We start from the raw sequence: 144,179 nt of genomic DNA, 5'->3' as shown, positions 1-144,179 counted from the left end.
AAATTATTTTTCAGAATATACACATTAAATAGAACATTTTCAAGCAGACGTCTATTTAGATAATTATTTGCAAACACTAGAAATAACATGTTCTATGAGCAGTCACCAGATGGATGAAACATTTGCACAACTTTCAGATGAAAGTCCTGATGGAACCGTAAGTCACTATAATGTTCATGTGAGTGTGTGAGTGTGAGTGCGTGTTTGAGCCAAATTTAAAACCCAAGTGCTTCATTTCCCCAAGAAGAAGGGTTGTTAGTTTATAGAAAGCTTTCTGGACATCAATTATACACATCAAGTATAAACATGCTTTGATGAGAAAAGTCTGTCTTTCATTTCCAGAATTGGTGGTAATGAGGGGACAGAGTTAATTAACTTATGCTATTTAAGTTTCTTCTGAGAGGCATTTTCCCCGGTGGTTTTACATAGAGTCTACATCTCATCTTCCTGACTAGACTCTTAGTTCCTGAGGACTAGGCCTGGGCTTTCTACCTCCTTTATGTTCCTCTTAGATGGCCGTAGGAGAGGCTGACATTTAATGAGCATCTACTATGTGCTGTGAGCCTACAGTTCCTCACCTAATGTTTTTCAGTAACTCCAAGCACAAACGCTCCTATAATTTTAAGTAAAGTGAGGCACAGAAATTTAAGACACTTACCCAAGATCACAAGGCTAGATAGTAGCAAAGTTGATGCTTGAGATATTATGTGAATCTGAGGTCTACCCACTATACTGTACTGTAATGTACTATACTATAAAATACTATACCATACCATACTATGGCTCACTCCAGCACAGTGTGAAAAGTAGCTGATGTTTACTAAAACTTAACAGTAAAGATTACTGCTGAGTGAGAATTTAAGTCAGAGGTGTAAGGCACCCCATTTCTTCCTTCTGCTTCCAAGAACATCAACTCCTTATTTAATAATTTGAAAAGCCATGTAGCAAATTAACAAGAGAATGGAACCTTAATTTCCAGCATTTATTCATCTCACGGAAGTATGATCGGAGTAGTCCAAAAAAAAATAAAACAACAGCTCATTACCAAAGGAAAAGGACAACCTAACCATTACCTGGTGAGTGTTAGAGCCATATACTTTACACATATGCTCGGAAGATACTTATTGAATGAATGAAGCACTCAAAACTAAGGAACAAATCCTCCTCTGGTAAGCATTGTGAAATCACTTCAGTTACTCCTAAACTAGAAACATTAACTTGAAGCATAGGATTTTGAAAAAACTGATGTATAAGATTCATAAATCATAAATCCCGGCATGGCAAGTGTGATGTCCCTTTGGTTGAGGAGGTAAGCACAGGAGACTTAAGCAGAAGTTGCAGCCAAGTTAGAAGAGTTCATCAGTTGTTCTTAGGCCCCAGGGGACTAAGGCTACAGTGTTTCATTACAATTTGGCTGAATTTCTCAACTTTAAAGACTGAACTAATAAAAAGTATTTGGAAATCCAAATGGTGAAAGAAAGTGAAAAATCCAATAAATCCAGCCTGCTGGGAGGCCCTGTGCTGAGAAGACGGGCATACCCTCCAACCCCATCCTGCATGTGTGTTCTCTCTAAATATCACAGTTGCTGCAAAACTTTAATATGGTAAGGGCCGGAAGGGGCTTCCCAAACTCGGCAAATGAAAGGCCGTATGACTTTTTGGAGACCTAGCTTTGGGCTTAATCATTAACACAGTTCCTTGGAGTGTGCTTCACACACTTCGCCAGATCTACACAGGGAGGATTAATATAAAAGCAGGCAGAAAATGAAGGAAGAGGGCAAAGGGGACTTGTAAAATCCAACCATCATCTGCCACTTCAAATCCAGCAGCACTAAGGTAGTTTAATTTGCAGAAATTTTCCTTCTGGTTTCTAGAAAAACACTGCTTAGGCAAAGGTGGAGTAGGTCACCTGGCAGTTATACACAGGAGGACTTTGTTATTTTTTTTAATATAAATTATTTATTTATTTTTGGCTGCGTTGGGTCTTCGTTGCTGCGCGGGGGCTTTTTCTAGTTGCGGCGAGCAGGGGCTACTCTTCATTGCAGTGGCTTCTCTTTGTTGCAGAGCACAGGCTCTAGGCCTGAGGGCTTCAGTAGTTGTGGCACCAAGTTCAGTACTTATGTCTCGCGGGCTCTAGAGCGCAGGCTCAGTAGTTGTGGTGCACAGGCTTAGTTGCTCTGTGGCAGGTGGGATCTTCCCAGACCAAGGCTCAAACCTGTCTCCCCTGCATTGGCAGGCAGATTCTTAACCACTGCGCCACCAGGGAAGTCCCATGGAGGGCTTTATTGAGTGCAGGTAAATGAACAAACACACAGAAAACAACAAAATAGGAAGATCACAAATGTATGCCTGGATAATAAGAAATTGCAACAACTAGATTAATGTTTGGCAGTGGAGCTGCTCAAGTCAGGACAAACCATAGAATTTATTCCACCTTTACAAATACAAAAAAAATAATAATAAAAGAATTATCTTTGACAGAAACATAAAGGAATAGTAACTCTTTTTTGTTGATGTCTTTTATAACTTCAGGTTTTACAGAATTGAATGGACCATATTCCTCAATTCACAGTATGCTATCATCAGTGGCACCCACAAGGCTATTATATTCTATTTCAGTTTGTTTGAAAACTGAACAGCTCCCTCCAGCCAGCCCTTGGTGTTTTAAACTGTTTTAAATCTCTTTATTTCCCATTCCCAGTCCCAATCTCTTCCCAGGTAGTATAGACAACCACTCTGGTACATTTAAAGTTTGATCTTTCGAGCTATCTTTCATACATATTTATTTAGATATATGTATATCTATATTATGATATGTAAATCTTGTTTATATCAAGCCTTTGCCTGTTGCATAGTATCCATTAAATTCATGTATCACATTTCATCTAGACATTTAGACGTAGATAGACACCTATGTGATTTCTGACCTTTGTTAGAACACCTAATACTGCCATGAACATTCTCATATGTTTTTCTGAGGACATCTTTTTTATAAAACCATGCAAGTGGTTCTCTGGATGCTGAAGTTTCTCTGGGCATGGAATTTCTAAGCATAGTATATACATATCCTTAATTTCACTCTGCACTGCCAAGACAGTTCACTGGAACAGCTGTTTATATTTCCACCAGCAACATAGGAGGATTCTCATGTCCCCACATCTCTGGTCAGTATTTGATGATACCTGATTTCATAATTCTTGCCAACTGGATTGTTGGAAAATGGAGTCATTTTATTTTAAATTGCATTTTTCTGATTATATTCACTTAAGATATTTAATGATTATACGTTTCCTTCTCTATTAATTACTTATTAACAGTCTTTGTTTTCTGACTTTTCTTGCTATGAGTTAAAATTATGTTCAATTATATTCGATTATGTTGAATATTCTAGATATTAATTCTTTGTTGGTATTATACATTGAAAATAGCTCTTCCAAACTCTTTTCCTATAGGTTGCTTGTCTATGATGGCCATTGTTGAATAGGAATCCTTAATTTTGATAAAAAATAATTTTTAATGTATACTGTAGACTATCTGGAGTCTTATTTATGGAATCTGTTCTCAAACAACATGACAAAAATATTCTCTTGCATTTTCTTTCATACACTTTAAAGTTTTACTTTTCATATTAAGGTCTTTAATCCACCTAGATTCCATGTGGAGAACTGGAGATTCATGCTAGCTCCCAGGGGGATGACAGCAGTGCAGCTCTAGCCAGCTTTACCAAATCCAGGAATATCAACAAAAATGGAAAATATTTTCACTTTCAAGAGAAGCCATAAATCTGTATTCTTTCTATGTTAATATTGCCTGATATTTAAAACATACTGTTGCCTCCCCCAAACATATATAGGAGCCCAGACTCATCCTTGCGAGCTGCCAGTTTGTGACCTTTGAGTCACAGAGTTTCTCTTTAATATTTTGACCTGACCTTTGTAGCTTTGTACTCTAGTTATTGTCAGAACAAGCAATTTTTGTTTTCACTGCTTTGCATTTTCTCTACCCATTTATTTAACAGAGCTTACCTATTCCTAACCTGTTCCTAATTCTCCCAGTTTAGTAGTTTTTATTCCCATCTCTGTATAGAAGAAATAACCAACCATCACTCAGCTTATTTCCTTATCAGGACACAAATGCAACATGATGGCAACAGGGGTAGCCACATGCTTCTCAAGAACCAAACTCTGAAGTGGCATAAAAGAGGAGTCATTTTTCTACCATCTGTCTCACAACGCAGATTCCGGGAACATATGTGCCTACACCAAGGGCTGGCTGGAGGGAGCTGTTTTGTAAATACCTTGAAAACAAGTGCTGTGTCTTCACTCCCAATCAATGCCCAGGAGCTCCTCACAGAAGCGTTTAACTGAAGATTCCTTTGTCCCCTCATCCTCTAGTAAGTGAATGGAAAAAAAAAAACAAAACTCAACTTCAAAGTAGTTATGGAGATGGCCAATTGAAATTTTGCACAGTAGCAAAAAGCACAGTCCTGGAACCACTTGGATAAGAGAATTCTAGTTGGCCAACTCACAATAAACTAGAGAAGAACTTGGTAGAAACTAGGGTAAATTGCATTAATATTCAAAATATCTGACACCCTTTCTGTAGGAAGATTACACCTTCCACTGCGCGGATGTCATACGTGGCCATGTGACTTGTAGTACCCTTTCCGGGAGCCCACCTTTTTGAATGCAGGAGTAGCCACATGACTTGCTTTGACAAAGATGTGTGAAGAGAGGTGCTGTGTGCCTCTTTTGAACAAAATCCTCTCTTTTCCTTTGACTGGCATGTCACAGGGAGAGCCTGCTCCTTCAACCTCAGTCACACAGTAAAAATGACGTGGAGCAAAGCCTCAGCAATGGAAATGCAGCATGAGTGACATACAGGTCTTTGTTGTCATAAGCCACTGAGATCTTGGGGCTGCTTGCTGCCACAGCATAACTGAGCCTAAGCTAACAGATAAAATTTACTACAACAAATTCATGATACTTGCATTTTAGACATTTTTCTTCCAAACAATTCAGAATGCTTTATATTCTCTCAGTAATTGTCTTAAAAGCAGTCAGTGATTTTTTGTTTTGTTGTTTTGAAATTATCTTTTAATAAATACAATTACTATTATGTTACCTCTGTCTCCTAACACCAAGTACTCTTTTCCCCAGCCTACTAAGCATACCACTTAATGTCCCTGAAAAGCGCTTTGAGAATTTAGGAGTAAGTTATAATTAAAAGTTTTTAATTTTAAAGAGTTCTCTCATGTACCAGCTTCTACTTTCCAGTGTGGCATGTAAGGTGCTTAGAAGTCACCACTTTGTGCTAACAAATAAAAAGCTGAACGGGGGCTTCCCTGGTGGCGCAGTGGTTGAGAATCTGCCTGCCAATGCAGGGCACACGGGTTCGAGCCCTGGTCTGGGAAGATCCCACATGCCACGGAGCAGCTGGGCCCGTGAGCCACAATTACTGAGCCTGCGCGTCTGCAGCCTGTGCTCCGCAACGGGAGGGGCCGCGATGGTGAGAGGCCCGCGCACTGCGATGAAGAGTGGTCCCCACTTGCCGCAGCTAGAGAAAGCCCTCGCACAGAAATGAAGACTCAACACAGTCCTAAATAAATAAATAAATAAATAAATAAAAGAACGTGAATTTCTAAAAAAAAAAAAAAAAAAAAAAATAGAATCCTTACTCTTTAAAAAAAAAAAAAGCTGAACGGAACTTCCCTGGTGGTCCAGTGGTAAAGAATCCACCTTTCAATTCAGGGGACGCGGGTTCGATCCCCGGTCGGGGAACTAAGATCCCACATGCCGTGGGGCAACTAAGCCCGCGCACCTGAACTAGAGAGCCTGCTGTGCCACAAACTACAGAGCCCACGTGCTCTGGTGCCCCTGCACCACAACTAGAGAGAGAGAAGCCTGCACGCTGCAACGAGAGATCCCGCGTGCCACAACTAAGACCCAATGCGGCCAAAAATAAATAAAAAATAAATTAATTAATTAAATTTTTTTAAAAGACTGATCTTAATAAAATCAGTTAAACTTTTTTTAAAAATGCTAAACAAATGGAAAAATCAACAATTCTTCTTAGAGCCATCAGAAAAGAGAGGTCACAGGGTAAATTGCTACCCCCCAAATTGTAGAGATAGACAGGCAGATACAGAGAATCACAACTTACCAGAGCGAAAGCAGGCGAGCAGACACCTCCGCAGGAAGCAGTGCCAAGGTAGGAAGAACCGGAACTGTAACTGATGCACAGCTGGAGGCTCAGTGCGGACAACTCTGAGAGTTAAAACCCCAGGGGGGGAGGGGGTTCCCCACGCTTTTGTGAGTTTCACCTCCTGGCGCTGAACCAGGTTCTCACAGCGCGCGTATCAGAGGAAAATCCTCTTATGATTCCAGCAGGGGGAAGAGAAATGCAACCCTTTGGAAATACAGCCGAACATTCTATTCTTTGCAACAAGGCCAGCCCTCCAGAGAAACAGTTTTACCACAGTCTTATCTACTGGGGTTTTATCAGAGGCTAACTGGCCTGGGGGAAGGGAAATAGCCAACTTCAGCTCACAGGTAGCCATCCCATCCCGCCTAAGGGGGTGGGGAGTTGGCGGTGGGCTGAGCGGCACTTGTGAATTTCACAGGCCTGGGCCACGGGCTCACTAACAGACGGAGACCTAATCAATCACAGGACTAGGAGCACTTCCCTAAATTCTTCACCAACCACACCTCCAAAGCCTCATTTGTTGGAGTTCCTTTCACTCAGTACATCCTGTCTGGCTTTCAACAAAATTACAAGATGCACCAAAAGGCAAAAAACTCAGTTTGAAGAGACAGAGCAAGCATCAGAACCAGACTAAGATATGGCAGGGATGTTAGAATTACCAGACCATGAACTTGAAACGTCTGTGATGAATATGCTAAGGACTCTAATGGGAAAAATAGACGACATGCAAGAACAGATGGGTAAAGTAAGCAGAGAGATGGAAATTCTAAGAGAATCCAAAAGAAATGCTAGAGATCAAAACCACTGTAACAGAATAAAGAATGCCTCTGATGGGCTTATTAGTAGACTGAGCACAGCTGAGGAAAGAATCTCTGTGCTGGAAGATATGGCAAGAGTTCTATTATTGGGGGCTTTAAATATAAATAATGTAAATTTTAAAAACAGAAAACTCTCCATTTGGAATCCTTGAGTTTCAAAATGTCATTTTTATAGGCAGCTTCCCTTTGAGCAGCATTCAAAATTATGAGATGGAAGAATCTGAAAAAACAACTGCCAATTACAGCTCTGAACACTCCAACATCTGTTCCTGCCAGCAGAGAAGTGAGCTTTCCCCTTGCTGTTGCATTTGTCACCTTCTGAGCTGAAATAGAGGACCAGCGGCATAGTGAAAATAAAGCACTAGAACACTAGTAACTTATCTTACAATACTGTCCCCAGCAACTGTTTTGTCCTAAAGCTCTGAAGACAGTCTTGCCAACAAACAAAGGTTTGGTTTCTCTTAGACAGCTAGAGAAATACAGAGCACACACAAGGGAAATCCATGTGAATATCTATGGGTTTCTTTCTTTTATTTGTATCTCTGAAAATTCTTCTTTACATCCCATCTGGCTTCCTGGAAAGAAAGAGTACCCTGTGGGCATCCAGTTGCTACAGTAAGTATTTTAACATTCCATAGCCATTTTATAAGGATACTGAATCATGTCTACAGTTTGACACTGACATTTCTAACGTTTATAATATTCTAAACTTGTGATTAAAGTGGAAACACTGAGAAAATTTAGGACTTTAGGATGATAGCCAGTAACATCATTCAACAGTAAGTAGCACCTGCTTTTTTTTTTTAAGGCTCATAAGCATATTATTTTTTCTAGCTTTTAACTTAATAGGCCTTATCATTTGGGGATTTCTGAAAAGGAATTTGAGTTTGGGTATTATAGGCCCACTGGCCTCATCACCAAGTTATTCTCACAGTACCTGGCAATGACAGCCACGTAACTCATCCACACATAGTCTGGCACCTTAGGAATCCCTGTCCTTTACCACTGTACTACAGTGCCTCTTCCAGAGAACAGAAAAAGAGGATGCACTTCTCCAATCCATTCTATGAAGTAAGTATAAACTCAAGATCAAATCAGACAAGTAGCACATGGGAAAGTATTATTACCCACTCATGAACATAAATGCAAAAATCTTAAACAAAGCATTAACACAACAAACCCATAAAAATGATAATACAGTTGATCTTTGAACAACTTGGGGGTTGGGACGTTGCCCCCCTCCTCAGAAATAAAAATTCTGTGTATAACTTTATAGTCAGCCCTATGCATCTACCATTATACATCTGTGAATTCAACCAACCTTGGATTGTGTAGTACTCTAATGTATTTACTGAAAAAAATCTGTTTATAAGTGGACCCGTGCAGTTCAAACCCATGTTGTTCAAGGGTCAACTGTACATCTTGATCAAGTTGGGTTAATACCAGAAATGCAAGGATAGTTAAACTGTATAAAATCTGTAAATGCATTTATCATGTTAATAGATTGAAAAAGAAAAACCATACATATAATCATTTCAATAGATGCATAAAAAACATTTGATAAGATTCAGTATGCAATCATGATTTAACAACAACAAAACCCTCTTACCAAACTAGGAATCAAAGGAACCTTGCTGATTTCCCTGGTGGCCCAGTGGTTAGGATTCCAGGCTTTCACTGTGGTGGCCCGAGTTCAATCCCTGGTCAGGGAACATCCCACAAGCCACACAGTGTGGCCAAAAAAAAAAAAAAACCTCTCAAAAAAAAAAGGAACCTTGCTTACCTTGATAAAATACATATAAAGACTAAAGAACAAGAGCAAACATAATTCTCAATGATAAAAGTATTCCCTTTAAAGTCAAGAAAAAGATTAAGACACCCTCTGTTATGAATTGTGTTCCCCCCAGAATTCATATGTTGAAGCCCTAACCCCCAATGTGACTGCATTTGGGGATAAGGCCTGTAAGGATGTAATAAAAGTTAAGTGATGCTATAAGGTTAGGGCCCTAATCTCACAGAACTGATGTTGTTCTTATAAACATCATCATGCACAGAGAAGAGACCATGTGAGGACACAGCAAGAAGATGGCCATCTGAAAGCCAGGAAAGGAGGCCTCATCAGAAAACAAACCTGCTGGCATCTCTACCTGAGAATTCCAGCCTTCAGAACTGTAAGAAAATAAATTTCTGTTGTTTAAGTCACCCAGTCTGTAGTATTTTCTTATGGCAGCCCCAGCAGACTAAGACACTCTCAATAGTTGTTTCAGTTCAACTCTGAATTGCAGGCCTCAGCCACATGGATTAACAGGAGAACACTCTATGACTTCAGGATAGGGATGTAAGCAATACAAAAAAGCGCTACCCGTAAAACAAAACATTGATAACTTTGAAACTGAAAAGACAAGCCACAACCGAGAAGATATTAGCAACACATATATCTAACAAAGAATCAATACCAAGAATATAAGAACTCCTACAAATCAATAAAAAAGGATACAATAGAAAAATGTGCAAAAGACATCAGGTATTTCAAGGACGAGGAAGCAAGAATGGTGAATATAAATATAGAAAGATGTTCAATCTTCTCAAGGAAATAGAAAATAAATAAGACACCATTGTATACTCACTACATTGTCTGACAATAGCAAGTATTGGAAAGGAGTAGATCAATGGAGATATATATATATATGTTTTCACACATACCCACACTCCTAAACCCTATATGGAACTATAAATTGGTACAGAAACTTTAGAAGATAATTTGACATGATCATGTAAAGGTAAGTATGTGTGAATCTTACAACTCAGCAATCCCACCCCTTGTTATACACCCATGAGAAACTCTTACACATATGTACCAGGAAACACGTACAACTATTTTTACACAAGTATTGTTCAAGATAGAAAAGCACTTGGAACACCCAAAGGACCACTGGCAAGAGAATGGATGAGTAAATTATGGTGTATTCATACAATGGAAAACTATACAGAGATAAAAATTAATGGATCACAGTTACATGCAACATGAATGAATCTTAGAAATATAAAGCTGACTGAAAAAAAGCCATGTTTTAAAAGACTACATGCAGTTTAAAAACAATTTTATAAAGCACAAAAATAAAATATGATTTAGTGATATATGGGATAAAACTATTTACTTAAAAAAATGAAATGTAGGATAACATCTACCTCTGGTAGGCAAGGGATAGAAAAGAGGAGGAGAACCGACGGGTTAAATGGCATTGGCAAAGCTCTAACTCTTAAATTAGGTTGTAAATTCATCAGTGTTATACGCCTTATAACTTACATCTGTGTTGTATACATTTGTATATAAATAAAATATTAAATAATTAAAAAAAATTTAAATACGAAACTGATTTCTGGTTGGCAGTAGCCTGGACCCAGGAAAATTCAGGCTGAAGTTGAGTTCTGAAATATCCTCATGAAACAGGGCAGCTCCTTAGTCTTTTACTACATGACTCTTTAAGATTCTTAACATGTCTTGAGAGCCTTAACTCTAAAACATGTCCTATATAAGACATGTCATGTGCCATCTGTAATTTTGACTGCTGAATGTGTTGCAATCTACTGATAAGGCAAGAAGTTCTGATTTTTTCTTTAAAAATTCTACTTCAGTTGAAGATATTTTCATGGCTATAAGGTGACTTTTGTAGACATTTTCCATTTTGTGTGTTCAGAGGATTTCAATATATCTACTTTATATAGCACTGTAGCCCATCATTTGTGTGTTACTGATTTGAAAACATATTGTTTGATAGAGGCTCACTCTGGTTTTTGCTTTCTCCACTAGAAGAATAGTTCTTAAAATGTGGTTTGCAGATCCCTGGGAGGACCAAGATCCTTTCAAGAATTTCATGAGGTCAAAACTACTTTCACAGTAACACTAACATTTTTTGCGTTTTTAAAGGGTGTTGACATTTGCACTGATGGTGCAAAAGCAATAGTGGGTAAAACGTTGGCTTTTTAGCATGAATCAGGACAGTGGCACCAACTATGCTAGTAGCTATTGCATCCTTCACCTCCACGCACTTGCAGGGGCTGGGGCCTGGGGGAAGGAGCCAGGTCACTTGTGAATGTCCTTGATGAAGCAGTAAAAACAATTACATTTTATCTCACTTGAGCAGATGTCTCTTACATATTTTGTGGCATGAAATGTATTGTACACATAGAGTCCTTCTGCCTCACACCCACGTCTGATGGTTGTCTCAGAGAAAGCACTTGTGCAGCTGTTTCATGTGCAAGCTGAACTGCTTTTTGCATGGAACACCATTTTTACTTGAAAGAATAGCTGACAGATAAACTAGGTTATTCAGATTTGGGTTTGGTAGACATTTTCTCAAAAATGAAAGAAGCGAGCCTGTCACTTCAAAGAAAACACCTTACAGTGTTTGTTGCTAATAATAAAATTCAAGTTTTAAAGATGACATTAAAATCTTTGGAAACTTATGACGGCCACCACGAACTTGACAGCTTCCCAACCCTCAAAGGCTTTTCTGATGAGATCAGTGGTGATATTAACAAATATGATTTTTTTATTGTATATGGCAACGTGCCGCAACTGTATAACAGCAAGCTAATATTCTCCAAATGACCAATGCATGATGTTATAAAATTATACATGGGTCAAGGGTCAATTCAAATTGCAAAATAGATGAATTTTAAAATAACAGAGTAGGAAACCTAATAATCTTGTGAATGCTATCAAATTAACTCTTAACAAATCAAACTATTTTAACAAGTTTAAAAAAAGTTATTTCTCTCCCTCTGTAACTGCAGGAGAGAGGGACCTTCTCTGCTTTCCCTGTTCAGCCTTCTTTGGTTAATAATGAAGACTTGGTTTTTCTAGGATCTTAGCGCTTATAAACCAAAACCGGGCCTATACAAAACTATAATGACACAGAACAGATCAATGGATGCCTAGTCCTGGGGGTGGGGGACAGGGACGGGGATGGATTGTAAAGGGCCAGGATGAACCTTCTTAGGGTGAAGGATCTATTCTAATCTAGATTGTGGTGGTGTCACATGACTGTGCAATTACCAAAATTCAACAGAATAATATCTTAAACAATAAGAGGGGGAACTGGCCTATAGGGCTCAATTTTCCTGTCAGAAATGGAGTAAAAGGTGAATAGATTTTACTTAATAAAAATGAAATAAAGAGCATAGAGCTTTTTCTAAGAAAAATCTTTTATTCTAGGCCAGGTGGTCTATCCCAGAGGTAGAATGCATAGTGGTTACAAATTCAGACACTAGAGTTAGTCCTGAGCTTCAAACCTGGTGTTACTACGTACTATCCATGTGACTGTGGGTAGGTCACTTATTCCAAGCCTCACTTTCTTCATCTGTAAAATGGGGATCAACATAATATGTATCTCACTCTTTTAAGAAGTAAGATACTCAAAAAAAAAAAAAAAAAAGAAGAAGTAAGATAACACGTATAAAGTGCCCAGCCCATAGGAAATGCTCAATAACATATTTAATTACTTTACTGAACCATTTAGACACCTGATTGCTGTTCCCTTAGATGCTGTTATGGGTTGAACTCTGTCCACCTCACCCCTGCCCCCGCCAAAGATGTTAAAGTCCTAACTCTCAGAATGTGACCCAATTTTGGAAAGAGGGTATTTACAAAGGCAATCAAATTAAAATGAGGTCATTTTAGGGGTAAGCCCTAATCCAATATGGTTGGTATCTTTATAAAAAGAGGAAATCTGGACACAGATACAGACACAAACACAGGGAGAGTGCCATGTGAACATGAAGGCAGAGATCAGGATGATGTATCCACAAGCTAAGGAATGCCAAAGATTGCCAACATAACACCAGAAGCTGGGGAAAAGGCATGAAACAGATTCTCTGTAACAGTCCTCAGAAGGAACCCCCCCTACCAACACCTTGATCTTGGACTTCCAGCCTCCAGAACTGAGAGACAATAACTTGCTGTCATTTAAGCCACTCAAATTATGGTACTTTGTTACTGCAGCCCTAGCAAACTAATAAAGATGCTAACTGTATAAAGGCCAACCTTTATTAACTCCAGGTCACCAAATAACTCAAAGAGACTATACAGTATGAACATAAATGAGTCACTTCAGGCAGAGAGAGGACAGGGACAGAGAGGAGAGAGAAGGGAAAGGGGAAGGAACACAGAAACAATGACTGGGACTTCCAAGGTGAAAGAGGAAAAGCTGAGAAGGGAGCAGTTTGCATTAACAAGAGAAAATAAAAACCACACAGAATCCTGCCCCCTTCCTCTTTCAGGCTTCCCAGGGCACCTCACCATGGATCACAATCAATGTCTGTATAAAAACTCACCCCCTATTGGCATCCATTTACTGGGTGAATCAGATATTTAAAGATTAAGTTGTTACTTCTCTTTCCTCTCAGAATTTCTTTATGCGAGGAAGGTCTCAGCTCAGTTCCTTTATCAAACCACCTTCTAACCACTGTCACAAGGCTTTGCCCAAAACAATTGAGCCCAATGCTTCCAACAAGCGTGTACTTTCCCTACAGGCTCAGAGGCCCAGCCAGCCCTTATCCCTGCACAATAATTTCAAATCTTCACAACTCACTGGCTGCATAGATAATGGACTGCCACCTAAGGTTTTCTTACAAGAAATATTTCCTATTTATTTTTGTTATAAATTGCCCTGTACCTTGAATTCAAATGAGTAGGTCTGGTTGAGGAAACTAAAATATTCACTTTCACAATTTTCTTAAAAACATGTCCTAGGAGAAAGAGCCCTTTAAGACAATCTGGGTTAATTCAACTACCAAATATTTAAATTCTAGTCAAGAACTAGAAATGATATAACCAGGACTTAAGTATTAAACTCTTGACTTTTAGAACAGTGCTTTTTCCTATGTATAATTCATTCCCTGTAACTTTATAATAATAAAATAATAGGGTTCCACAATTAGATAAGGGCTAATCTGGACGCTGAACTTGCCCTTTCAGAGTTTAGACTCCCTCCTTTTACAAGAACAGTTAGCTCTAAGTATACCTTTGCCTGTTGTACGGAAAGTAGGAAGCAAATGTTTGACAAATGTTCATGCGGACGTTGGCAGCTATCTGCCCCTTTCTGTTGTAAGAGCTCTGAAGGCCAAGTCACTGCCTCAGGGTGCCAAGGCAATTACAGATTGCACAGACCAGTGACAGGGCTCGAAAATGCCCGACATGCACTGCCCTGTGTCCTCAGGGTTCTGCAGAGAAATAGGTCATGGAAGGACCAGACGAAGAAAGATACATACTCCAGCAGAACACTTACTCTCTAGCTATTCTGGGGACTAGGCTTCCAGTGGCCGAGATTCTGAGTGTTCACTCGAAGGTGAAAATATGACATGACAATTAGCAGCAGATCAATGCCCACAGTACCTAAAACGGTATTTATGCTTTTCAGGTGCTACACCCTGTTCCAAACACTTTACACATCTTAACTTATTTTCTCATCAAAACTCCCCCCGAGGCAGATATCATTACTATACCTATTAAACTGATGGAGAAATTGAGGCACAGAAGGATTAAGTAACTCACCTGACATACCAAAGCTAACAGTAGCGAAACCAGGATTCAAACAGAGGCAGCCTGGTTCTGGGGTCTATATTCTGCATTGCATTTCTACTACCCTTACATCTCTACTAACCCCAGTGGTGTGCTGGTAAATGTTTAACAACCAGTTTTTGGGGGTGGGGATAGGGGGCTGATTTATAGTATTTGCCCAGTCCCATGGTGTAAATACTCCCACTATGGCCAGCTTCAAGCTGCCAACATGATATCACTGAATATAAAGTGGGTGAGCGCCAGCTGAGACACACCGGTAAGTTCAGCCAAGGAGTGAGTGAATGAATGAAGACAGGGAGTCGGGTGCTACCTCTCCTAGCAGCAATGCCTGAGGAATCTGCAGCTGTCACAGGGAGGACCCCACTGTGGAGTGGTTCTGATGCCTGATTCACGCAGTAGGCTCTCTCACCACCACCCTGAGAAATGGCAGTCTTGGGATGTAACTAAAATATGATGACAAAATCCACAGCTTTGGGCTGACCCCTGCTAGGCCTGAATGCTGGATCCCACCCCAGCCTCTTCCTTTCCCTAATGGGGGAATCTCACCATTCCTTACTTCAGCCCTCTCTAACCGTGACCATCTCTGACTCTGAGCAGTGGAGTCAGGGATGATGCTTCTGGCTGTCAACTCTGCCACCTGGCTGACAGGATGGCCTCCCCAGGGCCAGGCGGGCACCATTTTCCCCAGCTGCAGCCTTCGCCCTGCTGCTTCTCTCAATCAATATTGCCGCTGTTGTACCACCATGCTGGGTGTCAGTGGCACTGGTAGGTACCTGGCACTGCTTCTGGCCACAGCACCTCCCGGTCCTACCCAGCGTTTCAAACGGCCCTTCTCCTTCCCAGACAGAGCAAAGTTGGTCCTCCAAACACCAGGAGGTACATGCCTATCTCAAATCCAAACCTGGGCAGAGCAGTTCCACTTCTGCCTCAAGCTTGATTACCCTAAACTGAACCAGTGTAGCCCCCCATTGTATAATGGACGTTTACTGAGTGCCTAGGCACCATGCTGCCCTTTAGGGATGTAACAGTGAACACGGCAGTCCCTGCTTCTGCGGGCTTAGTCTGGTTAGGAATCAGAGGGACAGATTTCAGGTAGGTTTTGCTTTGCTATTAGAATGCATCAAAGAAACTGATCCTGAAAGACTGACCTCTAGTCAGCTTGCTGGAAAGCACTCAGGAATGAGCATTTTACTTGCCCACGGCCTACAAGGTCCTACATTAACCAGGCCTCGGCTCCTTCTCTGACCTGGCTCCTGGAGCTCTCCCCATCCTCCTCACCTGGAACCGTTCCTCCCAAGATATGTGTGGTTCCCTGCCCTCACTTCACGCAGGTCCTGGCTCACCCATCACCCAATCAGACAGGCGTTGTCTGCCCACCCTATAAAAAACGAACATACTCTCAGCAACCTTCTAGCCCCTCGCCCTGCTTTGTTTTTCTTCATAGAAAGACTATCTGTCACTATTAAGTTTCTCATTTGTTTATTGCCAGTCTCTCACTACTGAAATGTAGGACCTTTGTTTTCTTCACTGCTGATTAAGGTAGGCAGAATAATGCTCCCCCCAGCAAGTGTGCACATGCTAAACCCTGGACACTGAAAACACGTTACCTTACATGGCAAAAGAGACTTTGCACATGTGATTAAGTTAAACATCATGCAATGGGGAGATTATTCTGGATTAATGTAATCCATTGTAATCACTAATTTCCTTGTAAGTGAAAGAGGGAGGCAGGAGAATCGGAGAGGAGTTGTAATGACAGAAGCAGAGGTCAGAGTCCTGTGATGTAAGAAAGATTCAACTGGCTATTGCTGGTGTAGAAAGTAGAGGAAGAGGCTACAGGCCAAGGAATGCAGGCCTCTAGAAGCTAGAATAGGCAAGAGAATGGGTTCTCCCCCAGGGCCTCAGCAAGAACACAGCCCTGCAATAACTTCATTTTTGCTCAGTGAAACCCAGTTTGGGCTTCTGACCTCCAGAACTATAAAAAAAAAAATCTATGCTGTTTAAAGTCACTAAATTTGTAGTAAATTGTTATAGCAACAATGGAAAATGAATACACCAATATCCTCAGCACCTGGAGCCAAACCATGAATAAGAGTTTGAAGGCAGCTGGGGGAAGGTTTTTTGAGGCAGAGGGAGAAGCATATGTAAAGCCATGGAAGTGAGAGAATGTCATGTTTTCAAAGGAAGTAAAGGGTATATATAACATTGTATAGTTTATAATGTACTTTCACATGCAATTTCTTATTTTTTCTTCCAGAGATTACCTTCTCCATTGAATAAATAAAAGCAAGTTATGGTAAGTTTGAATTCCTTGCCCCAAAACCCAGAGGAAGTTAAATGCAGGAACACATCTATAATCCAAAAAAAGCTAGGTTTGATGGAATATCTGCAAGCACGGAAAGCCGTGGGCCCTCTCGGTTAAGTTTCTTAGGAAGATCTTATTATATGATTTGGACTTGGGTTAGGTGTTTGGGGGAAGATTCGATAAGCATGGTTTTGTTCTGGATTGAGCGTTCCCAGGTAGCAGGGGCAATTGTATACTGGGACATCCTGATAATTTGTATCTAGCAGGCAGAAGGAACGGTGGGGAGAATGCTGTAATTGGTAGATTAGCAACGGTCACTGGTGTGAGCCACGTGAGAGGATGTTAGGTATTCTTGCATTTTGCACCATGTTGTTTTTTTGTCTGTGCTCAGACATGATTACAGAGTGGTCTGGTTTTGTCTCCCTCCATCTCAGACACAGAATGACCTTGGTAGATACTGGTTTTGTGAAACAGTTAACATTCAACAGAACACCACAGCCTATCCGTGAGTGCCAGGCCAGCTCCAGCTCACGGCTGTCAGGGGCTGCTTTTTTCTTTCTCACGCAGCAGGGCCCAGATCCCTATCTTGTGGTGGCCGGCCCTGCGCTCCTCCTGCTTCATGCTCACTTACCAGGCCTCTTGGGTCTGTAGAGATGCAGCAGTTACCAGACCTTACTCAGCAGTTCTCCTTATCTCCCTTCTCTTCTGTTCCAGTTCCTTCTCCCGCGTATTTTCATCTTCTGATTATATTGTATACGTTTTGCATAAATTAACGAAAAATTATAATCACAAAGGAAAACAAATTTGTACAATACAAATCACTTACGAACCCACATCCCTAACACACCACATGGTTCAGTTTTGTACTCCCTTCCAGATCTGGTCTACAAGCATCCACATTTTTATCCAGGCATGAGGACAGTGTAAATATAATTTTGTATTTTGCTTTTATCATTCAATGCTATATGAGAACCTTGTTTTCCCAATTACAAAATTTTACAGAATAATTAAGAACAGCTTTGAATAACAAAGTATGTGCTTTCAGTGCTTCCACTCATTTTGTCTGGCTGTCAGTGGAATTCCACACCCAGGATGAAAAAAATGAGGTGGAAAGTACATAAGTCGGTCTAGGGGGTGGGGCTAAGCAGAGCTGCTGAATGACTGAATGATCTCTGAACGCCCACTCTTTGGAGATCCCAGGATTCCATAATTGTGTTCTTGAGCTCTACCCTATGAACCCTGGAGCTCCTCTTTGGAGATATGAGGGTTCCCTAGAGGCAAGGATAATCTGGGGATCTTTTCTCCTGGCTCAGAGAACAGCAAAAGGAAAGCTTAAAGGTAAATTTAAAAGATGATTGCTCCCTTAACACCAATCCAGAAGAGGCTGGATACACTCCATGGAAGAGCTTGGACTAGGTCCACTGCTAGGGAACTCATTAGGAGTTGCCCCGGCCATGTGAAGGTAGAAGTGGAATACAGAGTTGTCGGGTCTACTGGAAGCCAGTAGGCAGAGAAACGATGCACCCTGGAAATGGAAGACAGACCTGTTTTAGAAACCAACTTCTAGAGGAGAAAGTCCTCCCACAAGGGACAATGAGGTGTTTGGGGGCTGATACCATGTCTCATAACCATCTTCCACAACTGTGCTTAGTAGAGTCCCCTTAAATGATTGCTGAATAAACGAAACTGGCTGAGGAAAGCCGCTACTGAGGGCAGCACCAAAAAAGCTTTGCTGATGAATGAGCTGTTGCTCCCCAGCACCACCTGCTGAAATCCTTGGGAACTCTGACAGGACTCCCTGCCTGGAAACTCTGACAGAAGTCTTAGAACCCCCGCCTGGAAGCCAGGGAAACCCTGCCAGGAAGTCTTGGAGCCCCTGACAGGCAGCTCTTAGACTGCTCAGAAGCTAGGGAATCATGGACAAGAGGCACACTACCAGCTCTGGGACTGAAGCAGAGCAGCTCTTGATCGCTGAACTTCCTAGTCACATTTCCCATTGGGAAAACAAAGGCGTAGAGATTATTGATTTCTTTTTAATCAACAGATAATGGTGGGGAGGAGGAAGGCAGCAGAGCCAACTAAGAAACATTATGGGGTTTGGGCTGATAAAGGTAGTGGGGACTAGAGGCAGCGTGGCTGACCCAGATCCTCAGAGTGCAATAAAGCCTGTTTCAGGAGGAAGGAGATTCATGGAAAATATTTAATTCACTGCAAAATATTCTAACTTCACTTCATAAACCAGGTGTATATGTATGTAATGGTCAGTTCCTTAACTGGCAGCTTTAGCTCCGGCTGCTGTAAAAGATGTTTACCTTGGACATCTGAGATTTCTGGGTGCCACTTCTCCATGCAGGGAAGAAAATTTCGGAGGGCTGAGCTGATCATTGAGACATAAAGAAAAATAACTGCACGTGGTCTGGTTAAGGAGCTCCTCTCTCCTAGGAGGGAAAGTATTGCCAGCCTTAGGACAGGGCACAGATTGATGCTCCAGAATCTTAAGGTTTCTCCTTAAGAAGGCAGAGCCTCTCAAGTGTCTGAGGGAGCTTTGTGGAATGGAAGGGCCATAGGATAATTGCAGATTCAGTGGTAGCGGGCTAGGTCGGGAGGGGAGATGGAATGTCTGTTTTTTCTTTGCTCATGATAAGGAGAAGGTAAAGGTAGAGGGGGAAGAGGGAATGGAAAAAGGCACATGGACATTAAAACCATAAGAAACAGTTAAAGCATGAAGTGATCCAAGACTAACTTTTGGAGAGCTAGCCGCTTCTTTCTAAGGCTGGGATCAAAACAAAGGAATTGCCTGTTGTGTTTTGTTGAGAGCGGCATTTGCTTCACTCTAATGGGAGAAATTCTCTGATGTCACTTCTAAACCCACATAGACAAAGGGAGGGAAAGACATAAGGGTGTCAGAAAGCAATGAGATAAGAGGGTGCAAGGAAAGGGAGAAACTACCAGACAATGGACATATCACAAGGGTCCTAGTTTTACCCCTTGAGTATCACTTCTGCAGCTATTGGGAGGATGTCCAGAAGTTTGGAATCCTAGGTAGATCTGGGAGCACTGGACTGACAAGTGCCAACACTACTGCATTGGTTTCTGAGCATGGAATGGGTAGGGATATAAGGACGGAGGCTGTGGTTGTTGGATAGGGAGTCTTCTCCTTCATGTAGAGAACTAGCATCTTAACTGGGCAAAGAATTGGCTCCTGGAGTTGCCTCTTTATAACAGTATGCTTGAATCTAGAGAACCAGGTGGGGCCCACATCAGTGAGGACTGGACCCTACAAAATGTTGGCTCTCCTGCTAATGCTAATTGCAGGAATGTAAGATAGACTACAGAGGGAGGTGGAGTGAAACTGTGATAGGACAAAACTTGGGTGACCAACCTTAGTTAATAGGGACAAGCCAGGTAGTGGTCACGCTGGTGAGGAACTGGTGCTGGAAAATGTTAGCTCCTTTGTTGATGGTAATTGGAAGTGCTTGACAGTGACTACAGAGGAGCCTATAGTGAAATATTTGGTAAGACAAAACTTAGCCCATTTTTATTCATAGGGACAATTATGATTGTGTTCATACTGAATGAGGAGCAGAGTACTAGAAAATGGTAGTTCCTTTTTTGATGGTAATTGCAAGAGCTTTAGGGCAACTAAAGACATTAGAGTCAAGTAGTAGGGCAAAACTTGGATGGCCATTTATACATAGGGACCAGCTAGTAAGTGCCCACACTAGGTGAGGATCTGGGCTCCCCAAAATGTTAGTTCCTTTGTTGGTGGTAATTGGAAGAATTTTAAGGTGATTGTACAGGAGCTTAGAGAGAAATTGAATTAGGTTAAAACTAGATGGCTAAGTTGGATTCAAAAGGACAAAGGTGGAAAAGAACTAGTTTCTCAAATCTGTTGGGGCAGTGAGCCCTGCTCCTGCGGGTGGTCAAATGAGGCAGTCTCTTATAGTTAAAAAAAAAATGTTTTAAGATAATAGAGTAAGACACACAGTAAGAAGAGCTTCAAACATATAGTTGAAGTTGACATTGAGAATAAGAAAGAAAGAAATGTAGATACAGGGAGAGAAGAAAAAAAATGCATACTAGGAGAAAATTAGTGGTATTGAAAAATTGCTGCTGTCCAAATGCCTTTAGACATAGACAAGGTTCAAGAGAATCACTCAACACTGCAAGGTGTAGGGGCAAAGAAAATGCCATATACACACTTGAGTTGAGGGTTTGGACTGGGCCAACTAGAGTATTGCCAAACCCCAATCTGGAGCAACCTAGAGCAGACATTTGTGCTACATGGAATTTTTAAATAGACTGATAAAAGTTATAGCTTTAGCATTACCAACTTATTGATTGGTTCTCTGCTTCCAAAAGGCTTTTGAGGTAGCTTTTGTTGGTACTGGCTTCCCATTTTCATGTAATAAGGAGGAAAGCTCCAGGAGAAAGAGATGGGTATATATAAATTTTAATGGGAGCAAATGGAGCAATAAACTTGAAGTATTAACATCACAGGGAGGTTCTTTCAGAAGCTACTGGCCACTGGAGAAGAGTGGCATATGTACCAGATCACTGCTCAGAAGGAGGAATAGGAAACAAGATTTCAAGAGGAAGAAAAACTTCTCTTCAGAGTTTTGCAATATTCTATCCACGTACACAAATGATAAGGAACATTGTATCCCTAGTGTGGACTTGAAGAAATTGTAATACAGAAATGGAAATAATACATTAATTTATTCTCTTGAAAGGTTCTAGCATACAGAATAGAGTAAAATGTTGAAGTCCCAATTTCCCCCCTCCACTGACCTATCCCAAAGGCAACTAACTAGACAGTTCATAGTTCTTTTTCATGCATTTATAGAATTACATTTTTTTCAAATATAAGTATGATTAAGCTATATATGAGTTTTTCATATCAGCACATAGAGCTTTTTATTCTTTTTAGCAGCTACATGAATACTAGATTAGGCATGAACCCTATTTTGTTTTACTGTTCTCTGGATGGACAAGGAGTTTTTCCCTATCTTATATTATTAAATACATTTCTACCATGATAATCCTTATATAAGTCAAAAATCTGTGTGTCATGAATCATTACATGAACTCAAGGTGAACGTATAATTAAAGCCAACTTAATAATTTTCCTTTATAAAGAGATTTGTGAAGTGTTGCAATAGAATTAAGACCAAGAAACATACTTTGCATTAAATATATATAAGTAATTTTAAAAATAGACATCATTTCTCTAGTATGCATAGGGAAGAACAGTCCAGTAAAGGGAAAAAAGGGAAGAGTAGTGAGGGAGAAAGGAAGAGACAGATGAAATCTTTGCCCTTTCTGAAGCTCAGTGGGCCTGGTATTAATAATACACTTGGTCCACACATTTTCTAAAACAAAGCTTCTCAGCTTTTTAAAGTCCAAAAATATGGATAAATCTGCCAAGTTTAAGAAGTCTTACCTAAAATATAGAAGCAGAAACTTTCCTCAGATCCTCCATTTTCTGGATTTTCAATGAAAAAATATAGCTCTGTAGACTAGAGAAAATGGCTTTACAGATCTTAAGAATCAGAAGTTGAATTTCACAGAATACCACCCTTGTCCTGCAATCCCCTGAATTCTAGGACATTGTTACAAAATACTTTAGAAAGCACTTTTTTGTCTACATACCTGGGCCAGCTCATATTAAACTAAGGTAGAGATCAGATAAGGGATAATTTCTCCTCTCCTCTCCTGCAGGCCTAGTCACCAAACTTGGAATTAAGATTGTATTTACCAAGAATGCACAATATTGAGTGATCCAGAAGCAACTGAGGATCTGAATTATTAGTCTGGAAAATAACTTGAATTAATCAACTTTGATTCCTCAGAGGCTGAAAGATTCAAAAACAGACAAGGTCACAGACACAATATGGTCTTTCAGTCCCCATTTTAATGTTATTTATTTAATCAACTCTAGTATAGAACTTTATATAGCCCAGGCTCTGATCTAAGGGCTTTGTACTCTGCCTATTCCTTGTCTGTAAACTAGGGATAATAATAACAATACCTACTTCGTAGAATTGTCATGAAGTTATATGAGGCTGAGTAACTTGTCCGAGGCCATATATGCAATGCTGTGTTTCATCTCCTCTACAATTTGTTCAATTTCTGCTTTCCTTCACTACTGGTTCATTAATTCTCCCAATTTACTGCAAAGAATGATAGAGGTGAGATGTGACCTAAAAGTTCTACTCAATACCCTTTTTACTCATCTGCAAGTTTTTTAGCACTTGTTCTTAATGAGTGCTCAGTTGCAATTGATGATATAGAAAAATATTTTTAAATATTCATTTAAATCTTGATCTAAATATCTCATGACAATACAAAACCTAAATGAAAAAGAAACTAAGGAATTTTTAAATAATTTTGAGTAATTATGAAAGCTTCTTCCCTTTCCTTTAACTCTTATCTGACAAGATTTGATATTTGGAATAGAAAAGGAGTTTGTCCAGGCTTAGGCTGATTTGGACCAACTGTAAACCAGTTTGTGTTTTTCTAAATAAACTTTCCTGGTTAGGGCAACAATTAACCACAGTTAATTAGTGACAGTGATTCAATATTAAAATTCAAAATAACCAAAAATAAAGCAATGCATGTCAAAGAATGTCATTACGTATAAGCTCCCACCCTGACACACACACACACACACACTCATTTCTCACATGTGCACCTTTCAAGAGCCACTATTTACCTTCAATGGAAGGGCCTGAGTGGAGTCCCCTCTCTAATCTAGGCCCCCAGTTGTGTGGCTTCTAGCTATGGATTTACATTTAAACACATTAAATAATATGGAGCTCATTCCTTACAAGGTGCCCAGGTTCCCTAGACACACTTAATTTCAAAATTTCCAACAAGGGCATCAGGCCAAAACATAAGGCTGGAGGTTTTCTGTTAGGCAACTGCTTTTTGTTTGTTTTTTCACTTTTTCTTGGGCTTTCAGGGAACTCATGCTCCCCTGCCAAGTGTCAAAAAATTTACTTTTATCAAGACTTGTCCTTTCCCATATTCCCCCAGGCTCTTAAAAAGCTCTTTTAATCCATTAATTTCATCTAAAAGTCCTATTCCTGGTTTCTTCAGCTAATGGTTATGGTTCCTCCAGCTAAAATTATGGTCTAATTAAAGTACGGTTAGGCCTTCTTCTCAGAGGAGTATCTACTTTTGTTTCGTGAGAATTTTTTTCTTACTGTGAAAGCATGCGTTTAATTGTGGGTAATTTAGAAAATTCAAACAAAAAGAGGGGAAATTTTAGAATCCCCTCTAATCTCACTATCCTGAGTTAACACAGCAATAACATTTTAGTGAATATCCTTACAATTTTTTCATATGCATATTCTTGCAGTAATGGGTTCATTTAGTTCATAATGTTTTACATACAAAAACTACTTTCTTATGATGATTTTCTGTAATATCAATTTTAATGATCACATGAATGTGCTTTAATTCATTTAACCAATATGCTAAAGTCCTCAGGTTACCAGACCCTGAGGACTTGCATAGAAGAGAGTGGACACCAACCAGAAACCCTGAGAAGAGCAGCCCCACAGCATGATGGGAGTTGTCTTCTGATGGGGAGGGTGAGGATGCATTTGTGGTTAGATGCAGATGGGTTATGGTGTCAGGTAGAGGATTTTTTGGCACTGTTTCTACTTATGGAACAAATGGTTCTCCCCTGCACAAAGAAGCCACAGTATTTAAACACTAACCCTTTCTGTCTGTCTCACAGTGGAATTCTTTAAAAGTGATCTTACTTCAAAATCATGTTTAGTGTTAGGTACAGACACCAAAATAATTATAGATACGTGTATATGCATGGGCTAATATACATACATAGATTTCCTAGCTTTGTTCAGTGAGAGAACCTAGAAACAGTGAAACACACCTCGGTAGCAAAAAGCACACCCAGCACCCAGATCTTGGCTTCTAATACTTAATACCATTATCCAATAAAAGAACTCAGAATCCTTGGAGAAACTGCTGATTCTAGAGCTGGGGCAGGGAATACACAAGATGAGCCAGAAACATCTTACAGTGATGGGAAAAAAAGGCTTTAACAAAAAGGCGGCAGGGGGGTGGGGGTGGGGGTGGGCAGGGGGATGTCAAAGAGACACAACACAGGAGCCAACCTAAAAGATTGCCCAACGGCTAAAACTAGAACACTTTGAGTAACAAAATAAATGACATGGGCCCAAAGTATAAAACAAACATCCATGAAATATCTAAAGTATAAAGCAAATATATTAACATAAATAACTGAATGGGAGAAAAGAACCAAATCTCCTACACAGAACTCCAAATAATTTATGTAAATATTCCCACCTTCCACTCCCCACCCACCACCCCAGTTGCTAGCTAAGAGTAGGGTACAGAAAGGAGGGGAAAAGCAACGTTACAGAGGAGAAACCTGGCAAACACTACCTTGGCCAGGTGATCAAGATTAATATCACCAGTGATAAGTCATACAGACAGCATGTACTCCTTGATATGATGTCCTGAGGGCACTTCATCTATGTGATCTTCCTCAGAAAAAAAAAAACTCCATTCTTAGAAGAAAAATATCAGAAAAATCCAAATTAAGGAAATACTGGGACTTCCCTGGTGGCACAGTGGTTAAGAATCCACCTGCCAATGCAGGGGACATGGGTTCAATTCCTGGCCCAGGAAGATTCCACATGCCGCGGAGCAACTAAGCCCATGCGCCACAACTACTGAGCCTGCACTCTAGAGCCTGCGAGCCACAACTACTGAGCCCACGCGCCACAACTACTGAAGCCCGCGCGCCTAGAGCCCATGCTCCGCAACAAGAGAAGCCACCGTGATGAGAAGCCCGCGCACTGCAACGAAGAGTAGCCCCCCGCTCACCGCAACTAGAGAAAGCCATGCGCACAGCAACAAAGACCCAACACAGCCAAAAATAAGTAAATAAAATTTAAAAAAAAATTCAGCCATAAAAAGGAATGAAGGACTGATACAAGCTACAACACTGATGAATCTTGAAAACATTATGCTGAGTCAAAGAAGTCAGCCATAAAAGGCTACTTATTGTATGATTCCATTTATATGAAATGTCCAGAAGAGGCAAATCCATAGAGACAGAAAGTAGATTAGTGTTTGCCTAGGGCAGGGGTGTTGGGGTGAGGGAGGGAGAACTGGGAATGACTGCTATTAGGTATGGAGTGTCTTTCTGAAGTAATGAAAATGTTCTAAAACTGACTGTGGAAATGGTTGCACAGCTTTGTAAATATACTTAAAACCACTGAATTGTACACTTTAAATGGGTGGATTTTATGGTATATGACTTCTATCACAATAAAGCCATTATTACAAAGAAAAAACAAACTGAGGCACACTCAACAAAATACCTGACCAGTAAACCTCAGAACCATCAGGGTAATCAAAAACAAAGTCTTAGACACTGTTACAGACAAGAAGAGGCTGAAGAGACATAACAACTATAAGGTAGTATTCTAGATAGGATCCTAGAACAGAAAAAGGGCATTAGGGATAAACTAGTAAAATGTGAATAAAACATGTTTAATTAATAGTAATGCACCAATGTTAGTTCCTTAGCTGTGATCCATGTAGTACATAGAAATGCACTCAAGCCTGACTCCAGTCAGTATTTTTAACCACTGAAAGCCCTGCCTCTCTTGTAGCCCTACTTACAGAAGCTGAGCCTTGGTTCCTGCTTTGGTGCTGCTTCAGTCTGAGATCGTCTCCCCATACTGAGGTTGGGATTCATGGACATGTGGGGATTGGGGACAGGCCTAAACCATGTTAGGTGTCCTCACCCCAGCCCTCATGTTGGAAGATTGTCTGTCTCATCCAGGCCTACCACTGCCATTCCAGGAGTCCTCATGAAAAAAGCCATATGAGTTTCAAAAAAGAAACAACACTTCCTTAGCTCTGTCTCAAGATAGATTAAAATATAAAGCAGAAGCAAAGTATCTGAAAACCATATCATGATTCTCTTCTAAGTGTCATGAGATGATTCAAGCATGGAGTGGGCATTCAGATGTTGGTTAAATTATTAAATAAATTAGCTTTTGAAGACATTAAACATCCTTTTTTCAAACACTTAAAAAGTTAGGGACTTCCCTTGTAGTCCAATGGTTAAGAATCCGCCTTCCATTGCAGGGGACGTGGGTTCGATCCCTGGTCGGGGAACTAAGATCCCACATACCACAACTACTGAGCATGCGGGCCACAACTAGAGAGCCCACGCACCACAACTAGAGAGGAGCCTGCACGCCGCAGTGGAGGATTCATATGCTGCAACAAAGATCCCAACGAAGATCCTGCGTGCCGCAACTGAGACCTGACGCAGCCAAAAATAAAATAAATAAATATTTTTTTAAAAAAGTTAAATTCTGCTTTCCAGAAAGACCACTAAGGATTGAAAAATCAGTCTCTATGATCTGATACAAATTAGCTTGAAAGAGGAAAAGATCTTGCAGGTGGTGGTTCTCTCTCTGCTAAAAGGACTCTGGTCTTGCTTCCAAGAAGGAAGCAGGATGGGTTTCTCTCTTTTCTAAAAATAATTAATTAATTAATTTACTTTTGGCTGCGTTGGGTCTTCGTTGCTGCACACGGGCCTTCTCTAGTTGCAGCGAGCGGGGGCTACTCTTCGTTGCAGTATGCGGGCTTCTCATTGCGGTGGCTTCTCTTGTTGCGGAGCACGGGCTCTAGGCGCATGGGCTTCTGGAGTTGCAGCACACGGGCTCAGTAGTTGTGGCTCACGCGCTCTAGAGCACAGGCTCAGTAGCTGTGGCGCACAGGCTTAGTTGCTCCGCAGCATGTGGGATCTTCCCCGACCAGGGCTCGAACCTGTGTCCCCTGCGTTGGTAGGTAGATTCTTAGCCACTGCGCCACCAGGAAAGTCCCAGGCTTCTTAGTTTTAAACTAAGCTTGACAGGAGGCCCCAAATGATACGTCAGTGACCCAAGACATAGACCAGACCGATGGGAAGAGACATTTGCTCTCAAGTGGGGTTGTGGCTGGTGGGAGATGGGGGGGGGGGTCTCTTCCTATGAAGCTCTACAGGGCCGAGAGTCTGATGTAGAGAGACATGCCCCCCAGGCTGGAATCCTCTACACAGCTCCACTTTTAACCAGTTGTGCAATCTTCCCATCACTGGAGCTTTAGTTGCCCTTTGGGATAAAATACAACTCTTTTCCCAGATCCTTACCGATTCTCATCTTCTAGAAATCTGAATGAACTAGAGATAAGCCTCGAATAGCCTTGAGGCTAACAGTATTTCCCACCCCACTAAATTTCTTTATAGGCTGAAGTTATCAAGAAATAAAATTAATTAGTATTTCTATGCCGTTCCCTCTTCTTTCCTTCCCAATGACCAAGATGATATAACAAGCAGTTCTATAGCTAAAGTCAGGCAGGAAGAAGACAGGGAACAGAGGGCATAAATAATTAGGCTCGCATAACTGAGGGATGGATAGGTAGGTATCAAAAAGCTTTTTAAACAAATTATAATTGGACCAAGCCACACTATATGAGCTTCAACAGCCTGCACCCACCTATTTATACACCTTATTTTTGTTTTTCCTAGAAGGCAAAAGGCTGTAGCAGAGTGATAAAATGATCCAATTGTTTAAAACAAAGAAAAACTGACTTCACATCTTTTTTTTTTTTTTTTTCAGACATCTGGTTGCAAAAGTGTTTTAAATTGAGACAGGCTGACTTCTGGTGCTAAAGGATGAGAAGGAAAAGAAACCAATTAAAATAGGAACTCTTTTTGACGCTGAATCAGAAACTAAGCTGGTAAAGAGCTCTGTGCCTCAATCTGGATGTGGGAGGAAGGAGAGGGGGAGCTGGAGATTTGGGGAGTGCTTAAACGTTGTTATGCAAAGAGGACTCTTAGGTAAACCTTAACATTATTTCTGAACTATTAGACAAGGATGCGTGGATTTTATTAGCCCAGTTTCATTGCCTAAACTGCCAAAATGAACTAAGGGTTTTTTCCCTTTGTTACTCAAATTTTCAACATTTGCGGCATCATTTTGATCATTTAATCTCAGCTGTAAATTGCATACCCTGTGGACTCCCACCCCCAACTCTGCTCTTTGGTTTGGTTCTTTTGGGTCTTAATGCCAAGCTCCTATCCATCATATGAGTCATGACTGGCATCTACCAGCCCAGCACCCTATACCTTGGTGCCCAAAGTGACCACATTTGAGCCTTCCAGGGAAACAAAGACTGCTCCTGTCATGACTCTCCAATGCTAAAAGGACCCAGAGATCATATTGCAGATAATTATTCAGTAACTCTCTGTCTAGAGAAGCACACGAGGCATCAGCTCTGCATGAACGCGCCTAACTAGCTGGACTGTTACAGCCCTAGAGTCTGCTCACTCTCTCACTCTCCCTCCTTCTCTCCCTCTCCACTCTCAGCCCACTCCCCCGCCCCCCCCCAATATCCCTGGCTCCTTTCTGGACATCTCTTCTGTTCTTACTTAACCACCATCCCCTGCTTACTTATAACCTCACCTTGCACAGGGCCAACACAGTCTCTCAGGATCCAACTCTAATTTATCTTAAGTTCCCACATCCCTAGTAACTCAGTCTTTCAGAATCCCCTAGTTTAAATTCCCAAGGCAGGAAATAATAATAACCTCTAACCGAGAGAAGGCCTTCATGTCAGGCCACATCTCAGGTCACTGGCCAGTCTATGAACAGACTGCCTTTGTCTGTTTCTGTCAGTTGTAGTTAGGGTAGTTAGGGTGTGAAGGGTCATACAGAACAGAACCAGTCCACGAAAGCAGCAGAGGCTGTGGGCAGAGCAGGCAAGGTGTGCATATCGCTACCATTTGCTGGAAAACTGTTACGTGCCAGCATTGCACTAGGTGCTACATCTAATCTTATTTAGTCCTTACGACAATCCTAGTAAGTAGGTAATATCTGCAACTGATTACAAGTGAGGGAAAAAGTTCAGAAAGATTAAGTAACTTGTCCAAGATTACACAGCTGATATAACCGATGAAGCTGGAGAAACAACCTCAAGGACTCCCTATCCCATGTTACTTCTACTCTGCTGACCTGCCTGTCACGCACAAACCACCTCTGACCTTCATTACCCAATCCCTGTTAAGTCTGGGTGATGAGAGTTGCTTCCCTTTTAAGCATCGATGCTGGTAATTTATGAAAACTAAGATAGTTTGCTGGTCAAAAGGCAAGCGATTACAAACACACACAAAACACAGAACGTAACATCAATCAAACATTTGCTGAGCACCCGCTACAGACCAAACACGGTTACAGGTGTTGATGGGACACAAAAGGCAAGACCCATTCTCTGCCCTCACAAAGTTGACAACTGTGTATGGGAAATAGGCAAGCCAACAACTGCAAAGCAAAGCAGAATGGAATAAAAGCCGTAAGACAGATGCACATAATATGCTATAAAACTGTAGAGGAGAGAGCAAATGCTCTGACCTAAAGGAACTGAGGGAAGCTTCTAGGAGAGGTGACTTGGGCTGGGCCTTAAAGCACAAGCTGGCTTCATATCACACCAGCCTAGGCAGAGCACAGCCTGGACACACAACAGGGGCAGAAAGATGCCCAAAGTTTGAGGAGATCCAATGGCTGGAGGGCAGTCTTAGAAGATGAAGATGGAAAAATAATTACGTGCCAGGTAAAGCAGTCTGGGCATTATTCCATAGACACAGTTATTGCTGTGTTTTGAGCAGATGAATAGGGTGACCAGAACATCTTATGAGCCCATGATCTGTGTTTTGAAACAGAGATACTAGCTTGGATAGGGAAGAAACCAGGGGCAGAGAAAACCCCTAGGTTGCTACTGCAATGAAACAGATCAGAGACAACCAAGGGCCTGGACTATGGTTGAAGCTGGGAATGGAAAGGAGCAGACTGACGAGACATCCTGGAAGGAGGCGAGGTCATCTGAAAACAAAGTGGATATATGTGTGGAGGGTTGGGTACGGTGAAGGAGCCAGAGGAATCAGCCATAAAACGATCTCCTCCAGGCTTGGAGCCTCGTTCTCTGGAGTCTAGCACAGTGCCAGGCAGGCACAGAACAAGTGCTCAGCCAGTAGTTACTGCCATGAATGAATGCATGTTTGCTTCTTGGAGGATAATAAATGTCAAGTTACATACACTTTCCCCTTACTGAATAAATGCAAAATGTTTAATTATTACAATAGATAATAAATCTCCCTTGCTCTTCTACCATTAAGCCACAATATAAAACAGCCTATGGCTGCCTCACATTTGTCAGGCCACTCAGCAGCATATTGGTACTCAAAAATAAACCTCATGCGCAGTGGTTAAGAATCCACCTGCCAATGCAGGGGACACGGGTTCAAGCCCTGGTCCGGGAAGATCCCACATGCGGGGGAGCAACTAAGCCCATGCGCCACAACTACTGAGCCTGCGCTCTAGAGCCCATGAGCCACAACTACTGAGCCCACGTGCCTAGAGCCCGTGCTCCGCAACAAGAGAAGCCACCGCAATGAGAAGCCCACGCACCGCAACAAAAAGTAGCCCCTGCTCGCCACAACTAGAGAAAGCCTGCGCGCAGCAACAAAGACCCAAAGCAGCCAAAAATCAATTAATTAATAAAAAAAACCTCGTAAGATAAATACCATTATTCTTTACTTTTGTGAGTAATGAATAGTGTCTCCCTTCTGCAACAAAAGCTGAAAAACAACATTGAAACCCTCACTCAGGATTAATTGCCTAACCTTTTCCAAAACTCTGCTTTAATCTTGTGAAAAAGAGTACTTACAAGATGTCCAGAGCAGAACTAAAGAACAGTTTCTAAAGGAAACCTGAACTGCCAACTGGCCTAACTATAAGCACCATGGAAATTGTTCAGACCACCTTAAGTCAGGACCACCATTCCACTTCTTTGAATTCTGTGGTTTATTGCTTCCCACACTGGGAAGCCCCCAACCACCCAATCTTATTGAACAAATCCCCAATAACTGAATGCTATTCTCCAAGCATTCATATTTTAATTTATAATTCAAACAGAATTTGCAAAAAAACAAAAAAACAGACTGTCTGCCTAGAGTTAAAAAAATAGTAATTTTTAAAAAAACACAGCACTGTACTTATTAGGGCTGTAACACAAAAGGCTGAAGCTACAGATAACTAAAAATATAAGTGGTTTCCTATTTGGTGATATCAGTGTGGAAGCAAGGGTGCAGGCTAGGTTATCTGACTGAGCTTAGCTTTTTCACCTAGGTGTCTGTTATTTGGAATTCTACTATTAGACATTTATTCCTTTGAAAAAAGCTTTGTCCTCTCCTTGCAGGTTTCTAAAAAGCATTCCAATTTTACATTTTATGACCCAGGCTCTAAGAGTTCAAAGATAATTGTTGACCTTGCCTTCAAAAGTTTGCAGTCTGGCTGAAGAAAATGAATACAAACAAGTAAAAGAGAAATAAGAAATAAAATATAAACAAATAGTCATGGAATTCCTCAACAGGCAGTGGGAGCTTGGAAAAGGTATGAAGTTTTCATAGAGGAGACCTTCTATTGAAAGTTGTGACTAAGTGTTTGCAGACATTAAGGGCCCTGGGGCTGGCACTCCAGACAGATGGAGCAGTAGGGGCAAAGGGGAGAAGTGAAACACCAAGGGCATGTCTAAAATAGGGCCCACAAGGACCCACAAGTGGGTCCACCTGGCTGCAGAAGGCAAGTTTAAGTCTGACGGGTAGGCAAGAGTTAGGCTGTGGAGGGCCTTAGAAGCTAGACTAAACACTTTTCTCAAACATATAGCATGTCACTTGAACCACATTAAGTAGAATGGAGAAACTATTCGTGACTGACTAGCCTGACCACAGCTTATCACAGACTTTATTCACAGCAAGGGAAAAGGGTTGATGCCACTTTCTTACAGAGGAGGTGGGCTACCAGCTTTTCCAGTCCTTTTGACTTAGCCAGTACACACTCCCAACAGGGCACAATTCAAACCCTTGGCTGAATCACAGCCCTCCACAATTTTGCACTAACTCTCCAGTTTTATCCTCCCAAACAACTCAGGCTGGTCAAAGTTTACTCACTTCTGGCTCCTTCTGGCCTCCACCCAGCAGGAATATTCCATAATTTCCACCTCTCCGTGGACTACTTCGAGGACTCAGCTCCAATCCAAAGGGTGACATAAAGCATCTGAACATCACATGAGCTTGAGGTGTTCTCCCTCACCTCTCAACTTTTCATGGAAATTATTGCCTGAATATTTTATTCTGCAATTACTCACATGCTGATTTATCACATCTGTTATTGTCCCAAATTTCTTTCCCCAACCAAAAGACAGAGGACAAATGTTTCATTATTGCACAAACCACTAGAATCAGAAGAGAAAGGAAAGTAGACATACAATTTTTGTACTTCTCAAGTGCAAGGTTGGAAATTAAAAGACAGAAGTCAGTGAGATCTGTTCCCTTGGTCAGGGTTATTATCACATGGTATAAATTTCATAAAAACGAATACATAGTCCTTGTACAGCTAAAAGGAATTAGCTCAAAATCTGGAGATCTGGCATAGTGTAAATTTATCTGAATTGTCCCAGCTAACCGAGCACAAGGAAATTATTAATCCACATCATGTGTTTTATGTGCACTGCCATCTGTTTTAAGTAACAGGTTATGCTTACACTAGCATTTTACAGATAATATTTTCATACATATTCATTTTTCATACTTGACCCACACAGGCAATACTATTCCTAAATTACATTTGAGTTAACTGTTGCCCAGGAATTGGTGTCTGGCCCAAGGTAACATAGCTACATGGAGTCAGAGTCAGAAATGAATCAAGTTTATTGGATTTCAGGCTAATGTTGAATCAGCAGAATTAGGAACAAATATTATTTCTAAAATACATTCCCAAACTTACACTTACCAGTTTAATAGGAACCTTACTTGATGTCACTAATACTCTTAAGATTTCGTGATAGATTCTATTCCCGTGTCTCAGAGAGAAGCTTTTTATTTTCTACAATGGTTCTCTTCTGAGACTTAGGGTAAAGAAATCACACAGTGGTGAAACTATACACAAGACAGCTATGCTCCCTTCGTAAGCTGAAGTTCAATTTATTCCCAAACTAATGTGAGCTGTGCTGATTCCCTCTGCCAGACAGAGCGACATCTCTAAACTCTCAAAACACATTCAAGAAATGGCCATGCCATCACTGTCTACTTAACAAAGATTTTTTTAAAGTGTGTGTGTGGTATGTGACTGTTCTCCCTTGTTTTACAAAGAGAAATTAGTATAGTAGTAACAAATGTGTAGATAGCACATTTAGCATAGTCTAAATCTAGTAAATTAAAATATTCACTACTACATATAGGTCTAAAAAGCATAGGATAGTTTTAAGCCTCTGTAGTAACAACAGGTGCCTGACAAAACAAGCTCCAAAGTGAATGAAAGTGTATATCAAACTTGGATCTAGGCACATTCTATACACATATACTTTATATAATATATGGCATATCTGTTTCTACACTCCTAGGAAGATGCACTTAAGATTTTTAAATATCTATACTTTTGCAAAATATTCCAGTTCTTAAATGTCAAAACCAAGAAAGACAACTCTTTCAATATTAAGGACACAACTGTATTTTAGACATACCCTTCGAAGTTAAGACAACTAAACTGAGAAGAAAAAGAAATGAAAATACTGAGACTACATGGTTCTCAAACTGTTCATTCAGGCACTCCACAAAATAGGGACTATAAATAAGAGTTCAATTCATTACATCCTCACCACTCACACTGCAATAGTAGTTGCTTTCCAAAGAGTTTTCTTGCACTTCGCTAAATACTAAAATTTAGTCCCCTGAAACTTTTTTTCTTATTTAGAGCAAGTATCAATGTCCTAATGCAATTAGGTAAAGGCATCTTGACAAAAGGCGCTCATGTTCTCCACTATTTAACGTGGGAATTTAAAATATAGTTTTCTCTATGGTGTTAATTTTTTTTAAAAAGTGTATGTGTTGGCAGGTTACATATTGTCTAAAAGAACAGTAATATATAGTTGCATACGAAACAGCATCCTGAAATATAAAAAAAATTTATTTCATTAGAATTCAACACAGTATCTGGATAATAGTGAGGTTTAAGTGGGATTCGTGGCTGCTTTTCCTAGTATCTAATGTATATAACTCATTCAAATAACTCACTGACACTCCAAGAAAAATCTTAGCTGTGGTGTAAAATATAGCTTTTGATAAAAGTAGAATTTTTTGAAAGGTAAAATGACAGATCTGTGAGAGTGCAAGATAAAAACTCAGTAATATTTTTGTTTCGAGCCATGTTAAAACAGTAGAAACTTTACAAAATACAGATGAACCAAATACAGTCTTCCTAGATAGCAGAAGGCCAGACTAGGTCACTGGTCTGAAAGGATCCAGCTACCAGAGCAATGTAGCCACCTGAAAGTAATTACTGAATTCAGTTTCTGAACATGGTCATTTCCTCTAACCTTCATATTGGTAACTCACTGATACAGACATTTACTTTGATGGGTTTGATCAACTCTGATAACATAGTTCCAAACAATGAAATGAATCTGACTTCTATATTAAATTAATAAAGGCAATTTATGTTTTAAGAAATTGAGAACAGTTTTGATCATATATAAATGAGTATGTAAGAAATCAAATAAGTATGTATGTGTACATACATGACTTTAATTTTGGAAACACAAACACCTTTAGCTAATCATTTAAATAAAAAGATACCCAATATTTTATGCCCACTGTGTCCACTGTTAACACTGTAGGTAAAACACTAACACCCTCCTATATAACTAAGAGAAACAGATTAACTTTATCGTCCAGAGACCTCTGACAGCATACGCCATTTCCTATTTCCCATATCCTGATGGCGTCTGTCCTCTTTTCTCCTGCTTCTTCTTCTCATGAACACTGAAGCTTAATGACAAATACGAAAGTCATCATTTCCTCCTTTATGAAGTATACTGAAGACAGAAAAGCATTAAAATAATTTCACATTAATTTAGCAAAGCTATTTTACGCCAACTTTATTACCACAACACACAATAGACATTTCAGTATACCATGAACAATTACATAGTGATTTTACAACTACACTAGTTACTCCGGTTAACAAAATATTTCTTTATAAAAAAATCTCTTCGAAAGGTTACATTCACGTCTTCATTTAATATCATAAGGTTGTAACAATGGTCATAGTAGATTCAAAAACAGAAAATTACTTACCTTAAACATCTGTATTCTCCAAATGCATATACTCTACTTGGATCAGTCAAGGTTCAGGCTTCCTGGAACACTCAGAGGATTTTGGAGCTACTGAACTTAGTGTACGCAAGAAATAGCCAAACTCCCCACCAAAGTCTCCTGATTTTGCTAATTCAGGGGTCATTAACAAGGTCTTGACCTTGGGGTGCCACAGGATTCACCAGTGAACAAAGACCCTAAATGGGTAAATTAAGACGGAACTGCTCCAAAGATTTCATTCAGGAAACTGAGGTTACAGGTAGGTAATTTCTAGCTTTGTAGAGAATTATATTGAAATGACAAGGCTCCAGAAGGCTTTCTGAGTAATAGCTCAGTCTCAGTTTCATAACCTGGCTAAAGTCCAATTTGCAGACTTGGCTGCAGCATAGGGGTGGATTTCTCCTCTTTGACAAAAAGCAAAAGGAGTAGGAAAAAAGAGGTTGAAAGAGAGAAGCCTGTGTAGTTGCTGCACAGACCTCAAAGGGGGTAACATCTATGTCAGCTACCCTGAATATTACCAAACGGGCCCGTGGAGTGTCTGATCTACAAGACAGTACAGGTATTCCTTGCTTTTTGAAAGTTCACTTTACACCACTACACTTTTGCGAAAGACCGACAGTAGTTCCTGTTTTCACAAACCGAAAGAAGTTGGAAAAGGATTTTTGCTTTTAGGAAGAAGGATGAAAAGTGAAAATAGCGTTCAGTGTTTGTTCTGCAGTGAGCTGATACAGAGGCAGCGCACACCTCAAGCAGCAAGAGTGGCGGTCCCAAGCTCCTTCCCTTCGAACTACACTCAGCATCTGGCTGCCATGGCTTTGAACTCTGAGCATCTGTGCTTTATCTGGATTTATTTCGTACATCATTAGCCAGATGTGTGTCCTAAGGTGATTGCTTCTTTGCTTTACGACATTTTGCCTAAAAGGTTTCATAGGAAAGCTCTACTTTTGGATAGTGGGGATAACCTGTATAGGTAGAATCAGTTCCAGAGTCCGGTCCCTAGCTTTGAACTACTTTAGTTATACGGATCTTCACCAAGACAGTACCTAGGGTCTTTTCTTCTCACCTATAGGTTTGACAAAGATTTTAAGCTACAATTAGAAAGGCCAGGTATGTCCCTCAATAACAACTTATTCCAGCTGGGAGATTTTAAACTGTCAATGCTTGGGCCTCACCAAGATTCTAATTTAACTGATTGTGGGGTCTGGGTGTTATAACAGAGTTAACTTCTCAAGTAGTAACAGCAGGCATCCACGGTTGAGAACCACTGAAAAAGGTTAGATTTGGGTGGTATACCTGGGCATCTTCAACGTATGACTAGGGTGGTTGCTGGCATTTTGGCAATCTTTGGGGGATTTCAAATCTTTTGTCATTAAATGAAATGTTTGGAAATATAAAAGCCAAGGATGCCACCATTATTGTTGTCAGGCCCTACATAGATGAAAAAGATTCCATGGTTTCCTACATTACCTGTGTGGCTAAACTACCTCAGTAATGACAAAGGGGTACTTTCCAAGGGTGGAGACATCCAACTTGTATTCAGTTCCCTATTAAACTCTAATTGGGTGTACCAGTTTACATTCCCACCAACAGTGCAAGAGGGTTCCCTTTTCTCCACACCCTCTAGAGCATTTATTGTTTGTAGATTTTTTGATGATGGCCATTCTGACCAGTGTGAGGTGATACCTCATTGTAGTTTTGATTTGCATTTCTCTAATAATTAGTGATGCTGAGCATCTTTTCATTTGCTTTTTAACCATCTCTATATCTTCTTTGGAGAAATGTCTATGTAGATTTTCTGTCCATTTTTTCATTGGGTTGTTTGTTTTTTTGATATTGAGCTGCATGAGCTGTTTGTATATTTTGGAGATTAATCCCTTGTCACTTGCTTCATTTGCAAATATTTTCTCCTATTCTGAGGTTTGTCTTTTTGTTTTGTTTATGGTTTCCTTTGCTGTGCAAAAGCTTTTAAGTTTAATTAGATCCCATTTGTTTATTTTTGTTTTTATTTTCATACTGTTGGTGGGAATGTAAACTGGTACAGCCACTAAGGAGAACAGTATGGAGGTTCCTTAAAAAACTAAAAACAGAGCTACCATATGACCCAGCAATCCTGCTCCTGGGCATCTATCCAGAGAAAACCATAATTCAGAGATACATGCACCCCAATGTTCACTGCAGCACTATTTACAATAGTCAAAACATGGAAGCAACCTAAATGTCCATCGACAGAGAAATGGATAAAGAAGATGTGGCACATATATACAATGGAAATATTAGCCATAAAAAAGAATGAAATAATGCCATTTGCAGCAACATGGATGGACCTAGAGATTGTCATACTGAGTGAAGTAAGTCAGACAGAGCAAGACAAATATCATATGATATTGCTTGTATGTGGAATCTAATAAAAGGCTACAAATGAACTTATTTACAAAACAGAAATAGAGTTACAGATGTAGAAATTAAACTTATGGTTACCGGGGGTAAAGGGAGGGGGAGGGGTAAATTGGAAGATTGGGACTGACACATACACACTACCATATATAAAATAGATAACTAATAAGGACCTATTGCACAGCACAGGGAACTCTACTCAATACTCTGTAATGGCCTATATGGGAATAGAATCTAAAAAAGAGCGGATACATAACAAATTCATTTTGCTGTACACCTGAAACTAACACAACATGGTAAATCAACTATACCCCAATGAAAATTTTAAAAAAAAAAGAATGAGTAAAGGTAAAAAACAAAAATAAATAAATAAATTAATAAATAAATAATACTACGAACAGTCCAAAAAAATTCTAATTGGGGGCCAATGAAAGAAGCATCTACTGAGGTAATAGCTAAGGTGTGTTCTCACCACATTCCAATGAGAATTCAGGAGAGGGGGAAAGAGGAGGAGGGTGTTAGGAGTAGGAAAGGGAGCTGTTTGGAAAGGTAGGAAGAAACAGAGATATAACATTGGGCATGAGAGTTTCAGAAGATTTCTGAGAGACAGTACTATTTCCAGAAACTAATACTTAATTGTAAGAAGATGACTAACACCTTGGAAATACACTTATCCCTGATGGTCAATTACACACTGAGAACTTCCTGTTAGGCCTTGCCTTGAAGGGCCTTGGAGCATTACCTCTTCAATGTAGAGAGCAGAAAACCTGGATCCTAGCTTTGCCAACAATTAGCTATATATAAGTGAGTATGGGAGACTTTTCATTGTTCTCAAAGCCAAAGCATACTCTTGTTAACTTTTCCAAAAACACATACAGAGATTGCCACTAGGAACATGTTGTTGATGAGTATCTTCCAAGTGTAACGGTCACAAAAGAAGAAAGATTCTCAAGTGGTCAAACCTTGATCTATGCCTCAGGTTCAAAAAATCGTAATTAATATCTGATTTTACAATATTTTAATGTTTACTTTTGACCGGGTCATATCTGATGTTAAAAGCACTTAAAACTATCCCATTTCTCCATCCTATCTCCTGCTATGTTTTTTCTTGTTATTTATAAAATAAGAATTTAGAGCTGGATTTGATGTAAATATAATTCAACTGCCTCATCTTACATGTTAAAAAAACACAGAAATGACTTGACCAAGTTCACACAGCTGTTTAATGGCAAGACAAAGCACTAAAGATGAATGGCCCTACCTACCTACTCTGAATGTCCTCATTCTCAAGAGCAGCGGTCCCCAACCTTTTTGGCACAAGGGACCAGTTTCGTGGAAGACAATTTTTCCGAGGATGGGGTAGGGATGGTTCAGCCGGTAATACGAGTGATGGGGAGCGATGGGGAGCGGGAGATGAAGCTTTGCTCGCTTGCCCGCCGCTCACCTTCTGCTGTGCGGCCCAGTTCCTAACAGGCCACAGACTGGTAGCGGTCCACGGCCCGAGGGTTGAGGACACCTGCTCTAGAGGTTTGATTCAAGTTACTCAATAAAATGGGCTATCAGGGGATAAGCCCAAACATAGCAAGGAAACAAACTTTTATGATGCTTGTTTGGCTACATGCATGCACCTATCTTAGGATAAAGGAGTGGCAAAAGATGGGAAACTTGGGTAACCCTATCTCCCAGATACATCTAAAGACCTACTCTCAGCAATTATGCCAGGTTGCTACTTCTAACAGAGCTGATGATCATAGATGGGGCCACAAAGGTGGGGCAAGGTTATTTGGTTCTCAAGTTTCTTTCGTGCCCACCAATCTTAAGAATAAATGATGCTTTCACTAAACTGCCTTCCTCCTTCTATAAGTACAAAGAAACAAAATATATTTATTAGATAGAATATATTCCCAGGTAAGTGGTGAGTGTTGGGAAAGCAGTCATGAGCTGTCAAGGATAACCAATGATGAATGTTATTAGACAGGGAGCCACTGTTCTAAGCCTTGGTTAAAAATAACCATCCAGTAAGTCTATATAATTTTAGGTGCCAAAATTCACTTAAAAAAAGAATAACTGGGAAACCCTACATTTAATTCTGAAACTCTTTAGGTAGCCATTACTAAGCTGAGCTTGTTTCCTTAACTGTAAAATGGAACTGCAATCTTAACTTTTCTCAGATCCTCAGATGAAATACTGTGAAGGTATAGAGTAATACTACATGGCACAAAGCAAAAAGTGCTTTGCAAAGGAAGAGAGGGTACTAGATATTAAGAAATCTCTGAATTCTAGATTTTTTTTTACTATATCGTGTTGAGAAGTGTTTTGGAGAAACCATTTTTACAGTTTTAAGAAGGATTATACAAAAGGGGTTTAGTGAACAAATATCAGGAAAACATTAAGTTAAAAAACAATTGTTTCTAACTTCAAAATTTCTCAGAGCTTTGAAGATAACGTATACCATAAATCTCCAAGACGGAAGGACAAGTGAGCAGCACTTTCCAGACTTATATGATCACCTAACCCTTTATCTCTGTGCAGTAGTGTTCCACAGAACATACTTTAGGAAAAAAGTCTTCCTAGATTCCTATTATTTGCTTGAATACAAAATCATAAGACACTTTTGCTAGAAGAGGAATTCTTTTCACTAAACACAAATGTTTATAAGTCTTTTTTAGGTTGTCTATTCCAGCTCTAAAATAACATGCCTCCAAATCTGTTAAGGCCAGACCACTAATATACCCTCTTTGCAAAGAGCCATTATGAGTTCCTCATCATTAGGACAGAGAATGAACCCTTCAAGTTTTGTAGAAATCAAATACTCCTGTCTCTCAGATACAGATACCTGTTACAGCAGTCAGAAGCTCTTCCCTTACTGGTTCAGCAACACAGTTTTCTTATACCCTGTGCCAAACAGAATGAAAGGAAGACTTCTGCCATGCGTAGTTTTATTATTTACCTAACACTGAATCCCAAACAAAATTGTATACCTGATTAATACAAAAGATCTTGAAGAGGGGCTTCCCTGGTGGCGCAGTGGTTGGGAGTCTGCCTGCCAGTGCGGGGGACGCGGGTTCGAGCCCTGGTCTGGGAGGATCCCGCGTGCCGCGGAGCGGCTGGGCCCGTGAGCCACAACTACTGAGCCTGCGCGTCTGGAGCCTGTGCTCCGCAGGAGGAGAGGCCGCGATGGTGAGAGGCCCGCGCGCCATGGTGAGGAGTGGCCCCCGCTTGCCGCGGCTGGGGAGGGCCCTCGCACGGAAGCGAGGACCCAGCACAGACATAAATAAATAAAAATTAAAAAAAAGAAAAGAAAAAGATCTTGAAGATTAGGTAGGAGGCAGCAACCTGAGATGGAACTGGTATGAGAAAAACATGGTAACATTTTTAATAGTAGTATCAGCTAAAATACTGAGAGAGAAATGGCTGCAGAAGTCAAACCTAGTACTGTCTATTTTTATGAATGTTATAAAAGCATCTCTTAGAAACTGGTGGCAATGGCAAAGAGTCCTACACCAGTTCTTAAATCTTCTCTTACAGCTGGTAGAAAGGAGTACAAAGTTTGGCAATACTTCGCACGAGCCAAGACTGGTCACAATCTTCTGAGCAGTGCATAAAAAAATGTATCTATAGATTACATCTAAGAGTTCATTTTACAACTCTTTACTAGATTACTGCAGGCATGCATTTGTAAGCTGTGGGCATGCACGATGGTTTCTGTGATCTCAGAGCTGCTCCTCTGACCAAACAAGATTAAAATGCTTGAACTTTATCTATGCTAGACCAAAGACAGTCTCTTCTGGGGAGAGAACAGAAACTTCCTCTACAAGGCTATGAGAGCTGGCAATATAAGGCTGGGAGGATAAAGCTCCTTACCAATGAACAGGCTGACAGTATGCAACGTGGAGCATGATTTGAAAACATTTTAAACTGAGACTACTCATAGTTCCTTCCTCCCATGGCTGTGATGACATAAAATTCAAAGTACTTGAACAAATTCCTGGTGCTTTTCCATCTTAAGGTAGCTTACCATTTTATGGCCCCAGTGTCCTGCAAAAGTGGATGGAATAGCCCACCTAAACCTTTATCTGATATGTTGACCCCTTCCCGGAACCTTTGGAGGAATAAGGTTACTTTACGGGAAACGCAGATTCTCCATAAGGAATACATACTAAGTCACACTGGTAAATAATGGTGTTTCTAACAACTCTTAGAAACTGGCAAGGGGACAGAAGTCCATTACCAGCCCCCAAACTCACCCACTCCCATACATCTTCGATGACAGAGACATCAATAGCAACAGTGAGTTTATACATAAAGAACAAGTGAGGCAGAGGTAAAGGCAAAAGCAGTGTCAGTCTGTCTGAGTGTAGGCAATGGTGCTTTGATTATACCCATACAAACTCTTCAGTCCCTTTTAGTTATCCCCAACTCAGCTCTTAAGCCGTAGATTTTTGCTGCAGAGAACTCAGATGTGATGTAGTTGCTCCAGTAACTCTTTTGACAGTACTGCATGTCAATACTGGGAATGGTTTCTAATCAATTTAATCTGCACACGGAACTTTAGTAGAACAAGAAGTTTATTACTCCCACTCAGTAGTTCCTGGGGGCTTTGATGTTAAGTCATACATAATTCGAGAAATACCAGGAATCTTCTTAATCTCAGTGACCATCTTTAACACCACCTGTTATAAAACAAAGATTATAAATAAAGAGCCAGGGTCCACTGTGTGTCTAACAGACTTAGAAGTCCTGCATTTGTAATTCGAAATTAAAACACAACCTATTTTTACTATTGTCCTCTATGTATATGGGATATATTTATGATTACTTTATGTAGTGACCCTCTATAGATTTAAGTGACAAATTCAGTACTACTCAAAGTGCAGTCTGCAAGTCATGTTTGCTACTGGTCCATAACAAGTGTTTAGAAGCATTTATAGCAATTTGACATTGCTGTGGCATCCAAGTATCTGATTTTACGGGTTTATGCCAATGCTTCACAAATTATCTGTGGCTTACAACGTCGAGCCCACCAAGGTGGCACATAATGCAAGGTAATAATAACCATTGCTACATGTATAGACAAGGAAGGCCTTGTCACTTGACTGGCCAGAGACTTGGCAAATGTGAGCCTAAGGGAAAACAGACTCTAAGCCACATTCCGCAACCCAGCTATCTAGCTATATATAATCAGAGCCCTGTATTAGAGTCCTGGAACAGTGGTCCAACTAATAAAGTCTCACTTTGACTTTCATTTGCTATTATGCAAATAGCTCCTCTCGAACACTCTAGTGGAGGGATAATAAGAAAGGAAGATGGTGATCAAAACTGCAATTGGTAATAGACAGAGCAATAAGAAATTCATGGGTGCCTGGCCATAATGCCATCAAATCTCGCCCTTATGTCTAATAAACTCTTCTTCACTCTTAGTGTTTTCTTCTCTACTTGGAGGATACTATTTTTAAAGTAGAGGTTGGCAAGATTAGATAAAATGATAGATCAGAGTTGGTGATTCTCCACATAGTAATCAGACATCTGGAATTTAATAAACTTAAGGCCTTTCTCTACTATAGTGTATTAAACAACCAATTAATGTGGAGATTAAAAAAATAAGAGCCTATTTTATGAACAGAAAACCAACCTCAGAAATATCAACATTGCCATAGCCTATTCCATTCACCATTGTTATAAAATGTATAAGGTATTAAAAATGCACATTAGGAAAAAAAGTATAAATTACCTCTACAGGGATCTCATTGCCAGGGGTTGCAGGTATACCAGTCATGAAATCACTAGTAATAAAGGTTCGAATAACCACGGATCTCTGGCATGAAGGCTGCTTCTGAAGTGGGTCCCGATCAAAATGTAGAGGTGTCAAAATCACCGGCATCTGGCTGATTTTCCCAGCATACCCTAAAGAAAGGAAGTTAACATGTAGAACCAATCACCACACCATAGAAAAGCACTCTCTGCTCAATTAAATCCCCCCAGACAGATCTAAAATCGCACACATACACACACCACTTCTTAGGACTGTCATCATGTACTGTTTTTAGCTACTCTCATAGCACTGTAAGTAAACATAATCACAAATACAAATTACAGAATTTGATGACTGCAGTGATATGTTACAGTGATGTGATATACATATAAAGTCAATTCATTATTCATAGTAGTTATCTTCTATACTGCAGACACTGAATAAGAAAATACTGAACCACTAACCCTAGGGGAAATACAGAGTTAGGTTCCTGACCACTTTCATCAACTGATTAATACATATCCTTGCTTATGTGTGTTTCTGTTTAAAGACACCTTATGCAATATTTATTGTAGGTTCATTAACGTTGAGCTCACAGCCAATGGCACTATAACTCATGCCTGAATGAATCTTATCTAACAAACCTATTCTCTCAGTAAGGTACATCACAGCCTTCCTGTGCTTAGGAACCTAGACAGCACCTCAGCACTATTTTAAACAGTGAAATCACCAACAGAAAGCACGAAAATGCAAAAAATATGTCATTAAATAGACCACAAAAAGGACACTTGTTTATAGAAAGAGCTGAAACAAGACGGCAGAGGATTGCCTTGTTCAACCTCAGCTGGGAACATATGAGCTGAGCAACTCAAATTTTTTGCCACTTTGTACATGTCCGCAAATGACCACAAAGGTGAATAAATTTTATACAGATAAGGCAATGTCATAGAACTACCCAAAGAATTAAATAATAAAACTATAAGCTGAGTCCTCCTACTAGAAATAATAATGCCATGCTTCCAAAATCTAGTTAGAGCATTCAGTGATGAACAAAATGGGCAGCTTACCAGACTCCCTGAGAATGTTATGGGCCTCAAAATCAGCTTGGCGTAAAGTACTGAGCACCCCTGTTGTCAAGAAAGTGGGAGTAACATCTGTAGGAGGTTCTTTAACTGGTGGGCCAAATATATAGACAACTCTAGAAGGGGGTAGTGAAAATTATAGAGAAAATACGTTTTAGTAAGAGAAGCAAAGCACATAAAATAACATTCTTTCCATTTGTTCTTAGGCCCCTCTCTTACCCACTTCAAATCCCCAAATGGGTAGGATAGGATATAAGATTATAGAAGGGTCTCTATTCTATGAACCTTTCTCAAAGTATATTTTCTGGAATACTAGTATCTCAGAATGTGCGAAGATGTAAGTGATTATCACAATCCTCTTTCCATTTAATGTACTGGATTGAAGTGTATCCCCAAAACTTCATGTCCATCTGGAATCTGTGGGTGAAAATAGGGTCCTTGTAAATGTAATCGAAAAAAGGTCATAATGGTGTTTGGGGGGATTAAGCCAATGATTGCTGGGTGTTCTTCTAAGAAAAAGGAAATCTGGAAACACAGACACACGGAGAAAAGACAGCCATGTAAAGATGGAGAAAAGATTGGAGTTATACTGCCACACGCCAACGATTGCCAGCAAACAACAGAAACTATGAAGAGGCGAGGAAGGATTCTCCCCTCAGAGCCTTCTGAGAGAGCCATGGCCCTGCTGACACCACCCTTGATTTCAGACTTATAGCCTTCAATAGCCTCCAGAACTGTGAGATAATAGATTTCTGTTGTTTTAAGCCTTCCAGTTTGTGGAAATTTGTTATGGTAGCCCTAGGAAATTCCTGGGGAAACACTAAATAAATAGGTTTTATAACAAAACTTCAGAAACTATAATATGCTAATATGTGCTGGAAACTTCCAAGATGAGACTACAGTGAATTTCCCAAACTTATTTGACTGCCAACTCAACCTTTTTTTTTTTTTTTTTTTAATTTTGGAAAACACTGATCCCAAAGAAAGGTTAAGAATATCACCAAAGTTAAGACTTGGTTGAAAAGGAATGACTTACTACTGCTTCAAGTAAATGTCTGTTTGAAACTTATGAAGATATGCTGCAGATGTTAATAAAAGTAGGATTTGGAAGGTAGCTTGAGGAAATTAGGATCAAATAATTACAACAATTCAAGGGGAATCTTGCCACTGGTTTGGGGAATCTGTTCTACAACCTTCACCCAGAAAACAAGAGAGAAGGGGTAGAGATGAGTGCCACCTGGCTCTTTCCAATCCAACTCCAGCCAGCAGGCAACTGTCCCTTTTCCTAAGCCCTATCTGTCTTTAGCAGAGAAAATAAATCTCCCCTGCAACTACCATGGTGAAGTTTAATAATGCTTTTCCTCTCTTAATAGGTACTTAAAATAAAACATATGGAAGAAAAAAGCATCAGATCAAAACCACCACTACCACCAAATACTTCATTGCCTCCTTCCAAACATACTGTCACAAGAAGGGTTTTGTTCCATGCATAGAAAGTAAGCCACACTTCTTCTAAATAAAATAGTTCCTAGAGCTCATAAACAATCCTTAGAGGAGAAAAGCAACTATGTAAGAGAATGCCATGGACTTGCTCCTTTTTCTCTTATTTCGTTCAAACACGAGTAGATCATAGAATGTACAGGGACAGGCAGCCTTCCAGTAAAACGGGAACCGCCCCTCTCTATATAAAGATTCCATCATGCAATTAGGGGGGAAAGACTGGTAAAAATGGAAAGTTTTTTTTTTTTAATTTAAATTCCAATTCCCAAAAAAAGACCCTGGCAAAGAAATCAAAAATTCACTAACACTCTTTAAGGGCTTGCTAGGTTCATATTTTAAAATCTAGTTTTTTGTTTATTGGTTGTTAGACTTTATTTTTTTTCCTTTTTTGGGGAGGGAGGCAGGGTTAAGAATGGAGGGAGAGACAAATGGGGAAAAAAGAAAAGACAGGCAGAGAAACCAGACTATAAAAGGACTGAGATAAAGTTTAAACAAGGGTGAGTGCTCTTTGGCAAAAGAAAAGGACAGAGAGACAGATGAAACAAGAATGTTGTGAAATGAAAAACATATTAATTATATAGTAAAAGCCGTGGAGCCAAACTTAGTGAAAGGGAATTTTCTGTATGACCTATGAAGTTTATTTAGGTATTAGCATGTTTCAGAAGATGAATTATGAACCATTATTTTAACCAAGACAATTATCTCCATTCAAAACAGGCAATTACAAATTTACCATTATTTATTAATAATTCATCCTTTCAGTGTGTTAAAGGTGCTTCTGTATTTGGGGGCCTTCGGTTCATCTATGCAAGCCTTTTAAAGGACATGTTTCCATCAGTAAAAATGTGATTTCCCTTTGACTTCTTGTCTTGAAGGCCATACCAGCCTACAAATACTAGCCACACCAGTATAGAAATATACATACCCTGCTAAGTAAACACCAACAAGTAGGTTTATAATTTCTGTAGCTAATTTGAGTAAACAATCTCAAGAAATTCTTTTTGCTTGTTAACTGCCTAAAACCCATGAAGAAAATAGAAAAGAGTGAAACACTGTAAAATAAGAACATTTAATTAGCAATCTGGTACTAAATGAGTAAGACTTTTGAACTTATAACAGACAATGCTCAGTATTACACAAAGATTATATCAATAAAGCAGTTATTGATATATCCGACATAAGAAATTAATGTGTAAATTAAAGGAAAACTGGATCTGAAAAACTAAATTCAAATTTTTTTATACATTTAACGCTGTTACTTTGATGATATCTGGCATATGCCTCTTTCTTTTGATTTACTCTGGAATTATTATTAAATTGACTAAGTCCCTAACGGTAATTCTATAACCTGTACAATTTTTTCAATCCTTCTGTAATAAAACATCTAATCATAAAACAAGTAGTGTAAATTGCTAATTGGGAAGACATGTTTTTAAAGCTGTCTTTAGTGTTTCATAGTACAATTAAAAACCTTCCTATTTCTCAAGCAAAAAATTTTTTAATAAGCAGATGATTGCACTGTGATGAAGGAACAAAGTACAAGGTATTATTAAATATCTGCTGGACTATGACCTAAGCACATACCTGTATCTACACTTGAGCCATTGGTCTTTCAACATGGGAAGACCTTAAAAAAAACACATCCTTGCATTACATCTAACCCCTCCACCACCTGCAGAACACACCTGTTAATGTTGTGACACATGCGAGGTATAAGTCTAGCCAGGAAAATAAGAGATTCCCAGTCAGGCTCATCCTTACTGGAGATTCCACACACATAACTATAAGAACGACAGTCACCCTGAAAATAAAAATACAATTGATAATTTTAATGATTTTACAGAATTCAAAAGATGAACTGGAAAATATTTCATGCATGATGACACCATTAATAGCAATTTTTTAAACAAAAATATGCTTGACTATAAGTATATATGGATAGTTTGATATAAACAAATCCTAAATTAAAATCCCCTATTTAACATTTTTTTGTATTATTTATTTATTTATTATTTTTGGCTGCGTCGGGTCTTAGTTGGGGCATGCAGGATCTTTCACTGCGGCGCGTGGGCTCTTCATTGTGGTGTGCGGGTTTTGTCTTCTCTAGTTGTGGCACGCAGGTTCCAGGGCCCGTGAGCTCTGTAGCTGTGGTGTACGGGTTCCAGAGCGCGTGGGCTCTGTAGTTTGTGGCACGCAGGCTCTCTAGTTGAGGCGCACAAGCTCAGCAGTGTGGGCTTAGTTGCCCCGCATCATGTGGGATCTTAGTTCCCTGACCAAGGATTGAACCCGTGTCCCCTACACTGGAAGGCGGACTCCTTACCACTGGACCACCAGGGAAGTCCCTAACATCCCCTGTTAAATTCTACCTAAATCAGCTCAGACATTAAAAAGAAGTGTCACGGTAATTTCAATAATTTATTCAACATACACCAGAGATTCACTGGGATTTCATTCATACCTGCCTAACTACAGATAGCCAGCACACTTAATTTGGCAGACAAGATCTGCCAAATCCTTTAGATGGATAAAGGATTCTCAAGCCAGATATAAAAATAATTTATTCCTTTAAAATAAGAAAGTTAATTTTAAAATAAGTGAATAAAATTGATAATATTGATTTCCTTTTCCTCTGTCCTGTTTAATCCAAGTAATTGGCTTAAAAAAAAATTAAACTGAAAAGCAACTTAAAAGATTCATTAGATAACTACCTAATACACAGTAAACTTAAGAATTCAGACTATTTGAATGCTAATATAAATAGCATCTATCAAAGTTTAAAATGTACATGCTCTTTAATCCAGGAAATATTACTGAAATACATAAATAACTGCTTGAAAAAATAAGATATTACTTGTTGAAATGCCTATAATAGTGACAAAGTGAAAATGGTTTAAATATCCATTGGTAGGGGAATGATTAAATAAATTATGGTATAATCATACATGGAATATAAGGCAGCAGTTAAGAATAAGAATCTACTTGCAATGGCATGAAAAGAAGTTCATGATGTTCAGTTAAAAGAAAAAGGTGATGAACAATGTGTCAATAATTTCCTTTCATTTTCTTTCTAAATGGTTCTGGAAGGAACATTTAACTGGAGAGCAGAAATGGGAGAATTACTTTTAAAATGTACTCTACATTTTTTTTTTTTTTTACAAATGCAGTTTATTTTGGTATTTAGAAAATAAACTTCATTGCTATACTAACCATGAATTATGATTTTTATCTGGACTTCTAAGAGTCTCAGCTTCAAAGGCCTAAGAGACTAGATAAAGTTAGATAACCAGCAACAAAAGAAACTTCTATTTTGATGGGAAAAATAGTGGAGCCTGAATAAGCTTCATTTTTTTTTAATTGAAGTGTAGTTATTACAATGTGTTAGTTTCAAGTGTACAGCAAAGTGATTCAGTTATACATACATACATATATATACTCTTTTTCAGATTCTTTTCCATTACAGGTTATAGTTCCCTGTATTATACAGTTGTTTACCTATTTCATATATAGTAGTGTATATATATGTTAATCATATTTTTTAAAAAAGAAATCACTCATCCAACAAATTATATTTATTTATTTATCCATAGCATTATCTATGAACTTATCAAAAAAGGGGAATGGGGAACTAGTTCATCTCCCTGCCTAGCAGGAGTTAGCATACAGAGCTGGAAGTTTTCTATAATAGATCTACTTAGGACTGGAAAAAAAAACCCAAAAACAAACCACTTGTCTGCTCTTCTATTTTTACATAGTAGGGTAACAGCTGCCTGAAATATCATATGATGAGTTTCAAAATGAATCTGTATATGATAAATGAGATAATCCATACACCATTGAAAGAAAATTATTCCTACAATTCCAGGAATGGTTATTTCAACATGATTTAAAAACAATATAAGTAGCTTTCACATAGGGCCTTTAAAAAGAGGGAGAAGAGGGGAAATAGCTGGCCCTATCATTTCCATGAACTAAAATATTTTAGTTTAATTTTAAAGTTAACGATGAATTTTTATTGTCTTATTTACAAACAGAGCTACATGAATTCAGGAGAAAGAGGAATTTAAAAGGATGGCTCAGATTCACATATTTATGGAAAAGAGTATATATTAAGTTTTAGATGAACAATCTCTAAAACGTATTTAATTTCTTCCCACGCATAATTCTACTATAAGAGAACGTTATAAACACATTAACCCACTTAACTGGCACTCGCACCATTTTGAGTTGAATTATTGACACCTTTTCTAGTTTTCATTTAACTTCAAATTCTAAATCACGGAAAAGAAACCTTCCTCTTCCCTAGATTCCCAAGCTTTTTCCCCCCAGAAACTCACCTGATGATCATATAAATAAAGAACTTAATATAATCTATTTATGAATAGCATTTCAAAAATGAGAACTATATTACAGTCACATGCTTTTACAATTGGAAAGATAGAACGTACTGAAAATGTTAGTTGTACATTATCACAGCTAAGAGAGAGAGAGGGAGAGACGGGACATGTTGAAGAGGCAGAGGACACTGGTTTAAGGAATACACAAGCCGAGAACAATGCCTAAATGGTGTAACATGTACATCTGGGGGCCTTCTTGCAGTTAGAGACTTCTAAAGCCACAGAATATTTCATATCAAGAAGGATAAATGAGGACATGACCTCTCAGTACCTGTTCTTCAAGGCAGAAGCAAGCAAGCCAATCCTATAGCAAATCATTCTTTGAATTTTTTTTACTTTCGTTACAGATGACAGGTGTTTCAAATCTACAAAATCTCAGCCTGAATATTTAGTTCCTATTACCTTATTCACTTCATAAACATTCTATAAAATATTGCCTTTTTACATTTTTAAACTTGGTGTATATACTTTCATATTTCATTTTCTCAAGACATTCCTATTTCAATATTAGCAAAAAGAGCAGCAGAAAGTTATGTCACAGGTCAATGAAGTCACACAACTCACCTGCACACCCACAGTTTTAATTGGTAGCAGAAAGGCATTCAGTGAATGCAGACTTGTAATTTGCATCAGCTTCTCCTGATCCTCTTCTGTTGTGCAGGCTTTGACTCTCTGTAATAGTGTATGTGGCTAGGAAAACCAAAGACACACTTCTCAGGGTTTCAAGAAATACAGTATTCACTCTTTTGGTACATATTACTATCTTATGTATCTACACTTTCTGGTTTATAGCAATAGATTCTATTTGGTATTTCTCTCTGACTTGTGTGGGCTATGCAGTGTGTCAGAATTTCATTTCTGAGGGCCAGGGCTATGAAAAGTTAAATATCAGGACAAGAAACACAGATTAGATTTACATACATGGAGGCTTTAATCCTCTGTCAACAGCAAGGGACACCTCACGTGAGTCGAACCTTCTCCTTATCTCTAAGGAAACTTTTTGCCATAAAGTCAACTTTGTCTGAAATTAATATATCTCCACCTCCTTCCTTTTTTTTGGTTTATTTGCCTGGTATATGTTTTTCTGTTTTTACCTTCCTTCTTCCTATCTCTAGGTAAACAGACTATAGTTAGATTTTATTCCTCAATCTAGTTTGACAATTATGTCCTAACTAAAGATGTTAATCCTTTTAATTGTGGGTTAATAATATGGTTGAATTCCATCCTACCATTTAATTCAGTAGTTTCTATTTGCCCCACTTTTTATATTTCTTTCTCCTTTTTTATATTCCTCTGAACTGATGATTTCTCCCAGCTCATTTATTTCCCCTTTACTAGTTGTGAAGTTAAAACCTCTATTTTTATTCTTTATCATTTCCCCTTAAGTGGGGATATTTAACAAAAGAGAATCATCTCTGCCCATCTGGCAAAAAATACAAAGATCTTTGAATGCTTTAACTCCAATTGATCCCTGTGTGGCTTATATGCTATTTTAGCTATATAATGTTATACTATTTTTTTAAAATAAACACCAAAATTTAGATCAGTTTATATAGTCCATGTCTGTTTAACTTTATCCATTTACCATTTTATTTGCTTACCAGTCCCTGTATCTCAGACCTTTCAACTGGTATCCTTTTGCTTCTCCTCAAGTCATTTCTTTAAAACAGTGGTTCTCAACCTTAGCTATACACTCAAATTTCTTAGTATGCTCAGGTCCCATCCCACATCAATTAAATAAATTCTAGGGAGAAGGGGCCCAAGCATAGAATAGTTCAAAAGCTTCCCCTGTTGAATCTAATACACAGCCAGGGTTGAGAACCACTGCCTTTACAGTTCCTTAAGTAACAGACTGTTGGTAGTAAATTCTGTTTATGTGAAAATGTCTTTATTTTGCCCTAGTTCTTTGAGACAGTTTATCTGTTCACTATTGTTCACAATTATTTTCTCTTGGTACTTTGAATTCTTCCTGCTTTTACTACTGCTTCCAGGAATAGCCTTTCCTTTACGCAGCAATCAATCTTTTCTTTGCAACCACTTTGTCTTTGGCAGTCTGTAGTTTCCATAGTTATGCCTATTAGGTGTCAAATTCTTCTCCTTTATCCTGATTGGGATGTTTTATGCTTCCTGAATCTGAGGCATGGTGTCTTTCACCAGTGTGGAGAAATTTCAATACTTTTGTCTATTATCTCCTTCTGGATATACATTAAAGTTGACATTCTCATTCTACATTAACCTCTTCGAACCATATTTTGTCTTTGATGCTTTGTTCCAATTTCTGGACAATTTAACATTGATCTTCACTAATTCTCTCTTTAGCTCTTTTTTAGTTATTTTCATTTCTAGAACTTAATTTTTTTTCAAAGCTCCCCAGTCACTTTTTATAGTATCTTATATACCTTATTCTTATTAACAATTGTGTCTTTTAATTCTCGGTACTTTTAAATGTTGCCTATATGCTAATTCCAGTATCTGAAGTGCTTGAGGGTCTTCTACTAGTTGTTTCCAGTAGCTCTCATTCATGGTGCCTTACTTTTATATCTATTTTATAGTTTTTTATTATAAGCTCATATTTGTTGAAACTCTATTTATGGGAATTCTTTGAGGCCTGGTTGAAGAGACTCCAAAGAGAATTTATATTGCTTCTTGTCTGACACCTGGAAGCACTACCAACCAAAGCCCACTTTAACAAAGATTATAAATTTAGGCACCAAATATACAGAAGAACTGGAGACTTCTCCATCATCCTCAATTTGGAACTAAAATGATCTCCCTTGCCTTCTTGCAATAAATGTGAAAGGGTATTTTAAAATACTTTGTATCTAGTACTTTCAGGGATTCAAAGTATCCAATCTGTTAAAATATATGGAATGGCTGAAAAGAGAAATCTGCATTTAAGAGTGTCTGTAGAATACTTTCTTCATAGTCACTTCCAAAGGTTAAATTACCCTGAATTTTCAAATAGTGAAACCCTAATCAATTTTATTGTAATTACTGGAGTACAGCAAGAATCCATTCAATTCCTTGCACCAATTAGCTGTGTCTGTTTAAAGCTCCTATAATAAACAAATTCAACACAAATTATTACCTTTTTAACGCTTGCAGAAAAATCAGCTACTATTTTCAAAATATTGTTGGTTTCAGGAAAATCCTTACAGATATAAGGTTCCTCAGCACATATTACTCTGATTGCCAGGCCTGGACCTAAAGAGAAGAGTAACAATGGTATTTAATATAAATGTTATGTTTAATATAAAATTTTAAATAAAAAAAGGTCACTATTCCCAAAATATAAAACACCCCTGCCATTGTTTTTTTAACCAGTTTTATTGAAATATAATTGACATATAAACTTTAGGTTTTTTAAAGTGTTTAATATGAAATGCAGCTATTAGTTTCCCATCCAACTCATCATTTTTAGAATGCTTCAGTTCTGTTCACATCAATGATATCCACCTTTTATTTTAATAGTCCCTGTATTAAGAATCTCAAAATTCTCCAATAAATATTTTAAATTCACAATATACATGCCAATCTATCTAAAATTACTTTCATACACAATCCTTTGCCAACACACGTTAGGACTGAACGTCTTAAATTACTATAGTTGAAGTTAGTAATATAAACAAGTGCTCATCTCCATATGGGCTATACCTTTGTAACACTGTTTATGGAGGCAATACGGTAGTTAAGAGTAACAAACTCTGAGGAGAGCTTATTGGGGCTAGAATCCTGGTTCCAAACCCAACTTGCATAACTTCTGGCAAACTAGCCTCTGTCCCAAAATTCTCTCAGCTGGACAACAGGATCATAATACTTTCTATTGTGAGGATTAAATAAGACATCATGTGTAAAATACTGTATTTAGCAGAATGCCTAGCTCATACTAGTACTCAAGAAATGTTAACTATTACTATGCTTTTTTGTTTAATTAGACCATTCCCTCAACTCATCACCCAATGACTATTGTAGAGACCTAGAAACTGAGGTATAAGATTTGCCAAGCTCAAGAACTCATAACAAAAACAGGTTAAGACTCACAGTCCTAACTTTAACAAATACCACCTCTAATTAATTTTATTTTATGACAGCAAATGACTATTTAAAAACTGAATATTTTCATTTGGTCATGAATTAAATACATACAGCACTGTGCAAAGAAATGGTTCAACCATTCAGACAAGTCAGGGGATAAGGATTTCAGAGAACCGAGTTTTAATCCTGTGGAATGCATCATGGTATAGTAGAAAGAACATAAAAACCCAAGTTCTAACACTAAGAATTGTGTGGCAATGTTATTAAAATATCTCTTGGCTTTCTCATCCGATGGCAACATTACATGACAATCTATTTACACAGGGATAATGTAATATTTAAATATATATACAATAAAAAATGAGTATTTAATAAAATGAAATATATACAGTAGGCACTAAAAAGAATATTTATTCCCTATCCATCCTTTCCTTTCTTTAAAGTTACATATTCCCTAAGATGATAAATTACTTCAAAAGCTGTCTGAATTGATTTTTGTTCAACATGAAGGCATAGTAACAAATCAAACAATTCTATTCTTTTACCTGGGAATGGATGCCTGGAAACTAACTCTTCTGGAAGTCCAAGTTCTCTACCTAAGATTCTTACTTCATCTTTATGAAAATCTTTCAAAGGTTCTATGACTTTTCCCTACAGGGAAGAAAAAGGCCTATTAATACAGATTAGTAACCAAAATGACATGGAAAGCAAAGAGTAACAAATTATTGGCTTTTCCTGTTGTCTTTTACCTTTAAAAATCATTTTTTAAAACTTCATCTTTTAAAGTATTTCTTCCTATGTGCTTATAAGGAATTAGATATTTTAGTGATCTTCATATGTCTCTTTGAAACACATTTTAAACGTAAACCTCTTAAATAGAAATAAATCAGAACGTACCTACCCACCTATCTCTGATCTAGTTCTCACTGTAATACAAGGGAATCAGAAAATATACTAGTGTTTAACAATTAAAACTCTCCAAATGATACCATCAAAAAAGTGAAAAGACAACCTACAGAAGGCAAATCATATATCTAATAAAGGGCTGTAACAAGACTATATAAAGAACACATACAATTCAATAATAAAAAGATAAATAAGCCAAGTTAAAAATGGGCAAAAGATCCGAATAGATATTTCTCCAAAGGCGACATATAAGTAGCCAATAAGCACATAAAAGATGACTGACATTGTTAGCTATTAGGGAAATGCAAATCAGAACCACAATGAGATACCTACCACTTCTCACCCACTAGGATGCCTAAAATAATAAAAAAGTACAGGTAATTCACACTCATTAGGATGGCTAATTAAAAAAAAAAAAAAAAAACCCAGAAAAGAACAAGTGTTGGGCAAGGTATGGAGAAATTGGAAGCTCTGTGCACTGTTGGTGGGACTGTAATATAGTATAACTGCTAAGGAAACATTAAGGAAGTCCCTCAAAAAATTAAAAATAAAACTACCATAAGATTCAGAAATCCCACTTCCTGGTACATATCCAAAAGAATTGAAAGCAGGGGCTCCAAGAGGTATCTGTAAACCCATGTTCATAGCAGCACAATTCACGACAACAAGAAAGTGGAAGCAATCCAAATGTCCATCGGTGGATAAATAAATTAACTATATATATATATATATACACACACACACACACACACACACACACACACACACACACACACAACAGAATACTATTCAGCTTAAAAAGGAAATCCTATCACATGCTACAATATGGATGAAACTTGAGGACTTACACTAAGTGAAATAAGCCAGTCACAAAAAAACAAATGCTGTTATGATTTCACTTATGAGGTATTTAAAGTAGTCAAATTCATTGAAACAGAAATTAGAATGGTAGGTTACCAGGGGTTAGGGAGAGGGAGAAAAGGGTAGCTGTTGCTCAACAGGTATAGAGTTTCAGTTTTGAAAAATGAAAAAGTTACAGAGATCTGTTTCACAACAATACAAATATACTTAACACTACTGAACTGTACACTTAAAAATGGTTAAGGGAGGGAGGTTTTATGCGAAAGTTCTCATAAGCTTTTACCTCCTCTCTCAACTTTCTGATAAGCTCTGTGTCGTTATGATGGGTTTTGATGAGTTCAGCTTTGCCACTTGCAACAAGGGATGCACTTTCAATTAGATCAGGCCGTAAAGTACCTTGGGCAAGGAAAACCTCCTCTGGTTTCAGGTTCATTTCTCCAATTACTTCATTGGCAATCTATAAACAACAGGAGTAAAACAGCCTTCTAAGAGATGAATTCTTCTAAAAGACAGCAAAATTTTATACTTTCAGCTAAATTTCTTAAGAGTCCTTTTGCAATATTGACCAGGAGATGAAATCTACTATCCTCCAAAATAAACTCCTTTAAGAACACATGCTTATAAAAAGAAACGAAATTGAGTTATTTGCAGTGAGGTGGATGGACCTAGAGTCTGTCATACACAGTGAAGTAAGTCAGAAAGAGAAAAACAAATACTGTATGCTAACACATATATATGGAATCTAAAAAAAAAAATGATTCTGATGGAACCTAGTGGCAGGACAGGAATAAAGACACACATGTAGAGAATGGACTTGAGGATGGGATGGGGGCGGGGAGGGGAAGCTGGGACGAAGTGAGAGAGTGGCATGGACATATATACACTACCAAATGTAAAATAGATAGCTAGTGGGAAGCAGCCACATAGCACAGGGAGATCAGCTCGGTGTTTTGTGACCACCTAGAGGGGTGGGATAGGGAGGGTGGGAAGGAGACTTGAAGAGGGAGGGGGTATGGGGAACATATGTATACATATAGATGATTCACATTGTTATACAGCAGAAACTAACACAACATTGTAAAGCAATTATACTCCAATAAAGTTGTAAAAAAAAAAAAGAGACAAAATATTAGCAATAAAAATTTTAAAAAAACACATTGTCAATGTCAACCAACTATACATTAATAAAATTTTTAAAAAGTCAAAAAAACCCTCAAAACACATGCTTAATGTGATTCAAAAAGGTATATGAACATTCCCATCAAAAGCTTAAAAAAATCTAGCCACTGAAATACCCAAAGAACTAAAATCTAATATCAACTGAAAATATCTATTCTTACGCAATGAAAACAACAAACTGAAAACATAAGTACATATGTTTTTTAAAAACATAAAACAGTTTCTACTAAGTCAGTATAATAGCAATATATGGTAAAACTCTTAGCCAACAAAAGAATCAAAATTAGTCACAAAATTTGGTTATTTGGTATAATGATAGGGAAAAAGAATACTAAAACTCACATCGAAAATAGTACACATTGAGGCTATTAAAAAGGTACCTTAACAAAAGTATCCCCAATGATTTTTCTTTTCTCCTCGGGACTGGTAGTCATATTTAAGGTTTTGCTAATTCTCTTTCGTGGAGTTCTGTCTTCATCTGATATTGGTAGAGTTGTTGTTCCATTGTAGAAAGAATGAGCAGCATTTATCACTGGGTAAGAGGAGAGAAGCATGTTTTAAACTAACATGATTTTTGAAAATCATAAATGATAGGTCAAACTACAAAAAGAAAACCTAGATGGATCCTCTGATCCCCCCTTAATTTGCCTACATATTCCAGAACTACCAGTAAACTATGACTGACAGAGTCCATACACAGGCACTCACTGAATCTTGTTCCATTGAGAATCCTGTGGCATTAATTCTAGGGCCGGGGACTTCCCTGGTGGTACAGTGATTAAGACACCATGCTCCCAATGCAGGGGGCCTGGGTTTTATCCCTGGTCAGGGAACTAGATTCCACATGCATGCCACAACTAAGAGTTCGCATGACACAACTAAGGAGCCAGCAAGCCACAACTAAGGAGCCCGCCTGCTACAACTAAGACCTGGTGCAACCAAATAAATAAATAAATATTAATTATCTAGGGCCATAATATCACAAATTATGCTAATTGCTTTCCCTCTTATTCAGTGCTTCACCACAGCAACAAGCAAAAACCCCAACAAGAAGCATAACCCCAAGGGAATCAAAGCAGTGGTACATACATGGGGATCAAAGTCCTCAGAAGTGCACACTGACCAGTCTCTTGAAAAACTGAGGTCTATAAACATATATTTAGCGATCCTTGGTTGTCTCTTTATTTTTTTTTAAATTTTAGTTTATTTTTTATACAGCAGATTCTTATTAGTTACCTATTTTATACATATTGGTGTACATAGGTCAATCCCAACCTCCCAATTCATCCCACCCCCCCACCACCACCCCCACGTTCCCTCCTTGGTGTCCATACGTTTGTTCTGTACATCTGTGTCTCCATTTCTGCCTTGCAAACCAGTTCACCTGCACCATTTTTCTAGACTCCACATACATGAGTTAATATACAATATTTCTTTTTCCTTTCTGACTTACTTCACTCTGTATGAAAGTCTCTAGGTCCATCAACGTCTCTACAAATGACCCAATTTTGTTCCATTTTATGGCTGGGTAATATTCCACTGTATATAGGTACCAAATCTTCTTTATCCATTCGTCTGCTAATGGGCATTTAGGTTGCTTCCATGACCTGGCTATTATAAATAGTGCTGCAATGAACATTGGAGTGCATGTATCTTTTTGAATTATGGTTTTCTCTGGGTATATGCCCAGTAGTGGGATTGCTAGATCATATGGTAATGCTATTTTTAGTATTTTAAGGAGCCTCCATACTGTTCTCCATAGTGGCCGTATCAATTTACATTCCCATGAACAGTGCAAGAAGATTCCCTTTTCTCCACACCCTCTCCAGCATTTGTTTGTAGATTTTCTGATGATGCCGCCCATTCTAACTGGTGTGAGGTGATACCTCGTTGTAGTTTTGATTTGCATTTCTCTAATAATTAGTGATGTTAAGCAGCTTTTCATGTGCCTCTTGGCCACCAGTATGTCTTCTTTGGAGAATGTCTATTTAGGTCTTCTGCCCATTTTTTGATTGGGTTGTTTTTTTAATATTGAGCTGCATGAGCTGTTTATATATTTTGGAGATTAATCCTTTGTCCGTTGATTTGTTTGCAAATACTTTCTCCCATTCTGAAGGTTGTCTTTTCGTCTTTTTGCCTTCTTTATAGTTTCCTTTGCTGTGCAAACGCTTTGAAGTTTCATTAGGTCCCATTTGTTTATTTTTGTTTTCATTTCCATTACTCTAGGAGGTGGGTCAAAAAAGATGTTGCTGTGATTTATGTCGAAGAGTGTTCTTCCTATGTTTTTCTCTAAGAGTTTTACAGTGTCTGGTCTTACATTTAGGTCTTTAATCTATTTTGAGTTTATTTTTGTGTATGGCATTAGGGAGTGTTCTAATTTCATTCTTTTACATGTAGCTTTCCAGTTTTCCCATCATCATTTATTGAACAAACTGTCTTTTCTCCATTGTATATCCTTGATGCTTTCTAATAGATCAGTTGACCATCGGTGCGTGGGTTTATCTCTGGGCTTTCTATCCTGTTCCATTGATCTGTATTTCTGTTTTTAATGCCAGTACCATACTGTTTTGATGACTGTAGCTTTGCAATATACTCTGAAGTCAGGGAGTCTGATTCCTCCAGCTCCGTTTTTTCCCCACAAGATTGCTTTGGCTATTCGGGGTCTTTTGTATCTCCATACAGAGATACAGATTTTAAGATTTTTTTGTTCTAGTTCTGTAAAAAATGCCACTAGTAATCTGATAGGGATTGCACTGAATCTGTAGACTGCTTTAGGGAGCATAGTCATTTTCACAATATTTATTCTTCCAATCCAACAACATGGTATATCTCTCCATCGGTTTATATCATCTTTGATTTCTTTCATCAGTGTCTTATAACTTTCTGAGTACAGGTCTTTTTTTTTTTTTCTAATTCACTTTAAAAAAAAAAACTTTATTGGAGTATAATTGCTTTACAATGGTGTGTTACTTTCTGCTTTATAACAAAGTGAATCAGTTATACATACACATATGTCCCCATATCTCTTCCCTCCTGAGTCTCCATCCCTCCCACCTTCCCTAACCCACCCCTCTAGGTGGTCACAAAGCACGGAGGTGATCTCCCTGTGCTATGCGGCTGCTTCCCACTACCTATTTAATGTTTGGTAGTGTATATATGCCCATGCCACTCTGTCACTTTGTCAGAGCTTAACCTTCCCCTTCCCCGTACCCTCATGTCCATTCTCTAGTAGGTCTGTGTCTTTATTCCTGACATGCCCCTAGGTTCTTCATGACCTCTTTTTTTTTTTTTAGATGCCATATATATGTGTTAGCATACGGTATTTGCTTTTCTCTTTCTGACTTACTTCACTCTGTATGACAGACTCTAGGTCCATCCACCTCACTACAAATAAATCAATTTCATTTCTTTTTATGGCTGAGTAATATTCCATTGTATATATATGCTACATCTTCTTTATCCATTCATCTCTTGATGGACACTTAGGTTGCTTCCATGTCCTGGCTATTGTAAATAGAGCTGCAATGAACATTTTGATACATGACTCTTTTTGAATTATAGTTTTCTCAGGGTATATGCCCAGTAGAGGGATTGCTGGGTCGTATGGTAGTTCTATTTTTAGTTTTGAAAGAAACGTCCATACTGTTCTCCATAGTGGCTGTATAAATTTACATTCCCAACAACAGGGCAAGAGGGTTCCCTTTTCTCCACACCCTCTCCAAGATTTATTGTTTGTAGATTTTTTGATGATGGCCATTCTGACTGGTGTGAGATGATATCTCATTGTAGTTCTGATTTGCATTTCTCTAATGATTAATGGTGTTGAGCATTCTTTCATGTGTCTGTTGGCAATCTGTATATCTTCTTTGGAGAAATGTCTATTTAGGGCTTCTGCCTGGTTTTGGATTGGGTTGTTTGTTTTTTTGATATTGAGCTGCATGAGCTGCTTGTAAATTTTGGACATTAATCCTTTGTCAGTTGCTTCATTTGCAAATATTTTCCCCCATTCTGAGGGTTGTCTTTTGGTCTTGTTTATGGTTTCCTTTGCTGTGCTAAATCTTTTAAGTTTCATTACGTCCCATTTGTTTATTTTTGTTTTTATTTCCATTACTCTAGGAGGTGGGTCAAAAAGGATCTTGCTGTGATTTATGTCACAGAGTGTTCTACCTATGTTTTCCTCTAAGAGTTTGATAGTGTCTGGCCTTCCATTTAGGTCTTTAATCCATTTTGAGTTTATTTTTGTGTATGGTGTTAGGGAGTGTTCTAATTTCATTCTTTTACATGTAGCTGTCCAGTTTTCCCAGCACCACTTATTGAAGAGGCTGTCTTTACTCCACCATATATGCTTGCCTCCTTTATCAAACATAAGGTGACCATATGTGCATGGGTTTATCTCTGGGCTTTCTATCCTGCTCCATTGATCTATATTTCTGTTTTTGTGGCAGTACCATACTGTATGGATTACTGTAGCTTTGTAGTAGACTCTGAAGTCAGGGAGCCTAATTCCTCCAGCTCCATTTTTCTTGCTCAAGATTGCTTTGGCTATTCGGGGTCTTTTGTGTTTCCATACATATTGTGAAATTTTTTGTTCTAGTTCTGTGAAAAATGCCATTGGTAGTTTGATAGGGATTGCACTGAATCTGTAGACTGCTTTGGGTAGTAGAGTCATCTTCACAATGTTGATTCTTCCAATCCAAGAACATGGTATATCTCTCAATCTATTTGTATCATCTTTAATTTCTTCCATCAGTGTCTTATACTTTTCTGCATACAGGTCTTTAGTCTATTTAGGTAGGTTTATTCCTAGATATTTTATTCTTTTTATTGCAATGGTAAATGGGAGTGTTTCCTTAATTTTTCTTTCAGATTTTTCATCATTAGTGTATAGGAATGCAAGAGATTTCTGGGCATTAATTTTGTACCCTGCTACTTTACCAAATTCATTGATTAGTTCTAGTAGTTTTCTGGTAGCATCTTTAGGTCTTTAGGATTCTCTATGTATAGTATCATGTCATCTGCAAACAGTGACATCTTTACTTCTTCTTTTCTGATTTGGATACCTTTTATTTCTTTTTCTTCTCTAATTGCTGTGGCTGAAACTTCCAAAACTATGTTGAATAATAACAGTGGTGAGAGTGGGCAACCTTGTCTTGTTCCTGATCTTAACTGGAAATGGTTTCAGTTTTTCACCATTGAGGACGATGTTGGCTGTGTGTTTGTCATATATGGCCTTTATTACGTTGAGGTAAGTTTCCTCTATGCCTACTTTCTGGAGGGTTTTTATCATAAATGGGTGGCGAATTTTGTCAAAAGTTTTGTCTGCATCTATTGAGATGATCATATGGTTTTTCTCCTTCAATTTGTTAATACAGTGTATCACATTGATTGATTTGCGTATATTGAAGATTCCTTGAATTCCTGGGATAAACCCCACTTGATCATGGTGTATGATCCTTTTAATGTGCTGTTGGATGCTGTTTCCTAGTATTTTGTTGAGGATTTTGCATCTATGTTCAGCAGTGATATTGGCCTGTAGTTTTCTTTCTTTGTGACATCTTTGTCTGGTTTTGGTATCAGGGTGATGGTGGCCTTGTAGAATGAGTTTGGGAGTGTTCCTCACTCTGCTATATTTTTGAAAAGAGTTTGAAAAGGATAGGTGTTAGCTCGTCTCTAAATGTTTGAATAGAATTCACCTGTGAATCCATGTGCTCCTGCGCTTTTGTTTGCTGGAAGATTTTTAATCACAGTTTCAATTTCAGTGCTTGTGATTGGTCTGTTCATATTTTCTATTTTTTCCTGGTTCAGTCTTGGAAGGTTGTATCTTTCTAAGAATTGGTCCATTTCTTCCAGGTTGTCCATTTTATTGGCATATAGTTGCTTGTAGCACTCTCCCATGATCCTTTGTATTTCTGCAGTGTCAGTTGTTACTTCTCCTTTTTCGTTTCTAATTCTATTGATCTGAATCTTGTCTCTTTTTTTCTTGATGAGTCTGGCTAATGGTTTATCAATTTTGTTTATCTTCTCAAAGAACCAGCTTTTAGTTTTACTGATTTTTGCTATCGTTTCCTTCATTTCTTTTTCATGTATTTCTGATCTAATCTTTATGATTTCTTCTGCTATCTTTGGGGTTCTTTTGTTCTTCTTTCTCTAATTGCTTTAGGTGTAAAGTTAGGTTGTTTATTTGAGATGTTTCTTGTTTCTTAAGGTAGGAATGTATTGCTATAAACTTCCCTCTTAGAACTGCTTTTGCTGCATCCCATAGGTTTTGTGTCGTCGTGTTTTCATTGTCATTTGTTTCTAGGCAATTTTTGCTTTCCTCTTTGATTTCTTCAGTGATCTCTTGGTTATTAAGTAGTGTATTGTTTAGCCTCCATGTGTTTGTATTTTTTACAGATTTTTTCCTGTAATTAATATCTAGTCTCATAGCATTGTGGTCGGAAAAGATACTTGATACGATTTCAATTTTCTTAAATTTACCAAGGATTGACTTGTGACCCAAGATATGATCTATCCTGGAGAATGTTTCATGAGAACTTGAGAAGAATGTGTATTCTGTTGTTTTTGGATGGAATGTCCTATAAATATCAATTAAGTCCATCTTGTTTAATGTATCATTTAAAGCTTGTGTTTCCTTATTTATTTTCATTTTGGTTGATCTGTCCATTGGTGAAAGTGGGGTGTTAAAGTCCCCTACAATGATTGTGTTACTGTCGATTTCCTCTTTTACGGCTGTTAGCATTTGCCATTTGTATTGAGGTACTCCTATGTTGGGTGCATAAATATTTACAATTGTTGTATCTTCTTCTTGGATTGATCCCTTGATCATTATGTAGTGTCCTTCTTTGTCTCTTGTAATAGTTTTTTTTAAAAGTCTATTTCGTCTGATATGAGAATTGTTACTCCAGCTTTCTTTTGATTTCCATTTGCATGGAATATCTTTTTCCATCCCCTCACTTTCAGTCTGTATGTGTCCCTAGTTCTGAAGTGGGTCTCTTGTAGACAGAATATATACGGGTCTTGTTTTGGTATACATTCAGCCACTCTATGTCTTTTGGTGGGAGCATTTAATCCATTTACATTTTAGGTAATTATCGATATGTATGTTCCTATGACCATTTTCTTAATTGTTTTGGGTTTGTTATTGTAGGTCTTTTCTTTCTCTTGTGTTTCCTGCCTAGAGAAGTTCCTTTAGCATTTGTTGTAAAGCTGGTTTGGTGGTGCTGAATTCGCTTAGCGTTTGCTTGTCTGTAAAGGTTTTAATTTCTCCATCAAATATGAATGAGATCCCTGCTGGGAAATCTTGTTTGTAGGTTTTTCTCTTTCATCACTTTAAATATGTCCTGCCACTCCCTTCTGGCTTGCAGAGTTTCTGCTGAAAGATCAGCTGTTAACCTTATGGGGATTCCCTGGTGTGTTATTTGTTGTTTTTCCCTTGCTGCTTTTAATATTTTTTATTTGTATTTAATTTTTGATAGTAGGATTAATATGTGCCTTGGTGTGTTTCTCCTTGGATTTATCCTGTATGGGACTCTCTGTGCTTCCTGGACTTGATTAACTATTTCCTTTCCCATATTAGGGAACTTTTCAACTATAATCTCTTCAAATATTTTCTCAGTCCGTTTCTTTTTCTCTTCTTCTTCTGGGACCCCTAGAATTCGAATGTTGGTGTGTTTAATGTTGTCCCAGAGTTCTCTGACTGTCCTCAATTCTTTTCATTCTTTTTTCTTTATTCTGCTCTGTAGCAGTTATTTCCACTATTTTATCTTCTAGGTCACTTATCCGTTCTTCTGCCTCAGTTATTCTGCTATTCATCCCTTCTAGAGAAATTTAAATTTCATTTTTTGTGTTGTTCATCACTGTTTGTTTGCTCTTTAGTTCTTCTAGGTCCTTGTTAAACGTTTCTTGTATTTTCTCCATTCTATTTCCAAGATTTTTGATCACCTTTACTATCACTATTCTGAATTCTTTTTCAGGTAGACTGTATATTTGCTCTTCATTTGTTAGGTCTGGTTGGTTTTTGCCCTGCTCCTTCATCTGCTGTGTGTTTCTCTGTCTTCTCATCTTGCTTAACTTACTGTGTTTGGAGTCTCCTTTTCGCAGGCTGCAGGTTCGTACTTCCCGTTGTTTTTGGTGTCTGTCCGCAGTGGCTAAGGTTGGTTCAGTGGGTTGTGTAGGCTTCCTGGTGGAGGAGACTAGTGTCTGTGTTCTGGTGGATGAGGCTGGATGTTGTCTTTCTGGTGGGCAGGTCCACATCTGGTGGTGTGTTTTGGGGTGTCTGTGGCCTTAATATGATTTTAGGCAGCCTCTCTGTTAATGGATGGGGTTGTGTTCCTGTCTTACTAGTTGTTTGGCATAGGGTGTCCAGCACTGTGGCTTGCTGGTCATTGAGTCGAGCTGGGTCTTGGCGTTGAGATGGAGATCTCTGGGAGATTTTTGCCGTTTAATATTACGTGGAGCTGGGAGGTCTCTTGTGGACCAGTGTCCTGAACTTGGCTCTCCCACCTCAGTGGCACAGTCCTGACGCCTAGCTGGAGCACCAAGAGCCTGTCATCCACAAGGCTCAGAAAAAAAGGGAGAAAAGAAAGAAGAAGATAAAATAAAATAAAATAAAATAAAGTTATTAAAATAAAAAATAATTATTAAAAAAAATTTTTTAAGTACTTAAAAAAAAAACGGGCAGACACAAGCCTAGGACAAATGGTAAAAGCAAAGCTATACAGACAAAATCACACACAGAACCATACACATACACACTCACAAAAAGAGAAAAAGGGAAAAATATATATATACATATCGTTGCTCCCAAAGTCCACCTCCTCAATTTGTGATGATTCCTTGTCTATTCAGGTATTCCACAGATGCAGGGTACATCAAGTTGATTGTGGAGATTTAATCCACTGCTCCTGAGGCTGTTGGGAGAAATTTCCCTTTCTCTTCTTTGTTCGCACAGCTCCTGGGGTTCAGCTTTGGATTTGGACCCACCTCTGTGTGTAGGTCACCTGAGGGCATCTGTTCTTCACTCAGACAGGACGGGGTTAAAGGAGCAGCTGATTCGGGGGCTCTGGCTCACTCAGGCCAGGGGGAGGGAGGAGTACGGAATGCGGGGTGAGTCTGTGGCGTCAGAGGCCACAGGGACGTTGCACCAGCCTGAGGCATGCCGTGTGTTCTCCCAGGGAAGTTGTCCCTGGATCATGGGACCCTGGCAGTGGCGGGCTGCACAGGCTCCCGGGAGGGATGGTGTGGATAGTGACCTGTGCTTGCACACAGGATTCCTGGTGGCTGCAGCAGCAGCCTTAGCGTCTCATGCCCGTCTCTGGGGTCCGCGCTCTTAGCCGCCTGAGTACAGGTCTTTCAACTCCTTAGGTAGGTTTATTCCTAGGTATTTTATTCTATTTGTTGTAATAGTGAATGGAATTCTTTCCTTAATTTCTCTTTCTAATCTTTTGTTGTTGGTGTACAGGAATGCAAGAGGTTTCGGTACATTAATTTTGTATCCTGCAACTTTACCAAATTCATTGATTAGCTCTGGTAGTCTTCTGGTGGCATCTTTAGGATTTTCTATGTATAAGTATCATGTCATCTGCAGTGACAGTTTTACTTCTTCTTTTCCAGTTTGTATCTTTTTATTTTTCTTCTCTGATTGCCATGGCTAGGACTTCCAAAACTATGTTGAATAATAGCGGCGAGAGTGGACATCCTTGCCTTGTTCCTGATCTTAGAGAAAATGCTTTCATTTTTTCACCATTGAGAATGATGTTTGCTGTGGGTTTGTCGTATATGGACTTTATTATGTTCAGATAGGTTCCCTCTATGCCCACTTTCTGGACAGTTTTTATTTTTAGCAAAAATGCTGTTGAATTTTGTCAAAAGCTTTTTCTGCATCTATTGATACGATCATATGGTTTTTATTCTTCAATTTGTTACCATAGTGTATCACATTTATTGATTTGTGTATATTGAAGAATCCTTGCAACGCTGGGATAAATCCCACTTCATCATGGTTTATGATCCTTTTAATGCGTCGCCGGAGTCTGTTTGCTAGTATTTTGTTGAGGATTTCGGCATGTATATTCATCAGTGATACTGGCCTGTAATTTTCTTTTTTTGTAGTATATTTGTCTGGTGTTGGTATCTGGTGATGGAGGCCGCATAGAATGATTTTGGGAGTGTTCCTTCCTCTCAAGTTTTTTGGAAGAGTCTGAGAAGGATGGGTGTTAGCTCTTCTCTAAATGCTTGAGAGAATTCACCTGTGAAGCCATCTGGTCCTGGACTTTTCTTTGCAGGAAGATTTTTAAGCACAGTTTCAACTTCATTACTTGTGATTGGATTGTTCATATTTTCTATTTCTTCCTGGTTCAGTCTTGGAAGGTTATACCTTTCTAAGAAGTTGTCCAGGGCTTCCCTGGTGGCGCAGTGGTTGGGAGTCTGCCTGCTAATGCAGGGGACGCGGGTTCGAGCCCTGGTCTGGGAAGATCCCACATGCCGCAGAGCGGCTGGGCCCGTGAGCCACAATTACTGAGCCTGCGCGTCTGGAGCTGTGCTCCGCAACAGGAGGGGCCGCGATGGTGAGAGGCCCGCGCACCGTGATGAGGAGTGGCCCCCGCTTGCCACAACTAGAGAAGGCCCTAGCACAGAAACGAAGACCCAACATAGCAATCAATCAATCAATCAATTAATCAATAAAAAAATAAATCTTTAAAAAAAAAAAAAAAAAAAAAAGAAGTTGTCCATTTCTTCCAGGTTGTCCATTTTATTGGCACAGAGTTGCTTGTAGCAGTGTCTTAGGATGCTTTGTATTTCTGCGGTGTCTGTTGTAACATTACCTTTTTCATTGCTAATTTTATTGATTTGAGTCCTCTCCCTCTTTTTCTTGATGAGTCTGGCTAAAGGTTGATCAGTTTTGTTTATCTTCTCAAAGAACCAGCTTTTATTTTTATTGATCTTTGCTAGCATTCCCCCTTTTTTATTTCATTTATTTCTGATCTGAAAATGATTTCTTTCCTTCTACTAACTGGGTTTTGTTTGTTTTTCTTTCTCTAGTTCCTTTAGGTGTAAGGTTAGATTGTTTATTTGAGATTTTTCTTGTTTCCTGAGATAGGATTGTATTGCTATAAACTTCCCTCTTAGAACTGCTTTCGCTGCATCCCATTGGTTTTGGATTATCATGTTTTTGTTGGTATTTGTCTCTAGGTATTTTCTGATTTCCTCTTTGATTTCTTCAGTGACGTCTTGGTTATTTAGTAACTTATTGTTTAGCCTCCATGTGTTTGTGTTTTTTAACATTTTTTTCCCTGTAATTGACTTCTAATCTCATAGCACTGTGGTCGGAAAAGATCCTTGATATGATTTCAATTTTCTTAAATTTACCAAGGCTTGATTTGTGACCCAAGATGTGATCTAACCTGGAGAATGTTCTGTGTGCACTTGAGAAGAAAGTGTAATCTGCTGTTTTTGGATGGAATGTCCTATAAATATCACTTAACTCGTTTAAAGCTTGTGTTTCCTTATTAACTTTCTGTCTGGATGATCTGTCCATTGGTGTAATGAGGTGTTAAAGTCTCCCACTATTACTGTGTTACTGTCGATTTCCTCTTTTACAGCTGTTAGCATTTGCCTTATGTATTGAGGTGCTCCTATGCTGGGTGAATATATATTTGTAATTGTTATATCCTCTTGGATTGATCCCTTGATCATTATATGGTGAACTTCCTTGTCTCTTGCAACATTCTTTATTTTACAGTCTATTTTATCTGATATGAGTATTGCTATCCAGCTTTCCTTTGGTTTCCATTTACATGGAGTATCTTTTTCCATCCCCTCACTTTCAATCTGTTTGTGTCCGTAGGTCTGAAGTGTGTTTCTTGTAGACAGCATATATATGGGTCTTGCTTTTGTGTCCATTCAGCGAGCCTGTGTCTTTTGGTTGGAGCATTTAATCCATTCACATTTAAGGTAATTATCGATATGTATGTTCCTATTACCATTTTCTTAATTGTTTTGGGTTTGTTTTTTTTTTTAATTTTATTTATTTATGGCTGTGTTGGGTCTTCGTTTCTGTGCGAGGGCTTTCTCTAGTTGCGGCAAGCGGGGGCCACTCCTCATCGCGGTGCGCGGGCCTTTCACTATCGCAGCCTCTCTTGTTGCGGAGCACAGGCTCCAGACGCGCAGGCTCAGTAATTGTGGCTCACGGGCCCATCTGCTCCGCGGCATGTGGGATTTTCCCAGACCAGGGCTCGAACCCATGTCCCCTGCATTGGCAGGCAGATTCTCAACCACTGAGCCACCAGGGAAGCCCCTTGGGTTTGTTTTTGTAGGTCCTTTTCTTCTCTTATGTTTCCCACTTAGAGAAGTTCCTCTAGCATTTGTTGTAGAGCTGGTTTGCCGATGCTGAATTCTCTTAGCTTTTGCTTGTCTGTAAAGCTTTTGATTTCTCTGTCGAATCTGAATGAGATCCTTGCTGGCTAGAGTAATCTTGATTGTAGGTTCTTCCCTTTCATCACTTTAAATATATCCTGCCACTCCCTTCTGGCTTGTAGAGTTTCTGCTGAGAAATCAGCTGTTAACCTTATGGGAGTTCCCTTGTTCTTTGTCATTTTTTCCTTGTTGCTTTGAATAATATTTCTTTGTCTTTCATTTTTGTCAATTTGCTTACTATGTGTCTCGGCATGTTTCTCCTTGGGTTTATCCTTCCTGGGACTCTCTGCGCTTCTTGGACTTGGGTGGCATTTTCGTATCCCATATTAGGGAAATTTTTGATTATAATCTCTTCAAATATTTTCTCGGGTCCTTTATCTCTCTGTTCTCCTTCTGGGACCCCTATAATGTGAATGTTGGTGCATTTAATGTTGTACCAGATGTCTCTTAGGCTGTCTTCATTTCTTTCCATTCTTTTTTCTTTATTCGGTTCCACGGCAGTGAATTCTACCATTCTGTCTTCCAGGTCACTTATCTGTTCTTCAGACTCAGTTATTCTGCTATTGTTTCCTTCTAGTGTATTTTTCATTTCAGTTATTGTATTGTTTATCTGTTCGTTCTTCAATTCTTCTAGGTGTTTGTTCTTTAATTCTTCTAGGTCTTAGTTAAACATTTCTTGGATCTTCTCGACCTTTGCCTCCATTCTTTTTCCGAGGTCTGGATCATCTTCATTATCGTTATTCTGAATTCTTTTTTTGGAAGGTTCCCTATCTTCACTTCATTTAATTGTTTTTCTGGGGTTTTATCATGTTCCTTCATCTGGTACATAATTCTCTACCTTTTCATTTTGTCTGTCTTTCTGTGAAGGTGGTTTTTGTTCAACAGGCTGCAGGACTGTAGTTCTTCTACCTTCTGCTGTCTCTCCAAACCCCACACTCCAGAGGCCCCCCTTTGGCCGTGCTGCCTCTCCCCTTCCGCAGAGGTCCTAAGAAGAGGCCTCGCCCCATTCTTGAATATCGCCCTGCCTAGGCCCTGCCCCGAAGGTCTTTTCTGGCTGTATGTGTCCTGAGCCTAGGCCCCGCCTCCCACTCAAACGTCACCCCTGGTTGTCCTTTTAAAGAGCAAAGAATTAAAAAAACTAGGATCTTTATTTGGTAGTAAGGCTGAACAATTGGTGGGCTTCACTATAAGATGCCAAGGCACCTGGCTACTTCACTGGAGGACATCAGTCAATTTGTAGGTCTTTCTCTTAAGCTGGTCAATTACCCAGAGAAGACACCTCCAATTTCCTGCTTATCAGCATTGTGATAGTTTGAACAGAGGAAGTGGCAAGGGGGAGGGAGATACAATTCAGTACATAAGATTTTTACTTAATCTTACTTCCACCCTCAGCGATGCCTGGTATTGATATGCCCAAGACCAAAATCTCTCTTGTTTAGCCTAGAGTCTCTAGAGAATAAATCCACAGTCTTCTGATGAGGAGGGATAGCAGCAGTGTGTTCCTGTTTTAAGGAAAAAGGATCTGCTTCTCAGATTTTTAACCAATCCATTTTAGGCTAACCCAGTGAACCAGGCCCCATAGGGGAGCCAATGTTTCCAACTCCTGAGCCTACACATAAGTCTTCTGTTTTGTTGGCTTCCTTCCCTCACCCCACACCCCAAGGTTTTGGAGTCCTCTATTCTACTATGTCAGTTAACAAGGACAGATGCAGATTTCTGTGGGGCTGAAACTTAAACAATTTGGATGCCCCCTTCAAGAAAAAGAATAACAAATCAGGCATTTTTTAAATCACAAGTTAATACTAGCACAGCTAACATAAACTATCAACTATACACAGAAACACTGCAAATCACAAATATAGCACCAAAGCCGGACTAAATGTATCCCCAACTCAATGTTTTCTTAGAGCAATCCCAAAATGCCTACAACCACTACAAAACCACCCAAAAGAGAGCAAGTTAGAGTGGAAAGAAAAAGTAATCTAACTTAACTGCAAATTATTAAAATATCTTACTTGCAAATTGCATAAAAATTGTAACTATGAGAAGACACTACTAGGGTCCTTCCCCAGATTTTAGAAAAGGCTTGGCTAGTGAGCAGTCCTGAAATTTAAGCTTCATTAGCTTAACAGACAAAATCTGCATAATCCATCTGCTTTTCACTTTCCAACATTTTGTTGAAACCATCAGACTGCTATTACCTCCTCCCTATTCCTCATCTTTCTGGCATTATACATGTTTTATGACTGCACTGTTATTTTAGTGACGTTTCCAAAGGAGAAAGAAATAGACTCATCTTTACTTCATGTTTAACTACAACTCTTCATTTTATACTCAACCTTTTGGCATCAATTCCAATTAAATCAATAATATGTAGTTTATATCATTAAACTACTGACTTAATTTCACTATAGCTATTGCTTACATCTTGTTTTTTTAAAGTATAAAAGATATCTACAAACGTAAAAGCAGTTAAGGCCTAAGAAGATGAACAAAAAGAACAGAATAGTAGCTGGAAAATGGTAACTTACTGATGTATATATAACATTAGGAGTAATCAAGTTTCCAAATTTATACTGTGACCCCTCTTGAACCAAAAGTAATTACAAGGTAAAAATAAAAAACATTTTCAACCATCAGCTTAGTGGGAAAACTGTACTTGGTTAAGGCAATGTGCTCACTTAATCATACGCTAGATTTGATTAAACAAGTTCTGACATGTAAATTAACTTTTCTGGAGTTCAATACCTTTGACTTGAATTCCAAGCTTTTTGAGGGCCTCTTCAACAGACTGACTTTCTCGTTTTCTCATAAAGCCATTATCAATGTGCACAGCAATGACTTGCTCTTGGTTCAAAGCACGATTCAACAAAGCTGTACAAACTGTTGAGTCTACTCCACCACTGAGCAAAACCTACAGGGTGAAATGAAAAGTCAAACTGAGTAGAATAAGGAAAAAGAAGATAAAAGTTATCAGCTTAAATTACTACCTAAAAACACTGTTTGGGGAATTCCCTGCGGTCCAGTGGTAAGGACTCCATGCTCACTGCCAAGGACCCAGGTTCAATCCCTGGTCGGGGAACTAAAATCCCACAAGCTGTGCAGCACAGCCAAAAAAACAAAACAAAACAAAAACAAAAACAACCACTGTCTGTACGAAAGGTATGTATGGTAACTGAAAGAGCACTCTGAAACAGTTCAACTCAAAAGCACATGATCACCCAGTCAAAATTTAAGGGCTACGCTGAGTAAGCCAACTCTGAGTTCTAATATCCCTGACATAAATTTATAGACTTTCAGATGTAAATTGCTTACCAAAACTTTTGATGTGCTGACTCTCTCTTTGATCTCTCGAATGCACTCAAGTTCTCTGTTCTGCACAGTGAAGGTCCCACTGCACCCAGCTATGTCGAAGAGGAAATTTTTCAGTATTACTTTCCCATTTTCTGTAAGGCCAACTTCAGGGTGGAACTGGACTCCATATAATTTTTTAGATTCATTTGCTATACCTTTATAGAGAAAATAATCATAAATTAAAAATTTTTCCTACTGAAAAGACTCAACCAGAACCCACAGTAATTCCTCACAACTTCTTCCTCCATAAATGTGGAAACTGATACAAATTAGTGGATTTTTAGCTATGGGGGAAAAAAATACAAATAAAAACTACATTGCCATGGTGCAGCTTTATAAAGGTCTTTCCTTATACAGCAATTAATGAACTACATGACCTTGAAATAAGTCCTACAGAGATAATTCACAGTACCCTCACTTCTCTACCTAGGTCACTGCAATTGTCTTGTCTATTTAATGCAGTGATAACTCGATTTTAGATCTCGGTCCCATATGCCTTCACATGCAATGTGCAGGTACCAATTTTCTATATTAGAACATCCTCATACATTAAACCTATCAGAATATTCTAAGTGTTTCTTTCTTGGGTACTATTAACCAAATATAACTTCATTGACTTGATTAATGTGTTTCTGACACTTTATCATCTATAAAGCAGCAGATGTTTAGATGTTTTACATAGACATGTACTTCCCCGTATCTATGGCTCTGAGATATTATTCCAGGGTTTCAACATCTGACAATCAGTGTGATATATCACACTGACAAAATGAAAGATAAAAATATGGTCATCTCAATAGATACAGAAAAAGCAATAGATAAAATTCAACATCATACGTGATAAAAACTCTCAACAAACTGGGTAGAGAAGGAACGTACCTCAACATAATAAAGGCCATATACAACAAGTCCACAATTAACATACTCAGTGGTGAAAAGCTTTTCTTCTAAGATCAGGAACAAAACAAGAATTCAACAAGTACTGGACGTCCTAGCCAGACCAGTCAGGCCAGAAAAAAGAAATAAAATCATCCATATTGAAAACGAAAAAGTAAAACTGTCTCTATTTGCAGATGCCACAACACTGTCTCTAGGAAGCCCTAGAGATTCTACCAAAATGCTGTTAGAACTAATAAATTATTTCAGCAAGCTTGCAGAAAAGAAAATCAACCTACAGAAATCAATTGTGTGTGTACCAACAACAAACTATCAGCAGCAGAAATTAAGAAAACATTGCCATCAACAAAATCAAAAAGAATAAAACACTTAGGAATAAATTTAACCAAAAAGGTGAAAGATCTGTACACTGAACATTGTAAGACCTTGATGAAAGAAACTGAGGAAGGAAAAAATAAAAAGATATTCCATGTTCATGGATTAGAATAATTACTACTACTAAAATGTCAATTCTCACCAAAGTAATCTACAGACTGAATTCAATCTCTATCAAAAGTGGCAAAGTAGAAAAGTGGTGACCTAGGAACTGGGGGATGAGGGGAATAGGGAGAGGTTGGTTAAAGGGTACAAATTCTTGGGTTTAAGATGAATAAGGTCTGAGGATCTAATGTATAATATGGTGACTATAGCTGATAGCAAATTTCAGTGATCCAATACAGTGTTAAGAGAGTAGAAATTAAATGTTCTCACCAAAAAAAAGTAAATACAGTTGACCCTTGAACAATGCAAGGCTTAGGGTTACCTACCCTTTGTGCAGTCAAAAATCTGCATATAACTTTACAGTCAGCCCTCTGGATCTGCAATTCCACATCCACAGTTTCAACCAACCACAGATCACATAATACTGAAGGACACATTTAGCGAAAAAAATCCACGTATAAGTTGACCCACACAGTTCAAAACCGTGTTTTTCAAGGATCAACTGTATGTGAGGTGATGGATGGGTTAATTAACTCAGTGGGGAAAAATCCTTTCACAATGTATATCAAATCATCACATTGTACCCTTTAAATATTTTACAATTTTGTCAATTATACCTCAATAAAGCTGGAAAAGTTAAATTTTAAAAACAGTTGGGAGAAAAAAACCCACCAACCTAAAATTCTGTGCCCTGAGAAATTACACTTCAAAAATGCAGGAAAAATAAAAAACTTTCTCAAACGAACAAAAATTGAGGCCGTTTGTTGCCAGGAGACTACCTTGCAAGAAATATTAAAAGAAGTTCTTTAGGAAGATTGGTTCAAGATGGCGGAGTAGAAGGACGTGCACTCACTCCCTCTTGCAAGAGCACTGGAATCACAACTAACTGCTGAACAATAATTGACAGGAAGACACTGGAACTCATCAAAAAAGATACCCCACATCCAAAGACAAAGGAGAAGCCACAATGAGATGGTAGGAGGGGCGTAATCACAATAAAAGTAAATCCCATAACTGCAGGGTGGGTGACTCACAAACTGGAGAACAATTATACCACAGAAGTCCACCCACTGGAGTGAAGGTACTGAGCCACACGTCAGGCTTCCCAACCTGGGGGTCCGGCAACAGGAGGAGGAATTCCTAGAGAATCAGACTTTGAAGGCTAGCGTGATTTGACTGCAGGACTTCGACAGGACTGGGGGAAACAAGAGACTCCACTCTTGTAGGGCACACACTAAGTAGTGTGTGTGTCGGGACCCGGGGAAGGAGGAGTGACCCATAGGAGACTGAACCAGACCTCCCTACTAGTGTTGGAGGGTCTCCTGCAGAGGTGGGGGGTGGCTGTGTCTCACCATAGGGACAAGGACACTGACAACAGAAGTTATGGGAAGTACTCCTTGGCTTGAGCCCTCCCAGAGTCTGACATTAGCCCCACCAAAGAGCTGGGTGGGCTCCAGTGCTGGGTACCTCAGGCCAAAAAACCAACAGGAGGGAACCCAGACCCACTCATCAACAGACAAGAAGATTAAAGTTTTACTGAGCTCTGCCAGCCAGAGCAACACAGAGCTCTACCCAACACCAGTCTGTCCCATCAGGAAGCTTGCACAAGACACTTAGATAGCCTCATCCACCAGAGGGCAGACAGCAGAAGCAAGAAGAACTACAATTCTGCAGCCTCTGGAAGGAAAACCACATTCACAGAAAGACAGACAAGATGAAAAGGCAGAGGACTTTGTACCAGATGAAGGAACAACATAAAACCCCAGAAAAATAACTAAATGCAGACAGGCAACCTTCCAAAAAAAGAATTCAGAATAATGATAGTGAAGATGATCCAGGACCTCGGAAAAAGAATGGAGGCAAAGATTGAGAAGATGCAAGAAATGTATAACAAAGACCTAGAAGAATTAAAGAACAAACACCTAGAAGAATAAAAGAACAAAGAAAGAGAGATGAAGAATACAACAACGGAAATGAAAAATACACTAGAAGGAAACAACAGCAGAATAACAGAGGTCGAAGAACAGATAAGTGACCTGGAAGAGAGAATGGTGGAATTGACTGCCGCAGAACAGAATAAAAAAAAAAGAATGAAAGGAAATGAAGACAGCCTAAGAGACCTCTGGGACAACATTAAACACAACAACATTCGCGTTACAGGGGTCCCAGAAGGAGAACAAAGAGAGAAAGGACCCGAAAAAATATTTGAAGTGATTATAGTTGAAAGCTTCCCTAACATGGGAAAGGATATAGCCATCCAAATCCAGGAAGAGCAGAGAGTCCCAGGCAGGATAAACCCAAGGAGAAACACGCCTAGACACATAATCAATTTGACAAAAATTAAAGACAAGGAAAAATTATTGAAAGCAACAAGGGAAAAACGACAAAGAACATACAAGGGAACTCCCATAAGGTTAACAGCTGATTTCTCAGCAGAAACTCTACAAGCCAGAAGGGAGTGGCATGATATACTTAAAGTGATGAAAGGGAAGAACCTACAACCAAGATTACTCTAGCCAGCAAGGATCTCATTCAGATTTGACAGAGAAATCAAAAGCTTTACAGACAAGCAAAAGCTAAGAGAATTCAGCACCACCAAACCAGCTCTACAACAAATGCTAAAGGAACTTCTCTAAGTGGGAAACATAAGAGAAGAAAAGGACCTACAAAAACAAACCCAAAACAATTAAGAAAATGTTAATAGGAACATACATATCGATAATTACCTTAAATGTGAATGGATTAAATGCTCCAACCAAAAGACACAGGCTCAATGAATGGATAGAAGAGCAAGACCCATATATATACTGTCTACAAGAGACTCACATCAGACCTACAGACACAAACAGACTGAAAGTGAGGAGATGGAAAAAGATATTCCATGCAAATGGAAATCAAAAGAAAGCAGGAGTAGCAATACTCATATCACATAAAATAGACTTAAAAATAAAGAATGTTACAAGAGACAAGGAAGGATGATCAAGGGGGGATCAATCCAAGAAGAAAATATAACAATTATAAATATATATGCACCCAACATAGGCGCACCCCAATACGTAAGGTAACTGCTAACAGCTATAAAAGAAGAAATCAACAGTAACACAATAATAGTGGGGGACTTTAACACCTTACTTACACCAATGGACATATCATCCAGACAGAAAATTAATAAGGAAACACAAGCTTTAAATGACACAATAGACGAGATAGAGTTAATTGATATTTATAGGACATTCCATCCAAAAACAGCAGATTACACTTTCTTCTCATTTGCACACACAACCTTCTCCAGGATAGATCACATCTTGGGTCACAAATCAAGCCTCAGTAAATTTAAGAAAATTGAAATCATATCAACATCTTTTCCAACCACAAAGCTATGAGAGTAGAAATGAATTACAGGGAAAAAAAACATAAAAAACACAAACACATGGAGGCTAAACAATAAGTTACTAAATAACCAAGAGATCACTTAAGAAATCAAAGAGGAAATCAAAAAATACCTAGAGACAAGTGACAATGCAAACACGATGATCCAAAACCTATGGGATGCAGCAAAAGCAGTGCTAAGAGGGAAATTTATAGCAATACATACCTACCTCAAGAAACAAGAAAAATCTCAAATAAACAATCTAACCTTACACCTAAAGGAACTAGAGAAAGAAGAACAAACAAAATCCAAAGTTAGTAAAAGGAAAGAAATCATAAAGATCAGAGCAGAAATAAATGAAATAGAAACAGAAAACAATAGCAAGATCAATAAAACTAAAAGCTGGTTCTTTAAGAAGATAAACAAAATTGATAAACCATTGGCCAGACTCATCAACAGGGAGAGGACTCAAATCAATAAAATTAGAAATGAAAAAGGAGAAGTTACAACAGACAACGCAGAAATACAAAGCATCCTAAGAGACTACTACAAGCAATTTCATGCCAATAAAATGGACAACCTGGAAGAAATGGACAAATTCTTAGAAAGATATAACCTTCCAAGACTGAACCAGGAAGAAATAGAAAATATGAACAGACCAATCACAAGTAATGAAATTGAAACTCTGATTAAACATCTTCCAGCAAAGAAAAGTCCAGGACCAGATGGCTTCACAGGTGAACCCTATCAAACATTTAGAGAAGAGCTAACACCCATCCTTCTCAAACTCTTCCAAAAAATTGCAGAGGAAGGAAAACTCCCAAACTCATTCTATGAGGCCACCATCACCCTGATACCAAAATCAGACAAAGATACTAGCAAAAAAGAAAATTACAGACCAATATCACTGATGAATATACATGCAAAAATCCTCAACAAAATACTAGCAAACAGAATCCAGCAACACATTAAAAGGATCATACACTGTGATCAAGTGGGATTTATCCCAGGGATGCAAGGATTCTTCAATATATGCAAATCAATCAATGTGATACACCATATTAACAAATTAAAGAATAAAAACCATATGATCATTTCAATAGACGCAGAAAAAGCTTTTGACAAAATTCAACACCCATTTACAATAAAAACTCTCCAGAAAGTAAGCATAGAGGGAACCTACCTGAACATAATAAGAGCCATATATGACAAACCCACAGCAAACATCATTCTCAATGGTGAAAAACTGAAAGCATTTCCTCTAAGATCAGGAACGAGACAAGGATATCCACTCTCGCCACTATTATTCAACATAGTTTTGGAAGTCCTAGCCACGGCAATCAGAGAAGAAAAAGAAATAAAAGGAATACAAATTGGAAAAGAAGAAGTAAAACTGTCACTGTTTGCAGATGACATACTATACATAGAGAATCCTAAAGATGCCAGCAGATAACTACTAGAGCTAATGAATGAAACTGGTACAGTTGCAGGATGCAAAATTAATACACAGAAATTTCTTGCATTCCTATAAACTAACAACAAACGATCAGAAAGAGAAATTAAGGAAACAATCCCATTCACCACTGCAACAAATAGAATAAAATACCTAGGAATAAACCTGCCTAAGGAGTTAAAAGACCTGTACTCTGAAAACTATAAGACACTGATGAAAGAAATCAAAGATGACACAAACAGATGCAGAGATATACCATGTTCTTGGATTGGAAGAATCAATATTGTGAAAAGGACTGTACTACCCAAGGCAATCTATAGGTTCAATGCAATCCCTATCAAATTACCAGTGGCATTTTTTTTACAGAACCAGAACAAAAAAAACTTAAAATTCGGAGACACAAAAGACCCCAAATAGCCAAAGCAGTCTTGTGGGAAAAAAACGGAGCTGGAGGAATCAGTCTCCCTGACTTCAGACTATACTACAAAGCTACAGTAATCAAGACAATATGGTGCTGGCACAAAAACAGAAATAAAGATCAATGGAACAGGATAGAAAACCCAGAGATAAACCCACGCATATATGGTCACCTTATCTTTGATAAAGGAGGCAAGAATATACAGTGGAGAAAAGACAGCCTCTTCAATAAGTGGTGCTGGGAAAACAGGACAGCTACATGTAAAAGAATGAAATTAGAACACTCCATAACTCCATACACAAAAATAAACTCAAAATGGATTAGAGGCCTAAATGTAAGGCCAGACACTATAAAACTCTTAGAGGAAAACATAAGAAGAACACTTTTTGACATAAATCACAGCAACCTCTTTTTTGACCCACCTCCTAGAGTAATGGAAATAAAAACAAAAATAAACAAACGGGACCTAATGAAACTTAAAAGCTTTTGCACAACAAAGGAAACTATAAACAAGACAAAAAGGCAATCTTCAGAATGGGAGAAAATATTTGCAAACGAATCAATGGACAAAGGATTAATCTCCAAAATATATAAACAGCTCATGCAGCTCAACAGTAAAAAAACAAACAACCCAATCAAAAAATGGGCAGAAGACCTAAATAGACATTTCTCCAAAGAAGACATACAGATGGCCAAGAGGCTCATGAAAAGCTGCTCAACACCACTAATTATTAGAGAAATGCAAATCAAAACTACAATGAGGTAACACCTCACACCAGTTAGAATGGGCATCATCAGAAAATGTACCAACAAATGCTGGAGAGGGTGTGGAGAAAAGGGATCCCTCTTGCACTGTTGGTGGGAATGTAAACTGATACAGCCACTATGGAGAACAGTATGGAGGTTCCTTAAAAAACTAAAAATAGAACTACCGTATGACCCAGCAATCCCACTACTGGCCACATACCCAGAGAAAACCGTAATTCAAAAAGACACATGCACCTCAATGTTCACTGCAGCACTATTTACAATAGCCAGGCCATGGAAGCAACCTAAATACCTATCGACAGACAAATGGATAAAGAAGATGTGGTACATATATACAATGGAATATTACTCAGCCATAATAAGGAACAAAATTGGGTCATTTGTAGAGATGTAGATGGATGTAGAGACTCTCATACAGAGTGAAATAAGTCAGAAAGAGAAAAACAAGTATCGTATAATAATGCATATATGTGGAACCTAGAAAAATGGTACAGAGGAATTGGTTTGCAGGGCAGCAATAGAGGCACAGATGTAGAGAACCAATGTATTGACACCACAGGGGGAAAGTGGTGGGGGGGGAGATGAATAGGGAGATTGGGATTGACATGTATACACTAATATGTATAAAATAGATAACTAATAAGAACCTGCTGTATAAAAAAGATAAATAAAATAAAATTCAAAAAAAAAGTTCTTTAGAGAGAAGGAAAATGATAAAGATCAGAAACTTGGATCTACATAAAAAAGAGCATCAGAGAAGGAATAAATAAAGGTAAAATTAAAACTTTCTTCTTCCTAATTGATCTGATAACTTTATTCAGAATAATAGCAACAGTGATACAATTATGTATGCTTATAGATAGATATGCTTATTCATGCTTACTTGTTAAGTGAAATGAATTGACAGCAATGTACAAGGGATGAGAGAAAAGAATTAGGTTTATTTTGTTATTATAAGGTACACTACTTGTGAAGTGGTACAGTGTTATTTCAAAGAGAATTTGGGTTAGTTGTAAATGTATATTGTAAAATCTAGGGCAACTTTTTCTAGTAAAAAAGTAAAAAAAAAATAGAACTGATATGCAGAAAAGAGAAAATGGGATCACATAAAATGCTCAATTAAAATCACAAAAGGGAGAAAAAGACTAGAAGACAAAAATACGAGCAAAGAACAAGGACAACAAATAGAAAACAGTAACAGATATAGTAGATATTAATCCAACACTATCAATAATCACTTTAAACTCCAATAGTCTAAATGCATCAATTAAAAGACAGAGGTTGTCATAGTGGATCAAGAAGAAAACCTAACTATATATGTTGTCTACAAGAAATCCACTTTAAATATAAAGACACAGATCAAAAGTAAATGGATAGAGAATGATATATCATGATAACACTAATTATAAGATAGCATGGGTAAATACATTAATGTCAAACAGAGAAGACTTCAGCCAAGAAAAGTTATCAGGGATAAAGAGGGGCATATATATAATGATAAAGGGGTTCATTCCTAAAGAAGACATAATAATCCTTAATGCGTGTGCACCTAACAGGAAAGCATCAAAATAGATGAGGCAAAAACTGATATAATTATAGGAAGAAATACATGAATCAACTACTGCAGTTAAGATTTCAACATCCTTCTGTCAGAAATAGAGCCAATTACTGTAATCCATCACATCAATAGGCTAAAGAAGAAAAATTATATGATCATATCAATAGATGCAGAAAAAGCATATGAAATAGATCCAAACACCCATTCATGATTAAAACTCTCAGGAGACTAGAAATAGAGGGGGACATCAATTTGATAAAGACTATCTTCTACAGCCTACAGCTAACATCATATCTAACCATGAGAAACTCAAAACTTTCCCACTAAGATCAGGAACGAAGTAAGGATGTTCCCTCTCACCATTGCTTTTCAACATCATCATAAAAGTCCTAGCTAATGCCATAGGACAGGAAAAGGAAATAGAACTAATAAATGATTACAACAAATTTGCTGGATACAAGGTTAACACACAAGAGTTCATTGCTTTCCCATATACCAGCAATGAACAAGTGGAATTTAAATTAAAAATACAATTAACATTAGCACGCCCCCCCCCAAATGAAATACTTTGGTATAAATCTAACAAAATATGTTTAAGATCTATATGAGAACCCAATCACTCCTAAGCACTTCTACCTCTACCACCTGGTTCCTTACGCAGTCTCCTTTCCTGATTACTACCATAGATTTCTAGCTGGTCTCTGCTTCTACATTTAATGGTCTCTTTTCTCCTCACTGTAGCCAGGGTAATCCTGAAATCAGATTGTGTCTCTCTCTCCTTTGTTCAAAACTCCACCTCACTATGAGTAAAGCCAACATTTTCACAATGGCCTCAAAGGTCCTGGTGTTCTGGTTCCCAACAACCTCTCTGACCTCATCTTCTATCACACACTCCATGCTTACTCTGCTGTAACCATGTGGCTTCCTTGCTGTTCCTTAAACAAGGTCCCATCCCAGGAACTCACTCTGTACTGCTATTTACTCTTTCCCCAAATACCCAAAAGGGTCAGCACTTACTTCCTCCATGTCTAATATCATCTAATAGGAACACCATCTCCATCTCTGAATACCCCATCTAAAACAGTAACAGTCCTAACCACACATTCCACAACACTCTTCTCTTCTATTTATTTTTTCAGTGCATTTAAACGGGTCCAACACCCGACTTATTTTGTATTTATCTGTGTTCTGTCTGTCCCACACCTCCCCCATCTCTGCCCTCACCAACTATAACATTAAACAGAGGTTTTGTCCATTTTGTTCACTGGCACCTAGAACTGTGCCTGGCACATGTGGGTACTCAGATATTTGTTGAATGAATTAAAATACATAAGCTCATCTACCACTATTGATCTCGTATACGAAATAAAAACCTGTCAATATAAAAACCATTCCTGATAATTCCTATGCTAATACATTAATCTGTTAAGTAACTGCAGGTAGAATACTCAATTCAATTTATCCATTACAAATTTTTTTTCAACTTTTTAGGTGTAGCATATCAAATAAGAACTTTATTGATAACCCCACTTTTTTCTTTTGCAGATATCCAGGATTTCCAGTGATTATTTACATTACAATTATTTAACTAAGCAAGTTAAAAAAAAAAAAATCACAAACTGCCAGAAAATGAACTCCTCTTCCTCAAAAAAAACAGAGAACAAAAAATGGTTTAGAGCATGCGCTGGCAAACTTCCTACAAAGGGTTAGATAGTATAAACTTTAAGCTTGGTGGGACACATACATATAGTCCCTGTTGTTTATTATAACCCTTTAATAATGTAAAAATCATTCTTAGTTCCTAAACATAGAAAAACAGGCTACAGGCTGGATTTGACCCACAGGTAATAGTCTGCCAACCCTGGTTCAGAGAAATGCCCTGAATGCTTAGTCTGGTGTTTTATAGCATCCAAGATACATGCCTATATATACCTAAGAAAAGCATAAAAAAAGGACAATTATGAATACAGCATGCTGGAGAGGTAAATAGTTCTCAGATTTTTCCTGAGTTGTAATAGCTGTATTTTATGTCTGAAAAACATATTAGAATAAATATTTTTAAAAGTATTTCAGAGCAAACTAGTAAGTGACTTCTAGATAATCCTTCTACTATTAAATACCCTTCATAAATTAATGGTTGACCCTACAACATTTACAATATCTTTAAAAAAATAAGAAACATCAAAAACAGTACCTCATACAGAAACATATGCTTATAGGCTTCTCAGATAAATTTTTTACAATAAAATCTGCAAGTTTTAGAATTTTTACCTGCCACAACATTCCCAGAACGTGCCACAACCTTGAATACATCGGCTACTTTGTCTACACTATCTCCATGGGTAAGCAAAACAATTTCTTCCTTCTGAAGGCCCCTAATAAAAAAATAAAACAATAGACAAATAGCTTAATTATTAGACATGATTAATGGATTCTTTTTCTTTATTTTTTTCTAGCTTTATTGAGATATAATAACATATATAACATTATGTAAGTTTAAGGTGTACAATGTGATGATTTCATATACATATATATTGTGAAATGATTACTATAGTAGAAGTTAGTTAACATATCCACCACCTCACACAGTTACCATTTTTTGTGTGTGGTGAGAGCATTTAAGATCCACTCTCTTAGCGACTTTCAAATATACAATACGGTGTTGTTAACTGTAGTCATCATGCTGTACATAAGATTCCTAGAACTTATTCATCTTATAATTGGTAGTTTTTTGCTTTAGAAATACTAGCTTCTTCTGTGTGTAAATCAAGAAAAGAGAGAAAGTATGTAACAGTGCAACACTGCTAGAATTTAAACTTATTCTGTCCATTATAAAGCAAATAACAATAATAAATTTCAAAAAAAAAAAGACAATCCATAAAAATTGAAAACTGAAACAATATATAAAGTTGTTATTTTTTTAAACTTTTTATTTTATGTTGGAGTATAGTTGATTAACAATGTTGAGCTAGTTTCAGGTGTACAACAAAGTGATTCAGTTATACATATACATGTACCTATTCTTTTTCAAATTCTTTTCCCAATTAGGTTGTTACATAATATTGAGCAGAGTTCCCTGTGCTATGCAGTAGGTCCTTGTTGGTTATCCATTTTAAATACAGCAGCGTGTACATGTCAGTCCCACACTCCCTGACTCTCCCCACCCCCAGCCCGTCCCCCCCCCGCCCCGTAACTGTAAGTTCATTCTCTAAGTCTGTGAGTAAAAAATCAATAAATAAAGTTGGTAATATAACGCCCCCCCCAGCACACACACACAATTTCAAGAGGCTATAAGATAATAATTTCAAAATTATATCTCTATTGGAATTTATCTTAAGGACAGAAGCAATTAATGGCATGGATTAAAACAGATGTAAGTAACATTTATCAAATGCAATTGTGTGGACTTTCTTTGGACCCTGATGCAAACAAATCAACCATAAAAAGATATTTTTTACATTATGAAAAAATCTGAACAAGGACTTGGTATTAAATAATATTAAGAAATAAAAAATTTTAAATAAAGCAAGAAGATAAAGTACTTTAAAAGCAAAAGGACATTTTACAGTTGTTATTATTGTCATCACTATTACTTAGGATTAGTGTAGGTTGTAACTGAGTACCAGGATTTTAGAACTATAAAGATAGAAAAACTTTAAATGTTAACCAGATCTTTACATTTAAAGCCTCCTGTAGTATCACCTTCTACCAGCAAGATTCCTGAAGTAGTTCTCAAGAGTAGTCACTTGAGATACAGATCAATGTAAGCAACACCTCTCCATTATGAAGTAGAACAGGCACTGGATTTCAAAAATGTATTTTGGCAATGAGCAGCTTCAGTTTATAAAATTATTTTGAGCAACTCTGGCTTTTTTTATTAATATCCCTTTGAAAACAAGAATCTTTGAATACAGATATACTTATTTTTGTTCTTTCTAGTATTAAAGAAAAGCCAGCCACAGCCAGTTCTGTATAAAAACTGGGAAATCTCCATTTCAGATAAAAGTTCTTAACTTGAATTTTAAAATTTCTGATCTGTCCAATTTGGAGAACACTATTCATTAAGAATTAATTTAGGCACAACTCAATGGAGGCTGTAAGAATATGTTAATAAAACAAATCTATAAAAATAATTAGCACAGTTATAAGAAATGATAATAAAAATAACATGTGCACATTAATTGACATCAGCCAGTGTTCTACAGATTGAATGCAGTTAGGGAGAAATGTGATTTTTAAATAAAAATGAAATTTAGTTCAAAAAAAAGTAAGTGAGTAACTCTATCAATAGTCCACCTAAATGGGCTATATCCAAAACATGGGAAAACCCCAAAAAAGAAAGCAAGTGACTAAAACTTAAGTTTTCTGGTCTTTCAGGAAGCTAAATGAAAACTCAGCTATTTTTTTTAGTAAGGCAGAAGATAAATGATTCTAGAAAGCCAATGAACAGCTCATTCACCAATCTTCAAACAAATTAGAGCTACTGTACCTAATCTATTATCACCTAGCAATAAAATCAATTAATACATTCACTGTATTAAAGACAGTACACCAAGTATAGTTATGCTCAGATACAGTAGAGAAAGTGAGGAAGAGGGAAATAAAACACATATTTAGTAATGAGTCCAGCAATGGGTAGCTTGCTAAGTACCCAGAGCAAGAACATGGTAGAGGAAGAGGTAGTATACAAATGCAGGACAGTTTAAGACGTTATCCATTTGCCACATCTGTCATACTAATGTTTAGAATCACACTCTACTAAAAGAGTGAAAAGGGAAAACTACAAATGTTGGCATCACAATATGCTGTCCCAAAGAGGGGTTCAAGACTGCACAGGTGCTTTTAAATTATGTCATTAAGTGCTTTTCTTATCCCTAATTAGCATCACTGAGATCTGCTGCTGTCTTGACACTCAATTGGAAGACAAATATGACAATTAACACCTTTGGCCATTACTGTGGCCTTAATTTTGTCTAAGAATTACAGAATCTCCAATTTTGAAGAATAACATACCCAGCTGTAAGTTAGTTAATCTACTAACATTCTTATTGATCTAAAAATATCTTTAATACCTGAATAACGAGCATGTGTTATCCACACTAATACTGAAGACTCCATCTTCTCTAACACTTTTTTTGTGCACAGTACCTCCAAATACCTTATTCATCATCTGTTCAAAGAAAAAATAAATTGATGTTAATATAAATCAAAAGAAAATTACTCAATTTCTTACATTAATAATTTACGTTTCTTATTTTTAGGATAGCTGTTATGTTTGTGCCCAAAAAATAAAGGAAGTCTGATAACTGTAGATAACTTGGTGTTATTATATATAATAATAAAGTTCTTAAAAGGCATAGTTATAAAACAAAACTAGATTAATAAATATTAACCTCAGGTCAAATTCCTAAACACTGGCAAATTTTCCATTTAGTGTACTTTTAATTCATCTGTTAAAAATAGGGATTTCTTTAACACTTACATCTATTTAATTTTAAAGAATTTTAAAAGGCACTTTGAGCTTAGAAAGTACCTAGTTGGTATTAAAACCAGGCAGATATAAATTCCTCCAAACTGTTTAATCTTTGGCCCCAAAGGAATAGTCTAAAAGTCTGTAGAAGGCTGTGCTGTGGAGATGGGATAAGCAATAAAATCTGGTCTTTCAATTAAATTTATTTGTTCAAATCCCATACACCTACAGACTTTTATTTTAAGTGGTCTCTACATTCTGACCCTTCTTGTGTCAATCTTCTTATTTATCACTTACATATGTCCAAACACCCCCAACACCAAACAGATACACACAAGATTTTTAGGAACATTAAATCTGCATCGATAAAATCATTACAACCCATCTTGGTATGTCTGTTCCACAACAGGTGTCATAAGATATCTGCCACAACAATATGTGATGCAGGTTGACCCAGCCCCCAACAGAAAAGCAGGCAGAGGGCTAAATAAATGTTCATTCTTGTGATGCACAATGGCATATTCTTCAAAACCATCAGCAAATGCTGCCCCCTACATTCTCCTCTCAGACATTCACAATTAACCTTCCTGCAATAAAGGTTTGGGTTAAGTCCAGCAATTAAAAAAACCCCTGCTAACCCTTGTTTAGCCCAGTATTTCCCAAACTAAAGACTCGTAAGTAAAACACTTTCTGCAGCACCTTAACCAACACAGTTTAGGAAACACTGCTGCAGTCTAATCAGTCCCCTTGCCTCCAGTCTTGCCTATCTTCCAGCCTATATTCCAGAGATCTACGAATGTCAGCTACTAAAATATAAATATGATTGTGTTAGTCCATTATTAAATTCTTAATGGCTCTCAATCATCTACATCTGGGTTGGTAAATTTTTCCTGTAAAGGGCCAAAGAGTAAGTATTTTAGCCTTTGCAGGCCCTACTGTCTCTGGAGCAACTGTTCAACTCTTGTCGTCGTTAACACAAAAGCATCCACAGACAATACTTAAAGGACTGGATGTGGCAGTGTTCCAATAAACTTTATTTATGAGCACTGAAATTTGAATTTCACTTAATTTTCACATGTCACAAAATGTAATTTTTTTTTAAATGGTTTTCAACTCCAACCATAAAAACCATTTTAAAATCATAAAAACCATTCTTAGCTTGCAGGTCATACAAAAACAGGCAGTGGGCCAGCTTTGGCAGCAGGCTGTAGTTTGCTGGCCCCTTGTCTACAGGATAAAGTCCAAGTCCCTTATATGGAACACAGACTTTTCAATACATTGCCCCCATCTAATTTCACCTCTCATCTTCCCTGTCATTCTCTTCAGGTCTCTTCACAGTCCCAGGGGCCTAACAAAGTATGTGGCCCAGAGCAGTCAGTCATTCAAATTTGCTGAATGAAAAATGAATGTTTTCCTCTACACCACTCAATGAACCCCGTGCACCTCTGCCTCCTCTAATTTGCAGTTCTTAATTAGAAGACAGCTGAATGATCAAGATAACCAAAGCTGTTGGAACTCTACACAATTTAAAAGTCCACAAAGTCTAAATTAAAGGCTTTTACAAAGCCAAAGGCTTGAAGTAAAATTTAAAGCTATCTCATCTGTTCAGAAGGCTTTCATGCTTATTCTTGGTTCCTGACTATGTATGCTACTTAAGGGTGAAAATACAAGGAGTTGAAAGACCAGCTAAGTGTGTGTATGGGAGAAGGGAATAACTTTATGTAGAGTAAAACACTTTACTTTGTTAAAATTTTGTTTTAATATTCTATTTTGACTTAAGGAAATGGTTTTCAGTATGGATTCCTGATAATCTCGAGGTCCTTAATGCCTCAAAAAAAACCCCTGTAAGTCTACTAGGTCTACCACTCTAATTGGGTCAGCTTCCCTCTTATCTGTCTTACATGCCAAGGTTTTAAAATAAATCTTAGATTTGGGAGGGGGAAATGGAAGGAAATTCCACCAATAAAAACAATTTGACAAAACCTGTGGGAGTGTATAAAGAAGCCAAATGCTTATAATAAAGATGTTTCTTTAAAAAAAAATGAAATTATAGTGAAGAGAGAAGTCACAATCTAGAAAGTATATGCAATATATATGATTAGCAGAAGTTTAGTATCCAGCATATATAAAAACAATCTAAAAAATTCAACAGAAAAATGTGCAAAAATCACAAATAAGCTTTTACAGCAAAGCAGACACTAATGACTAATGGCAAATAAACACATGAATCTCAAAATAAGGAAAATGACCATTAAGACTACAACATGATGTCATTTAACACCTCTTCAGCTAGGCAAATTCAGGGAAAAAAAAAAAAACTTAACCTTGTCAAGGCCTGGCAGGGATATAGAGCAGAAGGAATTTTTATATACTTATATACTGCTCTGGGAATGTACTTTGGGGGCAAATATCATTTCCTAGTGAAGCTGAGACTCGGCATTTCAATTAATGATTAGCCTAGAGAAAAGTCTGTGTATGTACAATACCAGATGAAGAGTCCAAAAATATTCATGGCAGTATCTGTAATAGCAAAAACCTGGGAAAAGACCAGCAATACTAACAGTGGAATGTATAATTAATTTGTGCTACATTCAAACAATAAACTCAGTAGTGAAGGGCTTCCCTGGTGGCGCAGTGGTTGAGAATCTGCCTGCCAATGCAGGGGACACGGGTTCGAGCCCTGGTCTGGGAAGATCTCACATGCCGCGGAGCAACTTGGCCTGTGAGCCACAATTGCTGAGCCTGCACATCTGGAGCCTGTGCTCCGCAACAAGAGAGGCTGCGATAGTGAGAGGCCCCCGCACCGTGATGAAGAGTGGCCCCCGCTTGCTGCAACTACAGAAAGCCCTAGCACAGAAACGAAGACCCAACACAGCCATAAATAAATTAAGTAATTTTAAAAAAAACTCAGTAGTGAAAATAAAATTAATCTCAAAACCAAAAATGAAAATACACGAAGTATGATTTCACTTATATTAAGGTCAACAGGCAAAACTAAGTAAAATATTATTTAGAAATACAATATGTATAAAGCTACAAAGAAAAGAAAGGGAATGAATAACATTTCAGGAAAGTGTTACCTCTTGCAGGAAGAGAGAAGAATGTAGAATGGAAAAAAGCATAAAGAGTTTTAAAAGTTCTACTAATGTTCTATTTCTTATGCTGAGTGGGGCATAAACGGTAATAGAGGTAATGGGAGCAAGGAGCAGGACAGACTTTTTTCTTCCAAAGCAAAGAACTACCAGGAAGCAATCAGAAAGACTCTTGACAAGAGTTAATGGCAAAAGATGGTACAGAAGACATTGAAATAACTAAAATTTCAGGATGCCATGGAGGGGGCAAAGGTATATACCAGAGTGAGACCTTTGGTGCTAAAATTACTCAACTAAGAGTCACTAAGAAGTGGTAGTCCTTTACAAACAGCATATTAGCTACACGGTATTATTTATTTATTTATCAATATTTTATATAAAGACAATTTCTGCCCAAAGGACCAAGATCAGCCTATTCCCTTATACTACAATGAAAGTACAGATGACAAAGGCAAAATTTTTTATGCATTTAACATAAGCAGGCCGGGCTCTGGCTACCATAGACCCTTACTGAATGACAGAAAAATGTGGTCTTACAATTATAAGGGGGTACTGACATAATGGAGAAACAGTCAGCTGCTATCATTTAAATTAAGGGAGCATTTTCCAGACCTATTTCACTCTAAGTGGGTGCCAAAAAAATATCTTGTGAGACTCTTCCTTACAAAATGTTATAATGCCTCTCAATACACTAAAAACCATTTAATTACAGGTTGTGCTGGACTTCCCTGGCTGTCCAGTGGTTAAGACTCTACACTTCCAACGCAAGGGGGGCAGGTTCGATCCCTGGTCGGGGAACTAAGATCCTACATGCTGTGTAGTATGGCCAAAAATTTCTTTTTTTAAAATTGTAATTATTAGTTGTGCTTTATGATTAATATTGACTACTCAGGCAAGGAAGATCAATAAATTATGTAAATACATTACATCATGGGGCAAAGACATATTTAAAAAAAAAGTCAGCCAATTGCCAATGTTAAATCTGATCAGGAAACAGGCTCTTATGAGAAAACATATTAGAATACTAGGTGGGAAAATCTAAAAATAAGCTATTATCCAAGTCAAATTTATAATCACCAGTTGACTTTTCGGAGCATATTACAGGGGAAAAAGAACCTTTTACTATAAAATTCTTGTTGCCTAGATAAGAAAATATCCATTATTACAGATTTTGTATTTTATATATTTATAGTCAGCATTTCCTCTAAATCAGTGGAAAACCATAACAATCAATTAACAAGAAGCAAAATCTGGTAAAGCTGTTTTGCAGACCAGTGATTTCTAATAGTCTGCCCTTGTATCAAGAGTAGGAATAATAAAAATATTCACATTCTTACGTGAACATTGATTTATGTTTCCTTCCTTTACTGAAAGCTCCAGAGACAGCTATTAGAAAATATATTGGTCTGTTCACTTTCTAACTTTTGAATAGCTTCCCTTTGTGCATTATTCATATCAATACACAAGTTTCAACCAGGTTGTTTAAAAAAAGACAATTCACTGTTCTGCTCACTACTGAAATGAGGAGGATCCCAAAATGGCACCAACACTGGTGTCCTCATGGTAGAATAAGCTCCCAAAATAGCTGCCTCCAGTGTCTATGTCCCCAGGGTGAGCTCCAATTGCCTCCTGCCTCTCCAGGAGACTCTCCAAGATCAGCAGGTGGGTCTGACCCAGGCTCCTTTTAAATTACTGCTTCTGCCCTGAGTCTTGGAGCGTGTGAGATTTTGTGTGCGCCCTTTAAGAGTGGAATCTGTATTTCCCACAACCCTCTGTCTCTCCCAAAAGTAAGCCCCACTGGCCTTCAAAGCCAAATGTTCTGGGGGTTCATTTTCCTGGTGCAGGACCCCTGGGCTGGGGAGCCCAATATGGGGCTCTGACTTTGGGGGAAACCTCTGCAATTGTAATTATTCTCCCATTTGTGGGTCACCCGTGCAGGGCTGTGTTTTGACTGTAACTCTGACCCTCCTACCCATTTCATTGTGGTTCCTTCTTTATATCTTTAGCTGTAGAAGACCTCTTCTGCTAGATTCTCATCAATAGTTGCTCTGTAAATAGTCGTAATTTTGGTGTGCCCATGAGATGAGGTGAACTCAGGGTTTTCCTATTCCACCATCTTGGCCGCTCCCCTACATATATTTAATTAACATTACAGTGAAGACACCTGGCAGACACCATCTTAACAAAATAATCAAAATGAACATCACTTATCATGATATTAATTGACATAATGTGCCTCCTAATGAGATGCTCTGAGAAGAGCACAGCATTACTTCTGTGGTATTCCTGCCAAAAATACATAACCTGAATCTAACAATGAGTAAACATCAAACAAACCAAGATTGAGGACTACTCTACAAGGTAACTGGAATGTACTTTTTTCTTAATTGCCAAGGCCATGAAAGAGAAGGAAAGATTGAGGAATGATTCCAAACTAAAGTAATGTAAAGCGACATGACAACCTAATACAACACATGGTCCTAGACTGGATTCATGAATTATAAGAGACATTAACGAGACCAACAGTGAAATGTGAATGGAGTCTGTGGATCAGATGCTAACATTGAGTCAATGTTAACTTCCTGATTTTGATAATTGTACTCTGGTTATGTAGGACAGAATTCTAGTACTTAGGATACAACAAGTAACAGAACACCTTGTTTGCAAATTACTCTCAAAATGGTTTAAAATGTCATAATTGGGGAACTGAGTAAAAGTATACAGGAGCTCTGTGAACTACTTCTGCAACTTTTATGTGTATTTAAATGTCTAAGTTTTTTTTTTAATGGACAGTGTTTTGTTGTAAGCAGTAATATAGTTCCTTTTCTGAAAATCCCCACGGAAGTCAGTTCTGCCATACTAGTGTAGCAACTCATAAACAGTTGTAATATGAACAAATTATCTCATATAACTAAATATCCTACTTACTCTAAAGATAGAAAATACTAATACAGTAGGAGTCACAAGCAGAATACATTAACTCTTAAGGCAAATTCATAGATGTATATACCTGCATGCCATAGCAAATTCCAAGAACAGGCTTGCCAATAGTGAATATTGCTGGATCAAACCAGGGAGCATCTTCTGCATACACGGAATTAGGTCCTCCAGAGATGATAATAGCACTGTGGATTTAAGAAAGAGAGTAATGAAGAATCTCTAACTGCTAATTTTTATACAAGGTCTATGCCCTCTCTTGCTTGTACCACTGAGGGAGACTCGATACAGATTCAGAGGTTTTGTTATGTTTTCAGTATGCTGTAGCAGATCCAGATTCCATCAGCCTATTAACAGCCTCTTACACAGCTTAATTTTTTTTTTTTTTTTTTTGGCCACAGCATGCGGGATCTTCGTTCCCTGACCAGGGATTGAACACGTGCCCCCTGCAGTGGAAGCGCAGAGTCTTAACCACTGGACCGCCAGGGAAGTCCTCTACACAGCTTACTTATTTTTACTCTACTTTATTGCAATACATGGAAGTTTATCAATTCAACAAACACTTGTTAATAAGTACAAACTTCCAAATATATAAAACCAATGTTTCAATCTATGAAGGTTAGCCTGTGTTTGTTTTGTTTCCTCATCAATGAAGGAAGTAAATGAGAATTCTAAAGTGAGATGGTGAAAATACAGGTCTCCTGAGAGGTCAGGAGTGAAGCAGGTCACAGTAGGACAAGTGAAGGTATTATGAAGGCCCTGGATTACGCAGGGCAAAATACTCTATAATAAAGGATGGCAGAAAATGTGAAGAATTACCTAACTTTGCCTGTTTAAAACCTGTCCAATAGTCCCAACAATTTTACCTGAGACCTAGGAATAAGAGCTAACACGACTTGCCTCACATGCCCTGCTCTCAGAACCGTGGTCAGTATTATCACTTAACTACATTACAATTTATAGAGCATTCCATCGGTTAACTTGGGAATAGAACTATTCATATAAAGAAAGCTGAAAACTGAGGCCTATATTCCTCACCTGGCCTCTAATACAGCTAACTTTGGTCCTCAGCATTCAATCAAAAACTTTTAGAACACTTTAATGTTATGATTTTTACATAAAAATTCAGATTTCTAGATTGTCTTTAGGAAAAACAAGGGAAAAAATCTGCTAATATTGGACTTTCACCCTTACGTAGCCACAAATAACTGGAATCACAGAGAGACTTGCACCTTCAGACTACTCATGCTCTCCAGTTTACACAATACAGGCATACTTATGCCCTTTAATCAATTTAAGGTATCCTCAAACTCATTTTAAGTTTGAGTTTGCAGGAATCCTAATTTATCTATATTTCTAAAGGAAAATGCATTCCAAGATATAACCAAAATCTACTTACAAACAAAATTGGATTACAATTCACCTTATAATTAGTGGCTGCCTGCCATGTAAAAACATATAAACTAAAATGCTAGACTTATAATACATCCAGAAAAATAATATAAGTCAAATTCATAAAAATTACTCAACAAGCTAATGTATTTTTTTAAAATATATAACAATAATTTAAGTGAGCACAAAAGCCCTACTCTTAAAACCTTGTATTGGTAACATGAATTTTGGTATACATTATGTCTGTCAGCTTATCTCTTGCAAAACAGACTGAAGATAATCTACTCAGATGATAAACGTGACATCTTTAAGATAACAATTTTAAAGGGGAATGGGGCTAGCCCTAAGGGTAGATATGTAACCTAGCCTCTTAAAAATGCAGAAGCTAAAACTCTCTAAAACATACTTAATAATCAAAATCTCTAGAATTTCAGTATTTAGTTTGTATTTAGTTTTATAAAGGACAACCACCATGCAACTGCCCAGCATCCCTCATTAATCTGCTAAACAACTCAAGGCTATAAAGATTCTTAATACTATTAAAAAGAAAAGGCAATGGACTTAGTCAAGGATAAAACTCAAGCTGCACTTAAGCCAATTATGAAAATTCTTATCTCAGTAAGTCTTGAGAAGAGCTAATCACTCATTCTGAGTTTTCTATTTCTACCCTGCTATTATTTTGAAACAACTTGCAATTACAAGGCCCACGAAGTCCTAAGGCATTCCAGATACCAATTTTATGTATCAAGCAAATCAAGTTTCTAAAAACAGGTAGGTTAAGATGTCTCTCAAGTCATAAACCTAAAATTTATTCTAGAAAAAGGGTGGTCAAATAACTATCTCAGCAGAAAGGATTATAGTAATGAAAGCCACAGTGCTATAGTTCCTATTCTTCTACAGAGAAAAGAAGCTATAGGCATAAGCAGGACCTAGAAACTGTTGATGATCAGGTAATCAGGTGACAAGAAAAACAATCAGACTTCTATTGCCAATATTGGTTACCCTATTCCAAAACATGTGGTCAATTAGTTTGCTGGGGATTTCTGTGTTTGTTTTGGGTTGGGAGAATGATGGAACTTGGATCTGACAAGAGAGCCATTCAGATTTCTTGCAGTTTTTGATTCCCTTAAAACTGGTTCTCACTGGCAAATCAAGACAGTTGAATTAGATAAACTTCTTACTCCAAAATTCTACAGTTTAAAAGAGATACCTGTTTTTAATCTACATCCTAAAACTAGAACAGAGTTAAATGTAAACCTGCCTTTTCTGATTTGCAATTCACTCTATCTCAAAAACAAGAAACAAAGGATAATGTATACTCATCTGTGAAGTTTTTAAAAGTTAACCATTTGTCTAATGGAAAAACATTATGTTTTTAAGAAAAATTAAACACATTATATTTTGGAAGAAATACAGCATTAAGGCTTAAGAGCTAATTAAGGATATAAACTGCAGTTGCTTGCTTCTGAATAACACTCAATAAAAAAACAAACATTAATTCCAAGAGAAAAGACACAGCATTAACCAGAAATAGTTGTTAAAGGAAGAAGTTACAAGTTGGATGTCATTTTGACTAGTTTTAAGAGTACAAACTATGGAATTAGCCCTTAAGTTAGAAGTCTTCATAATTTAGAAACTAGTTTCGGGGAATAGGAAGCAAAAGAGACTCATTGTACACAGAACTCTCTAATTTAGGTATTCTAGCCATTATACATATATATTCCTTTGATCAAATGCTCTGGGATGAATGAATGAATGAATGACCATAATAGCCAAATCTAAGTCTGATCCAGAAATCCTATGAAACATAAGATGTTCAAATGATAAATTCTTAAAACTATGCAAATAAAATTAATGTAATCTTTTCCTTTAATTTAAATTCCTTTTAATTCCCAGAGCCATGGGAAATTTCTTGTAAAACCATTCCATGTCTTATTTTCATTAAGTAATTCAGTGCCCAAACAAATTAATAATAAAATATCCTACAATCTAAGCCCAGCCTCCTCAGAAAAACGTAAGTTAAAAGTCTACCGGAATCCTTGCTCTTTTATGGCAAATGCTGGTGTTTCCAAGGGGAAGATTTCAGACTGCACAAACAGTTCCCTCACTCTCCGGTCTATGACTTTCCCATACTGAGCACCCGCATCCAGAATGACAACAGCTCCTTCATAGTGGTGGTGGCCATCCTTAAGGTCTCCTCCGGCATTCTCCAGCTGCAAATATTAACACAAATGTCTTCTTAATTATGAAAATTAGAGCTACTTTTAAAAACTGTGGTCACTGTCAGCTCCAAAAACACACAGAAACTGTTAACTTAGGAATTTGAGTTGCCAATTCAAAACACTTCTTTTCTTTAAGAAAAGATTTTTATAGATATCCATACACAGGCATAAATAAAAGTTACCATCTACTGACTACATGATATAGCCACTTTATGTTTAATGCATCTTATGCACATTATCCAATACTAGGGTAAGCATACAGTCCAGCTGTGCCAAAATACAGTACTGGTTTATGCCATGCCTGTTATACTGGCATTATTATTAATAGTGCCTCCTTTGAATCTCAAAAGCATCCCAGTTTGGGCAATATGATCACCCTATCTAATTGTCACAGCATTCCTATGAGGGACATACTGATGAGGAACTGAAAGTTTCCTGCCAGAGTATATAAACATACCCAAATTCACTTTATTAGGATTTTTTGTATTACCTGAGGAAAAAATATATATGTATCTGACTCATAACACTAAAAGTTTTAAAATGTTTTTTAATCTTATCTCTGACAAGTCTACATTGAAAACACTTTTCTGGAGAGCAATTTGGCAAAACATAAAATTTTAACCATATGTGCTGAAATATTTATCTGGAGTGTGCTAAAATATTTACCTGGAACTGGCTTCAAAATAATGCAAGGGTAGGTGGGTATGGATGAAACAAGATTGACTATAGGTACTGAAACCGCTGAAGCTGGGTGATACATATATTGTGTTCACTTTAGTCTCAATTCTGTTTTTGTATATTTTACATAAGGAAAAGCTTTAAAATGTGTATGTACCCTGTAAATCCACTTGGAGGAAGCATATACAATATGATCCCATTTTAAAACATTTTGTGTAAAAGTGCAAGTGTATGTACATGTATGAAAAAGAATGTATAGACAGATATACACCAAAATATTAACAGAGGCAGTATCTGAGTACTAATGGAACTATAGTAGGTGATTTAAAATTTTTCTTTATGCTCTTCAATATGTTCAAATATTTACAATAGATATATTTTTGTAGTTTTTCCCCCTCCAGTTGTAAAATTTGCACACTAAAAAAAAACTTAAGCCAGCCCCTTAGGCATCTGTGTAACACTTTCATCCCTCTTCCCTCTCCATTTAAGTGAATAAATACATGCAGACTGTGACTTCCCTGGTGGTCCAGAGGTTAAGACTCCACGCTCCTAATGCAGGGGGCCCAGGTTCCACCCCTGGTCAGGGAACTAGATACCGCCTGCCACAACTAAGAGCCTGCATGCCACAACCAAAAGATCCCGCAGGCTGCAACTAAAGATTCCTCACACCACAACAAAAATCCCACGTGCCACAACTAAAACCCGGCGTAGCCAAATAAATAAATACATAAATATTTTTTTAAAAAATAAATAAAAACAAATGCAGGCTTCACAACACCACTAACACTTCTTCACTGCAGTAATGAAAAAAGCAACAATCATAAGCATCTACAGAGGAGGATATGTGAGAGGAACCCAACCATAGGCCAGAAGGAATTCCTCAGATCACAAAATGAAGGTTTTAATCATAAGAATATCAAGCAATGTAGAATAATCAGATCACAGAAAACACGTTTATAGAATATATTAATGCAAGAAATGCTAAAACTTTCTCCTTTCACACCTTTACCCTTAGTCTTAGTATACGTATATACACACACATTTCCCTTTAAGGAATTTATCTAAAAATTTTTTAATTTATTTTTTGTAAAGAATAGGGTACTTTTTAAAGACCACTATGTTATTGTGCAAATGTCTCAGATTTAGGTCCATTATCACCTTCACAATTTTCACCAAATCCAAGTACAACCTGTTTTCTCATATTACAGGCAGAGTTCTCATTTTGCATGATTCTGATACGCAAGAATTTCATGCCATGCTTTATACCAGGGTTTAGTTAACTACAAACAGTCCCCAATATCATGGCTCCAATTTCATTTAACATACATTAACATATAATAATTACATAAAGTACAAACTTTGCTCCTCAGTCCACAAATCATCACATAAATAAGATGAACATCATAATCAGTAGCCAATCATGTCCCTTCTCTAAAAGTCTACTGGTGATTAGTCACTGCAACAACAAACAGCCGAGAGTGCAATTGTGCTGTCTTCTTGTTGGCCAATGATAAATCCACATGCCATTTTACACATATGGATAATCAACAAAGATGAAAATGCAGCAAAGAAATTAAAAGTGATATGCTAGAAGTGAATTTCGAATCCAATGTAAATAGAATTATAGAAGAAACAGCTGGCCGTGGCAAGGCTGACACTGGTGCAGTATAAGCCCCTCTAGATGTGCAGTCAGAGGAACTTAGTGAAGGCAACTTATCAACATCAATGAGTGGTTGTGATAAAACAGATAACAATGTCCCAGAGGAAGTAACTCTGAGAAAATACTTCAAATTAAAGAAACTCTTGGAGATATTTCATGATATTCAAAGTGCAAAGGATAAAATGTTTAAAGCCATCAGAGCACAGAAAAGATGTGAAGGGAAGTACTATGTAAAAAACTTATAAAGAGTAGTTTAAAAAGAAATAAAACACAATTCTCAATGTTTCTAAAGTTTTAAGTTATACTAAATAGTAGTTTCACTACTTCCCTATTCTTTAAAATTAACAGTAAGAATTAATATTTCAACAAAAATTTTTAAAACGTCACAAAACCATCATAATTTTCCTACTGATTATATGATTGCTTTGCATGGTTTCAGCTTGCAAGTCCATTTTTATGATCATTTTACTATCACACAGTGAGGACTATTTCCTTAAATCAACCATTTTTTTCTTTTTTCTTTTTTTTCTTTTTTTATTTTTTTAATGCTATTCTTGTCTGCTTACATTCTTCTGATGTATGTATGTATGTATGTATGTATGGCTTTGTTGGGTCTTCGTTTCTGTGCGAGGGCTTTCTCTAGTTGCGGCGAGCGGGGGCCACTCTTCATCGCGGTGCACGGGCCTCTCACTATCGTGGCCTCTCGCTGCCGAGCACAGGCTCCAGACGCGCAGGCTCAGTAATTGTGGCTCACGGGCCGAGTTGCTCCGCAGCATGTGGGATCCTCCCAGACAGGGCCCGAACCCGCGTCCCCTGCATTGGCAGGCAGACCCCCAACCACTGTGCCACCAGGGAAGCCCAACCATTTTTTTCTTAAATGAATTAGTTTTAAAAGAAAATTTTATACTGTTTTCTTAGCACGTTTTAAAACTGTTCAATCGGGCTTCCCTGGTGGCGCAGTGGTTGAGAATCTGCCTGCCAATGCAGGGGACACGGGTTCAAGCCCTGGTCTGGGAAGATCCCACATGCCGCGGAGCAACTGGGCCCGTGAGCCACAACTACTGAGCCTGAGCGTCTGGAGCCTCTGCTCCGCAACAAGAGAGGCCGCGATAGTGACAGGCCCGCGCACCGCGATGAAGAGTGGCCCCCACTCGCCGCAACTGGAGAAAGCCCTCACACAGAAACGAAGACCCAACACAGCCAAAAATAAAAACATAATAAATAAATAATAAATAAAAATTTTTAAAAAAAAACAAAACTGTTCAATCAAATGACATCAGAGATCACTGAGGAAACACTGAATCCTTGCCTCACTTCTTTCTACCTCAGCTATCAACTTGACTATCAAGCAAAAAGCTTCAACAACTCAGGGAAAAGCAAAAAGGTCACCAGTAATAAAAGCAAAAGTTTCTTTCCCTGAAAACCTTGAATCTATTTACTCTTACTTCACACAGAGTTATAAAGTTTGATCATTAGGCTTCCAAACCTTCAAGGGATTAGAAAGAGCACCTTAAAGAGAAAAATAGCTCATTAGTCACATCAGTAGTCGAGATAAATGAAATTCAACATCACAAGACAAAAAAACCTACTATATCTATTTATAAAATTGATTTAAAACTAAAGACGAAGGCTACCCCTCTCAGGTGATCTGAAGTCATCATAATAAAGTAAGTAATGTTCATATCTTTTATGATAGCAAGAATGTTAAGTAAAAACTAAACCATATTCAGCACCCTATTTAAGAATAAGGCAAAAGAATCTTGCAGATTCTATAAAGATGGAAATGGCATCATTTTTGGATCTTCCTGAATCTCCTCATATCACTGACCACTGGATAGCAAAACCAGAACCCAAGACATATATCATATAACTAAATGACAAGTTATTCCTCCAAGAAACCCAAAATACAAGCTGGTGGGAATGAACTACCAGAGCCACAATCCCTGGTGTTACAACATCTGTGTCGGAAGCAACCAGGACTCATTAAAGAAAACCGGAGAATTCCACAATGGCCAACAGGGGGTAGCTAAAAGGCACAGGGGCCAATTGAAGAGCAGCAGCGCATTGGGAGGAGGTGTGGCCACTCCAATGGAGCAGAGGCAGCAAGAGAACCTAAGGTAAAGCCTAAAGGGTGGAATGGGTTTAATTCCCCTGAAACTTTGAAACTGACAGGCCAGGACTCCCTTCTGGGTCAGGGCTCACAATAAGGAGCAACTGCTGCGATCAGAATCAAAATTAATAGGATAAGCCTGAACCAAGATGGCGGAGTAGAAGGACGTGCGCTCACTCCCTCTTGTGAGAACACCAGAATCACAACTAGCTGCTGGACAATCATCGACAGGAAGACACTGGAACTCACCAAAAAAGATACCCCACATCCAAAGACAAAGGAGAAGCCACAATGAGACAGTAGGAGGGGCGCAATCACAGCAAAATCAGATCTCATAACTGCTGCGTGGGTGACTCACAGACTGCAGAACACTTAGAGCACAGAAGTCCACCCACTGGAGTGATGGTTCTGAGCCCCACGTCAGTCTTCCCAACCTGGGGGGTCTGGCAATGGGAGGAGGAATTCCTAGAGAATCAGACTTTGAAGGCTACTGGGATTTGACTGCAGGACTTTGACAGGACTAGGGAAACAGAGACTCCACTCTTGGAGGGCACACACAAAGTAGTGTGTGGATTGGGACCCAGAGGAAGGAGCAGTGACCCCAGGGGAGACTGAACCAGACCTACCTTCTAGTGTTGGAGGGTCTCCTGCAGAGGCGGGGAGTGGCTGTGGCTCACCATGGGGACAAGGACACTGGCAGCAGAAGTTCTGGAAAGTACTCCTTGGCATGAGCCCTCCCAGAGTCTACCATTAGCCCCACCAAAGAGCCGAGGTAGGCTCCAGTGTTGGGTTGCCTCAGGCCAAACAACCAACAGGGAGGGAACCCAGCCCTACCCATCAGCAGTCAAACGGATTAAAGTTTTACTGAGCTCTGCCCACCAGAGCAAACCTCAGCTCTACCCACCACCAGTCCCTCCCATCGCAAAAGCCTCTTATATAGCCTCATCCACCGGAGGGCAGACAGCAGAACCAAGAAAAATGACAATCCTGCAGCCTGTGGAACAAAAACCATATTCACAGAAAGACAGACAAGATGAAAAGGCAGAGAGCTATGTACCAGATGAAGGAACAAGATAAAACCCCAGAAAAACAACTAAATGAAGTGGAGATAGGCAACTTTCCAGAAAAAGAATTCAGAATAATGATAGTGAAGATGATCCAAGACCTCAGAAAAAGAATGGAGACAAAGATTGAGAGGATGCAAGAAATGTTTAACAAAGACCTAGAAGAATTAAAGAACAAACAAACAGAGAAGAACAATACAATAAGTGAAATGAAAACTACACTAGAAGGGCTCAATAGAATAACTGAGGCAGAAGAACGGATAAGTGGCCTGGAAGACAGAATGGTGGAATTCACTGCTGCAGAACAGAATAAAGAAAAAAGAATGAAAAGAAATGAAGACAGGCTAAGAGACCTCTGGGACAACATTAAATGCAACAACATTCGCATTATAGGGGTCCCAGAAGGAGAAGAGAGAGAGCAAGGACCCGAGAAAACATTTGAAGAGATTATAGTCGAAAACTTCCCTAACATGGGAAAGGAAATAGCCACCCAAGTCCAGGAAGCGCAGAGAGTCCCATACAGGATAAACCCAAAGAGAAAAACGCCGAGACACATAGTAATCAAATTGGCAAAAAATAAACACAAAGAAAAATTATTGAAATCAGCAAAGGAAAAACGACAAATAACATACAAGGGAACTCCCATAAGGTTAACAGCTAATTTCTCAGCAGAAACTCTACAAGGCAGAAGGGAGTGGCATGGTATACTTAAAGTGATGAAAGGGAAGAACCTACAACCAAAATTACTCTACCCGGGAGGGATCTCATTCAGATTCGATGGAGAAATCAAAAGCTTTACAGACAAGCAAAAGCTAAGAGAATTCAGCACCACCAAACCAGCTCTACAACAAATGCTAAAGGAACTTCTCTAAGTGGGAAACACAAGAGAAGAAAAGGACCTACAAAAACAAACCCAAAACAATTAAGAAAATGGTCATAGGAACATAACATATCGATAATTACCTTAAACGTGAATGCATTAAATGCTCCAACCAAAAGACACAGGCTTGCTGAATGGATACAAAAACAAGACCCCGGGCTTCCCTGGTGGTGCAGTGGTTGAGAGTCTGCCTGCCAATGCAGGGGACACGGGTTCGAGCCCTGGTCCGGGAAGATCCCACATGCCGCGGAGCGGCTGGGCCTGTGAGCCACAATTACTGAGCCTGCGCGTCTGGAGCCTGTGCTCCGCAGCAAGAGAGGCCGCGATAGTGAGAGGCCCGCACACCGTGATGAAGAGTGGCCCCCGCTTGCCGCAACTAGAGAAAGCCCTCGCACAGAAACGAAGACCCAACACAGCCATAAATAAATAAATAAATAAATAAATAAAGCATGACACAAATTAAGCAATGTGAATACCATCAAGCTTTCATCATCATTAAAATAAATAAGTAAATAAATAATGATCACAACATCTTAACATTAAAAAAAAAAAAGTTGATAACCATCAATTACAGCAGCAAATGGGCACAAAAAAACCCAAAACCCATATATATGCTGTCTACAAGAGACCCACTTCAGACCTAGGGACACATACAGACTGAAGGTGAGGGGATGGAAAAAGATATTCCATGCAAAAGGAAATCAAAAGAAAGCTGGAGTAGCAATATTCCTATCAGATAAAATAGACTTTAAAATAAAGAATGTTACAAGAGACAAGGAAGGACACTACATAATGATCAAGGGATCAATCCAAGAAGAAGATATAACAATTATAAATATATATGCACCCAACATAGGAGGACCTCAATACATAAGGCAACTGCTAACAGCTGTAAAAGAGGAAATCGACAGTAACACAATAATAGTGGGGCACTTTAACACCTCACTTATACCAATGGACAGATCATCCAACAGAAAATTAATAAGGAAACACAAGCTTTAAATGACACAATAAACCAGATAGATTTAATTGATATTTATAAGACATTCCATCCAAAAACAGCAGATTACACTTTCTTCTCAAGTGCGCACGGAACATTCTCCAGGATAGATCACATCTTGGGTCACAAATCAAGCCTCAGTAAATTTAAGAAAATTGAAATCATATCAAGCATCTTTTCTGACCACAACGCTATGAGATTAGAAATGAATTACAGGGGAAAAAACGTAAAAAACACAAACACGTGGAGGCTAAACACTACTTTACCAAATAACCAAGAGATCACTGAAGAAATCAAAGAGGAAATCAAAAAATACCTAGAGACAAATGCCAACAAAAACACGACAATCCAAAACCTATGGGATGCAGCGAAAGCAGTTCTAAGAGGGAAGTTTATAGCAATACAATCCTATCTCAGGAAACAAGAAAAATCTCAAATAAACAATCTAACCTTACACCTAAAGGAATTAGAGAAAGAAGAGCAAACAAAACCCAAAGTTAGCAGAAGGAAAGAAATCATAAAGATCAGAGAGGAAATAAATGAAATAGAAACAAAGAAAACAATAGCAAAGATCAATAAAACTAAAAGCTGGTTCTTTGAGAAGATAAACGAAATTGATAAACCATTAGCCAGACTCATCAAGAAAAAGAGAGAGAGGACTCAAATCAATAAAATTAGAAATGAAAAAGGAGAAGCTACAACAGACACCACAGAAATACAAAGCATCCTAAGAGACTACTACAAGCAACTCTATGCCAATAAAATGGACAACCTGGGAGAAATGGACAAATTCTTAGAAAGGTATAACCTTCCAAGACTGAACCAGGAAGAAATAGAAAATATGAACAGACCAATAACAAGTAATGAAATTGAAACTGTGATTAAAAATCTTCCAACAAAGGAAAGTCCAGGACCAGATGGCTTCACAGGTGAATTCTATCAAACATTTAGAGAAGAGCTAACACCCATCCTCCTCAAACTCTTCCAAAAAATTGCAGAGGAAGGAACACTCCCAAACTCATTCTATGAGGCCACCACCACCCTGATAGCAAAATGAGACAAAGATACTAGAAAAAAAGAAAATTACAGACCAATATCACTGATGAATATACATGCAAAAATCCTCAACAAAATCCTAGCAGACAGAATCCAACAACACATCAAAAGGATCATACACCGTGATCAAGTGGGATTTATCCCAGGGATGCAAGGATTCTTCAATATACGCAAAACAATCAATGTGATATACCATATTAACGAACTGAAGAATAAAAACCATATGATTATCTCAATAGATGCAGAAAAAGCTTCTGACAAAATTCAACACCCATTTATTATAAAAACTCTCCAGAAAGTGGGCATAGAGGGAACCTACCTCAACATAATAAAGGCCATATACGACAAACCCACAGCAAACATCATTCTCAATGGTGAAAAACTGAAAGCATTTCCTCTAAGATCAGGAACAAGATACGGATGTCCAATCTCACCGCTATTATTCAACATAGTTTTTGGAAGTCCTAGCCTTGGCAATCAGAGAAGAAAAAGAAATAAAAGGAATACAAATTGGAAAAGAAGAAGTAAAACTGTCACTGTTTGCAGATGACATGATACTGTACATAGAGAATCCTAAAGATGTCACCAGAAAAACGACTAGAGCTTATCAATGAATTTGGTAAAGTTGCAGGATACAAAATTAATGCACAGAAATCTCTTGCATTTCTATACACTAAAGATGAAAAATCTGAAAGAGAAATTAAGGAAATACTCCCATTTACCACTACAACAAAAATAATAAAATTAAAAAAAAAAAATAATAATAATAATAATAAAATACCTAGGAATAAACCTACCTAGGGAGAACAAAAGATCTGTATGCAGAAAACTATAAGAAACTGATGAAAGAAATTAAAGATGATATCAACAGATGGAGAGATATACCATGTTCTTGGATTGGAAGAATCAATATTGTGAAAATGACTATACTACCCAAAGCAATCTACAGATTCAACTCAACTAAAAATAGAATTACCATATGATCCAGCAATCCCACTACTGGGCATATACCCAGAGAAAACCATAATTCAAAAAGACACATGCACCCCAATGTTCATTGCAGCACTATTTACAATAGCCAGGTCATGGAAGCAACCTAAATGCCCATCGACAGACGAATGGATAAAGGAGATGTGGTATATATATACAATGGAATATTACTCAGACATTAAAAGGAACAAAACTGGGTCATTTGCTGAGACGTGGATGGATCTAGAGACTGTCATACAGAGTGAAGTAAGTCAGAAAGAGAAAAACATCGTATATTAACGCATATATGTGGAACCTAGGAAAATGGTACAGATGAACCAGTTTGCAGGGCAGAAATTGAGACACAGATGTAGAGAACAAATGTATGGACACCAAGGGGGGAAAGCCATGGGGGGGGTTGGGGTGGTGGTGTGATGAATTGGGCGATTGGGATTGACATGTGTACACTGATGTGTATAAAATGGATGACTAATAAGAACCTGCTGTATAAAAAAATAAATAAAATAAATTTCAAAAATTAAAAAAAAAAAAGATAAGGAAAACAGAAGGGCCAGACTGAAGTGTGGGGAGGAATCAGTGCCAGGAATGCTCAGAAAACAAACTGCCATGATTTTAACAGAAAAGGGAGCTCTATCAATTCGTAGAAAGTATCTGAAAATTTAGAAGGTATTCTAAAAATGCAAGAAATACTAGGAATTTCCTGGTGGTCCAACGGTTAGGACTCCACGCTTCCACTGCAGGGGGCACGGGTTCCATCCCTGGTCCCAAAACTAAGATCCATGTGGGCAGCCAAGAGAAAAAAAAAAAAAAAGCAAGAAATACACCTGATACTAACAGAACACTGTTAATCAACTATACTCCAATATAAAATAAAAATTAAAAAAAAGTAAAATGCAAGAAATTAAGTTTGCATGGAAGAGAATCAGTAAGCATAGAAGTTAAATTCCATACAAAGTTACTAAAAGTGAAAAAGGAAATAAGGAATAGAATAATATCTCTAAAGAGAGCAAAACAGAAAGACAAACTCAAACAACAGATGAAAACTGGAATGTGCTATTTCTAAATAAGCTAAAAGGTATTAAAATTATGCAAGGCATGAAAGAATATGAATCAAAATTAGACTATAAATCCAGAAAGACCAATCCCAAGACATACTCTCAACAATATTATTTGGTTTTAAAGAAAAAAAACCTTTGAATATATTGGATAAAAACTTATAACTCGGGCTTCCCTGGTGGTGCAGTGGTTGAGAGTGCGCCTGCCAATGCAGGGGACATGGGTTCGAGCCCTGGTCTGGGAGGATCCCACATGCCGCGGAGCGACTGGGCCCGTGAGCCACAACTACTGAGCCTGTGCGTCTGGAGCCTGTGCTCGGCAACAAGAGAGGCCGCGACAGTGAGAGGCCCGCGCACCGCGATGAAGAGTGGCCCCCGCTTGCCGCAACTGGAGAAAGCCCTTGCACAGAAACGAAGATCCAACACAGCCAAAAATAAATAAATTAAATAAATAAATTTTTAAAAATAAATAAATAAATAAACAAAACATAACTCAACTACACATTTGTTGCGTGTAGTTTTCTTTACATGTGTCTTATTTTACAATAAAGATTTTTTAAATAAAGCGAAAGAAGGGAACTAAGAGTCTGTACCTATTATTTCAGGTGTCTTACATATTTTCTTATTCATAATGTATTTGTTTTACAGATGAAGAAAATGTCAGTTGCCTGGGGATAGGACTAAAATGTAAGTCTTTTCAAACCCCAAAATAATTAGCACTGCAGAAGAAAAGTGGGTAAATATGCATTATATTTCTGGAAGACTACCTTCAAAGTTATTTTACTTTTTAATATTTTGGTACTTAAAAGGGGTAAGCTTTATTACTCTAAAAAGTTTCCTTACATGAGTGAAATAATGTTCTGTTGATGTCTCTAAGAAAAGAACTATTATACTATATAAATGATTTTTTAAATTGAATTTCATCAATACTAAACTTATTCAGGTAGTTGCCTTTAAAAGCCCTTTCAAATTAGGAGCCTTCAATTGTTGAAATAAAATTAAAAGTTTTAGGGTTAAGAAAGATTTTAAAAATACCCACCCACACCCATTTTGGTGATCTGAGATTCTCAACTACTCAGAATAATCCTTTCATTATCAAAAGGCTACTGGAAGTTTGACCACGTTTATCTATCTAATCTCACCACACCTATAACTAAAAAAACAGTACAGTTTCTTCACAAAATTATCCAACATCTCAGGTACTTTAGATGAATCAACCTCACCAAAGGTTTTTCATAAGAGCCCATCACCTCACATACAATGCTGAACGAAGTTTGAGCCTACAACTAAAGGGTTAAAACAAAGAGACTATAGCTCTTGACCTTACCATATGCTTGTTATACCCTCCTTTTATTTTGAAAAATTTTGAACCTACAAAAAGTTTAAAGTATGGTACAATGAACAGCATCTTCCAACTAAATTTAACAATTAGTAACATTTTGCCACATTGGGTTTATTTCTACCTATATATATATACTTTTTCCCCTGAACAACTGGAAAGTAAATTGTAGATTTTTCACTCCCCAAAAATCTTTTCATCATGGACCTCCTACAAACTGGAACATTCCCCTGCATAACTACAATACCATTTTCACACCCAAGAAATTTAACACTGATAGTATCTATAAACAAATTTTCCCAAATGTCACAAATACCTTTATGGCTTTTTTTTCCTTTAATTTCAGAACCCTATCAAAGACCACACACATTTTGCACACACATTAATCTAGAACTATTCACCTCTTCACATTTTTATGGTCTTTCATGACACTGACATTTTTAAAAGTTCAGAGTAAGCTTTTTGTAGAATGACCCACCACCAGGATGGGTTTCCTGTCTCATGATTAGACTCTAGATAAACATTTTTTTTGGGCAACAACTTTACATTAGTGATGATTTTACACTGCCTTCTCCTGATCTCATACAATGGCAAGGACACAATGTCACTTTGTTCCACTATTGGTAATACTGACTTTGATCACTTGGTTAACATGACTGTGTGCTTGAAAGAAAAAAAAAAATCTGATTCAAGTCCTCCCCCTGCTTAAAACCCTATAGTGACTTTCCCTTAGAATAAAGTTCAATAAAGTCCAAAATACTTTCCAAGTCCTATGAGGCCTTGGCCTACTCTTCAGCCTAAACTGCTCTTTTAAACTCTCCACAGTCCCACAGAGTAGTATGCTGTCCTCTCTGAATCAATCTCAAACATGTCAACTGAAAGAAATAAAACATCTCTGAAATCATGCTATATCTTAAATTTTCCATTAGCCCAATGACAAAGCTGTCATTGCCATGGTCATAGTTATGTACAATTTGACATAAAATCCTTTAAGGGAAAGTGATTCCCGGAATCTCTCAGGAAATCTCCCTTAGAGCAGAAAGATGCCCCAAGAGTTCAGGGAAAGAAATACAGGTGAGCATGGCTGAAAGTCATCTAGAATAGACATGCTGGAGCTTTACGTAACTCACCAAGTACACCATTTCTCTATGCATTCTGTGAACAGTAAGAATGAGTAAGATCCCTGGAAAGTGTAGTGGCTCCTTATTCCTAGTGGTATGCCTGGACAAGTGCAACCCCCTAACACTTCAGTCAGCAAAACATTTAAAAACCGGGCTTCCCTGGTGGCGCAGTGGTTAAGAATCCACCTGCCAATGCAGGGGACACAGGTTCGATCCCTGGTCCAGGAAGATCCCACATGCCGTGGAACAACTGAGCCCTTGAGCCACAACTACTGAGCCTGTGTGCTGCAACTACTGAAGCCCGTGCACCTAGGCGGGCCTAGGTGCTCCACAACGAGAAGCCACCGGAGTGAGAAGCTCGCACACCGCAACGAAGAGTAGCCCCCACTCACTGCAACTAGAGAAAGCCCGCGTGCAGCAACAAAGACCCAATGCAGCCAAAAATAAATAAATAAATTTATTTAAAAAAATAAAAATAAAAACCATTTGAAGAAGGACTGACTGAGTTCTGGTTATTACCTGAAAAACTTCCACTGACATCTTCTGGTAAGAACAAAGAAGTGCTAGCGTCAAAAATTCCAGAATGAGTTCTCAGTGGCCTGGAAGAAAATCCCAGAAGTAACTGAGTACTCACAAGGAATAATGAATCATCAAAATTCTTGATGGAATAAGAGATCTGTGGAAAAACAGGACCTGGACAACTCAAGTCAAAAAATAATTCAGAAGAGTCAGGCTAAACATGAAGAAAGTTTAGAAATACTGAAACTAATTTATTTCATATAAGTAGATATATAGACATGTTTTATCTATACCTAAGTAGTACGTAAGTCTTCTAAAAAAGTCTAAGTCTCTGAAATATATATAAAAAATTCTAGGTGCAATTATTGAATACAGGTGACATACAGTTGTTCATTTTACATAATAAATGTATAAAATGCCTTTAGGAAATGATGTCATACATCTGGTTAAGCAGCGCTTACTTATCATCGACTATTTCATGTTGCCTAAATTATGATCACTAAGTTTTGTTCCATTTGTCTTATAATTTCAATACATTTGTAGATACTAAGCATTATAAGCAAAAATTCTGATCACTCAATTCGTCTGCATTCATTTTTCTCTATCTTGTTTAATCTAAGTATGCAACCTATAGACCTCTTCAGTAAATATCTTCAATAAATTACTTTTTTTTTAAGTTTTCAGTGTTCAACAGGTTTGGGAAATACAAGTCCCTAGTGACATAGAGCATTGTCTTAGCCTTTTACTGCTCCTGGTTTGTTAATGAGTTCATATGTTGAGGAAACACTTTTCCCTAATGAGATTTCAAGCTAGTAGTTATTCAATGTTCCTGCTTTGTTTCTACATGTTATGTGGGATCATGCTACTATGAATTCCATATTGCTTCTAATTTAATTACTTTTTCTCCTTTACTGAACCAATTTGTAGTAGTTCTGATTACAACTTCATCTTCTTTTGAATAAACAAATATGTCTCTTGATTCTTCAAAGTCATTCCAAATCTTCTTCTCCCCTTATGTATAAGGGTGCCAACAGTTCCTTTCAAGTTCAAGTGGGCATTATTGCTGAGCATAATGAACAGTCTGAATGTACTATCTAAATCAATGAATTAAAAAGTGGTTTAGCTTGGATTCAGATACTACTACTAGCACCCACTTAAAGACAGCCAGACCCCATGCACACAAACTCTAAAACCGTGGAAATGGTTGAGGAATTTCAACTTCTCAGGTAAATTAAATATAGTTCTAATGCTAAATATAGTTCTAATGGGTTTAATTGATACATATGATCACTGGGTAAGAAAATAAACACACAACTGTTTATTACCTTTATTTTCCAACTTCAGGGGAAATAAAAATTTATTCCAGTGTCACAATTTCTAATTCCAAGTTTTAAACCTTTTGAAATCAATTATATATTTTCCCCTTGGATTTCAATGACCCTAAAAGAGTCTTTCCAGAAAGTTATAGCAATGTTATTTGGCTGACAAACTATATTTATGTAGCCAGTTTTAAATTAAATAATTAAGAAAACTTGGCACTGTTGGCTAAAATCAAAGTACACTATCCTTTACCTTATGATTTTTCAATCCTTCAAAGTTTTATTATAGCTACTTTTCCCATTTGATGATGAGCATTAGCCAATGGAGGAACAAAAGGTTATCTCTAGATAAATCTAACCCACTATTAATTAGCCCAAATCATCCTACTTCTAAAAGTTGGCAATGTACACACACACACACAGAAACAACATTCAGTAACAACTGTTGTCATACCATTAAAATATTAGAAGGAAAAGTTTTGAACCATGTTCACTCTTATCTGTTTAGTTACACTCACAGATTTTTTCTTTATATTGACCTTTAGTTTTCCTGACTGACTGCATTCCAATTGTGACTTGAGATCTACTACTTTAACAAAAAATACTTCTTTGGATGGTGATTCAAGTGTGTGTTGCCTGTTCACATGAACAAGAACCAAAGGTTCTTTGCAAAGAGACAAAGAAACAGAAAGAATATTATAGATTTACATACCTAAACAGCCTCTCTTCAGTTCATCTCCCCATACTATCAGTATACTAAAGATAACCTCAGATGATACTTTTCATGCAGAGATGAAAGATAATCAAAGGGCTTTCTCTTCCTAAATATACTGAGTTTGTGAACAGACTCAATTTTGCCTTTAATTACTTTTCCTAAAATACTTTTAAGAAGTAATTTTAGCTTAGATCTATACATTTTTTCCTAAGAAAAATTTTAAAGTTTAAGCGTAGAATGTCACCATTTCACAGGTATTTAGCACATGGTCCATTTTTCAAGATACAACTATTATACTTCATAAACCCAAACTCCTTTCTACATCTTGCCCTTTCTACTGTAACATGTGCCTGAACTACACTTTGTTGAAAATAATGAGTTAACAGAACTTGAAAAAATTATACACAAAATTGGTGAAAGTTAGGGAAGGAATCAAGCATGCATTCTGCCTTTCTAGTATCAACTCTGCCACAAGTAACCACACAGTAAATGAAAGAAAGTTCTTTATAAACAGTTCCAGAAAGAATAGAATTAGAATATCACCATTTTGCAATCTCTCATAAAATAATGTATTTAAGGCTACTGTGGCCCACAAAAGGATCAGTGCTGGTATGCAAACTGTTGCCAGTTCATAATAACAAAAGGTACATAAATTTTATATAAGCATTCATAAACTTATATAACAAGTTGACAGTAATTTTATTTCCTTGAATCTATAATAAAAATTTGGGGCTTTTACTTTCTATGTCTTAGAGTTTTAAATTTCTTTTGTCTAAAAGTTTATTGTATTTTGTAAAAATAGCAGTCACGGTAGGATTGGAAATTTTTTTTTAAAAACTGGATCTTTATTGCAGATCTGTGAGAAGCACTGAACTAGGTATTGGCTATTAAAATCATTAGGTTAAAGACTGATGAGAAATTTGATAACAGATGAATCAGATGGCAACACCCTGAATCAACCGATCAATCTTAACCTACGAAAATAGAGACAAGACATATGTAACTCTTTTTTTGTAACTGAAGTATAGTTGATTTACAATGTTGTTAATTTCTGCTGTACAGCAAAATGATTCAGTTATACATATATATACATTCTTTTTTTATATTCTTTTCCATTATGGTTTATCATAGGATATTGAATATAGTTCCCTGAGCTATACAGTAGGACCTTGTTGTTTATCCATTCTACATGTAAGAGCTTACATCTGCTAACCCCAACCTCCCACTCATCCCTCCCTCAACCCCCTTCTCCCTTGGCAACCACAAGTCCATTCTCTATGTCTGTGAGTCTGTTTCTTTTTCGTAGATAGGTTCTTTGGTGTCATATTTTAGATTCCACATATAATTGTTATCATGTGGTATTTGTCTTTCTCTTTCTGACTTACTTCACTTAGTATGACAATCTCTAGCTGCATCCACGTTGCTGCAAATGGCATTATTTTGTTCTTTTTTATGGTTAAGTAATATTCCATTGTGTATATATACCACATCTTCTTTATCTATTCATCTGTTGATGGACATTTAGGGTGCTTCCATGTCTTGGTTACTGTAAATAGTGCTGTTATGAACATAGGGGTACATGTATCTTTTCGAATTAGAGTTTTGTCTGGATATATGCCCAGGAGTGGGATTGCTGGATCACATTGTAATTCTATTTTAGTTTTATGATGAACCTCCATAGTAGCTGCACCAACTTACATTCCCACCAACAGTGCAGGAGGGTTCCCATTTCTCCACACCCTCTCCAGCATTTGTTATTTGTAAACTTTTTAATGATGCCCATTCTGACCGGTGTGAGGTGGTACCTAACTATAGTTTTGATTTGCATTTCTCTAATAATTAGCAATGTTAAGCATCTTTTCATGTGCCTGTTGGCTATCTGTCTTTCTTCTTTGGAGAAGTGTCTATTTAGGTCTTCTGCCCATTTTTCGATTGGGTTGTTTTTTGTTGTTGTTGAGTTGTGTGAGCTGTTTGTATATTTTGGAAATTAAGCCCTTGTCAGTTGCATCATTTGCAAATATTTTCTCCCATCCTGTAGGTTGTCTTTTCGTTTTGTGTATGGTTTCCTTAGCTGTGCAAAAGCTTGTAAGTTTGACTAGGTCCCATTAGTTTACTTTTGTTTTTATTTCTATTGCCTTGGGAGACTGACCTAAGAAAACACTGATACGATTTACAGACATATGTAATTCTTACTATGAGGCACTAAGTAAACGTATGTGAAGGAAAACTGACCACATGTTTATAACTGCTGAGGTGAGTGACAGAGACATTACACTCTTTGCTCTACTTGTGCATGTTTTTAAATTTTCCATATGTAACAGACTACATTGGCCCTAATTCTTCACTATTCCCTATATCCATGCCTTTTGTCATGTCACTTTGCAGTTTGTCCTATTATAGGCAGAATATATCACTCTTGACACTGAGCTCAACCACGAGACGTGCTTTTGCCAATGTAATGAGGGCAGAAGTGATAGTGTGCCAAGGCTTAAGCCATTTTAATGTTCCTTGTCTCCTGTGCTTCTGCCATCATCATGAAAACACCAAGAGCCTACTTACTGATCCAAGCAAAGGATGAGAGTAGTGAAGCTCAGCCGAGCTCACCCACAAACTCCTAAGCAAGAAGTAAGCATCACTTGTCTTTCTGAAAATGTTTCTAATACTACCTAAAGCGAAATTTTTAAAAAACCATCTAACACCAAAGCATCCACGGCAGGTTATGAATCAATAACAAATTATGATTCTGCTTTCCCTGGCCATAAATAGCAGAAATATATAAGAATGTAGGGGAAATTGTACAAAATGGCTACCATTACGTTTAGTTCTCTACGACCTTGACTTCAAAATATACATTATACTGAACCTTTGGCTTTAGAGATTAAAATATAACTGCATACTTACCTCTTTTTTTTAAAGGGGGTAACTAATGAAGGAAAGACATCAGGGAAGAGAAACTACTTAGAGGCACTATTAAATAACCTCTGGAGAGCTAGGGCTGGTGAACTCAAGAGGTACCAGACTAGACAGGATAATATGCCTCACAGACAAACCAATAGAAATTTTCTTATCTAGTACCTGAAAATAGCTTTTCTATGAAAATACTACACCAAATCCAAGGTTGCATTTTTAAAACATTCAAACTTGTTAAATCCAGAATGCTTCAAATTCTATTTATTTTTTATCAACTTTATTGTCAAATTATTTTTTAATTTAAAATTCAAACTGCTACTACCAAATAAAGTAGTCATTCATTTCTACTGGTTTTTATAAACCTGTCTAAAAGTAGCCTGTTTGTCCACAAACCACATATTATTTTGATTAAAATACAGCTGAGCAAGATACTTTAAAAATATCCTTAAGGGCTTCCCTGGTGGCGCAGTGGTTGAGAATCTGCCTGCTAATGCAGGGGACACGGGTTCGAGCCCTGGTCGGGGAAGATCCCACATGCCACGGAGCAGCTGGGCCCGTGAGCCACAATTGCTGAGCCTGCGCGTCTGGAGCCTGTGCCCCGCGACGGGAGGGGCCGCGATAGAGAGAGGCCCGCGCACCGCGATGAAGAGCGGTCCCCGCACCACGATGAAGAGTGGCCCCCGCTTGCCGCAACTGGAGAAAGCCCTCGCACGAACCGAAGACCCAACACAGCCAAAAATAAATAAATAAATAAATAAATAAATAAATAAGAAAATCCTTTAAATAAAAAAAAAAAAAAAAAAATATCCTTAAGGATAAAATATTATAATGCAACTTTTTAAAAGTTTGTTTTACTATATCAAGATTTATCTCTTCCAGGCATCAAGTACCTATTATTACAGCCTAAATATTCCAAGCTGTAGGAAGTGGAGAATACCAAAACCTATCAGGGGCTATCTTCTGTTCCAGCAATTTCACTCCTAGGTGTTTATACAAGAGAAATGAACACCCAAGTCCACAAAAACTGGAAACAATCCAAATGGCCATCAATATGTGAATGGATAAACAAATTCTGGTATATCCATACAGTGGAATACTACATAATAATAAAAATGAACAAACTACTGATACACACAACATTGATAAATCTCAAAAACGTTATATTGAGTAAAAGAAGCCAGAATCATTGTATGATTCCACTGATATAAAATTCAAAAAGAAACAAGACTAATGCATAGATACAGAAATCAGAACAGTGGCTGCTGCTGAAGGAGTGGAGGAACTGACTTCCAAGGGGCATGAGGGAACTTTGGGAGGGATGGAAATGTTCTGTATCTTGATTGGGGTAGGGGTTATGTGGGGATATATATTTGTCAAAACTCAAATTGTACACTTAAAGATCTGTGCACTTCACTACATGTACATTTTACCTCTACAAAAACAAGCAAAATAAATCACCTATTTGTGACCTTTTTTAAACTACCATTTCTCTCCACAAACTGAAAGACAATGTTACAATAAGCAACTGTTACCCTCAGCCTTCAGGGGCACTGGATGGTCAAGCTCTGCCATGGTGTCAATAACAAGGCCAATAGTCACTCAAACCTAAGAGACACTCCTGTTTCAAAACCAAAAACCTATCAAGTTAAATCCACTTATGTGGATGGATTAATCATCCATTAAAAGTTTATACTTTTATCCCTAAAAATTTTTAGTCTAACTCAAGCTACATCCACTCAAAGTATACCAATTACCTCTAAAAGAGCTATCTTCTTCAGTGTGATGCTCTAAGTCTTGTGCCTTATTTTGCCCAATCAGATGCTGGACTTGGGAGGAACGTATCTCACAGTTCAATACAGTAATGCATTAATATGAAAATGATCCACTAAAATGTAAACTAGGGTCTCAGTCCAGAAACTGATCACACAAAGCAAGTTTAGTAAAAAGTAAATGGTAGGGAATTCCCTGGTGGTCCAGTGGTTAGGACTCCCTGCTACCACTGAAGGGGTCATGGGTTCAATCCCTGGTCAGGGAACTAAGATCTCACGTGCTGCTGGGCACAGCCAAAAAAAAAAAAAAAAAAAAAGTGAATGGTATCCCAACTCATTCTATGAGGCCAGAGTACTGTCCTGACACCAAAACCAAAGACATCACAAGAAAACTCCAAGCCATTATCTCTTTCTTTCTATATTTTGGCTGCATCGGGTCTTAGTTGTGGCACGCAGGATCTTTCGTGGCGGCGCACAGGCTTCTCTCTAGTTGGGGCATGCAGTTCTTCTCTTCTCTAGTTGTGGCACACGAGCTCAGTAGCTGCGGCGCACAGGCTTATTTGCCCTGCAGCATGTGGGATCTTAGTTCCATGACTAGGGATCGAACCCGTGTCTCCTGCATTGCAAGGCAGATTCTTTACCACTGGACCACCAGGGAAGTCCTCAAGCCATTATCTCTTATGAATGTAGGTGTAAAAATCAACAAAATTAACAAACCAAATCCAGCAACTTACAAAAAAGGATTATACACCATGGCCAAGTGAGATTTATCCCAGGAATGCAAGTTTGGTTTAATATCTCAAAATCAATTAATCTAACGTATCCACACAATAAAGAACAAAAACCATATGATGATCAGAATATATGCAGAAAAAGCATTGGTCAAAAATCCAACATCTTAACATAATAAAGACAATCAACAAACAAAGAACAGAAGGAAATGCCCTCAATCTGATAAAGAGCATATATGAAAAACCCTCAGCTAACTTTACACTTAATGGATAAAGACAAAATGCTTTCCCCCCAACTAAGATCAGGAACAAAGATTTCTGCCCTCACCACTTCTATGCAAAAGTATGAGGTATTAGGCAGGGCAATTAAGCAAGAAAATGAAATTTAAAGTATCTAGAGTGGAAAGGAAAAGTAAAACTATCTCTATTTGCAGATGACATGATCTTATATAAAGAAAATCCTGAGAGTTCCACTAATATACTATTAGAATAAATAAGCTTGGTAAGGTAGTAGGATACAAAATAAATACACAAAAACCAACTGTATACACTTGTAATAAACAATCCAAATATGTAATTAAGATAAAATTCCATTTACAATATCATCAAAAAGAATAAAACAATTTAACTAAAAAAGTACAAAACCTATACTTAAAAAGCTATGTAACACTACTGAAAGATTTAGACATAAGTGGGAAAACATCCCACGTATGCGTCAGAAAACTTAATACTGTTAAGATAGTACTAATCCCCGTACTGATCCACAGATTCAACGTGATCTCTATCAAAATCCTTTGCAGAAATTGATAAGCTTATCCTAAAATTCATATAGAAAGTCAAGGGACCCAGAATAGCCAAAACGAGCTTAGAAAAGAAGAACAAAGCTGGCAGACTCACATGTCCCAATTTCAAAGCTACAAAATGAAGACAATGTGATATTGGCAAAAGGACAGACACACAGATAATGGGACAGAACTGAGAGTCCAAAAATAAACGGTCAACTGATTTCTGAGGAGGGTGCCAAGGTCATTCAAAAGTAAAATAATAGTTTTTTCAAAAAACAGTACTGCAACAAGTGGATAGCCAAAAATTTAAAAAATGAAGTTGGTACCTTGCCTTATAGCATATACAGAAATTAGCTAAAATAGATCAAAGACCTAAATATAAAAATTAAAGTTATAAAACTTTTAAAAAGCATAGGCAATTGCACAAACTCTTCAGGATCTTGAATTAAGAATGTTTCTTAGATATGACAACAAAAGCACAGTGACAAAATTTTAAAAAATAAGTAGCACTTCATGAAAACTAAAAGATTTTATGGGACTTCCCTGGTGGTCCAGTGGTTAAGAATCCGCCTTCCAATGCAGGGGACGCCTGTTCGATCCCTGGTCAGGGAACTAAGATTCCACATGTCACAGGGCAACTAGGCCCATGCACCACAACTACTGAGCCCGCACGCCACAACTAGAGAGAAGCCCGCATGCCATAACTTAAGACCTGACGCAGCCAAAAATAAAATAAAATAAGTAAATAAACAAAATTAACTAGGCCTATTTAAAAAAAAAATTTTTTTAAAAGCTTTTATTTGGCAGAAGACATCATTAAGAAAGTGAAAAACAACATACAAAATGGCAGAAAATATCTGCAAATCATATTTCTGATGAGACCTGTCACTAAAATAAAGAATTCTTAAAACTCAATAAAAAGACAAATAACCCATCTTCAAAATGGGCAAAAGATCTGAACAGACATTTCTTCCAATAAAATATACATGGTCAATAAGCACACAAAAAGATGCTCATGATCATCCTTCAGTAGGGAAATGCAAATCAAAACCACAATGAAATACCACTTCATACTCACTAGGATGGCTATAATCAAAAAGACATGTGTTAACAAGGATGTGGAGAAATTGGAACCTCATATACTGCTGTCAGAAATGTAAAATACTGCAGCCACTTTGGAAAACAAATACTGCAGCCGCTTTGGAAAACAGTCTGACAGTTCACCGAAAGGTTAAACATAAAATTACTACATGACCCAGCAATTCCCCTTCTAGGTATATACCCATGAGAAATGAAAAGTTATTTCTATATAAAAACCTATGCAGGAATATTCATAGCAGCATTATCCATAATAGCCAAACAATGTAAACAACCCAATGCCCATCCACTGATGAATAGATAAATAAAAGGTGCTATAGCCATACAATGGAATACTATTTGCTAATAAAAAGAAATAAAGTACTTATACATACTACCAGATGTATGAACTTTGAAATCATTATGTTAAGTAAAAGAAGCCAGTCACAAGAGACCACATATTGTAAGATTCTAGTCATATAAAATGTCCAAAGTAGGCAAATCTATAGAAAATAGATTAGTAGTTGCCTAAGGTTGGGAGGGAGAGGTGGGGGGTGGGGGGAATGAGGACTGACTGCTAAAGGGTACCGGATTTCTTCTGGGGGTAATGAGAATGTTTAAAAATCGACTGTGGTGATGGCTGCACAAATCTGTGAATATACTAATAACTACTGAATTGTGCCCTTTAAATGGGGGGGGCAGAATTTTATGGTATTTGAATTATATCTGAATTAAGCTTTTACAAAAATAAATTTTTTTGAGAAAAGTATGGTAGAATCTAGGTGGTGGACACAAATGTTGACTAAAATTTCTTTTAACTTGCCTGTCTGAAATTTTTCATGAAATGTTAAAAGCAGGAAAAATCACAGCATAAAAAAGTTTCACTATTACCAATAATATACCAAAACAATGATCTATCCACAACCATTTTTATGCATCAAGAGTCTCCCAAATTAATTAGGGATTGTTCACCCAAAAGTTGTCCAAAGCAGATTTTAGAATTCTGGAGTCCCTGATTTACATTCACAACGAAAACTCAGAGGATAAGAATTAGTTCTCCAAATTATAAACAAGGTGAGGGTGACTTAATTTTACGTAAACCTCCGTTGAGTTTTGAGAATAAAAAGGGTTCTGTTCTCCTGTTGACAAACACGACAAATAGGGAATTTTACATGTCCAGGCAGTTTTAAATGTTTGGGAAACATCCTCTGCAAATGTTATGGCAGACTAGAGCAGATTATTTTACCTTTTGGTCAGTTTCAACACTGCTGGTTCTCAAGTTTTAGAAAGCAAGTAATTTGACACTGAATTTTTTTTTTTTTTTTTTTGGCCGCGTTGGGTCTTTGTTGTTGCGTGCGGGTTTTCTCTAGTTGCAGCAAGTGAGGGCTACTCTTCGTTGGGGTGCGCATGCTTCTCATTGTGGTGGCTTCTGTTGCTGTGGAGCACGGGCTCTAGGCACGCAGGCTTCAGTAGTTGAAGCATGCGGGCTCAGTAGTTGCAGCATGCGGGCCCTAAAGTTAGCAGGTTTCGATAGTTGTGGCAGGTGGGCTCAGTAGTTGCAGTGCAGGCTCCAGGGTGCACAGGCTTCAGTAGTTGTGGCTCACGGGCTCTAGAGCGCAGGCTCAGTAGTTGTGGCGCATGGGCTTAGCTGCTCCACGACATGTGGGATCTTCCCAGACCAGGGATCGAACCCATGTCCCCTACATTGGCAGGCAGATTCTTAACCACTGCGCCACCAGGGAAGTCCTGACACTCAATTTTTAAGAAGTTTAGAATAACTCCCAGAATAGTTACTAATTCAGAAAAAAACTATTTTAATGTATACACATTAGGCTTGAATTTCAGCCAAATTTTAAATACATGTCACTAGAGAAATCAAGATCCAAATTCAGGATGATATGTACTCTGTAACTGGAGTGACCATATGGCCCAGTTTGCCCAGGACTGTACTAATTTACAGCTGTTATTCCCACATCCCACCCAACTTAACAACTGTCTCATGTTTTTCATTTTTTAAATATTATTATGAATAACTGCATTAAAGTAAGATAGTATGGGTTTGCTATATTTCCACTTTATACTTCCACCTTCTACCATGGCTTTGCCTAGTACTCTGTGGCGTTGGCAGGTGCAGTTAACAGAGTTCTCACTTCAACTTCTGGTTCAATCTAAAAGCCAACCACTGAGAACCCATCTCTCTCTTTCCTGACCCTTTCCTGATCAAAGAAGTACACTTGGACACTAACTCTATCCAGTTGTGAGTGCTGATAGCAGAGTGTTTGAAGCTGCTGTCCTGGCCAGCCACTTGGTGTACATGCTAGTTGTGCCACAGCCATTCTTCAGCTTGCAAAATGCGCATAACCTCCAGGCCTCCATCAGCTGGGTCAGTGGGATATGTAAGGTGTTCATGAAATACATGTAGGAAAGAGACTCTGTGTATTCCTGTGCATAATGTACAGAGAGAGTAATCTGCACTTAATGCTACAGTAGTTTTGCTGTTTATTTAATTGGATTTACACGATACAGCAAATATTTATTTTATTTGGTAACATTTCACAGCAATTATTATAAATTTAAATTATTTTTAGCATCTCCTTTTATGCTCAAGTGCCCCAGTTTACACAAAGAGTATATGGTCACACTACAATAAACAAAGACCTTATTCCCTATCAAGTTGTAGTGGACTACATGAGTGAATTTACAGACATAACTACATAAAGCATCTCCTGGGTCCTCAAAACCATGAACCCGAAGGGATGGCAAGGGTCAGCCAACCAGAAAACTAACTAATATCACACTACTACTATAGTAAAGCTATTTTTGAACTGCTGTGATTCTTAAACAAATACAAAAAAAAACCCACCAATTCTACATGGGAAGAACATTCTACACAACCTAGAACTATATATGTGACACAAAGATTCTAAGTTCTATTACTTCTTCGTTGATTCATAAAGTGCTTCAGAATCATAAAGTGCTTCAGAATCACATATTAACCCTGAGGACTTCATTGACTTTGAGCATCTAAACAGAGTTTAGGTTAGAAGGAGGCATGAAAACAGTTTAAGTACCTTAACAAAGAAAAACTCCATGGTTTTGGATAGCAAATAATCATTCATTACTTCAAACGGCATCCTTTAAAATATACCATTAAATAGCCTTAAAAAGTATCAAACACATTTGAATGAGTATAGGACAAAACTATGTATATTTTTAATTCTTAAAAGACAATTATTTTCCTTAAGAGACAAGTTGGCCCAAGGTGATCTGAGGTTCCTGGAGGAATCTCAAAACCTTTCAAGTCTAAGAACAGAGAACAATAAAAACCATTCCTTTTGTCTGTAACAGCTCTTCCTTAACAGATAGGACAAAATCTGGAGGGAAAAAAAATATCCAACTTTGACCTTTGAAAAAAATGTACTATAGGGTTATCATAGAAGGATAGTTTTTCCATTCTCAATGCACCCCAAATAAAAATCTCAGGTCATCTTTTCATTCAGTTCAAAACTTAAATTTGAAAATGGCAAATTTAAATTTTCAACATTAGATGTCATTAAAGATTCTATATCACATGCAATCAACAAGTATTTACAATAAAAAACCTTTAATCCAAGTATGATATACCCTAGTCAACATCTCAGTGAAGGTGGTGGGGCAGGTCCTACATCTACTCCAAAAGAGTCTAAGGTTTAGGAAGAGACCTTCAAGATGGAAGAGGAGTAAGACATGGAGATCACCTTCCTCCCTACAGATACATCAGAAATACATTTACATGTGGAACGACTCCTACAGAACACCTACTGAACGCTGGCAGAAGACCTCAGACTTCCCAAAAGGGTAGTGGTGCTCCGGCCGGGTGTCAGGCCTGTGCCTCTGAGGTGGGAGAGCCGAGTTCAGGACACTGGTGCACCAGAGACCTCCCGGCTCCACGTAATATCAAACAGCGAAAGCTCTCCCAGAGATCTCCATCTCAACACTAAGACCCAGCTCCACTCAACAACCAGCAAGCTACAGTGCTGGACACCCGATGCCAAACAACTAGCAAGACAGGAACACAACCCCACCCATTAGCAGAGAGGCTGCCTAAAATCATAAGGTCGGGCTTCCCTGGTGGCGCAGTGGTTGAGAATCTGCCTGCTAATGCAGGGGACACGGGTTCGAGCCCTGGTCTGGGAAGATCCCACATGCCACGGAGCAGCTGGGCCCGTGAGCCACAACTGCTGAGCCTGCGCGTCTGGAGCCTGTGCCCCGCAACGGGAGGGGCCGCGATAGTGAGAGGCCCGCGCACCGCGATGAAGAGCGGTCCCTGCACCGCGATGAAGAGTGGCCCCCACTTGCCGTAACTAGAGAAAGCCCTTGCATGAACCGAAGACCCAACACAGCCAAAAAAAATAAAGAAATAAATAAATAAAGTAGCTATAAAAAAAAAAAAAAAAATCATAAGGTCACAGACACCCCAAAACACACCAATGGACACAGTCCTGCCCACCAGAAAGACGAGATCCAGCCTCATTCACCAGAACACAGGCACTAGTCCCCTGCACCAGGAAGCCTACACAACCCACTGAACCAACCTGAGCCACTGGTGGCAGACAACAAAAACAACGGGAACTACGAACCTGCAGCCTGTGAAAAGCAGACCCCAAACATAGTAAATTAAGCAAAATGAAAAGACAGAGAAACACACATCAGATGAAACAGCAAGGTAAAAACCCACCAGACCAAACAAATGAAGAGGAAATAGGCAGTCTACCTGAAAAAGAATTCAGGGTAATGATAGTAAAGATGATGCAAAATCTTGGAAAGAGATTGGAAAAGATACAAGAAACGTTTAACAAGGACCTAGAAGATCTAAAGAGCAAACAAACGATGAAAAACACAATATGAAATTAAAAATTCTCTAGAAAGAATCAATAGCAGAATAACTGAGGCACAAGAATGGTTAAGTGACCTTATCCATTTTATCTACTGAGATAGATAGAAAGATAAAATAGTAGAAATAACTACTGCAGAGCAAAATAAAAAAGAGTGAAAAGAATTGAGGACAGTCTTAGGGACTTCTGGGACAACATTAAATGCACCAACATTCGAATTATAGGGGTCCCAGAGGAGAAGAGAAAAAGAAAGGGACTGAGAAAATATTTGAAGAGATTATAGTTGAAAACGTCCCTAACATGGGAAAGGAAACAGCCACCCAAATCCAGGAAGGGCAGAGTCCCATACAGGATATATCCAAGGAGAAACATGCCAAGATACATATTAATCAAACTATCAAAAATTAAATACAAATAAAAAATATTAAAAGCAGCAAGGGAAAAACAACAAATAACATACAAGGGAATCCCCATAAGATTAAAAGCTGATCTTTCAGCAGAAACTCGGCAAGCCAGAAGGGAGTGGCAGGACATATTTAAAGTGATGAAAGAGAAAAACTTACAACCAAGATTTCCCAGCAGGGATCTCATTCATATTTGATGGAGAAATTAAAACCTTTACAGACAAGCAAACGCTAAGAGAATTCAGCACCACCAAACCAGCTATACAACAAATGCTAAAGGAACTTCTCTAGGCAGGAAACACAAGAGAAGGAAATGACCTAATAACAAACCCAAAACAATTAAGAAAATGGTAATAGGAATATGCATATCGATAATTAGCTTAAATGTGAAAGGATTAAATGCTCCCACCAAAAGACACAGACTGGTTGAATGGATACAAAAACAAGACCCATATATATACTGCCTACAAGAGACCCACTTCAGACCTAGGGACACATACAGACTGAAAGTGAGGGGATGGAAAAAGATATTCCATGCAAATGGAAATCAAAAGAAAGCTGGAGTAGCAATACTCATATCAGATAAAATAGACATTAAAATAAAGAATGTTGCAAGAGACAAGGAAGGACACTACATAATGATCAAGGGATCAATCCAAGAAGAAGATGTAACAATTATAAATATATATGCACCCAACATAGGAGCATCTCAATACATAAGGCAACTGCTGACAGCTATAAAAGAGGAAATCGACAGTAACACAATCATAGTGGGAGACTTAAACACCTCACTTACACCAATGGACAGGTGCTCCAGACAGAAAACTAATAAGGAAACATAAGCTTTAAATGACACAACAGACCAGATAGATTTAATTGATATTTATAGGACATTCCATCCAAAAACAGCAGATTACACTTTCTTCTCAAGTGCACACGGCACATTCTCCAGGATAGATCATATCTTGGGTCACAAATCAAGCCTTGGTAAGTTTAAGAAAACTGAAATCGTATCAAGTATCTTTTCCAACCACAATGCTGTAAGACTAGATATCAATTACAGGAAGAAATCTATAAAAAATACAAACACATGGAGACTAAACAATACACTACTTAATAACCAAGAGATCACTGAAGAAATCAGAGGAAAGCAAAAAATACCTAGAAACAAATGACAATGAAAACACAATGACCCAAAACCTATGGGATGCAGCAAAAGCAGTTCTAAGAGGGAAGTTTAGAGCAATACAATCCTACAACAAGAAACAAGAAACATCTCAAATAAAGAACCTAACCTTACACCTAAAGAAATTAGAGAAAGAACCAAAAAACCCCAAAGTTAGCAGAAGGAAAGAAATCATAAAGATCAGACCAGAAATAAATGAAAAAGAATTGAAGGAAACGATAGCAAAGATCAATAAAACTAAAAGCTGGTTCTTTGAGAAAATAAACAAAATTGATAAACCTCTAGCCAGACTCATCAAGAAAAAAAGGGAGAAGACTCAAATCAATAGAATTAGAAATGAAAAAGGAGAAGTAACAACTGACACTGCAGAAATACAAATGATCATTAAAGATTACTACAAGCAACTATATGCCAATAAAATGGACAACCTGGAAGAAATGGACAAATTCTTAGAAAAGTACAACCTTCCGAGACTGAACCAGGAAGAAAAGGAAAATATAAACAGACCCATCACAAGCACTGAAATTGAGACTGTGATTAAAAATCTTCCAACAAACCAAAGCCCAGGACCAGATGGCTTCGCAGGTGAATTCTATCAAACATTTAGAGAAGAGCTGACACCTATCCTTCTCAAACTCCTCCAAAACACAGCAGAGGAAAGAACACTCCCAAACTCATTCTACGAGGCCACCATCAACCCGATACCAAAACCCGACAAAGATGTCACAAAGAAAAAAAACTACAGGCCGATATCACTGATGAACATAGATGCAAAAATACTCAACAAAATACTAGCAAATAGAACCCAACAGCACATTAAAGGGATCATACACCATGATGAAGTGAGGTTTATCCCAGGAATGCAAGGATTCTTCAATATACGCAAATCAATCAATGTGATAAACCATGTTAACAAATTGAAGAATAAAAACCATATGATCATCTCAATAGATGCAGAAAAAGCTTCTGACAAAATTCAACACCCATTTATGATAAAAACCCTCCAGAAAGTAGGCACAGAGAGAACGTACCTCAACATAATAAAGGCCATATATGACAAACCCAGAGCCAACATCATTCTCGATGGTGAAAAACTGAAACCATTTCCTCTAAGATCAGGAAGAAGACAAGGTTGTCCACTCTCACCACTATTATTCAACATAGTTTTGGAAGTTTTAGCCATAGCATTCAGAGAGGAAAAAGAAATAAAAGGAATCCAAATCGGAGAAGAAGAAGTAAAGCTGTCACTGTTTGCAGATGACATGATAATATACAGAGAGAATCCTAAAGATGCTACCAGAAAACTACTAGAGCTAATCAATGAATTTGGTAACTAGCAGGATACAAATTAATGTACAGAAATCTCTTGTATTCCTATACATTAATGATGAAAAATCTGAAAGAGAAATTAAGGAAACACTCCCATTTACCACTGCAACAAAAAGAATAAAATATCTAGGAATAAACCTACCTAAGGAGACAAAACACCTGTATGCAAAAAACTATAAGACACTGATGGAAGAAATTAAAGATGATACCAACAGATGGAGAGATATACCATGTCCTTGGACTGGAAGAATCAACATTGTGAAAATGACTATACTACCCAAAGCAATCTACAAATTCAATGCAATCCCTATCAAACTAGCACTGGCATTTTCCCCAGAACTAGAGCAAAAAATTTCACAATTTGTATGGAAACACAAAAGACCCCGAATAGCCAAAGCAATCTTGAGAAAGAAAAACGGAGCTGGAGGAATCAGGCTCTGGGACTTCAGACTATACTACAAAGCTACAGTAATCAAGACAGTATGGTACTGGCACAAAAACAGAAATACAGATCAATGGAATAGGATAGAAAGCCCAGAGATAAACCCATGCACATATCGTCACCTTATTTTTGATAAAGGAGGCAACAATATACAATGGAGAACAGACAGCCTCTTCAATAGTGGTGCTGGGAAAACTGGACAGCTACATGTTAAAGAATGAAATTAGAACACTCCCTAACACCATACACAAAAATAAACTCAAAATGGATTAAAAACCTAAATGTAAGGCCAGACACTATAAATCTCTCAGAGGAAAACATAGGCAGAACACTCTATGACATAAATCACAGCAAGCTCCTTTTTGACCCACCTCCTAGAGAAATGGAAATAAAAACAAAAATAAACAAATGGGACCTAATGAAACTTAAAAGCTTCTGCACAGGAAAGGAAACCATAAACAAGATGAAAAGACAGCCCTCAGAATGGGAGAAAATATTTGTAAATGAAGCAACTGACAAAGGATTAATCTCCAAAATTTACGAGCAGCTCATGCAAGCTCAATATCAAAAAAACAAACAACCCAATCCAAAACTAGGCAGAAGACCTAAATAGACATTTCTCCAAAGAAGATTGCCAACAAACACATGGAAGGATGCTCAACATCACTAATCATTAGAGAAATGCAAATCAAAACTACAATGAGGTATCACCTCACACCAGTCAGAATGGCCATCATCAAAAAATCTACAAACAATAAATGCTGGAGAGGGTGTGGAGAAAAGGGAACCCTCTTGCCCTGTTGGTGGGAATGTAAATTGATACAGCTACTATGGAGAACAGTATGGAGGTTCCTGAAAAAACTAAAAATAGAACTACCATATGACCCAGCAATCCCACTACTGGGCATATACCCTGAGAAAACCAGAATTCAAAAAGAGTCATGTACCACAATGTTCATTGCAGCACTATTTACAATTGCCAGGACACGGAAGCAAGCTAAGTGTCCATCAACAGATGAATGGATAAAGAAGATGTGGCACATATATACAATGGAATATTACTCAGCCATAAAAAGAAACAATATTGAATTATTATTTGTAGCGAGGTGGATGGTCCTAGAGACTGTCATACAGAGTGAAGTCAGTCAGAAAGAGAAAAATAAATACTGTACGCTAACACATATATATGGCATCTAAAAAAAAAAGGTTCTGAAGAACCTAGGGGCAGGACAGGAATAAAGATGCAGATGTAGAGAATGGACTTGAGGACACAGGGAGGGGGAAGGGTAAGCTGGGGTGAAGTGAGAGCGTGGCATGGACATATATACACTACCAAACGTAAAATAGATAGCTAGTGGGAAGCAGCCGCATAGCACAGGGAGATCCGCTCGGTGCTTTGTGACCACCTAGAGGGGTGGGATAGGGAGGGTGGGAGGGAGACACAAGAGGGAGGAGATATGGGGATATATGTATATGTATAGCTGATTCACTTTGTTATAAAGCAGAAACTAACACACCACTGTAAAGCAATTATACTCCAATAAAGATGTTTAAAAAAAAAAAAAAAAGTCTAAGGCTTAGATGGGACCAAAAGTGGGAAACTTGACAAGTAGTCCAAAGAACTTTACTCTCACAGTCTTGCCTTAAGAAAACTGAAAAAAGTTACTATGTCTAATGTTTGCTACATACATATATTCATATAAAACACTGAATAGTTGTAAAAACTTTTTAAAGAAAAGCTGACTGCCTATGCTCTTGTTTATATGAGATAAGATCTTAACTAAATAACATTATATCAGCTCTTTAAGGAAAAGAATAATCTCTGCCTTGGATGGTTAACCAAAGTAGCCCTGAAGAAAAAGAAAAGCCAGCTATGTTTTTTCAGCTTAGGAAGCTAGAACTCATAAAGGTCCTTTCCAGCTCTAAAATGATACTCTGTGGGTAAAACTAATGAAAACAGCCCAAATCCTTTTACAGAATTTAGGTAGGTCTCTCCCTAATTTCTATCATGCAGAAATGTCTTTTTCGAAAACCCCGAAAAATACTGAGATGTACCAGAATAGGAATCAAAATGAGCTCTTTCCCCACTTTATCAACTAAGATTTACACACAACTGTCAGAAGCACAATAGATATACAACGGAAGCTTGGGTCCAGTACCTGTATTTCACACCAGAGGGAAAGGTGGTTTCAGTGGTAAGCTATGGAAAATAGGTGCCTACTTAGATTTCTGGGTGAACCTCTCAGAATATCATATTTCACTTACTTTACTCTGCAAACCCCCCCATATTTAAACATCTCTTTACTTTAAATGTTTATCAATGACATATCATTGATCACATCATCAGAAAGTTTTTACATATCATGGCTTACTTATAGGGGTTTTTTTCCCTTCCTTAGGAGTACATGAAATAATCATAGATGCGATGAAATGTTATTTTCTTGGATTGCTCCCCTTGAAAATGCTTTCAATTTGTTTTACATTTAATTGTTAGTAAAGTAAAAAAAAAAAAAAAAAAAAAAAAAAGGGAATTCCCTGGCAGTCCGGTGGTTAGGACCCGGCGCTTTCACTGCTTGGGCCCAGGTTGGATCCCTAGTCTGGGAAGTAAGATCCCACAAGCAGCCGAGCAGCACAGCCAAAAAAAAAAAAAAAAAAAAAGAAAGAAAGAAAGAAAAAAAGACACATGCTTGCTTATGCTACAAAACATAAAGAACCTTGAAATAAAAATAAGGTAACCAGCAATTCACCTGGGTCTCAAATATATCAAACTGATAAGATTCTCTTTAAAATTCAAGTTGAACAAAAAAAACCACATACCAGCTAGGAAAAATACTGTATGTTGTATGTTCTGTACACTGGAGTCAGGTAACTTGGAAACTGAATCTTTTAACTTGCTGTCACTCAATTTTGCGTAAATACTGTTTTCAAATCAGCACATATTTTTCAACGTCTGTAAATTAGGTTTGAATCCTCCTAATAACACAGTCATTTCCTCTACCAGCACAAAGATGAATCTTTTCAATGATTTTACGGCTCAAAATTAAAGGGAGAAGAAAAATGCTTTGTAAGTTAACGAGTGTACAGGAAAGAGCTGTTATGTTGAGGTTTACATAAGCTTCTGAGGTCAAAAACTAAAGGTTAGCGTGTCTTCATTCACGTTTACAATCTTGAGAAAGAGCTCCAACTAGTCTGAGCACTAGTTTTCCTCGGTTTAAAGGAGTTTATCAGCTACCTTAATCTTTACTCATTTGTGCAACAAATATTTCTTTGAATGTTTACTAGAGAGTAAGCAATTATTCATGGAGAGGACCCACTAAGATGTGACTAGGCACCACCTGTATAAGAGAATACTGCCGAAAAGGCAATACTACCTGACTTAGAACACCAATTCCCACCTGATGTTTAAAGTTCCACACATCCTGAATGAAACGTAATGAAATAATTTCTTATAGCCAGGCCCTAAACAGCGTGTGGGAGGTAAATTTCGCTTAAATCGCAATTCAAAACCGCGCGGGTTCCCGCTGACAACACTGATTGTGCGGGTCTGAAAGAACTCCAGGCCAACGACAATTTTAACACAGAAGTGAAAGCGAAGGTGCTCAATTCAGAAGCGACACGAAAGAAGAGGGTCTGAAGAAGTGAGTCGGAGGTGACGAGAAACGCAGAGGCGGCCCAAACTACTCCCTCCACTCGGCACATTGAGTTAACTTCTCCCGCACCCGGGACTCGCGACCCCCCCAGTTCCCGGGCGCGGTGGCGGCGGCCTGCGTCCCGGAAGGGGCTCGCAAAACCGGGAGCGGGTCCCATCGCAAACCAACTTGAAAAATAAGGAGTGAGCGGGATGGGGGCGGGGCTGGACACACGCTCCTTCCCGCGGAGAAGGATGGGGGGAGGGGAACGGAGTGAGAGACCCTCCGGCCACCGGCCCCGACCCCGGGAGGGCGCTGACGGGGGCTGAGGGGGGAGGGCGCGCGGTCACGCGGCCTCATCCAGAGCCGGCCTCGCCGCCGCGGACCCCAAGGCCGACGTGGGGGAACCCGGCGAGCCCCACCGAGGGCAGGCGGGAAACGGGGTGGCGGGAAGACGGGAGGCCCGCCCAGCTCCAACGCCACACGCGAGGCCCCGACCCCGCTCTGCCTTCGGCGGGCCCCGGGAGCTCCACAAAAGGCTGCCCGACTCCCGAAGGGGCTGGGTGAGGGCTGAGGAAGCACCCCTCACAGACAGACAGACACTCACTCACACACACATACACACACACACACACACACACACACACACAGACGCCCGCTCGCCTCCCTACCCCCACCCTCCGACCGCGCTCCGCGGGCTCTGAGCCCCACAGCGACGCGGGGGAGGCTGGGGCCAGCGGCGCGACCACGGGAAGCTGACGCCCTCCCCGACGCCAGGAGCTCGGCGGGCGCAGGAAGCCCGACACGCAGACAAAAATCAACAAAGCACCTGCCGCTCCCGAGGAGAAAACATGCCACAGGCCCCGACTGGGGGCTCTCCGACGCGCCGCTGCCAGGGCCGCAGGGCTCCGCTGGCGGGCTGGGGGGAGGAGGCGGGGAAGGGCCCCGCGCGGTGGCTCCCCGGCCCCGGAGCCTTGCCACCGTCCGGAAGCGGTGAGCCAGGGACCCCCCACGCCAGAGACTGACCTTGGAGTCTCCGTTGCACAGAGCCATCGGGGCTGGGGCGGCGGCGGCGGCGGCCAGAGATGAGACGGGGCGGGAGAGGGCCGGTGGGGGTCGACGCCACGGGCCGGGGCTGAGGAGGAGGCCTGGTCGAGGAGCGGGCGGGAGGCGCGGAGAGGAGCTGACCGCCTGCGAAGCGCCGAGTGGAGCAGCAGCCGCGGAGCGCGGGCCCCAGCGCCGCGGGAGAGCAGACCAGCAGCGCGCACGCTGCCCCCGCCTCCTGCTTCCGCACTGGCCGGCCACTGGGAGGAGCCAGAGCCCTTGTGGCTAGGCTGCCGAGCAGCGGACACCCGCAGCTGCCGCCGCCGCTGCAGCCCAATAAGCCCGCCTCTGGAGGCGGGGACTTCGGCGTCCGGCCCCGCCTCCGGATCCGTCCGGGCCGCCCAGGCCCGCCCCCGGGAGTAGAAACCCGCGGGTCTCGGGCCTGCCCACCCACAAGAGGAGGGGCCTGCGGCACCTGGCCGCGCCCCCGCCCCTGTCTGGCCCGCCCTTTGGAGGAGGAGCCCGCGGCGCCCAGCTTAGCTGCCCCGGTCCCGCCCCCGTACCCGGCAGCAGGCGCTGAGAGGAAGGCCGGTGGCGCCCTGCCCCACCCCCGCCGCTAAAGCTGGCCTCGGAGAAAAACCCAAGCCGCAGTGCGCTTACTGTTTGGCCCGCCGGCCCGCAGCCTTTGATGCGAGAGGCTGGTGGCACTGAAGAGGAGGCCTGCAGAGAGCTGGGTCACTGGGGAACGCTTACCCGGTGGTGCGGCCTCATCCCAGGTTGCGGGTCAGGGGGAAGGCCAAGGCTGCTTTGAAGAGTTTCGTGGTGACTTCAACGTGGACTTAAAAGTGACATTTGATCACTTAGGTCCCTCAAAAGTTCTACAGCGGGTGCAGAATTTCCCAAAGGAAGGGGTTTGGGAGCGGCAACCTGGTGGGAAACTGGACCGGCGGAGTAGAGCTCTGTTTGCACAGCAATATTTTTATTTGGATTGTTTGTGGGAAAGGGAGGAACTGTAGTCTCTCCAGCTACTCACTGGTACCCGTCAGTGCAAGTATTACAGTACCTTGAATTTGGTCACCTGTGGGTCTAAATCAGGGTTGGGGAATAAATAGTAACACTTGGGGCGGCTTTCCGTTTACAAAGCCTTTTAACAGATATTCAGTTAATATTATAATACAGCCAATATTTGCTGAGCTCATGCTGTGTGTCAAGCTCTAGTCCAGGTATTAAGGAGCTAGAGTGAGACTGCCCTGACTTCCAAAAACTCATTTTATTCTAAATAATCCCGTGGAAGTAGTGCAGTAAGATTGATGTTCTTATCCACTTTTACTTATAAGAAATTTGAGGCCCAGTGAGATTATGTGCTTTTGCCTCTCTATATAGGAGGTAAGGGGTACCTGACCTGGGAAGGGATAGACAGTTTGTTAGTAAAATATTTACAGGATCAAAAGGCCCAAGGCCCTCCTGGACCTCACACTCAAGGAAAGTATTTTACTTACCTTTTTTCGAAGTGAAAAATGGATACTTGAACTTTCTAAAGCCATGGAGATTGTGTTCTCTTGATAGGTCTGAGTGAACAATCCAGAGAACAGTGTGGTAACCAATAGGAGAATTGCATTAACATCCACCTGGAATGGAATGGCATGTGATGTGACGGCATTAAGGATTGGCTAAACCCCATCTGTATTAGATAATGTCTAATTTAAATATATTCTAGTGGTCACTTGTGTTTATGGCTAAGAATGTCAGCATGTACCAGAATCCTTATAGCTTAAGTCTTCTGCAGCTTTTGACTCTATTCACCCCTTCCTCCTTCTTGAAACTGGATGTCCTTACAGGGCACCATAGAGGTATCTTTTTACCTCCATGATTGTTCTCCATCACCTTTTCTTGTCCCTCTTTGTATATCTTTCCTATAGGAGGAAACTTAAGTATTGGTTTTCTTCAGTATTTCCATTCCTAGCCCTTTTCTCATCTTATTCTTCACCTGTGTTTCCCTGGGGCACTTATTTAAAAATATAGACTTGCTTAAAAACACCTTAATAGGCTGTATGTGATGACAGCTCTCTCTTCTGAGCTCCAGGTCCCTATTACTGTGTACATCCCCAGTTAGAGGTTAAATGTCACAGTGGGTCCCAAACTCAAGTCCGAAACAAAACGTTGTTCAAGACTATTCTTGTTAATTTCCTGTACATTTTATATGTCAATTATTGAAAGAGGGGCACTAAAATTTCCAACGGTAATTGTGATTTTATCAGTTTCTCCTTATAGTTCTATCAGTTTTTGCTTTGTGTATTTTGAAGCTCTGTTTTTAGGATCATAAATGTTTAGAATCATTATTGATCCCTTTATAGTTATGAAATGATATTTTTTAGATCCCCAGTAATATTCTTCACTCTGACATCTACTGTGTCCAAAATAGCATGCCTGCTTTCTTGACTGGTTCTTGGCGTGATATATCTTTTGCAACCCTTTATCCTGTTTGTGTCTTTAGGTTTAAAGTGTTTCTTGTAGACAGCACATAATTACGTCTTGCTTTAATTGGAGTGTTTATACCATTTACATTTAATGTGATTATTAATATGGTTAAGTTTAGTTCTTTAATCTGGAGATTCTCAAGGCAGTAAGCTGAGGCAGTTGAAGGGCTCATCTTTTTTGCTTCCCATCTCTCAGGGATCTGTCCTTTGTTGCAACCATTGTTGCATATATTTTGTCCGAGTTTTCTGTTATTGTTGTTTCCAGGAGGGTGCATCCAGTTCATTACTCCATTCTGGCAGAAGTGGAAGTATTTTAATGATTAGTTGAGGCATCTTAAACCTGTAAGGTCTTCCTTCTGTTACCTGTCCTATCATATTTTTATATGATTATTAAGGTTAAGGGTGAAGATTGCCCTGAATTCAGAACAACTTAGGCAACATAGAATAGTGATGCTGATTCTTATAAATGTAATTGTGTGGTTTCTGGGACCAATACATTTTAAAAGAAACATTTCAGAAAATCCACAGAGAGAAAATTTACTTGACTTTTCAGATTTGATGAGTATCATATCATAAAATATTTATTTCAGGTATAATCCATGGTCATCTTATTTCATCTTTCAAATGTTTAATATTTTAAATCTGCCATTAACAAAAAAATTAACTTTTAAACTTATGAAGAACATTAGATGTTAACTTAAAATGTGGAAGGAAGTACATAGTTTTTCAAAATCCTTTTAGGATGGTATGTGAGTTAGAAAACAAAAACAACCTTGAAGACAACTGTTCTAAATTTGATCATACATCCTTTGCCCAGAATCTTCTTAATGGGTCCCCATCGCTCTCAGGATAAACTCCAAAACTTCTAACATTGCTTACTTGGTACTTGGAAATTTGACCAGCCCGAATACCTTGTAGCCTGCTATTACCACTGCCCTCCTCACTCTACTCTCTAGCCATATTAAACTTCTTTCATTCCTTAAATATGACATGATCTCTCTTGACTTGGGCCTTTTGCACAGAAATGTCTTTTGTCTAGAATATTTCTGTTCCCCTCCCCACAACCCCGAAGTCTTGGGTTAGATGTCTCTTCCTCTTTTGTGACCCCATAATCCTTTCCCCTTCATCATTACTCATCACCCTCTACAGTGTTTACCTGTTCACTTGTCTCTGTCCACAGAAAAGCCCTGGAAACAGTAACATCCAGGAGCCACAAGCAAACCTAGCACCCAGATACTGGTTTCTAAATACCGGTCTCCAGCAAGAAGAACCAGGACTTCTTGGAGAAATGGCTGATCTCAGGACTGAGGCAGGGACAAGGTGACCAGGAACATCTTTTTGTGCCAGGAAGTTAGGAAGTGCTCAGAGAATGATGGGCACATTTCAGAGGGACACAGAGTCACTTTGAAAAGATTTTACTGGCCAAATCTGGAACAATATATCAAAATAGCAATGGTAAACAGATTGTACGCTCTGATTAAATTAGGAATCCATCAGTCTCTGATGATATAAATAAATGATTAAATGGAGAGAAAACCGTTCCATATAATAGAGTGTCAACTAATAAAGTTCAAAGGAATAATTGAGTTAGAAAATCATCATTTGTACACACTATGTAAAATAGATAATCAACAAGGACCTACTGTAGCACAGGTAACTCTACTCAACATTCTATAATAACCTATATGGGAAAAGAATCTGAGAAAGAATGGATATATGTATATGTACAACTGAATCACTTTGGTGTACACCTGAAACTAACACAACATTGTAAATCAACTATACCCCAATATAAAATAAGAATTCATTTTAAAAAAAGGAAAGTCATCATTTGGCAACCATCACACAAATAATAAATTCAGACAAAAACCATCAGTGGATGGTAAAATTCGTGGATGAAAGTAGGATCAAGAACAGGTTTTATTTACATTGTCTCAAAGTATCTCCCTACAAAATAATAATTATACAAGGAAAATAGTAACTTTACAGTGGAAAAACTTGAGGATACCTCATTACTCAAGTGGTCGAAGTTAGGAAAAAATCAACAACATGTGTCACCTGATGAATGCAATGAGGCAACCATAGTATTACTTCAGTAGTGCTTGCCTAAAATGTATAAACTAAGGGTGAGTAAACATCAGGCAAACCCAAATGGAGGCACATTTAAAAAAATAACAGGTCTGTAATTTTTCCAGTTATCTCTTGCTTTGCAACACACACCCTTAAATCTAGTGGTTTAAAACAACATTATTCATTTTACTACACTTTGGACAGGTTCAGCAGGAGCAGCTCTTCTTTGCCCTAATGTGTCAGCTAATACAGTCCAGAGCACAGCTCCACTAGACCTCACCTAGAGTGGCTCAAAGGCTGGGAGCTAGAATCATGTGAAGGCTTTCCCACTCACATCTCTAACACCTAAACAGGGAGACTCAAACAACAGAGAGCTGGAACAGCTGCAGCCCATCTGGCATCTCTGTCTCTATGTGGTCTCTCCATTACCACAGCTTCACAGTAACTGGATTTCCTATGGGTCAGCTCAGGACTCCCAGGGAGTGTGAGTGTGTGAGAGAGAGACACACACAAGAGCAAGACAGAGAAAGAACTAGTGAGAACCAGGTAGAAGCTGTGTGGCCTTTTCTATCTAGACTTGAAGTCACCGTTTACTTCTCTGCATTCTATTCATGGAATAAGTCACAAGGCCTGTCCAGATTCAAGGAGAGGGTTCTGGAAGAGCATGTGGAACTGCAAATGTGGTGCAATGCTTGGAAAATACAATCAGCTACAGTAATCTTAAAAAAATGAAGGTCAGTATATGGAACTGTTCTAGATTGAAGCTGAGAGAAATACATGTACCTAGATTGAAACTTTTGCTCTAAAGGGTATTATTGGGTCAGTTGGCAAACCTTGAATGCTCTAAGAGAAGGGTTTATGGGAGCTCTTTACTGCAACTTTGCTATAAGTTTGAAATAATAAATAAAAATAATAAGACACACCATAGAAGCTTGTTGTTTAAAAATCTTATGATTAATCCTTTCATAAAGCAACAGATGATTGTGTAATGAATAACCACCCATATATGATACAATCATATTTTTGAATGTCACATTTTATTAAAGCAGATCATTGAATGTTATTATCATAATTATATTTGTATTGATTACCTCTGCTATGCCCTCTGTCTCAACTGTTCTCTCAAATTTTGGTCACCTTCTCTTAGAGCCAAACTGACATCCTCCTGGTGAGAACTGATTCAGCCAAATCCTGTCCCTTCATCATCTCTACGAAAAGGAAGAATGCAACTTTTGGTGTCTTGCCTTTGACAAGTTTCTAAAACTGGTGATGAAGAAAACCCTTAACAGTAGTAGTAGTAGTAGTAGTAGTAGTAGTAGTAGTAAGTAGTAAATCTTACATAGCACTTTATAGGCCAAGGCACTATTGTAAATTCTTTACATATGTCAACTCATTTAATCCTCATAACAGTCCTATGAGATGGGTACTATTATTATCTTCTCATTGTCCTTTTATGATTGAGAAGACAGAGAGAGAGACTAACTTAAGGTTATATAGACAGTAAACCACAGAACTGAGATTCAAACCAGGCCAACTGGCTCTAGGCTTTTATTGTTTATTAAATATTCAAAATATACATTGCCAATCTTTAAAGCCACACGTATTACTGGGCACATTTTAAAGCAGAGTAATGGCACTGTTACCACTGTTTCTTTCATCTGTTTGCAGTGCCATGCTTTTGATGAATTTTTTTGAATTGGTTATCCTTAACAAAATTCATGGCACAAATTCACTGGGTGTTTATATATTTAATTGTGGTAAAAAAAATACACAACATAAAATTTACCATCTTAACCATTTTTAAGTGTACAGTTCAATAGTGCTAAGTATATTCACATTGCTGTGCAACAAACCTCCATAAATTCTTCATTTTGCAAAAAACACATCCCATTTCCTCCTCCTCTCAGCCTCTGATAACCACCATTCCATTTTGTTTCTATGAATGTGACTACCTTAAATACCTCAAATCATACAGTATTTGTCTTTTTGTGACTGGTTTATTTCACTTAGCATAATGTCCTCAAGTTTCAACCAGGTTGTAGCATGTGAAATGATTCCCTTCCTTTTTAAGACTGAATAAATTTCTATTTTATATGAAATATATATACATATGTTTATCCATTTAACTGTCTATGGGCATTTGAGTTGCTTCCACATCTTGGCTATTGTGAATAATGCTGCTATTGGCATGTTCATATATTGAAAACTGAAAATATAAGAATAAAACATGGTAACTCATAAAATAGCTCACAGTGAGGGTGAAGAAAATGAAGCTCTTCAGGTTTTGAAATGTAGTATGCTTTCTGTTCTTGTATAAGTAATGATAACACTTTACATGGAATTTTTAAATATTTATTTATTTATTTGGGCTGCGCTGGGTCTTAGTTGCAGCACACAGGATCTTTGTTGCAGCATGCAGACTTCTTAGTTGCGGTGTGTGGACTCCTTAGTTGTGGCATGCATGCGGGATCTAGTTCCCTGACCAGGGATTGAATCTGGACCCCCTGCATTGGGAGCACAGAGTCCTACCCACTGGGACAACCAGGGAAGTCCCTACATGGAATTTTTAAATTGAGGACTTTAAGCTGTTTTCATATGTCAAAATCACTTTTTACATAATGTCCATGAATTTAGTATTCTGGCAATAGGAATCATAATACTTATACAAGTACATATGTTACTGAACTGCACTTGGGTCCAATCACCTGCCACACAGTAAGGGCAATTTACTGACACCAGGTTGTGGTGAAGGAAAGTACAGTGTTTATTGCAGGTGCCATGTGAGGAAAACGGGCAACTCATGCTCAAAAACCCTGAACTTCCCTATGGCTTTCAGGGAAGGGTTATTAAAGGCAACATTTGGGATGAGGACTGCAGGGTACCTGCCTTTCCTCTGATGGGTTGGTGATGAGGTAACAGGGTGGTGTTTCAGGAATCTCAGTCACCAACCTTCTGGTTCCAACCAGTCTGGGGCCTAGTGCTTGTGCTCAGAAGGTAACCACCATCCTTCGCCTGGGTGGGGGTCTTAGTTCCTGCAGAACAACTCAAAATATGTGTCAGTTTGTTATGTATAGCCCTTGAGAAGGAACTGGGACTCTGTTTTATCACTAAACTATTGTTTCTTAACTTCTTTTCCTTTGTTTCCTTCACTTCCTTAATTAATAACTGCTTGAGTCTGCTCTTTGGAACTCAGGGAAGGCCTAGGAGGCCAAAGCCTTTTTCTTTTTTTCAACAAAAAAGAACTGGGGACAGGAGGGGCCTTCGTACTTGCGAGGGCCCTGCATGGTCCTGCTCAGTTTGAATCCCCCCTTTTCTTTGATACTTCTCAATCCTGAGGGGGACAGGAGTGGGACAAGAAAGGGAATCAAGTTTTGGGTACAGAGGTTAATCATAAATTTGGCAGGGGAGCTCAGTTTTAAGGGGACTCAGTTTTGCATATATTTTGGGCTCAATTTGTAACCAATAGCTTGATGTCTTTAAACTTCTGCATCTTCCTGGTAATAAGCTCTACATTCAGAGCCTCAGTTCAACCAAGACACCACAAATCTGAGGCTAAAAAAAAGCAGCGTGGCCCAAATTTACTTAGGGACTGTTACAAGAGTAGATGCGTTTCCTGAAAGGAGAAACTTCACAAAGTCTGCCTTTTCAAACCTACTCCCATTTTACCTAAGATTTCTTCCCCTAGTGGCGGTGTTAGTTGCCCAAAGTAAAATTCCTTCTCTGGGAACAACTTGTTGGAAAAGATAGGTAAGCAGCATTTCAAAAGACTATTTAAAAATGTGAAAGTATATTGTAAAGATACCCAAGGGAATGTTTACCCAACACCTTTGAATGGCCTTCCTTTCTCCACTTGCCAGCCTCCCACTCACACATTTGTTACCTCATTCTCCAACTTTCTTCATTCCTTAGCCAATTCAACACATCTTTTGACTGTCCTTCTATTGTTCATTTTGACATTTCTCTGTGCCCTTTAATTGTCCACAATATATACATGAAAAGAATGTTTGGTTCTGGGTGATTGTGAAATCGTACAACTCAAACGGGACTCGAACCTAGCCAAAACCCAGACTGGGACTTGAACCCACTGTCTTTTAATTGAGATTGCACACCTGGTCTCTCAGGACTTAATGAAGCTCAGGTTCTATATGTCTCAGCACAGAAGGAATTCGGCGAGAGACAAAGTAATGAGTAAGAAGGGATTTATTTAGAGAGATATACATTCCATAGACAGAATGCTCTCATCTCAAAAGGCAAGAGTGGCCCTGGAAGAAAAACACTCCAGAAACAGAGTGTGAGCCATCTCAGAAGGCGAGAGGCCCCGAAATATGGGGTGGTTAGTTTTTATGGGCTGGGTAATTTCATAGGCTAATGAGTGGCAGGATTATTACAACTATTTTGGAGTAGAGGCCCTGGATTTGGGCCACCGCCTGCTTTTTAGCCTTTTATGGTCAGCCTCAGAACTGTCATGGCACTGGTGGGTGTGTCATTTAGCATATGCTAATGTATTACAGTGAGCATATAATGAGGCTCAAGGTCCACTGGAAGGCGAATCTTCTGCCATCTTGGACCTAGTTGGTTCTAATCAATTTATGTTGTATCCTCAATGGCTATGTCATTCTTTTAAATGTTGTACCCTGCCCCCTTCCCTCCTGTTTCAATTGTGTTTCTTCTCTTTTAATTTTCTTATATAGCATTAGATAATATATATGAAAGCACTCTGTAAATGATAAAACACTGTACAAAATGTTAGTTATTTTCAGAATATATTCCACTGCCTAGCACATTGTGGGTACCCAATGATTTAGTAAAGCATTATATACTCTGTCCTAATTTTTAAAACCATGTACATTGGAACATGACAAGATAGGGAAATTTTAACAGCAGAAGAACAGGTATGTTAATCTCTAAAGTATATGTAGCACATTATAATAAATAAAAACAAAAATTACCAAGACCCCAATTGAGAAAGGTAGAGACAAAATTCACAAATTAGGTAGTACAAATAGTTAATAAACATGATATGCTATTTTAAATATTTTGGCATCATTTTCCCAGCCTTCTGAAATCCCATAAAATGAGAGAAGAAAAAAATTTTAAGTAAAATATGGCAATATTGGAAAAACAGGTAGAAGGTCATAAGCAGAGAAAAATGTTTCTGGCAGGAGTGCAAAATGGCACAACTACTTTAGAAAATACTTTGGCAGTTTCTTATAAAGTTAAATATACACATACCATACAACTCAGCAATCCTATCCTAGGTAAGCGCCCAAGAGAAATGAAACTTTTATTTACACAAAAACCTATATGCAAGTGTTTATAGTGACTTTATTCATAATCTCCAAAAACTGAAAATAGTCCAAATGTTCTTGAACTGGTGAATGGATAAACACACGTTGGTACATCCATACAATGAAAGGCTACTCAGCCAAAAAAATGGGGGGTAGGGGGGCACTCAGGGAGGAACTATCAATACAGGCGGCAACATGGATGAATCCCAATGCATTATGTGGACTGAAGGAAGCCAGACTCAAAGGCTACATATTGTACAATTCCATTTATTTGACATTTTGGAAAAGACAAAACTATAGGGAGTAAAAACGTATCAGGGGTTTCCATGGGCTGTGGGCTGGCTGGAGAGGCTGGCTTCAAATGAGCACAGGAGAATTTTTTGGAGTGATGAAACTATTCCATATCTTGATTGTGGTGGTGGTTACACAACTATTTGTGAAAATGGTTTATATTTGTCCAAACTCATAGAAGTGTACACTAAAGTTTTACTGTACGTAAATTATACCTCAGTAAACCTGATCCCCCTTACCCCCCCCCCCAAAAAAAAGCAATTAAA

The 144,179-nt window shown here is 38.4% G+C and overlaps 1 protein-coding gene across 1 annotated transcript; it reads right to left on the bottom strand.

Annotated features, from left to right (window-relative positions):
* Nucleotides 1-42,845: 42,845 nt before the first annotated feature.
* On the bottom strand, nt 42,846-133,933 carry GMPS (guanine monophosphate synthase). Its single transcript, XM_057545440.1, has 16 exons — nt 133,770-133,933; nt 97,911-98,092; nt 94,561-94,675; nt 88,061-88,158; nt 85,260-85,363; nt 74,006-74,199; nt 73,439-73,604; nt 58,657-58,808; nt 57,381-57,554; nt 55,876-55,981; nt 54,384-54,499; nt 51,860-51,985; nt 48,587-48,702; nt 45,387-45,517; nt 44,299-44,471; nt 42,846-43,240 (listed from the first exon to the last, which is right to left on the bottom strand). Exons 1-16 carry the CDS (start codon nt 133,794-133,796, stop codon nt 43,139-43,141), a joined length of 2,082 nt encoding a protein of 693 aa, XP_057401423.1. The 5' UTR covers nt 133,797-133,933; the 3' UTR covers nt 42,846-43,138.
* Between the last annotated feature and the right edge of the window lie 10,246 nt (nt 133,934-144,179).

The sequence above is a fragment of the Balaenoptera acutorostrata genome, chromosome 4, assembly GCF_949987535.1.
Source record: "Balaenoptera acutorostrata chromosome 4, mBalAcu1.1, whole genome shotgun sequence".
Classification (NCBI taxonomy): Eukaryota; Metazoa; Chordata; class Mammalia; order Artiodactyla; family Balaenopteridae; genus Balaenoptera; species Balaenoptera acutorostrata.
Note: the sequence above shows the minus strand (reverse complement) of the source record. Positions and strands in the feature narration are given on the sequence as shown.

What these genes read in the sequence shown, in the direction of transcription:
- GMPS (XM_057545440.1), bottom strand. Translation starts at nt 133,796, where the DNA reads ATGGCTCTGTGCAACGGAGACTCCAAG. An exon ending in GAATTTGCTATGGCATGCAG is followed by an intron (nt 88,159 to 94,560) that starts GTATATACATCT and finishes TTCTTTGAACAG; the next exon opens with ATGATGAATAAGGTATTTGG. An exon ending in TCAGAAAGTTGAGAGAGGAG is followed by an intron (nt 55,982 to 57,380) that starts GTAAAAGCTTAT and finishes TCTTCCCTGTAG; the next exon opens with GGAAAAGTCATAGAACCTTT.